Below are 137,718 nucleotides of genomic sequence, written 5' to 3'. Positions count from 1 at the left end.
ACAAATAAACATCTGGGAGATGATGGCTCTTACTCTTCCTGCCCAATGTGTTTTTTGTTTATAGCCAACATACTCAATAAGAACACAGTTCATGTTATGAAATGTGACAGTTGTGTTATAAGGTGAAATAATTTTTACCTGTTCTACCTATGCAGTTTCTAAATTCAGACAGGTAAGACAGACAAATCCCAAGTAAGTGATAAACAGTTAGGAATCAGAAATAATTTCATAGGTAATGGTGCAATTATCATTAGGAATCTAAAAGATCTCTTAGGCATGGAGGGCATTATTTTTAATTGAATAAAATAATGTGAAAATGAGGAGGGGTATCTAATTTAGGCTACATTTACTTCAAAGCGATCTTTTAAAAATATTCTACCCTTCCAGGGACATAATCAGCTCTTCCACAGGATTCCAGGTAACCAACAGATCTAATCTACCTTACACAAAAAGTAGCCGGCTCTGGATAGACATGAATGGTAGGTCATTGAAAATCTGGCTGTCTCTGCCTCTGTCTCTTTCTAGTAATCATTTAAATCTTTCCTTCAAAGACCTACTTGTGGGACAAGATAGCAGAGCTATTGAAAACTCAGTGAAAGGAAAATCTTTCCCTTTGGATATGAAAGAGACAATGTATCAAAATAGAAGATTAAAAGAGATGTTAAAATCTGCTGTGATTACTACATGGAATCCTGGTTCTTAGATTCTTCAAATGACTGACAGCTTAAATATTTATCAATTTGTGTCTATCATCTTGTTAAATGTTGTAGAGGAAGAAATGAGACTGACTTATTTACACTTTTATATACATAAAAGAGAAAGCTTAATAATTTACTTAGACTAACTAAATGAAAATAATACCTTTAAAAATATCTTAGGAATTGAGATAATTATTTACTATTAAATAACACCCAAAAGGGGAAGCTCAGTTAAATTAGAGCTCTTTTAAGTCAATCCATTTAAAATATTATTTTCTGCTGGGGTGAATAATAAAATGCATTATAAATTAATTTTAGTGTATTGAATTAGTCTCTCCTCTCCAATGTCCTTCTACATAGCTGCCAAAATGATATTGCTAGAGAACAGGGCTGACCATATCATTGTCCTGCTCAATGAACTCCAGTGGTTCCCTGTTTTCTGTAGGATAAACAATAAACTCCACTTTCAAATCCTTCTACAACCTGGCTCCAAACTACCTTTCCAAGTTTTTTACACATCACTACCCTGTACTCCCTCTATGCTCCAGCCAAAATGCCCTTATCGAATTATAGTTGGAGGGGACTTTAGAGGTCATGTAGTCCACTCCCTTCATTGTACACATGAGGAAACTGAGGCATAGATCAGTGAAATGACTTATCCAAGGTTTCACAGAAATTAACTGGCAGAGTAGAGATTTGAATCCAGGTTTTCTGACTCTAGACTCAGTCCTCTTTCTACTATACCTGATTGCTTTCACTATTCCTTAGGTACAATATTCTATACTGTGTCTCTGTACCTTTATACCCTCCTCACTGCTATTTTTAAAAAGCAAGTTTTTTTTAATTGATTTCTTCTGTTTCTTATATCATCATAGAAACCCCAAATATCCCTCCTTCCTTACTCCCAAAGAGCCATCTCATATAATAGAGCATTTTTTAGAAAGGAAAAAAAAGATCAATGCAACTGATCAATACATCAAAAAAGTCCAAAAACATGTGCAATGTATAACACTTTTGGGTCTCCCACCTCCATTAAGAGGTAGATTGGGTGTGTCCACTCATATTTCTTCAATTGAGTCCTGCTTGATTTTTATAATTTTGTTGCTTTTTATTTACTTTTGCATTTTTGCATGTATAACTGTTCTTTTCATGGACACTGCTTTGGTTCATATATATATATATACATACATGTATACACATATATATACATACATATACACACACACACATATATACACAAATTTATGTATGTGTAAATATATATATTTGTTTCTGCTTACTTCACTCTGTATTAAAATCTTTCCATGTTTCTCTGTAATTATCACACACATCATTCCTTATAGGAAAGTAATATTCCATTAAATTCATGTACCACAATTTGTACAACCATCCCCAATTGATGGGTATCTACTTTGTTTTCAATTCTTGGCTACCACAAAAAGTTCTTCTATAAATATTTTGCTATATATGGAGATTTTCTTCTTATTAATGGCTTCTTTCTTATTGACAGGCATAAGCCCAATAATGGACTCTCTAGTTCAAAGGGGATAGACATTTTGGTCACTTTATTTGCAGAATTCCAAAAAGGTTGTATGATTTTACAACTCCACCAACAGTGTATTAGTGTACCTTTCCTTCCACAATCCCTCCAGTACTGAGTATTGACATTTTTTGGTCATTTTTCAAATTTTTAGGGTATGAGGTGAAACCTCAAGGTTATTTTGATTTGCATTTTCTTTATTATTATGACTTAGAACATTCTTTTTTTTAATTTTTTAGGCATTTGGGGTTAAATGACTTGCCCAGGGTCACACAGCTAGTAAGTGTGTCAAATGTTTGGTCTGAGGCCGGATTTGAACTCAGGTCCTCCTGACTTCAGGGCCGGTGCTCTATCCACTGCACCACCTAGCTGTCCCATGACTTAGAACATTCTTTCATGTGGTTGTGAATAACTTGCAATTCTTCCTTTGAGAACTCTTTGTTCATATTCTTTGACCACTTATCTATTGGGGAATGGCTATTAGTTACATATGTGTGTGTGTGTGTGTGCATGTATGTGCAAATAAATGAATGAATACACACACATATATATATGTGTGTGTGTATAAATCTCTCTCTATATATACATATATATGTATATATAATTTGATTTGTCTTGGACACCAAACTGTTATCACAGAAATTTGATGCAAAGATTGTATTTATTTATTTTTACCATTCAACTACTTCCCTTCTTATCCTAGCTGCATTAATTTTGTTTGTGCTCACCTCTAACTCTTAAAATCCAGCTTTCTTCAATGCTCAGCTCCAATGCTACTTCCTACATGGCCTTTTCTGGCTTATGGGTTTTTTTTTTCATAGCAGATACAAGGTAATGTCTCCAAAATTACTTTGTATTTACTATGTAAATATTTTCCCCAACATAATATAAGCTCCCTGAGGGAAGATACCATTTAATTTTTGCTTTCGAATCTCCTATGCTTAGTACAGTGTCTGGCACTTAGTAGACATGCCAGTTCCTTAAGAAATATTTTTTTGGTTGATTGATTGATATGGAATAGTATGAAATTTGGATAATTTAGGTTTTCATCTTTCTCTGAGGTGTTAATTCATCTGGGTTGGCAGCTTACATCACCAGTTAATTGTTTATATCTCCCTTTTCCCTAAATAGAGATGGATATTGGGACTTCTCGGATCTGAGACTTATTAGATATTTCTATTAAACAATTGATCTAGCCAGTTTGTGATTTGTTAGCGACTAAATGGTCAATTAATTACAGAAGAAATGACTGGGTTATAAAACCATCATTTGTTTATGACTCATCAAAATGATTAATCTGATTGTCTTTATGGCAGCCAGAATATTTAAATAGACATTCTGTTGCTCTTATTTCAACCATATGATAATAAGGGTAATGAACATTGATAACTGATTTACATGTTATTTCATTTGTTCCTCCCCATAACCCTTTGAGGTAGGTGCTATTATTGTCATCAGTTTACAGAATCAGAAACTGAAGCTGAGAGAGGTCAAATGACTGGCCCAGGGCACATAGGTAAGAAGTGTTTGCAGTCTAGTCTATTGTTGTCAGTCAGAACTTACTATGATTTTAAAAATGTAACTGACCACATTTTGGCCATACCTTGGAAACACTCATTTTGTGTAGATAGGAATATATGAATGTAAGAGATTGCTTATCACATAACCTAGGTACACACACACACAAATCACCAACCTTAATGTCTGCTTTCTTTCTTCCCTCTCTTTTTAAAAAATCAGTATTATACTCATAGCATAAATTAATCACTAAACAATTTTAATGTCTGCTTTCTCTCTGCCCGCCTCCTTACCCCTTTTTCATCACTATTACATTCATAGCTATTTACATTTCCGGAGAGAGGTCTGTGGAAAATAGAGTATTTTGTTTGTTTCTAGTGGTAGGAAAGAAGAATGATTTATAAGAGTTGTATCCTCTCTTATAAACAAAATATAAGGTTAAGATTTTGTGTGGTATTTCTCTAAACACTTTTCTTTTTGAAAATAAGATTATGTCTTTGGTTTGTATGTCTGGGGCAGCTAGATGCCGCAGTGGATAGAGTGCCAGGTTTTCCTGAGTTCAATTCTGGCTTCAGACGTTTAACAACTGTGGACTAGTCACTTAACCCTGTTTGCCTCAGTTTCCTCATGTGTCAAATGAACTGGAGAAGGGAATAGCACACCAGTCTGGTATCTTTGCCAAGAAAACCCCAAATGGGTCACAGAGTCAAATTAAGACTGAAACAACTAAACAACACCTATAAAGTTGTATATCATAGTCATTTTACAATATTCCCCTCACTCCATCAAGAATTGAATTCTCCCTTGTAGCAACAAAAATCATAAAACCAAGTGAAAACAACCGACACAATGGCTGACAGTATATGCAGCATTCTGGGCCCATAGTCTCCAACCTCCCTGTAAGAGGAAGTGTATTTCATTATCTCTTCTCCAAGATGAAAATGGATGATTACACTTATTGAGGCTTCAGTTTCCTTTTAGTGTTCTTTTTCATTTATCATATTTCATTTTATCTATGCTTACTGGTTTTGCTTTTTCTATCTGCTTTAGTGCCACATAAATTTTCCCATGTTTCTCCAAATTCTTCATGGTTGTCATTTTTTATGGTATAATCATATCCTAACTCATTTATATACCATGTAAATGATGCTAATTTAAAGGCATCTTGGTTGTTACCCCTCTGTAAAAATACAGAGAGAGCTAGGTGATCATGAATTATAGCATCATGTTTATCAGAGTCAATAACTTTAGTGATGCAAGATTGTAGTTGTTTTTTTTTTTAACTGACATTTATACAGGGTTTTAATGTTTGCAAATTGCTTTATATACATGCATGTTCAATCATTACCCAATCTATGGACCTAACTTTGCCTAACTGGTCTCCTTCATATTTTTATAAGTTGTTATTCCTTTAAGGATACTTAATGGGCTTAAAAAGCAAACCTTTTGAAATATTGTTTTGCTTTTCCACTATTACCTACATCCACAGTGGTGAACTAAGGAAAAGTAGAAAAGTTCAGGAACCCATGATTTTTCAATAATATTCTTATTCCTCTGTTTTAAAATATTCGGCTCAAATGCATACATATATCTCCTTTATTTATCTCTTTTTGTTTGTTGATTAACTGATGTGGAATAGAATGAAATCTGGATAATTTAGGTTCTCTACTCTAAGGCTTTAATTCACCTGGATTTGCAGCTCATATTCACCAGTTAATTGCTAATATCTCCTTTTTTCCTTGAATGGAGATGGATATTAGAACTTCTAGGATGAGAGACACATTAGATATTTCTATAAAACAAATGATCAGTTCAAGTGTAAGGATGTGGCCCTTTAAGACAGGCAATCTTGCTGACTGAAAAGGGCAAAGGCAAAGATAAATGTGAGATCCATTTTAAAAATAAGCAAAAGTCAGCCGATGGAGACAGTATACTTGCTCAAGTCTAAGACTGCCTCCGTGTTTTATTTCCCATTTGCATATAACCTTTAACATATGACCAGCAGGAGAATTTTTGCATTAATAATTAGGAACTCTGAATCCAATAATTATTTTGTGATTGTTGGACAAATGTACATTGGTTACAATTTAGTCTGTAAAATTGAGGATTTAGTAAGTGTAATAATTAATAACTATAAGATAGGATAAGGCCCTTCATTGAGCAGCTCTGAACCAGGAAAGACTTTAGGTGAAGGAGAGAATATATCTCTCTGCACAGTGATCTATTTCCTGGGAGGCAGAAATCCCTCAGAGCCCAGCCAAAGGAAAAAAAAAAAACTACAAGAGCTTCTGCAGTTTCCAGGCAGGGGTCTCTGCCATTTCTGAAAACAAAAACAAAAACACAACCAGAAAGCACAGCACTACCCTGAAGTTAAAAAAGCCTGGCTCAGCCAAGGAATAGCCTAGCCCAGTAGCAGACCAACCTGGCCCAGGCGAAAAGTGGTCCAATAGAGGAGCAGCCTATACTTGTAGCAGCAGAGTACCTGTCCCAGTAGCTTAGCAGTAGTGAAGTAGCCTAGCTTTTTAGCAGAGCAGTTCAGTTTAGCAGGAGAGTCATCAGTCTAATCCAGACTAGCATGCATATCAGTAAACTTTGTGGAAATAGTGCCTGAGAAATGACATTAAGACCTATAGTTACAGTTATGATTTTCCCTGGTCTCATTTGAACCTCATTAATAATAATATCTAGCATTTGTATTTATATAGCTCTTTAAGATTTGAAAAGTACTTTACATATGTTCTTTCAGAAGATTCTCACAACAATCTTGTGAAGTTGCTGCTTTTATAATCCCAGTTTTACAGATGAGGAAACTGAGGCTGCGAGAACTTAAGTTATGCAGGATGATACCTGTTAAGTGTCCAAGGCAGGAATAGAATCATGTCTTTGTGACTTTAAGTCTAATACTTGATCCACTGTGCCATGTAGCTTGCTATTATGTAATACTTTATGTTTGTGCCCTCCTTACCCACAAACACTGTATGCATTTGTGAGAAAGTTCTTGCCAGGCCAATGGTAGAATGTTCTATAATTATTGTTCTTGCTTTGCCTTTTGAGTAAATGCTTTTGTTAAGAGTTGAGTCAACTGGCTGATTTATTAACACAAAGCATACTGGTTGGGGCTCAGAAACTAAAGTCTTAGTGGGAATTGCCACACATGAGGTTACCTTTAGAAGCCTGAGACTAGTTGCAATAGCCATCCCACATGAGCATCCAACCTGCTAACATCTAGCATCAGATGATGTTGGAGAAGTGAGCTAAGGGGGGGGGGAAGGAGAGAGAGAGAGAGACAGAGACAGAGACAGAGACAGAGACAGACAGAGACAGAGAGAGACAGAGAGAGAGGGCATAAGAGAGAGAAAGAGAGAAAAATTACATGACTAACTGAATCTTGTTAAATTGATATCATAAATACATAATATATACATCACATGTCTTAAATCCACTGTGTGTAGAGAATATGTCTAATTTTCAAATTCATCTACTGTCAAATACATCATTATTGATATATTGTGGAGAACATTGGATTTGCTCTTTAAAAATTTGGATCCAAGTCATTCATCTTTTGTTTAGCATTTGTGTGACTTTGGACTAGTCATTTCACCACTCTGAGCCTGCTGTCTCATCTATAAAATGAAAGGATTGGACTAGGTGACCTCTGAGGTCCTTTCCAGCTGTATTATCTAGGATACTAGCTCCTCCAAACTTAACTTTTCCTCACCTAAACAATTGGGGGTCGGGGATCCTTTTCAACTCTAAATTAATATGATTTATAACAGTCTGCAGTCATACTTCGCAATCTTTTGTCTATCCCCTCTTGCTTTGTCCTCTCCTCAACTCCTGTTTTCCCACAAACATCAAGATAGCCTGACAGAGAAGGAGAAATCTGAATGACTGGTTTTTAGATATCAGAATTTTGGACTGTTTCTTTAAAAAAGTCAGTAACACATTTTCCTTCACCTCTCTGGTTCTCTCTGTTATTTCTTCCCCAGAATTCCCATTTCTTTGCATGATGTAGGGAAAATATATGAAATGTCAACTCTATTTTCTTTATGTTCTCTTCTATTAACTTTGTAAATAATATTTTAATAATGTGTAGCTATAGAATTTGATTTGAACTTTATGGGGTTCAAGGTTTATTCTTTATTTACTTACCAGTAAAAAAAAAATAAATCTAGGGAGCCATAAAGGATTAAAGAAATTTCTTTTCATTACCGTCCAAAGAGTGAATTGAAGAGTAAAGGGAAAAAAATAGAAAAGGGAGTGGGGGGGAAGTGTATGTTTCTATTCAACAGCTACTGAATCCAGCTTACCAGTTTCTACATATTGCATTTCTCAATCTTATTACCATGGTTAGCAAAAATTGTCATCATTAATTGACTAGAGCTAGTAAAAAAATGCATGGAGAGAATGAAGATGTTTTCCTGTGAGTACGATGTAAGAAAGAGAGATAAGGTTACCTGTTTCTTCTTTGTCTTTCAGGGGGTAGGGATATTTAGGATAGCAAATCATTAGCAAGTTAATTCTTCAGTAAACAGTAACAGAGTAACCACAGAGTAGAGTGGGACTAACAGTTACACATCAATTTTGGCAGAAGAAAAATCTCAGAATCACAGAATTTGAGAGCTGCAAGGCACTTTCATGGCTTAGTGAAGGAATTTCCATTAGAACATATCTAATAAGGGATATTCCAGCCTTTGCTTGAAGATCCCCTAGGAGGGGTACCTCACTACCTTGAGGCAGCATCCTCTACTTTAAGACAGCTCTACTACTAAATTTTTCCTGACATAAAGCCTAAACTGACTTCTTTGCAAATTCCACTCGTCACTTCAATTTCTGCGCTCTGGAGCCAAATAGAATAAGTCAAATTAGTGCCCTTCAAGTACTTAATTTTTTTGTTTTTTGTTTTGGCTAGGCAAAGGGGTTAAGTGACTTGCCCAGGGTCACACTGCTAGTAAGTGTTGTGTGTCTGAGGCCGGATTCGAACTCAGGTCCTCTTGGATCCAGGGCCGGTGCTCTATCCACTGTACCACCTAGCTGCTTCCCTTCAAGTACTTAAAAACATGCATCATGGTCTACCCATCTTCTCAAGGCACAGTTCATTCAACCAATACTCATAAATCATGAATATATATATATCATATATCAAGGCCTTTCACGATCTTGGTGGTTTTCTTTTGGACTCTCTCTAGCTTATATGTCCATCTTATACTATGGTATTTTTTTTTGGAGGCAGTAGGGGTGAAGTGACTTGTCCAGGGTCATGCAACTAGTAAAGGTCTGAGGCCCAGTTTGAAGTTAAGTCCTCTTGACTCCAGGGCCAGTACTCTATTCAATGTGCCACCTAGTTGACCCATACCATAGTATTTAGAACTGAATATAATACTGCAGATGAGGTTGAAGAAGGCAGAGTACAGTGGTATCGTCACAACCTCCATTATGTACTGTTGATCACTTGAACTAGGAGAGGGTACTTTTTCTAGTACTTTAAGATTTGCCCATAAACTTAAAATACACTTGTCCATACACTGTATTATCTTATTTGATCCTCACAACAGTGTGAGGCAGGTGCTATTTTCATCCCCATTTTATAGATGAGGAAACTGAAGCTGAGAAGAGTTTAGTGAATTACCCAGAGTCATATAGGTACTGTCTGAGGAAGGACTTGAAGCAGTCTTCATGATTCCAGTTCAAAAATTCTATTCTTATCAATCACCCAACTGACTTTTTTTTTGAAAAGTACCAGTAACATCATGATGTGATGATGGTTGATATCTTGACTTGCATGTGAATTGCATTTCAGTGAGGCAGAGTCATGCAAAGTCATCAGCTTCATTCTTTTTTTCTAGTCATGTAAGTCTAGTGGCAAGACAAAAGTCATGATGGCTGGTGATAGCCTAGGATGCAGGGGATGACCTTGACATCTTCAGTGTTTGACCAAACTCTAAGGGCTCTGCAGTGTCTGCTTCAGTCGCTGTTGGAACAAATTGTTCCCATCTCCCCATTCTTCTAGGGGAAGTCTCTGCATGCTTGGGATAGACATTCCCCTAACTCACCAATGGATTACCTTCACCCGGGTTTAGCCTGTTTGCCTAGATCATTTTTTACCAGAGTTTGGCCACTGCACATGCTACAGCTTCTTGGAGCCACAGGTCAGGATTGGGTGAGAGGTGGACACGAAAGGTGGATGAGCAGCCCTGAAAAGGGCTAAGCAAGCCCTCCCAGCACAGTACTTGCTGAACTCCTTATATACCCTCAACTGCCTTAATAGATGGACAAAAATCGATAAACAAAATATTTATTAAGAGCTCAGTATGTGCCATGTATTGTGGTAAATGCCTGAAATACATATATAAGCAAAAAGAAAGATAGTTCTTGCCCTCAAGGAGTTTATATTCTCATGGGGGAAGATAACATATAAAAGAGAGCTGTATAAAACTGAAAATGGTGGCAGGGCAAAGTGGAGAAGTGGGAAAAGTTACGATTGGAGCTAAGAGGAGAGTGAACACAGCTGGCTCAGGCACTTTCTCTAATGGAAGTTAGTGGCACCCACTAATCAAGGGGTAGAACAGAGATTTCATTTAGGATGAGAATGCTGGGAGGATAGACCCAGAGAAGTCCAGAGAGTCAGGAGGAGAGCCAAAAGAGGTGTGAGAATGAATTAAAGTCTATCTGTTCAGTTGTTAATCAGTCATGTCTGACTCTGTGACCCCATTTGGGGTTTTCTTGGCAAAGATACTGGAGTGGTTTGCCATTTCCTTCTCCAGCTCATTTTACAGATGAGGAAACTGAGGCAAACAGTGTTAAGTGACTTGCCCGTGGTCACACAGCTAGTAAGTATCTGAGGCTGAATTTGAACTCAGGTCCTCCTGACTCTAGCTGGCACTCTAAAATCTCTGGGCAATCCTCTAAAAGTCATTTTAGCCTCCTTCTCTGTGGTAACCACTCCCCTTACATCTCCCCTCACCCCAAAGAAAAACAAATGAAAATAAAACACTTATTTAAGGAGAAGCCGTGAAGAATACCATACAGGGGATTCAATGCAGAGTCTAAGGTGAACAGAGAATCCCTGTAGATGGCAAGGTCCAGCAGATGCTCCTATGTGTAGATTACATTGTGCTGGTGGCATCACATTGCAGTTTTTAAATGAGATCCATAATCATGCTAAGAATCTTGTTACTCTTGTAATGCATTTAATTAACTGATGACTGCTATCTTCAATAGGATATTCAATATCTTCAATATTAGCACTTGAAAATAGTGCTTATGGAAGCCAACAAAGTGATAATAATGTCTGATTTGCTCTTCTCTCCCCCCACCCCCCAAGTTGGTTTTAAAAAACATCCTTTTGGAAGTTCTTTTCCAGCTCAGGGAACATTTATTGAGCACCTTTACATGCAGGGCAGAAGGCATCAATAAAATAAACAATTTTGTTGAGAAATAAAAAGAATGCATATAAACTCAGGAACTAACATAGTGACCTTTGACAGACTAACTGGATGATGGATTAGGTAATTATGATGCATGAATGGCTCACAGTGTCTCCCAAATGATTCACTACGTATTTTTAACATCCAGTTCCCACAAAAAATCCCAAGTCTTGAAGAATAGATATTTTATAATCTTAAGGCCTGGTAGGGCAGCTAGGTGGTGCAGTGGATAGAGCTCGGCCTTGGAGTCAGGAGGACCTGAGTTCAAATCTGGTCTCAGACATACAACACTTACTAGCTGTGTGACCTTGGGCAAGTCACTTAACCCGGACTGCCTGGCCAAAAACAAAAAAAAAAAAAGAAAAAGAAAGAAGGCCTGATAGTTCCCTACTTCCAGTTTCAGCAGATGGCTATGTTCAAATGGTGACTGCTGCCCTGAAGAGCATTTAGAACAATGTTTCACAGAATTTGTACCTTTTGTTTATGGTAAGAAACAAGTTGTTGAAACAGTTGAATTTTGCAACTGATCCTACAACACATTGTGCTGCCTGATTTCTAAAGCAAAACAACACAAAGAGGAAGAGGGAATAGATGAAGCAATAATCATTTTGGTCAGTTAGTCCTTACTCTGTGGCAGGCACTGTGCTAAGCTGGGTATACAAAGAAAGGAAAAAAACCCCTCAATACCTTCCTCCAAGGAGCGCACACTCTAATGGGGAGGCAACATATAAATAAGTAGGTACATGTAAGGTACAGCTGTATCCCAATTAGTGTGAATAACAAATCCTGTGAATTGGTCATATTATTTGAATTCACACTGCATATTTCCTCTGGGATAGAACCAATCACTATATTTTACATAATTACGACTTCAAATGGTGTAAATTTGAATATATATGTCCACTTTACAGGATTTATTATTCACACTAATCAAGACCTTGTTGTGTATACAGAGTAGATGGGAAGTAATATCCAAGGAGAAGACTTTAGCACCTGTGGGGTTTAGGTGGAGTGGGAAAGACCTACTGCTGAAGGAGGAATTTGAGTATTTAAGGAATCCTGGAATTTTCAGTTGTCCACCTAAGTCTATGATAATTTGTGGAAAAATAAAGAGAATTACACGTGAAGGATGGTGTTGGGGAGGCAGGCATTGGAGAGCAAGGAGTATTCCAAGTCCTCCTCCAGGACCAGTGAGTGTGTGTGTGTGTGTGTGTGTGTGTGTGTGCATATGAGCGTGCCCACAGTGTAAATGATATACACACACATACATATATATACACACATATATAATATATACACACACACATATACAATATATACACACACATATATACATACATATACACACACATATACAATATATACACACACACATACACACACACACCACACACACACACACACACACACACACACACACACACATATATATATATAGTATATCCAACGCTGGAGAAGATAGTCTAGGTGATCTTTCCTACAGTATCAATGCGTGGGGAGCCAGGTCTCAGTGAGAACAAATCTAATTCCCTTTTCTTGCAGACAGTGCCTGACACATAGTAAGCTCTTAATAAATGATTATTGACTTGACTTAGAGACAAGGAAATTGATGCCCTGGGGGGAGAGGCAACTTGCCATGGTCATAAAACATCAAGCCCTGTTCCATATTTTTGTTGTTCAGTTATTTTTCAGTTGTGTTTGACTCTTTGTGACCCCATTTGGGGTTTCCTTGGCAAAGATACTGGAGTGGCTTGCCATTTCCTTCTCCAGATCATTTTACAGATGAGGAAACTGAGGCAAACAGGGTTAAGTGACTTGCCCAGGGTCATACAGCTAGTAAGTGTCTGAGGGTGGATTTGAACTCATGAAGCTGAGTATTTCTGACTCCAGGCCTGGCATCTTTCCACTGTGCCACCTTTTCATATTTGATACTCTAATGAAGCAATTGAAAAGAAAAAAAAACCCTGAAATAAATCAAGTTACAATTTTGTAAAAACTTATTTTAAATTACCTTGGAAATAGAGATAAGCAAAGTGTAATATTTTATAGCACATATTGGCTAATTATGTCATCCCCTATAAAATGCAATAGTCTTTACTAACCTCTGTAAACTAAACTTGAAACACAACCCAGGAGGCATTACCACATTAGTGACTTTGAGCTGATGTCTAATTGGTTCCAGCTCACTGATGAATTAGAAGGAGAAAGAGACATTTTAAAATAATTTCAAGGAAAAGACAATGCCAGACTCAGAGTACTGAAACATGCTTTGCTTTTTAAATTAATTTTAGCTTCAAAGTTGAATTATATAACAAATCAGAAATATGAGACTTTTTGCCAAGCTTTCCAGTAAGCATCACTTGTGTGCTAGCATGTGTACTCTCAACCAAGCTACAAGGCACTAATTAATTACTTTCTGTATGCTTGGCACAATGCTATGTGCTCCTGAGAGAAAAAAGAAATATCCTTGCCCTCAAGAACTTAAATTCAATCTGGAAGACAGCATGTCTATAACTAAATGTGTACAGAAAATATACAAAATAAAAACAAGGTAATTTAATTTTCAAGCTGCCTTGAAGTAGGCTTATGTTTGTCTCATCTTCAAAAAAACAAAACCTCATTTGATCCTGAAATTTCCTTTGGCCATCATTCTAGATTTCTTCTTCCTTTCAAAGTCTAACTCCTAGAAAAAAAATTCTCTATACTTTTTAGCCCGACACCCTCATACTACCACTCATTTCTCATGGTGGACGATTACTATCTTTTATGAAAGTAGGATGTAAGATCTTTTGCTGAGTGAGGGAGGTTGAGGAGTATAAGGGTTAGAAGTCCCTGCAACGTTAGTCCACAGATCAAGTGTTCATTCTTCTGGCCAGAATAGAACTGGTCTCCCTAAGAAAATAGACTATACAAGTCAGGAAAATTTTTATTCAATATCACCATCTACTGGTGACTCAGTATGGTTAATATCAAGATACTGAAGGGAGCCAGAGTTCCTAGTTTGCAAAATGCATTTGCGATATCATGGAATGGTAAAATAATTGGGTTGATTCAGCTTCTGAGGTAGCACTATTTCCAGCAACATTAATTAGCCAAAGATCAATTAAGAGGATATTGTCCAATACATGAAATATTATTTTAGATCTTTGTATTCTCAGGTCTAGATTACTGCAATAGACCTATAATTGTTCTCTTTGCTTCAAAAACTGCTACCAACTTTATTTCCCCCAAACATCGATTCTTATCACACTAATTTCTGCTTGTTGTTGTTCAGTTGTATCCAACCCTCTATGACTCTATTTGGTGTTTTGTTTGCAAAGATATTGGAGTGATTTGCCATTTCCTTCTGCAGCTCATTTTACAGATGAAGAAACTGAGGCAATCAGGGCTATATGATTTGCCCAGGGTCACACAGCTATTTGATAAAAGTGTTTGAGGCCAGATCTGAACTCAGGTCTTCCTAGCTCCAGGCCTTGCACTCTTCTTTACCACCTAGCTGCCCTTCTACTTGAAAACCTATAAATGCCCCTGCCTTCCCCATCTGATTAAGTTGAGACTGCTTGTGCAAGGACCCTTATTAACTACCTCTTCTACTTTGCTCTGCCCAGTTAGTCAATTAATCATTTAGTCATGAACATTCATTAAGCACTTACTATGTGCCAGGCACTGAGTGCTTGGGATACAAAGAAAGGCAAAAAGACAATCCCTGTCTTCAAGAAGCTTGCATTTGGATGGGAAACAATTTTCAAAAAATTGTATGCATAATGTAAATAGAAGATAATCTCAGAGAGAAGACACTAGTGGGGTTACACTATTCTAGAAGCAGGCACCGTGGTATCATGGGAAGAATACCAGACTTGAAGAAAGAAGATCTGGATTCAAATCCTGACTCTGCCACTTACTTTGTGATCTTGAGCAACGATTTAATTTCTTTGAGACTTAATTTCCTCACTTGTAAAATAGGAATATGTATTATGACTCAGAGTTGCACTAAGAATCCAGTGAGTTAATGCATATAACACATTTTGGAAACCAGAAAGCTCTTTTTATAAATTTAATTCCCCCTCCCCATTTGTAAGAGACAGCATGGTACAGGAGAAATGAATGCTGTACTTAGAGGCAGGAAGACCTAGGTTCAGATCCTACCCTTTGGCACAGAGGTTCCCAAACTTATTTGGCCTACCACTCCCTTTAAAAAAATTACTCAGTGCCCTCCTGGAAATTTACTTGCTTTAATCCTTTAATTATTTTTTTAATTTGCATCATTTCAAAAATATAAAATATATTTTTAAATGACATCTTAAATTTGCCAATTTATTGTAAATTTGTGGGTTTTTTTCTGAATTGAAATTTTGATGATACAATACTGTGTCATGTAACCATATAGTATTGTATTGTAAACAAGTGCACTCATGTGTTCCTGCCAATGCATGCTGGATTTCCCGACAATGGGAGACATGCTAGTCTGCCAGCACTTGCTTGTTAAGACCTGTTGGCATACTTCACTGATTGGTTATAACTTGCAATTTGTGTGTTTATTTGGAAAATAATCTAATCACTATGACTTTAACTCTATTACACAACAGATACAACACATAGAACAGTTTTTCAAAATTGTCTTCTCTTTTCTTCCCTTAATGCTTCTACCACCCCTTTATTTTTATTCAACTCCTCCCAATTGCACCTGAGGCTACTACCACCCTACCCTGGATCATTCCAGCATTCCCCAGGAGGTGGTATTGCCCACTTTGGGAACCTATGCAGGTCTGGCACTTCCTAGCTTTGTGATTATGGACAAGTTCCTTGACCTCTCTGAGTTTAGGTGGCTTTGTAAGATGGATCTTTTAAATTGTAGAGTTTGTATATGGTGGAAAGGGTTCCCATATTTATGAAAAATACATTTGGATACTTCCCTCTCCCCATCTGGATTCCTTTCTCCATTATGATAAAGCAAAAAGAATGCTGGACTTAGAATCAGAAGGAAAGTCACTTAATCTCTGAGGGCCTCAGTTTCCTCATCAGTAAAAATAAGAGGTTTGTATTTGATGACCTCTAAGGTCCCTTCTAGCTCTCTATCTACAAATTTGTAAAGTTTCAGTATGTCTGATCTCTTACTGTTCTCCACAAATCTGTGAGAATGAGCACAGAGGGTGTAGAGAACAGTAAGAAGTTTTTTTTTTCTTACATTATGGTCTTCATATCTCTTTACCTAGAATATATACCACTATTCCTTTCCATTAATCTGAGTCCCATTTTCTTCTGAGCTTGCATTAGATCCCACTTTCTCTACAAATCCTTTTCATGACTAAGAACATCCATAATGATCTGTTGTCTTTCTGAAGTGTAGAGCAAAGATGTCAAATACTACTAGCTACAGCAATGTGGCCAAACCAGATTAAAACATAATTGTGAATATTTAATAATATAATATAATATATTATAATAAAATAAAATAATATAATAATATAATATAATTTAATATAATAACATTATGATAATATAATATAATATAATATAATATAATATAATATAATATAATATAATATAATATAATATAATAATCCAATAGAACATAATGTGGATATATGGTTTTCTAAGTCTGGGATCCTTATGTATGGTCTAACTCCTCAAAAAAAGGAGTTTGACACCATTGGTTTAGAGTACTTACTGAAGTCAATTCTATAGGAGCCAGCTTTTGGATACAGACAGACAGACAGACAGACACACACACACACACATACATACATATATGGCCTCATGATATTCTCCTGATGTTTTATTTATATATATATGTGTGTGTGTATACATATGTATATATATATATACACACACACATGTGTATATATATACACACACATACATGCATATATGTACTTATATGCACACACACATATGTATATATATACACACATACATGCATATATGTACTTATATGCACACACACATACATGCATATATATACATATATATATATATATATATATGTATATATATATAATTTACCACTCCAATAGGATTAAAATCTCCTCAAGGGCAGGGATTTGTCTTCCTTTATATTCTCTTCCTCTTCACTCCCTTGCTCCCAGCCTACTCCCACCCAGTACTTAATCTTTAAGATCCCTTTGACCACTGACAATTTCTGGTTTTAGTCAAAAGAGAATCAGACTCAAAAGCAAGAAGGAAGACTTCAGGTTAACTCCAGCTTCTGAAACACAAGTGACTTTGGATAAGTCACTTAATCTCTTAGTGTTCTAGGTCATTCTCTAAGACTGTAAATTGCAAAGAACAGACATATGATACTGGGAAAACAGCAGGTGCTTAATAAATTAGATGTGGGCTGTTTGGTTTCATGGAAAGAACTTTGGACTTAGACTTATAACTGAGTTTGAGTCTTAGTTATTTGCTAGCACATATAGCAAGTTCCTTCAGCTTTCTGAGCCTCAGTTTCCATATGTGTAAATTGTGGATAATAAACCTCACATAAATGCTCACACAAAAGCTCACATAAATACACAAATACACATTTGTTGCAAGTAAAGCTCTTACTTTAAATTATGGATGGTTACAGGAATATAAGAAATAGTAGCAGTGGCATCAGCTTTAAATTTTGGGCTTAAAAGAAAAGAAAATAATCAAAGTTTTCACTATCATTGGTTAACTACAGAATAAATAGCTCTCCAGGGGGTATTTGTGGATCTGCTTGGATGTTATTGATGTTAATGGTAAAAGGATATAAACTAGACTCTGGGATTATTGTCAGGAGAAAGAAGACACTGATTTTTTTCTGGTTTGAATTGATTGAAAAAAAAATTAAAACATTGTTTTTCCAAAGCTGTTAATAGGAGTGCTTGCTTTGTTAGACACTTTCACTCTTCTGAAAGGAACAAAGGAGAAAAAAAAACCGTTAGAGCAGGGGCCAGCCCTAAATTCTGTTAGTCCATTGTCCTAATAAGGACAAACTAGAACTGCTCCACTTGATTGAATGATGGGTGATAATCTTTTCATACCAGTGATGATTTAACATGTAAGCAGAGTAGGCATTTACATATGTGGTGGGGTTTGCTGGAGATAGAGCTTAGGACTTGGAGTCAGGGCACCTGGCTCTTTCACTTATTAGCTATGTGATTTCGGGCCTATTGCTAAAACTTTCTGAGCTTCAGTTTCCTGCTCTGTTAAGTTGGGATAATAACACCCATTCCATATACCTCATGGGCTTATTATAAGACTAAAATGCTTATTTGAAAATGCTTGGTAAACTGGAAAGTTTATGTATATGTATAGACATATGTATGTATGTACGTATGTGTATATGTATATACATGTATGTATACATATATATGTACATACACATATAGTGACAAAGAGAGAGGGGGGAGGGAAGGGGGGAGAGAGGAGAGAAGGGAAAGGTAGGGGGAAGGAAGGAGAAAGAGAGAGAGAAAGAGAGAGAGAGAGAGAGAGAGAGAGAGAGAAAGGAGAGAGCACACATCATTATCACCCTTGTCTCATTCTTCTTTTGATGAAATAGAAATGATCCAGGGATGCTATCCCACTAATTCCTTACTTACTTATTTATTTATCTATTTATTTATTTATTTATTTATTTATTTATTCATTTATTCATTCATTCATTTATTTATTTATTTATTCATTCATTCATCTTTTTATTTACTCATTCATTTATTCATTCATTTATTTATTTATCCATCTATCTATCTATTCACTTATTTATTTATTTATTTGTTTGTTTGTTTGTTTATTTATTTATTTATGGCAATTAGGGTTAAGTGACTTGCCCAGGGTCACACAGCTAGTAAGTGTCAAGTGTTTGGTCTGAGGCCGGATTTGAACTCAGGTCCTTCTGACTCCAGGGCTGGTGCTCTATCCATTGCACCACCTAGCTGCCCCTCCCACTCATTCTTATATAGTTAATGTTTTGAGGACAATTGCACAGGTGGCTAAATTGAGTGCATTTTGTGACTGAATAAGAATATTGGGATATAAGTTCATCTTTTTTTAGACTCACTGAAGGCATCTTTAGGGTAATTCCAGTAGCAGACTAGATAGCCAGATATCATACATCTCATCTTTTCCCCAAATTTTCTTAAATTTTCTGGTAGGTATTTACGTTTGAAAAGTTTTTATTTAATGTAGTTTGGAAATAATGAGTATTCAGTATGGATGCATTTACTAAAAACATTGTTCTTAAAATTCTATGGATCAATATTATGTCTGGTGGTGGGCAGTAATTCTATTTTCAGTGATGTTCTGGTTCAGTTTATTTGCTGAATTGTCAAAGATACTTTGTGTTTTGCATATTTGTAACATGGTTATTTATCATCTGTCAGTTCATAAAGCATAGCGAGCTTCTAGTGTGTAATTCTAGTCATGTGGACATGTCTTTCTCTCTGGTACTTGCTAGATTTTTCCAACCTGCAGTGATATATTGCACAATTTCCACCACTTCTTTGCATAATCTATGTTGATCAATAAATCCAGGCTCCTTGAGGATAACTCTCCTGAAATTTCTTGTGGAATTGGCCTTATCCTGAATCACTATTATATGTCCCTTAGTTCCTATAAAAATCTACATAATTCAGCCATTTGCTTAATCTTTGTTGACATATTGTTGGTAAAGCTCATGTGGATACAATCTATAAAGTGCTATTTGATTCCAATTTTGGATCTTAAGCATTTTGTGGGTTTGTCCAGAAATAAGCCATTTTTATTACATTTGACAAACTCAGTGGCATATGTATGTTGTTATTTTTTATTGTTACTTTGTGAAATCCTCTGTTTGTCCAAAATATATTTCTATAATTTTTTAACCTGTATATCACATACTCTGAGAATATCTATCAATATTCTTCTTCCTTTTTGAGAAGGAAATATTAACTTTTCTAAAGCTGCTTTGGGATGATGAGCCCTGTTTTATTAACATTATATGGATTTTTGTGTAGATGCCTTGATCCATTGGCATCAATTTCATCATGACCAAAGAATATATTGAAACTGGTATTGCAAGGCTTTCTCCTTGATAATAGTATGTTGTTGTGTCTTGCCTGGAAAAGAGCAAAGGATTTGTAAGAATCACCTTCATACATTCATTAGGCCTCCAGATTCAAAATCAAAGCCTCCAATCTCTGTTCCTCCTTGGCACACGATAAGAGTTTTACACTCATCAAATGATATTTTGCTATCTTTGAAGAAAGTTTCTGTAAGAAGGAATAGCTGTTTAAAGTGCTTTTTAGTAAAACCATATAATGCCATTGATGTCATCCATGTAGCTCAAGTAATGTTTTGTTTTGCATTTTAAATACATGGTATTGTGTATGTTTTTACTGTATTTCTAAATTTTCTTACATTGTAATAATTGGAAAACTGTTGTATCAGAAATGCTGTTAGATAACTTTAAAAAAAAATCTGGATGCTGTTAATCTACCAAAAGGTTCTACAATGATAGCCTATCTATTAATTATAAGTAGTAGGCTGCACTCTTCCCTATTTCAATTCTTTGGTCTGACTATAATATGAAGGCAAAAGTGTTCCATTGAAAACATCTTATACCTTTCCCTTCATGTAGTGCTGATTCAGCTCCTGGCTTCCACTGTCCCACTGACCATGGTGCTGATATGCTAAAGAGGCTTCTAAATAGGTCAGGCTATGATGAAAACATTTTATTTTTTTTTCTGCTTAAAACTTTGTTAAACTCTGTTCAAAAAGTTATCTTCCAGCAAACTTAGGTAATTTCAAGAAAGTAGTTTTGTATTTAATTGATAGAGAAATCAATCAATTAATATTTATGAAGTGCCTACTGTGTCCAGGCACCCATACTTAGCCCTGGGGATACAGAGAGAGAGAGAGAGAGAGAGAGAGAGAGAGAGAGAGAGAGAGAGAGAGAGAGAGAGACAGAGACAGAGAGACAGAGACAGAGAGACAGAGAGAGAGAGAGACAGAGAGAGAGACAGAGAGAGACAGAGAGAGAGAGAGAGAGAGTCTTTGCTCTCAAGGAGCTCACAATCTATGTAATTAATCTTTGAATTAGATTATTGATAAAGGGATCCTTGTATAGACATAAAATATCATCAGGGAGTTATTAGGAATGAAATCTCAAAAATAAAAAGAATAGATGAAGATAAATTTTCTTCTGCTCAAGTAAAATTATAATGAAAGAAGTAGAGGCTGCTGACCTTGCTGCTATTCATGAGGCTAGATGTTCATCTTCTTCAGGATATTCCAATATACCCATTGTTTTCAGAAGTAAACCTTTCTTTATGAGCCCATTGCATTACTTAGACAAATTAAATAAACTCATATTTTTTTTTAAAAAGTTAGCTAATTGTAATTCTAATGTGAGCTTGTAGTTGGCATTATGAAATGACTTTATCCACACACCAACCTTAAACTATCAAGACCACCAGAAGAGGGTCAGGATTCATTTCATTCTTACCATGATCCTATATCTCCTAAAAATCCTTATTGTTAATCTAATCACTTCCTGTCTCCACTATGACCATTTCCATTTTTAATGGTCTTCTTAATTCCTTCTATTTCTAAATTAAGTGAATACTGAAGGCCAATAGTCAATCCAGGGAGTATTTAACGGAATCTTGATAGAGGAGAATTTTCCATTAGATTAGTTTCCTTATACGATCAGCTGGCAAGATATGGTGACCTTGATAATTTTGTAATGTCATCAAAGCTTGCACTTGTCATTTTATGTCTCCCTTGTGTCCCTTCAAAATTAACTCTCAGTTAAAAAGTTAACTACCTTTTTAATGTATTTCAATAGATGTATTGCTAGTTATGATGACTTAGCTGGTAACAGTGAAATGGGGGAATTACTCACGTCATAAAATTGAAGCTTTCCTTTTTTTTGTATTGATACCCCAAATGAAGGCGAGTTTCATGTTGATTTTTTATATTTAGATTAATTGTCTAATTTGTAAAGCAGGTAAGCCATCTGAAAATGTGCATCAGCAGATTTTAAAGGTTTATGCAAATTATGTAAACATGGGTAATCTTTTGCTCTCTGTGTGAATGTAAATGTTATTAGTACCTATTCTTAAACATTAATTTGGTGTGACTTACAGTTTTAAAAAGTTAATACATAGTAGTGCCTAGCTCACTGGCTTGTTAGTTTTATTATTGCTCAATTATTGCATTATTGCTCAATAAATATTTGTTGAATTACCATTAAAAATAATATTGTCTGAAAGTTCTTTATTATTAATCAAAACACTGAACTCACAATGAAACATCTCATCAAACTGACAGGTTTTAAAAAAAGACATTTTGACTAGTGAGCACATGAAAATAACCCAAATTTCTTATACTATCATAATTAAGAAAAATCCTCAATAAGGTAGTTAGGTGGTGGAATGGATAGAGTACTAGGTCTGTAGTCAGAAAGACATTTGAGTTCAAATTCAGTTTCAGGAAGTTATTAGCTGTGTGACCGTGGCCAAGTCACTTAACCACTGCCTGCCTCAGTTTCCTCAATGGTAAAATAGGAGCAATAAAAGCACCTAACTCTCAAGGTTTGTTGTGAGGATTAAATGAAATCATAATTACAAAGCGCTTAACACAGTGCCTGATAGTAGGTACTTAACAAATGTTTATTTCCTTCCTATGAGGAAGTATTTACAAATGAATAATTTGTTATTGACATTTTCACTGATGTTTTAATTTTGTAGAAAGTAATAGCAGTCATCCCCTGATTTTTCTTTCTCCCTTTCCTCCCTTTATTAGAAACCTTTAATATGATATTACTCTTTTGCAATGGAGAAACAAAAATGAACAGCCAAAAACCTACTTTTATTGGTTTCATCAAAAATACGAGTATTTCTCTAAATTCATAGAGAGAACATTTTAATAGGTTGTATAATTTTCTATTCAGTATTTCCTTGTTCTATCATCTCTCTGGGTATTTAAAACTTCTCCATGATTTACTGGTTAGACTTCAAAAGTTGCGGCTAAAAAATTCATCACTTTGGGGCCAACCTGGTAACAATTCTCTCTTAGCTATAATAAGCTAGTCCTCATAATTTGTTGTTCAGTCATTTTAGTCATGCCTGACTTTCTGACCTCATTTTGGGGTTTTCTTGGCAAAGCTATTGGAGTGGTTTGCCATCTGTATATGTGGGAATGGTGACCAAAGAGGGGTGTTTTATCTTGGAAAGTCACAGGAATGGTAGTAGAGTCATAGGGGAATTGATAGACACATAGGAACAAAGACAGTATTCATTTTAATTCAAGAGCTGGAGGGATGGGAGTGAGGGGGAACATGGGAGCATTAGGCTGGATATAAAATACATAAAACATACTGGGACTGGTTAGCTACAGCATGCTTTGGGAGACACTAGTGAGGGCAACATAGGTCTAAGAGTAAGGAGTTCTAGAATAGAAAGGATTAAATCCCTCAGGCATACTTTCTGGTAAGGATGATTCATCTGCAGTGTGGCAAGTGAGAATTAGTATTCTTTAATTCTGGGAGAGTACACAAGCAAGCACATACATACTTGCACAGAAGTTTACTAAAACAATCTACCACCATATTCTATGGCAACATTTTTAGTTTATGATTTATTGCTATTGTTATTTAATATTTTTGGCAGGAGTGTGGACCCATGATTTTAACTGAGTAAGGAACTCCCTTCCCCAATGCAAGTTAACAACTCTTCTGTGACTTATAGACTTGGAAAGTTTCCTGGGCTCCTGAGATATTAAAATGACTCGCTCATGGTTGCAGAGCCAGTATGTGTCAGAGGGAGCACTTCAGCCTAGGTAGGTCTTCCTGATTCCAAGGTCAGGCCTCTATCCACCACTCCAGACTTCCACTCTATTTAACATTTATGATTGCCAGAAAGTCTCCTGGTTCACAAAGACAGAGAACCATTGAGTCGTCTCCTCTGTGTGATAAATTGCTTAGTAAAGATGAGTGACTGGATTCAGGAGCCTTTGAGCAGAGAAGGAAAGATGGCAAATAAATGCATTGCATACATATTTAGTCATGGAACCGCAATCTAAAATAGATACGGATATTGATCCATCTTATGTGGCCATACTTTAAAAAAACAGTATCATTTAAACAAAACTGATGATCTTCTAAGTAGAGGAAAATAATACTAGCTTTGTTAAAAGAAAGTGTGTAATAAGAAAATATGGAACATGTCAAAAATAACCATTGTGATTTTTCAGTCATGGAATCATACACAGCATTGTGATTTCTTCTTTTTTTAAAAAATGTTATTTATTCTTCAACATTCACTTAAATAAGATTTGGAATTTGAAATTTTCTCCCCTTACCTCTGCTCCCTCCTCCCGGCATTGTGATTCCTGAAGATAAAACATACTCCTCACCTCCTGCAGAGGCAATGAACTTAAAATGCAGCAAGATGCATACATTTTCAGACATGCAAACGCTAGAATTTGTTTAATTGGACCATGCATAAGGATTTTCTTTTTTCTTTTTCCTTCCCTCTCCTCCTTTTGTTGTTCAATGCAGGGGAGAGGGAAAAATAGTATGCACAGATTTATATAAATTTAAAAAGACTAAATATGCCTCTTTGCAATTAATCCCACTACTGCGCCTTGTTCTAGACTCTGGAGTAAAAAAAAAAATCCAGGGGCAACTAGGTGGTACAGTGGATAGAGCATCGGCCCTGGAGTCAGGAGAACCTGAGTTCAAATGTGACCTTAGACACTTGACACTAGCTGTGTGACCCTGGGAAAGTCACTTAACCCCATTGCCTAGGAAACATGTCTGTTTCCTGCACCATATGATACCCCTTCAAATACTTGAAGACACAGAGGCATATTTATTAATATATGATAGAGATTAAAATAATACAATATATGATTATCTGTGATAGAATATATATCTTATTCTGTATGAAATAAGTTTTAAAACTAGAAGTTATGACTATAATATGAATTATTACAGTGTACAACACCACTACACCAATGCAGGAGACAGTTTAGAGACTAAGTAATTGTGGTTATTTTAAAAAATATATTTTGCTTTGTCACTTCAATCATAAATACACCTTAGTGATGATCTTCTTTCCTTAGAAAGAGAGGATATAGATTGTTAGGATAGCAAACTCAAACCATCAGATCCATGTCTATTTCAGAAGAAAACCACGCAGGATAACAAAGATCCAATTCATTTAGCTGTGGTAAGATCACATCCTATATAGTAGAGGCATACTTGTATATCACTTTTCTGCTTCAAAAATCCACTTTTTTTTCTTTTTATCTACTTCTTTTTCTCCTCCAAATGTTTGGGAATGGCAAATAAAATAGAATAATCAGAAAGCCACATAAAAATCTTCACTCATTTGTTTTGAAACGTGTAATTTGTTTTTGTCTAGTTAATTACAGTGCCCCATGATCACAGAGCATGTCCTTTGAACTGTTTTCCTAGTAGTAGGGATATATTAATGCTGAGGTACATCCATGTTCTTGCCTGTACCCTTAAGTAAGTAAATAGAACAGCTGATTGCAAGATTATGACCTAGAGCAAAGGGGAACAATCTATGGCCACTAAATGAATGGAATTATCTGACCCATGGAGGCATCGAACCTGAGCCAGTGGCCTCCTTGGCACCACATTTTAGCCAAATGAATGCATTATCTATGCTCACAGCAACATCTTTCAGGACTTTTGAAATATTGGCCTGATAGATATTTACGTGTTATCTTGGAATAGTGGAAAGTACATTGAACTTACAGTCAGCAGAGAAATGGTTTCAAATCCCGCCTCTGAGATTAACTATATGACTGCATGAGTCATCTAATCTCTCTGAATCTTTCTTCCACTATAAAATGAAATAAAATAAAATAATGGTGAGGAGGGTCAGATGAGATGACATACACAAATCACTTCAAATATCTTAAAGTGTGATATAAAGGTAAGCTATTGTTATAGTTCTAAGAGCATGTACCAATCTAACCACCAGCTTTTCATTTGGCAAACATGATCTGTCCAAGTGAAGGGAGAATCTTTTTAATTTTTTTTTGAACCTAATATGTGATTTCATCAGTGTAGGCAACTTCAAAGTTAGGACTTCTTTCTACCTATGCAGCTCAACTCTTGCTATCTTTTTTTCCAGTCAAGTGGCAATAGAAGTGGGCAACTTAAATGGGGGTGAAACTGATGCTTATATACAAAAGGGACAGTGAAAGGATCTGAATGAGATAGAAGAGTGGGAAATAGTCTGGTGTAGCCCAGTGCAACAGTGAAAGGAATATCAAGCAGGCTAATTAGATGATCTAGGTGCAAGTAGCATGGGGTGGGCCAGTGATCTGGGCTGCTGGAATGTACGGGAAAATACAGGAATTGGGTTGTTTCCAGAGACATGGTCTTTCCATGGTTTCCTTTTATTTTTTTAAAATTAATTAATTTATTTTTAGTTTTCAACATTCACTTCCACAGGATTTTGAGTTCCAAATCTTCTCCCCATTTCTCCCCTCCCCCACCCCAAGACAGCATGCATTGTGAATACCCCTTCCCCCAATCTGCCCTCTCTTCTACCACTACTCCCCTTCTCTTATCCCCTTCCCCTTATATTTTCCTGCAGGGCAGGATAGATTTCTATACCCTATTGCCTGTATCTTATTTCCTAGTGCAACATATAGTCTTAAAGAATTGCCAGAAGCATTAAGAAATTAAATGACTTGCCTAGGGTCTCATAGGTATTATGCATCAGAGATGGGATTTGAACCTCAGCTGTAGAAGCCAGCTTTCTAGCCACTATATCATATTGCCATTAGTGAACTGTATTGGTGATTGTAGAACAAAGGAGATAATTAAAAAAAAATAAGTTATTAAAATAAATCATTTACAATTGAGTAATTCTTTGTTAATTGATTTTTTAAAACCCTCACTGTTAATTAAAGTATCTCTATATAGATATATGAACATATTTAAATGATTTGATTCTGTTTTAGGTTCCAAATTAAATCTGCCATATTAAAGTTTCACTTATCTAGTTGGAGTTGAGTAGTCTCTTTAACACTTTGAAAACATATATACATACATACATAAGCCAATCAGAACCTATGTGTATATACAATGTGGGATTTCTAGGGGAAAATAGTATTCTCTGATTGGGTTTACACAAGACAACTGCATTGAATCAATAGTAAGTTTTAATTCAACCAGACAAGCCAGAGTTTTCTGTTCAGGGCTGGTTTTGGCATCTATTAGATTTTTTTTCACCAGTTGGTTCTCAAACAACACAACATAACACTTCTTATTTAATTGAAAATTTTTGTTTATGTCATTTAAATGTAAATAAAGTTCTGACTGAAGCTGCAAGAACTCAGAAAAGACAGGGTAGATTGATTGAATGAGTCAGAATTTGGGCTTCCATTCATTCTGGGTGCCATATGGAGGTAGTATGTTTCTCCTTGCTCACCACTCCCCTTCATCTCAGGTGGATTCTGGGCTTACTGAGAAACGGTCTACTCACATGAAGATCCTATCTATCTATGGAAAATGACATAGTAGCTGCAGTTCACCTCTGATCTCAAGTGTTGACAAAATTATTTTCCAACTTACTTTTGATTAAAACATGCCATATTCCTAATGAATATGTAATAACCCAGATTTAGGCAATGCAATTTATCCCTTTAATATAGTTGAAATGATTTTCATATGTGACTTACATATTTATTATGACTAGACATGTTCATTCAGATCTTTATGGCATGGTATGAAAGGGTAGCTCTCGTGTACTCATAAGATTGCATATTATTTACTTTTGTGTGCTGCACAAGTTTGACCATTTTTCTTTCTTTATAATTACAAATAGATTAAATATTATATTAAACAAGAGGTACCAAATAGACTTTTACTAGACTTGAATGGAAAAGTAGGTGGTCATTTATATGTGAAGGAAAAACATTACTTTAGCAATCAAACATTCAATAAATTAGTTACATTATGTACTCTTCATCCCCCCATTTTTCATAGATAACAATATAAGAAGAGCAATATTATTTTTCCCCAAAGTCTTTTAATGTACTGTCTGTGCACATATTCACATACCCAACTGGGTAATTTTCTGCCTTATAAAAACAACATAAACAACTTTTTGTTTCATGGGTTGAGAAGACACAACTGGGTCACAATCTGCCCCACTCATAGGAATACACAGATCGATGAGATCACACTTCTATCAAAGTATGGAAAAAGGAAAACAAATTGCACTTTGATTATTGTTAATGTTTTTCTAATTAAAATAACAGACCATTTCAGAGTTCAAAGGGTCCTGGGATGTCACAATGTCCAGCCCATTTATTTTACAGATAAGGAAATGAGAGTCACTTTGGTAGAGCCAGATCTCAAATCCAGTCTTCTGACTTCAATTCCATTGCTCTATCTTCTATGTTATGTATTCTTATAAGGGAAGTCCCAGAAATAAAGAAATTAATTTAATTCATTTGCCAGTATTTGCACTAGGTGGTGGAATAAACTGCAAAGAAAACATTTACTGTAAGGCAGGAGCTTACAAGCTAGTTAAGAAACTGGAACCCTGAACTACATTCAATAAAACACATATTTCTTATATAGCTACTTGAAGGTTGTTATTCCCTATAGACTAATACTGAGAAGAGACTTAATTCTTTGCTGAGGGTTAAGCTCTAAGAACTGTGTGCTTGGTAATAAATGCTTATTGACTGACTGACTGTGCCTCTCTTTCCACTCTACCCTTTTTTCCCTCAAAAGTGATTTAAAGTTGTGTTTTTTAAAATGTTGAGATTGTCCTTTTAGATCAAATCTAGTATACACACACACACACACACACACACACACACATGCATACATAAAAACATACATACATATGTTTAGATCTGGAAGGGAACCTAGAGATCATCTGATTCAGTTTTCTCATTTTATAGGTGTCCAAGGTCACATGGATGTCAATTGGCAAAGTTGGTAATCCAACCTATGTTCTCTGATTCCAAATCCGGAAGTGTTTTCATTGCCCATTTCCCTTATCCTAAAATGTGCTAGAATATGCTTTCATTAAATGGTGGGTTAGATGAGGGTCTCTTAGGCTGGATATTTTTGTGTATGTGGGAAAAAAATTCGGTCAAATTAGTTGTTTGGAATTTTAAATACCAAAAAATCTAGTTGATTGCTTTGTATAAAATTCCCAGTGAGATTGTAGTTTTATTTTTTATTTTTTGGTATCTTGTAGACAAACTTAGCAAATTCTAATATGCACATTCTTCAAAGAAATGTCTGGAAAAAGTCATATGGGAAATGGAACAGATATCCATATTGCCTCTGTAATACTGAACTTACTTTTCTTTCGGGTCCTCATAGTTAACTTCTAAAATACCATATATTGATTTGATATCATGTATGCAAGACCTGACTCAGGCACATGTTTATACAGAGAACCTACTTCTTTTTCTCAGTCACCTGATTCATTATTATTTTTAAAAGTTCATTAGCTAATGATGCACAGAGAATAAAATTTATTACGATAATCACACCTTTCATCTCTCCATATTTCTTCCATGAAGTACCTAGAATTTCAAATATGATCTGGTTACATAGCTGAACTCATAGTTTAGGTCAAAATAATCTTAAAGGTTGGAATGATCTTGGTGTTTTCATTAATCAGTTGGATAATTTCACATATCTACCTCAAATTATAAGACACCAGAAGAACCATTTTATGAGACATCTGAAGAACCTCCAATTATATCAAAAAGAAAAAAAGTTCTAATCAACTTGAACATTTGACTCCAGGGAGCCAATCAAAACAGCAACAAACAAACCCTTCTGACTTGCCTCAAATTTTCACTGATGTTGATATAGTAGACATAGTCTACATGTTGTATAGATCCAGTAATACAAGTGATTCCCTTATTGTGCTTAACATGTCCTAGTCAAAGGGTAGTTGGGTCAAGAATCAGGAGACTATATTTATATAAATCTCGCATGACTTTGGACAGTAATAATGACATTTATACAGCATCTACCATGTGCAAGGCAATCTGCTAAGTGTTATCTCCTTTGATCCTCACAATGCTATTATTATTATTAATCCCATTTTACAGTAGGGGAAACTGAGGCAAACAGAGGTTAAGTGATATGCCCAGTGTCACACAAATAGTAAGTATCCAAGGCAGAATTTGAACTTGGGTTTTCTTGACTCTGGGCCCAGAACTCTATCCATTGAGTGACCTAGTTACCTCTAAAAACTGCGGTTTGTACAAAATAAATCACTTTCTCCTGGTTGTGGTTTCCTCATCTGTAAAGGGAAGATGTGTTGGAATAGATCATCTTTGTGGTTTCTTCTACCTCCAAATTTATTTTTGTGAAAGATAAATACATGTTAACATACATTAGTGCTAGGATTCATTAAATAGAAAAACTTTGAGGCTCTTACATGAATTTATAGGAAACATATAAAGTTGCTAAAGCAATCAGGGGATGATTTGGGGAGCTACCAATTGCTAGGAAAAGATTTAGGGAGGCATCCTGAAGGAGAAAAGTGGTAGCTCTGTCCAGAGTCATATCTGGGAATTCTTTCACTTATGGCAAAAGCTTCTGTGGGGAATGGAAAGGTAAATCACAAGATAGTTCAGTTGTGGGTGCAGTGCTGCAGACTTGCCTTGTCCCCTGGAGTTCCTGATCCTTATCACTTTAAGGGTTAGGGTGGGAAGGTGGTCCCTAGGGGAGGAGTATCATGGCCACAAGAGGGAGGTGTATGCATAGGGGCAGTTATACTGCATGAGTCAGTCAGCAACAGCTAAGTGAAGTAAAAGGATGGTAGTCATTGGAGGAAGGAAAGTGCCCCTTTGCATGTTTGACCATATTGCTCTTAGCTAGTGATGGCTTTAGCTCTGCCAGCTGCTGGTAACAAAGTTTGGGGCATCTATGTGCACAGTCTGGGAAGCATGTTTTTCCAATAACTCTTTAATCAAGCAGATTGGACTAATTCTCCATGTATATATGTATCATATATGTGTATGTGTATATATGTACACTCAGCCATAAGAGCACATCATCACACATACACCTTTCAGGTTTTGGTATAAATTATTTTCTCTTCCAAGATGGACCTTGATGGTCATTCTTAATCAGATATCACTTATAAATTTTTGGAGGAAAATTGCTTATGATCCCACTTTACCTCTGTCATCTTTTCCCATTCTTTGTCCTCATCCCCATACACACTCTGGTCCTGTCCTCATCCTTATACACACTGTGGTCAGGCAGAATAGACTCTCCTCTCTCCAAGAGAAAAGTGAGATGGAGTGTCACCCAGGACACCTGTCTAGCACTTCCATTATTTAAAGCTTGTTGAATCAAATTGCGTTGAATTAAACGGAATCGAGTTAAAGGGAGAAGTCATCCAGTCCCTTAAATGATTTCTTACCTCATCGCAAGAAGCAAAAAATGGTAGAAAAACAGAAAAGGACGTTGATATCATATACTCACAGGAAATTAGATCAGGAAAAGACTTTACAGATCATCTAGTCGCCCCCCCCCCCCCCCCCGTCTCCTATTAAGCTAAAGATTAGACAATGATCGCCCCAGGGCAGAATTAGGCAGGGAGCTCGGGAGACCAGAGACACCCACCCCAGCAACCCGCACAATCAGAAATAATTGTCTTTCCAAGTTAATCATTAATGTCTCCTGGGGCATGAGCAGTGTGGATCCCTGGGATGTAAGACTTCACTTAGGGTTTCCCCTGCTCGGTCTGGCTGGCCCCAGTGTGATTAACTCTCTCTCTCTGTGTGTGTGTGTGTGTGTGTGTGTGTGTGTGTGTGTGTGTGTGTGTGTGTGTGTGTTGGGGGAGTGAGACTAAAAGGATCAGGAGGAAAGAAAGGAAGGAAAGGCAGAGGAGAGAAGAGGAGGGAAAGAAGAATAAAGAAAAGCACAGAGAAACAGAAAGGGAAGGAGAGGTTGGACCAGATAATCTCTAAGGTTCCTTCCAGCTCAAAAATTCTGTCATCTGAGGTAAAGGAAAAGGATTAAGAAGAGAGAAAAGAGCATTGGGGATGTGAATTAATTGTTCCGGCCTGGATTGGGACTTCTGCACCAACAAAAAGTGTGTGCATGTCAGGTCAGGCATCCTTCCCAGCCAGATAAAGGACTACTGAAGTGATGTGTGGGTGCAACTATCTCTTTCCAGCCCCTGGTCCCTTCCTGGCTGCAGGGCGCAGGTCCCCAAAGTAGTAGCAGGACTGATTTCTAAGTACCCAGCCCGTAACCCTTTCCCTGGAGGACTAAACTTAATTCATTCTTTTGGGAGGTCCTCAAGGCCGCTCCTCCAATCTTTAGACAAGCCTCTTTTTTCCAGTTTTCCTGGCTGACTCCTTCAAACCAAGTCATCAGTGTAGCACTCCAAAGCCGCGCCACCCCACCCGGCACCCTATTCCTTCCTCCACCCCGATCCCCGCCCCCTTCCCTGTCCTGCCCCCGCCCACAGACCCATCTCGTGGGGTCCCCGCGCTGTGGTTGTTTGCATGGGCGCCAACCGTTGCGCTTCTGGGGAGGAAGAATTATGCCCATGAAGAGGACGGCCAAGGTCCCGGAGCGGGAGGGCGCCTTCCTGCAGGGGCAGCCTTCCCCAAAAGTTTCTCCTGGGCTCCAAGAGGAGGGATGCTACGTAGAGCTGTTGGCCAAGGGCTTACTTTCCTATCCTGAGGAAGGGCAGCCTGTAAACTCTCGGAGCATCGGGGAAGAAGTAGAGGAGCCGGGGCTGTCCGTGGGAATCAAAGCAGGTGAGCTTCTCGGAGTTTCAGGGGATGTTACTGGGGCCTCGGTAGCAGACAGCAGTCCTGACGGCGCAGAGGAACCTAGAGTTATTTCAGCACAACATGGGACCTATTTCATGATGTGGCAAATAGAGGATCAAATGCATCTAGCATATGTTTCTTGGTATCTGTGCACGCATACATGTATATGCTGCAGATGGATGCTTTTAACCTAGTGAGAAGGGGAACTATAGTTAGTGAGTTATCATTGTCTGCAATGACTAGTCACGCCAGTTGAGGAAAATAGCCAGTTATAAGTCAAATAATTGATGTCATGAAATGCTCGTCTTGAATTTTCAAAATGTGCTTTCCCTTGCAATCAGAAATGCAACTCAGCAATGATCGCCTTTCTTCCTCATCCGAAGAGGATGCGGATATTCAAGATAATAAAGTGAAAGCACCAGAGCCTCATATGTCCCAGAAGAAAACCATCACCCAGATCATGAAAGATAAAAAGAAACAGACTCAACTCACTCTGCAGTGGTAAGGAGATTATAGAGTACAGGTATATCTTTATGCATCTGTACTACTCAAAAGTCTAATGTCTTCCTTTCTTTTCTTTTACCTTTTCTCCTCAAGAACATTTTGAGAGCACAATTTAAACAGAATAACTTTAGTTATCTTAAAAAAATCATCATTGATTTTTTTTATACAATAAGAGTATAAGTAGGCAGTAGTGCAAAAGTGATTTGCAATATGAACACAAAAAATTCACTTCTGTATTGAATGCAAGAATTTTAAGCATATTGTAAAACTTTAAGTGCGATATATTTTTAATTATTATCATTATAATTATTATCATTAACAAAACAGATTTTTTTTTTGCTTTTACCTTGTTTAATCCTTCAACATTTAATTGTTTTACATCTGAAATTACCGGAATATGCAGTGGCGTTTATTTTTAAATAGTATATGTTATGCTTTGTTTATAAACATAATCATTTAGGTAGCAGGGTTATATTAATAGAGACTAATCTTACTGAATATTAATTGCATCCCTAGCATCAAAAATTATAAACGGCATATAGGATTGAAAGTGAAAGTATTCAAGATTGAAAGGGGGTGGTGGTATTCATTGAGACTGAGTTAACATGGTATAGATTTGGAGTAAAAAACCTGGGTTAAGATCCAGGCTTTACCATTTATTGTCTGTGTAACATTGAAGAAGCCAGTCAGGGTCTCTGAACCTTCAGTTCCTCATCTGTAAAAATTAGGAGGCTGAACTAGATTATTTCTAAGGTTCTTTCTACCTTTAAATCTAGGATCATATTTTGAAGTTCTTCCTATTAATTAAGTGATGAAAGTAGGTTATCTGAGGCAACTGCTAAACATAAATTCATTTAACTTAATAATCATCATACGCTAAAAAAAAATGAACAAGTGGCAACTTTAAAAACTGATCAATACCATGTGTTAGAGGAATATAGAAGTTCAGAGGAAAATAATCTAAAAAGGTCATAGTATGAAATATCTATATTTTCCTTTTCCATCAGTCTAACTAATTAGACCTTCTTGAGTAAACTTTTTTGCCTTCCAGTGCTATCAAGAATCCATGTTTAAAGCATATGTTCAATAAGCTTTTACAGTAAACACGCCTGAATGGTTTATTTAGAAGAAAAAAAGACTTTATTATTTAAAGAAAATAGTATGTTTATTGAGATAAAATATTTTAAATAAGTTGTAATTGAATCTTATCTTCACATTTTATATAAAAATCCAAACTGTACATTATTTTTAAAAAAGCAGCTACATTTTACCTACACTGAAATTCTGTGACTCTGTGACTCACATGTCTGACTTCGTCAAATAAAAATGCTAACTACAATACTAACCAATAACAAATACTACCCATCTTGAATTATACTAGATGCAAGAAACATATGCTAGATACATCTTGATGTATCTTGATGTTTCAGGTACTAACATATTATTTGATTAGGTTTATATTAACAAGTTGAAGTAGATATTTGAGCTAATTGTCTGGAAAATTAAGACCAAAGTTATTTTCATTTGGGATTCTAAGCTAATGTGGATGGAAAAAAAAGTATTTTGCTTTCTTATGAATTCTTTACTTCATATAGAGTGAAGAGAAATACCTTGAGTTGTTTTGTAACTATCTGTGCTTCGATTAAAGAGGAAATGCCATACCAAAGATTTAACAAAAAAACTTGCTATCCACAGATTTAAATTATTATAAATACAGAAATTATGCTTACAGAACAACAAAACAAATAACAAGAGAAAAATTCAATCAATGAGCTAGATGTTCTGCTTATGAACTGCCAGGCATTTTAAAGATATATCTGCATGTATAATGATCCTTTTTTAGCAAGGCAATAGGTTCCTGTAGTGTAGTACCCTCCCACAGCCCATTTCTCATCATAAGATTCCTGATAAAAGATATTTTTTACATCAAATAGAATCAAAATTACTTTTTTTGGGAATTTTTTGAATTTTTTGAAATAAATTATTAATTAATTACACTTTGGATTATCACAAATTAGGGTGAGAAGTACTGGTTTGTCATCTTGGCAAAATAAACCTGGGTGATTGATGGCCTTCATCACTTTCCTCCAATTATTTTGCTATTATGCAGAAAAACAAACATTATTTTATTTTTCAACACAGTTCCAAATGTTTTTTTTAAGGAAGAAAGAGTATTGGATGTCATAACTAACCTTTCATCCAAACTAATAAAAAATTCACATCCGAATTCTTAGGAGATCACACTCAATTGAAGGTTGAGTAATTCTACCATAGTTCTACTTTTACAATAATATAGATATTATTAACCTATTAATTTAGAGAGGCAAGATAGTATATGGGAAAGAGTGTTGGTTTTGGAGTGGGAAGCCACACACAACCTTCGTGAGCTTAGTCAAGTCACTTGATGTCTTCTGTCCTGAAGTGATCAGACTAAATGATCTTCAAGCTCCCTTCCATCTCTGAAGCCATGATCCTATGCCCACCTTAAGTTACTGGTTTAAGTGATTTTTCCCCCTGCTCCCTATATTGAGTTTTTAGCATAACTGGAGACTGAATTTTAGAGTTTTCTCAGAAGTTCTGTGATTTACACTTACATTATTTTCATTTTTGTTGTTTCAGTCATGTCAGTCATGTCTGACTCTTCATAGCTTCTTTTTTTTTCTTTTCTTTCTTTTTTTATCTTCTTTTTTTTTGGGGGGGGAAGATACAAGGGTGGTTTGCCATTTTCTTTTCTAGCTCATTTTACAGATGAGGAGGCAGAGACAAATAAGGTCAAGTGACTTTTCCAGAGTCAAACAGTTAGTAAATGTCTAAGGTCAGATTTTAACTCAGGAAGGAGTCTTCCAGATTCCAAGCCCAGTGCTCTATTCACTTTATCATCCCTCATTTTACAAATGAGGAAACTGAGACCCAGGGAGGTTAAGTCATAACTAGTAAATCTAGTAAATAGTAAATCAGAGAGGTGAGATTTAAATCTGTCTTCTAAATTTAGAGCCAGTGCATTGACCACTGTGCTACCCCTAAATTGCTAATGTTCAAATATGACTGACATCTTCAGTTATCAGAATGCTCATTTATAGTCTTGTAGGACTGAAGTTAAGTTTTTTTACTTTTGGAGTCCTCTATAGGGCATTTTGTTGACCTAGAAAACAAGCTATTTAGAACAGAAATGCACAACATTGGTTACAAGGAAACGTGAGATCTATCAATATCCTTCCAGAGTAGAACATCATTAGTTTATTTTGATTTAATTTGTAAATTAATCAATCATTTTCTATTGTATCATCTTTAAAATGTGAAATAACCTCTTTAATGGCTTGAAAAGAAAAACAAGGGATGCAAGTATTGGCCATCCTTAAATCCAGAAAATCTTTAGGGTTGTTGGATCTTAGGCTCATATAGCTAGAATTGGAAAAGGTCCTTAGAGGTCATCTAGTCCAACATCGCCATTTTACAGATGATGAAATGGAAGCCTGCAAAAGTTAAGTGATCTGCTCAAGGTCACACAGGTAATAAGTGGAAGAGTCAGGATTTGATCCTTGGCTACTATAACTCTGGAAAATGCCTCTTCAAAAATAGTAATCTTCAAGCACATTCTTCTATTCTGATCAGAGATATAGATGATATTATGGTTTAAATGTAATGCTTCCTTGGGAGATGTAAACCAGGATGCTTGCTGTATTGGTCTTATTTGTTTTTAATGGCAACTAGGTGTCACAGTGGATAGAGCGTTGGATCTGCAGTCAGGAAGATCTGAGTTCAAATTCTACTGCAAGTCACTTATCTTCTTTCTGCTTCAGTTTCCTCATCTAGGGAATAAAAGTAGCATCTACTTCATAGAATTGTCTTGAGGATCAAGTAAGATAACGTATATAAACTGCTTTGTAAACTTAGAATAATACATAAATGTTATTGTTGTTATTATTGTTGCTGGTTTGTGGCATATAAAGCCTAAAATTAAAACAATTCTTTTAAAATAATTTATTATTTTTATTTTTCAAGTCTGTCCCTCCTGCTCCTCTCCTGAATTGAGCAAATTTAAAAAAAAATCTAAAAACCAGATTCTTTAGCACATAGTTACATAATCTAGCAAAACAAATCCTATATTAGCCATGTCTGAAAATGTATATCTCTTTCTGCATTTTAAGTCCATCACCCTTCTGTCAAGAGGACAAAAGCATATTTCATCTTTAGTCTTTTGGAGTCCTGATTTGCCATTGTGCTAATCAATGTTCTAAAATCTTTCAAAGTTGTTTTTCTTTATCATGTTATTTTTATATAAATTCTTCTTCCTGTTCTGCTCTATTCCCTCTGAATCAATTCATAAAGATTTCCAAGTTTCCTCAGAAATTATTCTTATACCGCAATAGCATTTCTTATAATCATATACCGCAATTTGTTAAACCATTCCCTAGCAGGAGGACATATCTTTAGTTTCCATTTTTTTGGTTACCATGAAAAGAGATGCTATAAGTATTTATGTGTATATACAGGAACTTTTCTACTTTAAAAAATTTCTTTGGAGCTATAGACGTAGCAGAGGTATATCTAACTCAAAGGGTATGCATAGCTTGGTAACTTTCTGGTTCCAATTTTCCTTCAAGAATGGCTGGACTAATTCGTAGCTCCACCACGAGAGGAATACTGTGTCTGTCTTCCTGTAAGACATTTGTCATTTTCTTCTTTTGTCCTTTTTGCCAATATGGTAGATATGGAACAGAACTTCAAAATTACTTTAATTTGCACTTATAGTTCTCTAATTATTAGTGATTTGGAACATTTCCCCCATATAATTGTTGATATCTTGGATTTCTTCCACTGAAAACTTCCAATTCATATCCTTTGACCATATCCCTAGATGAGAAAAGTGAAGCAGAAAGAGGGTGGTGACTTGTAGCAGAATTTGAACTTAGATTTTCTTGACTGCAGGTCCTGCACTCTGGCTTCTAGATGCCATAAAAACAAAGAAGTTCACAGCAACCAAGCAAATTTATATTTCTTAAAGAAGTAAAAGCATCATAATGTTTAGACCATAATATCATTTATATCTCTAATCAGGGTTGAAGAATGCACTATGATCTTGAAGATAATGACTGTGAAGAGAGGCTTTCTCCAGAGTCATAGTGACCAAGGTTCAAAACCTGGCCCTGCCACCATCCACTAGCTGTGTGGCTTTGGGCAGGTCACTTAATCTTTGGGGACCTCCATTTCCTCATCTGTAAAATGAGGAGGTGGAATTGTTGAAAATGGAATTCTTCTAAGGGTATCTCTGAACAGCATCTCTCTTCTAAGCAAAACTGGAAGTAGAACATAGTCACATGATCCTATTATCCAGTGTATAAGAAAAAGGAAATAGGAAAAATGGTTCAAAATAATAGATGTTTTTTCAATATTACTATGCTTTACAGGCTTGAAGAAAATTACATCGTATGTGAAGGTGTGTGCTTACCAAGGTGCATCCTTTATGCACACTATTTGGATTTCTGCAGGAAAGAGAAATTGGAGCCTGCCTGTGCAGCCACTTTTGGAAAGGTAAGATATGCATTTTGTTCATACTTCTGTATATCAAATGTCATATCATTCAATGAATTTAGTAGCACCCTACCTATGAGAATCTTAGAACATTCTGTAAGCATAGATGAGGCCTTTTGAGTGGATTGGAATAGCTATGCACTTTTGGAGATTGCTTAACTGAATTGAGGCAGTAAAGGGCAGTGGGAAAAAAAAACTCAGGCTGTAGAGTTAAGAGATCTAGTTTCAAATATCATCTCTGATGGCTGCAACTGGTGTGATCTTAGGGAAGTCAAAGTAAGTTTCAATTTCCTCATCCATAACATGAGGAAGTTGGACTGAGATGGAACCCGAGGTTCCTTCCAATTTTAAATTTATAACATACTGAAATGTTGGTGAACTGTTTAAGGCAGCTAAAGAAGTCAGTATGGACATTCTCAAGTCCTTTTCCTTGTCTTCTAGATCAGTTTCTTTAAGTACAATATATTGTTTCCAAGATAGATTTGGTAAAAATTCTCTTTATGGTTACTATGCCTGCATATGTCTTCAATTACAAATCAAAGTGGAGAGTGAGAGATTAGTACCTAAATTACTCAAACACGGAATATTAACAACCCTATTGTTGCTCATTCATTTTAGCTGTGTCTGACTCTGTGTGACCCCATTTGGCGGTTTTTTGGCAAAGATATTGGAGTGGTTTGCCATTTCCTTCTCTAGCTTTTTTTATAGATGAAGAAACTGAGGCAAACAGGGTTGTGACTTGCCCAGGGTCCACAGCTGGTAAGAGTCCAAGTCTGGATTTGAGCTTAGGTCTTCCTGACTCCAGGCCCTACACTCTGTTCACTGTACCACCTAGCCGTCCAGCTAGGTTGTTGCAATTATCTAGAGATTTCAAATAATTTTAAGTATTGCATTATCTAGATGGTCCCCTCATATTTTAATTTGATTTCCTATGTACAGACTTACTCTAAAAATTCCTAAACTCTTATAAGCTTTCTATGGGATTTTTCTTGATATTCTTCATTTTTTAAAAAATAAGATGTTCCCTACTACATTTGCAAATTTGCTTAAAATGAAAGGTAGAAAGACTGAAATATTAGAATACTACTATTTCATTGCCATGTCTAGAATTAGAAAACATTATAAACCTCATGGGGAAATTTCATTTTCATTAGGTTTCCAATAATATTTTGTAGACTTAAAAAATTTTGACATCCTGAAGAAGATGTTGAAGATCTGCATCTCAAATTTTGCATCCTATATAATCTGAAACCTGAATTCAACATGTTAGAGGGCATGATTGTTCACAATATGTATACTTCAGATCTCAGGTATATTAAAAAACAACAACAAAGAACAAAACTATGCACCTTTTTGGCTGGGTGCATCTGCAGAAAGTATCTGGTGGATATTTTGATTATATCTAAAAGATACAGTTTCAGATACTAGAAAGAGTATTGAATTATGAATTGAAAAACCTGTAATTTAGTCCTGATATCAATAACTAGCTGTACAATCTTTGGTAAATTGCCTAACTTCCATGGAGTTTAGTTTCCCTATCCGTGAAATGAGTGGACTGAATTAGATGATTTCTAAGGTTGCTTGTAGATATAAAATTCTCTTTTCTAGGGAAAATAATTCTCTATTTTAGCAGCAATGGAAAAAAGTACTAAAAAAAGAAAAAGATTTCTGTCTGATCACAAGATTTTTAATTGAAAAGGACCTTAGAAAAGATCTAGTCCAATCTTCTTATTTTAGGAATGAGAAAAGAGTACAAAGAAGTTGTGACTTGCCCAAAGTAATACAAGTGGTCAACAGAAGGGATGTGAACACAGATTATTGGGATCCAAATGCAATGCCTATTCTAATGTCTTTACAAGAAGCAATTACAGGAAACCAGGAAGGGAACAGCAAGACTGGGAGTAGCAGCAGTTCACTAAGGTCTGGGTTTTGGGAAGAATCTATTCTAGCTGTACATGACTTCATACACAGAATGATGCTAAATAAAATACAACATTCTTGCCAGGAGGATAAACAAATCAAGGATTGTTTCTTTGGCATGAGAACCTAAATGACTTATTCTCTCTTTTAAATAGTGGCAGAGGCATGGGAATACACAAATCTAAAAAGTTGTAACCCCTTACAATAGTTATCTTTATTACCATTATGTACATAGTATTATTTTTTTCAAGACTAAATATTTACTCACTGTCCAACATTTCTTTTATTGAGGTAAATGCTGCAGAGCAGCCACCGAAGAAACCACATTCTCTCTAAAAATAGACAGGTAGTATGGTGGAAAAGTGTTGGAGTTAGAATCAAGAAGACTTGAATTAAAATCTTGCCTCAGATATTTACTATGTGATCCTGGCCTTCTCAGCTTTAGTTTCCTTATCTTTAAAATGGAAATGGTAATAATAATAATAATAATAATAATAATAATAATAATAGTAATAGAACTATATGAACAACTGTAAAACACTTTTCACACAAATTAAGTCAGATCTAAATAATTGGAAAAAATATTAATTGATGATGGGTAGTCTGAGCTAATGTAATAAAAATGACAATCCTCCTTGAATTAATCTACTTATTTAGTGTCATACCAATCAAACTACCAAAAAATTATTTCATAGAGCTAGAAAAAATAATAACAAAATTCATCTGGAAGAACAAAAGCTCAAGGATATCAAGGGAGTCAATAAAAAAAATTCAAAAGAAGGTGATCTAGCTGTACCAGATCTCAAACTGTATTATGAAACGTAATTATCAAAACCCTTTGGTGCTGGCTAAAAAATAAAGCGGTAGATCAGTGATATAGATTGGTTGTAAATTACATTATAGTAAATGACCATAGTAATTCAGTATATGACAAACCAAAAGACCCAAGCTTTTGGAACAAAAACTCATTATTTGACAAAAACTGCTGGGAAAACTGAAGAACAGTATGGCAGAAACTAGGTATAGGCCAACATTTCACACTGCGTACTAAGATAAAGTCAAAATGAATACATGATTTACACATAAAGAGTGATATCATAAGCAAATTGAGAGAGCATGGAATAGTTTCTCTCTCAGATTAATGGATAAGGGAAGAATTTAGTCCCAAAGAAGATATAGAGAGCATTACAAAATGTAAAATAGATAATTTTGATTGTGTGAAATTAGGAAGTTTTGCACAGACAAAACCAATGCAATCAAAATTATAAAAAAATAGAAAACTGAGAAAAATTATTTTTTGCAACAACTATCTCTGATAAAGCCCTTATTTCTCAAATGTATAGAGAACTGAATCAAATTTATAAAAATACAAGTCATTCCTCAATTGACAAATGGTCAAAGGATATGAATAGACAGTTTTCAGACAAAGAAATCGAAGTTATCTATAGTCATATGAAAAAATGCTCTAAATTGCTATTGATCGGAGAAATGCAAATTTAAAAAAGTCTGAGGTACCACTTCATACCTACCAAAGTGGTTACTATGACAAAAGGGAAAATGTTGGATGTTGACGCAGAGTTGGGAAAACTGGGACACTAATACACTCTTGGTGGAGTTGTGAACCAATCCAACCATTCTGGAGAACAGTTTGGAACCATGCCCAAAGGGCTATAAAGCTGTGCACACCCTTTGATCCAGCAATGCTACTGCTAGGTCTATATCTCAAAGATATCCAAAAAAAGGGAAAATGACCTATTTTTAGAAAAATATTTATAACAGCTGTTTTTGTGGTGGCTAAGAATTGGAAATCAAAGTGATGCCCATCAATTGGGGAATGGCTAAACAAGCTGTGGTATATGATTGTAATGGAATATTATTGTGCTATAAAAAATGACAAGCAGAATGATTTCAGAAAAACCTGGAAAGACTTACATGAACTGATGCATAGTGAAGTGAACAGAACCAGGAGAATGTTGTACACAGTAACAGCAATATTGTTTGATGAAGAATTGTGAATGACTTAGATATTCTCAGCAACACAATGATCCAAGACAATCCCAAAAGACTAAAAATGAAGCATTCCATCCATCTGCAGAGATAGAGCTGATATTGGTTGAATACAGACTGAAGCATGTCAATTTTCACTTTCTTGCTTTCATTTTTTCTTTTATTCAATTCTTCTTGTACAAAATTACTAATATGGAAATGTTTTACATAATTGCACATGTATAACCTGTATCTGATTGCTTAATGCCTTAGGGAAGGGGGAGGGGAGGGAGAGAGAAATAGAATTTGGAATTCAAAACTAAATAAAAATGTTTTAAAATTGGAATAACAATAATATTTGCCTTACAGTGTTGTAAGAATCAATTGAAATAATTTCTTTTTCTTTTTTCTCTCTTTCTCTTCCATCTATCCTCGCTCAAACTATCAAACTTTTTGCAAACTTTAGTGTTGTATGAATACTAGCTATTATTATTTTTGCAATGAAAACAATCTACTTTCTCTCTAGACTATTCGTCAGAAATTTCCCCTTCTTACCACACGGCGACTTGGGACCAGAGGCCATTCAAAGTAAGAGAAGTTGATGTATAAATTTTACATGTGTCTTTACATGTGAAAAAAATATTAAATTATATATTTTTTGTTTTTGTAAGGGGCAAATAAGCCAGGTTGAACTGTGTGGTCTTCTGTTGATGAAGCTAGGTTTTAGCTATCTTGAGAAATCGAGGAAGGTCAAATATGGATTTTGAAGAAATATTTCATCACAATAAGAATAATAATTCAAATGAATTTATGTCCTTTAAATTTCACCTACTTTTCAAATTCGTTAAATGTTTCTGTAGAATGTAAGGTTTTTAAAGATAAGAACTTTAAAAAAATTTTTTGTTTTAGTAGCCTTGCCAGCATCTAGCCCAGTGCTTTGCTTCTGGTAGGTGATTAAAAAATGATGGTTCAACTGAAACATTGTTGGTATATCAACAGCTGACAAAATTTCCATTGGAAAAAACTAGATCTGTGCTGGGCTTACTTTTTAAATGGCACAGAAGGATTACTTGACATTTTGAACAATCTTAAGCACGCACTGAAATTGTCTGGTGACAACTTTCACTGGATGAGACTATGTTCGTCTTTCAAAGGATAGGGTCTCAGTTGTGGAATAAAGGCCTCGACAAATGTTACAAAAAGTTTGTAGAACTGTTCAAGATGCGGATGGGATTATAAAAAGTGCTCCCTCTGCTCTCTATTTCAGGATTTCATCTCTTTATTTTCTTTTCTGGGATTAAAGTTTTCTTTTTTCATAGGACAAACTCCTACATGTCCCCTTCTTTTCTCCTCAGGGGGAAATATCTTGTCTTTCCTCCTGGTCTCTGAAAATGGTGATAGAATTTACTTGGTTATGTCATTTGAGTGAGAGGAAGAAAACTAGGTAGGAAGAAAATCTGTAGTTTTTTTTTTAACCACTTGAATCCCATTACAAATTTACTCCTGCATGACTGACTGCAACTGGATTATGTTGGGATTAAAAGAGAAGGTCTGGAGTTGATTAGGCATTGGAAAGAAAGACAAAGGCAGAGAGATATTCTTCCTTGACTTTCACTATGGACAAGAGGATTGTGATCTGGGAGATTGGTAGTTTCATTGAGCTCTCACGAGCAGGCACACATGCAAGTCAATTAGTCCTCAGTGGAGCATTTAGGATTAAAGATAAATCATTAACCTGGTCCATTGTGGCATAGTGAGCAACTCACTGTTTAGATTGAAGTAGGCAACATGTCTTGATTTCAGGGAACCTAGCTATCTTAGTGCTATAGCTTTGCCTAAGAATAAGACATCTTTGATAACCTGGTTTCTTTCTGTCTTGAGAGTAGAGTAAATTTGGTATTTACTGGGATTATGTGAATCAGATAAATTTAACATTTTGATAATGTAAGGAAAAACAAATTTGCCAGGATATGCATGGCTTTGATATATAAATTAAGGTTGTTTTTTTTTAAACAGTGGTACCATGAACTTGGTTATAATTTTACTAAAAATATTCTCAGTAAGGCATTTTTTTTATTGAATATCTTTAGTATTTGAGCTATCTTGAATATAATTAAATTGAAAAATTGAAAACGCTATCTTGATTTTCTAATTTTCTTATCAGCTATATTAGAGAAAGAGAAACCTTTTCTGCTATTCAAATTATTGATTGACGCATTTCAACACATTAACGCAGAAACGTTTTAAAAGGGAAAAGCTAAAACCAAAGGTACCACCATTAGAGAAGTGAGGGAAATCTATAAGGAAATGGTGTTGTAGGATTAGGTTAGGAGAAGAAATATAAAGATGTTGGAAGATGGAAATGAGAGCTTGAACTTTATGCAGCCACATATAGTAGAAGCATTTTCTTTTATACACAAGACAAAGAAAATAGAGATAGGGTAAAAATTTTTTTTCAAAATAAAATTATAATTTTTTTTTTGCATGAGTTGATGCACCTGATCCTTCTAAAGTTAAAGGATTGAAAGGAATAGATTTCATTTAGACAGACTCTATCTAGTTTATATGTTATATGTCTGTATAAACATATGCACATACATATGTGTATCTATCATTGCTATATATAATATATGCTTTAATACTCTAATGGATTTTTCACCTCAGCAATGTGAGCGCTCTCTGCCACAATGCTTTCATTGAATATTTAAGCTTCAGACTTAACTCTAAACAACAAAAATGCTTGCAGCATCACAGCCCATCCATATAGTCCTATCCAGTGGAATTTTTCCCCCATGTCCTCCCCATACCATACATCCTACACAGGGGTGCACCAAAGGCTGGGGGCTTTCTCTAGATCTCTCACCCCTATGTGTATATCACTGGAGTGTGAGAACTTGCCACATGATGAACCCACCTACTTTCCTGGTCTATACCTGCCCTTTTGCCTTGATATTCCCCAGGGCTTGGCATAGTCCCTGGTACCTAGTAGGTTCTTGAGGAATCCTTGCTGACAACCTGATTGATAACATTTTTGATGTTGTTTTGCTTTTTCTAAAATTTTAGGTTCCCACTATGTACTTCTCCATGGTTTTGTGGGTACTCTCTCCTCCACTTCCCTCCTTGCTCCCCCCATATATATATATTTATATACATATACGTGTACACACATACACACGTACATTCTGGTAATGTAGTGTGGAAGAAAGGGCACTGGAATGAGAAGACCTGGATTCATATCCCAGATCTGCTGTTTATAGCCTGGGTGATATCAGGCAACTCGTCTCATTCTATAGCCTTCAATCACTCACCATTTTTTTTTGAGGCAATCAAAGTTAAATGACTTGCCCAGGGACACACAGGCAGTAAGTGTCTGAGGCTGTATTTGAACTCAGGTCCTCCTGACTCCAGGGCTAGTGCTCTATCTACTGAACCACCTAGCTGCCCCCAGTTATTCACTTCTTAAAAAAGAAGAGGTTACACTAGGTAATCTCTCAGGTCCTTTTTGCCTTGAAATTGTATGATTCTATATTTTTCAACTTTTAGAGCAAGAAAAAGGGAGGCCAGGTACAAGAATATTGATAAGGAAGGGGAAAGGCAAGGAGAAGAGAAGGGACTAAGCATTATGTTGACTACACACCAAGTCCTTAAAAATAATATCTCATTTAGTCCTCTTAACAATCCTGGAAGATAGGTGCTTTTATTGTTCCCATTTTATAGTTGAGGAAACTGAGGAAAACAGAGGTTAAAAGACCTGTGCTGGGTCACACAGCTAGTAAGTAACTGAGGTCAAATTTGAACTCAGGTCTTCCTGACTCCAGGCCCAGTGCTCTATCCAGGTTATTGATATAAAATACAAAATAGACAAGCAAACGATTCTTGTCTTTGGAACTGAGTTGGAAACAACAGGTGAAATAATGCTAAGAGATAAAACCGAATGTGTTACAAGAGTCTGCATTATTTTTTGAAAGGTAACACCCATGAATTCAGGAGACATATAGTTGTCCCATTAACATTTTGCCAGTTCACAAAGCCAAAGCAGATTATTTTCCACTTATGAAGGCTGAAGTAGACCAAGTAATCATTAAGAAAATTTAAAGTAGAGACAAGTGGAAGGAAATCTTGTAGGTCAAATGTTCATGTTTTCTCACGATGAGACCAGTAAGAAAAGACAAAATCCTGAGAGCTAATGGAACCCCAGTGCTTCTTTTCTCCTCAGTCATTTGGATCAAACAAGTGGGTAAGCTACTTTAACTTTAAGCTAATGGCATATTAAAGCCAATCTGTGTGACAGCTGAACAATGAAGTGAAAAGGGAAAAATTCAATGAAAGTGTTTACTTGCATAACATATTAAAAAGGAGAAATAAACAAATGGATGCTTTGTTATTTTTATTCAATCCTGTGAAGGTTTGGGGTTTAGTTGTTTAATTAAATTCAGCAAAGCCATTTTGTGTGTAGACACAGCCTAACTCAACAAGTGGTATCACACTTAATACTTTATTGACATAATTTGTAAAGGCTGTTGCTATAGCCTGAGAGAGAAAATTCATTCAGGGTGTAGCTTACTCATAAATGTGTATGTGCATTTTTACTGTATATGTAAATTACAATGATAGTTGCAGTTATTAAGATGGCAAGTGTTCAAAAATTAAGTTAAAATATTGTAAACTAAAAGACTAAAAATCATTGTTAAAACATTTGGGGAATTCATCTTTATGACCTGTCAGAAATACAGAGGAATATTTTCTTTAAAGGAGATAATAGCAACAAGAAAGATACTGGATTAAATAAGATAATACTTATTTATTTATATAAATGTTTATATAAATTTATATAAAAATATATATTCATATAAATTTATATAGAAAAATAATTTGTATATAAATTCACAAATAAATAATTCATATATAAATTTATATATATTTATACAAATTCACATAAATAAATATTATACTATTACTTATATTAATAATGGTATATTATTTATTTATAAATAATATTATTATATATAAGTATTATTAAATTATATTATATATAATAATATAAATTATATAAAATATTATATATAATTATATAAATAATAAAATAAATACTGAATAAATAAGAAAATATCAGCACACAAGCTGAATTCACTATTGTTGACATCACAAATTAATTCACAGCCTTTGTCTTTGATTGTATGTATCTGGCTATGCCTCCTGTCCCCCACACCAGTCCATGCATTTTGCTGTGGTTAGTTACTTTTCTGTTGTGTTTGACTCTTTGTGACTCTTTTTTGGAGATTTTCTTGGCAGTGATACTAGAGTGGTTTGCCATTTCCTTCTCCAGTTCATTTTACAGATGAGGAACTGTAGAAAACAGAGTTAAGTGATTTGCAGGGGGTCACACAGCTAGCTAGTAAGTGTTTGAGGACAAATTTGAACTCAGACAGGTGAGTCTTTCTGACTCCAGGCCTGGCACTATCCCCCTGTGCCACTTAGCTACCTCATAGCCATGCCCTAGCTGTGCATTTAGTAAAAAGTCAAAAAGATAATCGGGAAAATACATTGACATCCATGTGGAGACAACATTATAAATCACATTTAGGTACTACCTTAATGTTTATAATTAATCAACAAGGATTTATTATTTGCTGTAAGCCAGAGCTTGTGCTTTATGATATATTATATAAATGTAAAGATCAATTCAATTCAACAAAACTTTATTAAGTGATTTCTATGTGCAAGGTAATGTACTAGGTTCTAGGGATACAAAGGCAAATTAGGAACAATGCTTGCCCTCAGGAAGCTTACATTATACTGGGGAGACACAATACCTAAATATTAGGTTGTTTGGAAAAAGAGAGAACAATAACAGCATGGGGGAGATGGATCAGGAAAGATATCTTAGACGTGGTGGCACCTGAATGGAGTCTTTAGAAAGAAGTAAAAATGTTGAGAATAGTTGAAAAGAGAATGCATTTCAGGCACAGAAGATGGCTTATGCACAGAAATGGAGAATAGGATATTGAGTTTGTCTGAAATGTAGAGCACGGGAATGGAAAAATGCGAAATAAGACTGGAAATGTCATTAATAACCATACTATAGAGGGCCAGGAGATTTATGTTTTGTCTTCAAACAAAAGTTCACTTCTCTATCTTGCTTAAAATCTCCTAAATCGTTAACCTAATGAAGACAACATGATTAATGTGATAGATATTGTAGAAAGAATGACTTCTATGCAACAGAATATAAATACGAGATAACGAATGCAAAGAATTTTATATATTTTATTATCTTTGTTGTCATTCAGTTGTTTCAGTCATGTCTGAATCTTTTTGTCCCCATTTGGGGTTTTCTTGGCAAAGATACTGGAACGGTTTGCCATTCCCTTCTCCAGCTCATTTTACAGATGAGGAACTGAGGCAGAGTTAAATGACTTGCACAGGGTCACACTGCTAGGAAGTGTCTGAGGCCAGATTTAAACTCAGGAAGGTAAGACTTCTTGATTCCAGGCCCTTTACTCTATCCACTGTACCACCTAGCTATCCCAATATATTTCACAGCACCATATAAATATCAGATATTGTAATAATAAAATAACTCAATGATCCACTTTTGAACTTTTCAATTCAATTATTCGAAGTGTTTATTGAGCACCTGCTATGTACAAAGTACTTCAATTCAAGATGTTGAGGTGCTGTTCCAGCTTGGTCACTCCGTGCCACAGTGAGGCATCAGACTAAAAAATCAATATAAAGACAGTGATGACAATCAGCTTCAGGTTGTTACATTGTAACAAATTACATTGTAAGCACCTTTAGGGCAGAGACTGTCTTTTGTCTCTTTTTGTATCCCCAATGTTTAACATAGAGCTTAACACATGGTAGGTGCTCAGTAAATGTTTATTGATTGATTGAATGATTGTATGTGATATTAACTTAATAACTAATATAAATTGATTTATTTTGATGTTCCCTTTAAGTTTCATATTAGCTTCCATGGAAAAGTCACATAATTATTTTGTTCAGTAAAGCATTTTGTACTAATTATGATTGTGAAATTCATAATGGTAACCAACCAAAACCAGTCAAATATTTATTGAGACACCTAATATGTACTAGTTTGGAAGTGAGGATGTAAGGAATTGTATAATGCATTCTCTGACACAAAAGGGCTTGCAATCTTACCATTTTTTAAAAGCCCGAATTAATTCAATTCTAGTAGCTCAGTAAAAATCTAGTTAAATTAGTGGAACATAGTATATAGCATGGCAGAGGAGAGTTGATTACTTTTGATTTACTGATGATAATTTAGTCTTCTAGTGAGACAGCCTACCAGCTTTCTAGTGAGCTGACCTCAGAATCAGGAATATCTGGGTTTTAGTTCCACCTTTAACACATATTGACTGTGTGACCTTGGCCAAATGACAGCCTCTCAGTGCTATAAGCAACTCTCTGTGGCTCTAAGATGGAAAGAATGTGCTAATCTGAATTGGTAGAGAAATTTTCTCATTTGGTGTTCACTAAACCAAATGAAATTACAGTTCCAGAGCTTACCTCTGGTACATTGTCAGTTACATTTACCACTGGGCGTGTAGCCAAATTCTCCCCTCTGAGGGGATCTCCACAGAGGATCACACCTAACATAGATGTATTATAGAAGCTGTGACCAAAAGTCAATTCAAAATGTTTTTGGCATCTTTTACATCCAGGCTATATTTAGGTGTCTTTTATTAGCAACCCATATAATATAGGGGAATATGGAAATATAACTAACTGGAGGTGGAGTACAGGTCTCCCAGATGCAGCTAGATACCTCCAAATGCTTCCAATTTCTCCAGGGTGGTTATGGCCCTGATTTTTGGCATTAATAAAGCACAATTATTAGGGGAAAATTTTTTTTGTCTTATGTATTATGGTTATATCTGTATGACTTTGAACTTATACACTCTGAGAGGGCAGAAACCAGGCCTATGAATGCCAGAGTTTTTTTGGGTAAGCCAAAGCATGCATGATTTTATGATTTATAAATGCTTTTTAAAATAATGTTCATGATCAGTGTTTCCCTGTTCTCCAGAATCAAATACAAAATCCTCTTCTTGGCTTTCAAAACTCTTTATAATAGTCTAGTCCCCTCCTACTTTTCTAGTCTTCTTACACCTTACTTCCCACCATATACTCTTCAATCTAGGGACACTGGCTTCCTAGCTATTCCACAAACAAGACACTCCATCTCTCAGCTCTGGGCATTTTCTCTGGTTGTCCCTCATTCCTGGAACACCTTTCCTCCTCAGCTTTACCTACTGGCTTCCCTGGCTGCTTTTAAGTCCCAGCTAAAATCTCATTCTATACAGGAAGCCTTTCTAAATCTCTCTTAATTCTGGTGCCTTCTCTCTGATAATTATTTCTTATTTATCCTGAATATGGTTTGTTTGTATATATGTGTTTCTTGTCTCCCCCAATAGATTGTGAGCTCCTTGAAGTCAGGGGTTGTCTTTTGCCTTTTTTTGTATCCTCAGTGCTTAGCACAGTGCCTTGCTGGTACATAACAAGTGCTTAATAAATGTTTAATGATTGATTTGATCATATATTTGGAGCTGGAAGAGACCTTAGTTCTTTTTTTTTTTGGCTAGGCAGTGGGGTTAAGTGACTTGCCTAGGGTCACACAGCTAGTAAGTGTTATGTGTCTAAGGCCAGATTTGAACTCAGGACCTTCTGAATCCAGGCCAGTGCTGTATCCACAGTGCCACCTAGCTGCCCCTGGAAGGGACCTTAGTGTCTTCTAGTACACTCTAGTTATTTTACTGATGAGACTCAGAGAGCTTGACTATTCTCCTCCACCATACTACCCAACTCATATGATAATAATGACATAATAATGAGATCACAGAAAATGGTGGCTTTTTCCTGATCTACAAACTGAAAGTGCTCTATCTTTATTAAAATTTTCCTAGATTACTTGTCTGGATCTGTTCTTTATCACCCCCATCTCTCCTGTTACACACATACACATGTATCTATCGTATCTCTACTATATTGCTCCATCTCTTCTCAAAAGCAGACTGTAAACTCCTTGAGGCCAAGGATTCTAGTATTTTTGTCTTTGTATCCTATCACCTAGCAAAGTGCCTAGCACATATTAGATACTTCATAAGTATTTGTTGAATTGAGTTAAATTGAATTGGCAAACACCCAACAAAAATGTAAGTATAACTCTATTATTTGGTCTTTGCCTTGAAAATACTCTAGTCAGCAAATTTCAGACCCATTCTACAGATTCTAGACAGACAATAGATTAATTGATGGTTACATTTTAATTTCTTTTGATTTTGATCAAGCAAGACCTAGCTTTCTGACACAATGGATAAACGCTATCATCTTATTTATTAGCAGTGATTTAGTGGGTTAATAAAACTGATATGGCAGCTGGCCTTATCATAACAAGTTATTGCAAGTCCCTCGAACAGCTTAATCCCATCATTTCCTTATCAGTTATCATTTGTATAATGTAAACAAAAATCAGGGCCACTAACTCTGTGTGAACATATGTTACAGGAAACCTATGTAATGATTAGAAAAGAAAAGAAGAAATATTGTGGCACTTCCAAATTCACTAGAAAATGAAAAAAAGTTAACAGACACTTAAATATTTTCTTAGTAAATGAGAAAAACAGATTCAATAATTTAATTTATCTTTCTAAAAAAAATCCTTGCTTTTTAAAGCTTTTTAAAAACCCAGTCTCATTGTCTCATTGTTATTTTTCCTTAAAGTACATGTATAAAGTATCCTGTCTTCATTCTTTGTGAGGAAACGTGGAATCTCTTTGTTTAAGGAGGTATTGGTATAGTGGGGAAAAGCACTGGACTGGAGTCTATTCCATGCTTTAGTCCAAACTTGTCCAAACTCTGGACAAGTCCTTTACCTCTTTGGGTCTTAGTGTCTCCTCTCTGAAAAATGAAGGAGTTAAACTAGCTGTTTTCCATTTCCCTTCTTGCTCTAACACTGTGAATATGTGACCAATGACTTAGACAATCTAAGTTGACTGTCCTAATTTATCCTATCTCAGGCAGATAATCTTTGCAGAATCTAGCCACCTCTGGTTAATTCCAGGACTTTAGAGGCATTTATTATCTCTCTTTTTAAAAATAAAAGCTGGTAACAGGATGGATGCATTCTCAGAGAGGAGAATCTTTACTCAGAAGAGTTGTATTTTTAACTGTACACAGAGTATAACATGGGCCTAGAGTAATGAGCTAGACCAGAAATTTATTGGTTTTCCAGTAGGGAGGCAAGTCCTACTTCTGGTTTTGATAACCACCAGCTCATTACCTGAAAATCAATTTGGTACCTTTATTAGCATGCAATAAATAATAATTACTATGAATCATCTTTCCACATTACTAGTGGCTCTTATAAGAAGAGAATATTTTCTCTAGAGTACTCTGATGCTTCAAAGACTTTGACATCTCACTGACGTAGAGTCCTTCCAATGGTGAAGATCCCAGCCCATCCATGGCTTCTCCTCATGGGCAATTGTGGTCCATGTTCTTTCACAGATCTTCCACAGAAGATCAACACAAAATCTTGAAGGCCCTTTACTGTTTCCTAAAAAGAATCTGCATGGAATAATCTAAGTATGTATGGATTCATGTGAAAACTTGTATTTCTATTAACAATCTCTAACTCTAAATGCTCATGTGTCAGTTACACATTATTTTAGGTGCCTGATTTGGGGTATGTTTCTGTGCAAAAGCACAGAATTCAAATTCAATCCACACAGATCAATTTTTAGATTTTAGTGATTGATAGAGTTGAAGTGATCTATATGTGGTTAATATGATGCTTGAGAACTGACAATTTCATTTTTAACTGAGGCATGAGATAATTGAAGAGTCCTACTTTACAATGAGCTTGATTTTTTGTTTTAGAGGAAAAGGATCAGGGTGGATTTTATTCAGATGATGAAAACGTAGCTGTGCAAACTAAGATTATCTTTAGTTGGACTCAGCCACAACAACTGAATTCAATAAATTCAATAAAAACATTTTAAGCTCCTGGCCTTAAGTATGGGGCTAGACTCCAAGAGAGATACAGTGATAACTAAGATACAGTCCCTGGCCTCAAGAAACCTTACTATGTTTTGTTGCACTGACAAGAAGAGAGACAACTGTATTTCAGTGGCCTGAGAACCATCCTTTGAACCACTAAGATCTATGTTTAAGCCATGCCTTTGACACATACTGTCTGTGTGGCCCTGAGCAAGTTATCTAGCCTCCCAATGTCCTCGTTAGCATTCTGATATGATGTTACAGACAAGTTGCCAATCTACATGAGGGGAAGGAACTTCCCACACCAATGGATTCACAAGTTCAGATCAAGACAAAAAGAAAGACGTCTCCCATCAAGATAAAGTTAGGTGCCAACAGATTTCTTCAGGGTCTCATGGAGCTTCTGGATTAAGAAAGTATTTTTTACCTTTAAATACATCTGACAAAATGAATAAAAAGGTAACAATTTGAAACATGTGATTTAATACTATATTTTCTCAGCAATAAAACCTTAATTGTGATTATTTGAGTTGACTGTGAGAACACTGAAAATGTCCACTTTCAATGAAATTCTCTCCTTGTCTTCTGCTTGTCTTCTATGGCAGAATGAAATAGAAAAGTAGACCAAAACAAAGATAGAATTGAGAAGGTGATGTGTTCCAGACATGGTTTGTGTAGTCAGGGGTGGGGAACCTGTGGCCTTGAGGGTACATGTGGCCTTCTAGATCCTCAGGCTCAGCCTTTTGATGAGTCCAAGCTTTACAGAACAAATTCTTTTATTTTCATTCATTCATTCATTCATTCATTCATTCATTCATTCATTTATTTATTTATTTGATTTTTGCTGAGGCAACTGTGGTCAAGTGACTTGCCCATGGTCACACAGCTAGTGAGTGTTATGTGTCTGAGGCTGGATTTGAACTCAGGTCCTCCTGACTCCAGAGCCAGTGCTCTCTCCACTGTACCACAAAGCTGCCCCAGCAAATCCTTTTATTAAGGGGATTTGTTCTGTGAAGTTTGGATTCAGTTAAAGGGCCCTACTTGAGGACCTAGAGGGCCTTGAGGTTGCAGGTTCCTCACCCCTGGGTAGACTCTAATTGACCATGTTACCTTGATAATTATAACTAAACTTGATTTTATAACTAAAACTAAGAATTGCATTTGTATCATAGGAGTAATCTCTTAATTTGCTATTATTGCAAACAATTTATATAGTATTGGAATTAGTTGTTTTTCAAATGCTTGATACAATTCATTTGTATATCCATCTGGTCCTGGAGTTCTTTTTAGTCAGAAGTTCACTTATGGCTTGTTCAGTGTATTCCTCCAATATTAGACTGCTTCAATTCTGTTTCCTGTTTTGTTAATCTGAGCATTTTATACTTTTATAAACACTCATTTCATTTATGTTGTCAGTTTTATTGGCATATAATTAGGCAAATAGTTTCTAATAGTATTTTCTACTTTTTCTTTATTTGTTGTGAATTTGCTATTTTATTTTTGGTCCTGGTATTTTGAATTTTCTCTTTCAACTTTTTAATCAAATTAATGATTTATCTATTTTATTGGTTTTTTTGAAAAAAGCTTCTAGTTTTATTTATTAATTCAGTGTTTTTGTTTTGCATTTTGTTAACTTTTTTGATTTTCAGGATTTAAAAAAAAATTGGGATCCTAAAAAAATTCCTTTTATGACAAAGATATGGTCTTGATATACCAACTAGGGAGAATCAAAACAGAAAAAGACAACTATTGACCAATGTCCACAAGGAATATAGGTGCAAAAATTTTAATAAGATATTAGTAAAGTGTATAAAACAACATAGCACAGAGATTATACACTGGCCAAGTTGGAGTTATACTATGTGTGCAAGGTTGGTTTAATATAAAGAAAACTATAAGCTTAATTAACCATATTAATAACAAATGAAAAAAAGTCATTATATTGATAACTGCAGGAAAAACCTTTTGGGAAAATACAAGAGCAATTTCTATTTAAAATATAGGAATAAATGAATTTTTCCTTATCTTGATTAATCATATATATCTAAAGTCAATAGCTGCCATTATATGTAATAGAAACCTTTTCAATAAATTCAGGGATGAAACAAAGATGTCCATTGTTACTTCTACTTGACATAATGTTGGAAATGCTGCACATAGCAATAAGACAAGAAAAGGAAATCTGAATTACCATTGGTAAGGAAAAAATAAAATTACCCCTTTTTTCCAAATGAAAGGATGATATACTTTAGGAACTCTAAACTAAAAATTACATTAAAATGAATAACTTCAGCAAATTTGCAGATTATAAAATAAATCAACACAAATCATTAACATTTCTATATAATACCAATAAAACCTAAAAAGAAGAGATAGAAAGAGAAGTTCCAGTTAAAGTAACTACAGAATGCATAAAATACTTGGGAATCAAAAGAACCATATAAATATAACTATAAGTACCTATTTATAAAAATAAAAATGGACCTAATTGATTGAAAAATATTAATTACATATGAGTAGGATATGGCAATGTAATAAGAATGACAATAATACCTAAATTAATTTACTTATTCAATGCTATACCAAACTACCAAAAAATTACTTTATGGAATCAGAAAAATAATAAAAAAAATTCAGTGGAAAGGGAAAAAAGGTTAAAAAATCTGAAGGGAAATAATGTAAGGAAATGGGAGTAAAGGGTGTGTAGTGGTGACAGATCTCAAACTATATTACAGAGCTGTAATTAATAAAACAATTTGGTACTAGTCAAAAAACAGTAGAACAGATTCAGTACACAATATAGCACAAGCAAATGCATTTAGTACTCTAGTATTCAATAAACACAAAGACCCTAGCTGGTGTATAAAGATTCACTATTTGACAAAGAATTCTGGGAAAATTGGATGGCAGAATGAAAGAAATTAGATTTAAACCAACACCTCACACCATAAACAAAGTTAAGCTCCAAATAGGTAGGTGACCAAGGTAGAAAAGGTCACAACATAAAGAAATGGCCATTTGTGATTTCAGAGGACCAGTAATGAACCATGGTATTCATGACAAAGAGATGATGAATTTAGGGTGCAGAATGAGAGTTACATACATATAGCTATATCTCTACATAAACATATACTATACTATACACATAGCCTACATAATAAATATATATGTTCAAGAGAAATGAATTCTCTCAATGGCTGCATATCTATCTACCTATATACATATATATACTGATAAATCACATATATATGTATATATATATGTGTGTATATATATACATATATATGTGTGCATATACACACACACACACACACACATATATATATATATATGGAGAGAAAAAGAGAGAGAGAGAGAGAGAGAGAGAGAGAGAGAGAGAGAGAGACAGAAAGAGGGAGAGTCAATAGCTACCTTTATATGCAATAGAAACTTTCCCAATAAATTCAGGGGTGAAACAAAGATATACACATACATATATGCAAACATATTATATATATATATATATACACACACACACACAGATATACATATACATACACATATACATATACATATACATATACATATACATATACATATACATATACATATACATGTATACACTCACTTATGCACACACACATACACATATATATGCACACATATATACACACCCATACACATAATTAGATATATAGCCATTGAGAGAGTTCATTTCTCATGACCATACATATATATGATAAAAATTTGTTTTTTCTTATCTTTTTTTCCCATTGAGTTGGGGGTGGGAGAGAGAAAAAATAGATTTCTTTTTTTTTTTTTAAATAGAGAGATTGGGAAGAGTTACAGGTTTGGAATGGTACATGCGCCTTCAGATGATTTCACTGTATTATTAGTTTTAGTTAGTTGCTTTACTTTGTCATAAGAGACCTCTTACGATGTAGGAGCAATCTGTAAATGTTTATAACATTAAAATAAGATGCATTAATAAAGCTTTAAATTAAAAAATAAAGCCAAAGATTAGGGATAAGGGACAAAAAGCAAAGCGTACAAAACAATCACAAGCAAAGGAAAATACTTGCTGGGCATAACTTTAAATTAATTTTAAATAATTAAAAATTAATAACTTTAAAATTAATTTTCTTCAAGAAACAGCTATTACATATCTATAAATGTCTCCTGTATACACATGCCAATATAGGAATCTACAAAGAACTTGAAGTTAGAATGTAAATTATATTTTTATCTGCCATCAATCTATTTTTTTTTCCTGCTCTGACATAGCATTTTCATTAATTAGCTTTTTGATAACAATGGCTAAAAATTCCTGCAAAGCATTTTGTGACTGTAGAGTACAAGCAGGTTATTATTGTTATAAAACCTGCCAATTTGTTTATATTCTCTAGTTTTTCTCTTGTTCAAATTTTCATAATTTAATTATGCCCATTTCTTTCCTTAACATTTTCTGTTATTGATAAACAATGTGTTCAATAGTTTGGAGTTTTCATGGGCTTGATGTCTCTCACATTTCTCAATCTTCCTTCTGTATATCCTTGCAGTTTTAAAACAAATCTTCATTTTTTTTAAAAATAAAAGTCTTTTCTTTCTGTAAACATGGAATAAGTCTGAGCCTCTCCTATTTTTCTATTTGTAGAAGTCATCTTTTCCAGAGGAATTGAGGCTGTTTACATAAAAGTCAAGATAATGGAGACAAAAATACTTTGGCATTCTCTCAAATTTCACAATATTTATTCTTAAAATTTAGTCATTTGTTGTATTTATACTGTTTCTTCATTCCCCTCGGTTTTTCACAATTTTCTCTTAAAAATCACTTTTTCTTTCAGGCAGAAAGTCTCATACTCATTAGGGCTCTGAAACCATTTTTATTAGAATGAATTTGAGTAATAATTCAGCAAATTTAGGAAGGCAGTATGGCACAGTGAGAAAAGCATTAGATTTGTGATTTAGATGGCCTGGACTCAAGTCATAACTTTGTCACGTAATAGTTTGTGTGAGACCTTAATCAAGTCTTTTGATCCCCATAGACCTCAGTTTCTTTACTCTTAAATGATCATAAACTAGCTGAATTATAAGGTGCCTTCCAATCTAAAATTCTATATTCAAAATAACTCTTGATGAGTAATACAATGTTTACATTTTATTCTGATGTTTGAATACATTCTTCCTTTATGTATATAAATAGGTTACCTAAAAACCCTTTTTTCCAGGTTAGATATAAATTATTCTTTGCTAAAAGCCTTAAGAGAATATGGATAAAGAGGTTCCATATAGGAGGTCATCTGGTATCTCATGAACTTCAGACTTAGCATTTTCATAACTCCTTGGCTCAAGGACTTGCTTATCTGTACTTTATATATCTTAGGGAGTATTTCCCATACTTGTGATTTGGAATGAATTAATTCATGATTTTATCGGTCCACAGTTAATCATCATCCTTATTTCCCTTTTTCTATTCTCAAGTCCTAATTTAGTGTTTTGAATTGAATAAAATCTGTGCTTCCTTGGTAAGCATTGAGCATAGACATAAATAATACCATTGTCTATTCTGATGTGATCATCTTTATCAAAGCTCAAACAAAACCCATACTAGCTTTTTGGTGGATGGAATAATTGCTGTGATTTAATGCATTGATTCAGTTTTTAAAGGGCTTTTGGAACTTGTAGGATGAAACATACTGTGAAAATAGAAATCATTATTGTTATCATTTCTGTAGAAGGAAATGATATTGATGATACTAAAAAGGCACCGCTAAACAGATTGCTGCTTTCATTGCTCATGTCTGAAACTTACATTAGAAATGGAAGAACTATTTTTCATAACTCAACAGTGATAAAGAAGCCAAGAACTTAAGCTTGGAAAGAAAGTCACCAAATTTGAGATTGTGGCCACCTATGATTTGGTATCTCTAGGTAGCTGGTTCTAGGTCTCACACTTACTTGCATATGCAGCATGCTAATAGGTGTGGCCAGAGGTGGGAAGAGTGATTCACCCATCCGGTAACTCATTATCTATCTGAGGCTTTTGCTCCAAAAGCATTCCACCTTTTCTAATGGCCACTTCTCTAACTCTCTGCTGTTGTTGATTCTTAGCCGTTTACAGCACAGAAGGATGTCTTTTCTACACTTTTGTTTTACAAAAATTTGAGCTAAGCTTTACAGCGAAATAAGCTTGTCCTTAATTCCTCATTTTAAAGTGAAGAGCTTTTACTGACGAACCCATTTGACCTCTACCCTCTGAAATGTCACTGTTTCCCTGCCCATGCCATGATGTTTTCTTTCCTCCTTATAAAAACCATTTTTGTTTAATTTTGTATCTTCTTGAATGAAGCAATTTTCAATTAGCCACATTGTACACACTTTTAAGTGTTTATATTCCAAAACTTTTCAGCCAGGAGCCTGAGACTTCTCATTCCCTTCCCCCGTTCCTTTTTTTTCCTTTCTTTCTCTCTCCCTTCCTCATTCCCTTACTCTCTGTCTCTCCCTCCCTTTCTCTCATCTTCCCTCCTTTCCTTCCTTCCCTTCACTGCCAAGTGTGCACCAGAGGTGTGGACAGAAGTAGAATAAGTGTTCCTCTATGATACTGGGAAAGCTCCAACCTCCCTACACCTCAATTCCCATGTCTCGTCCAACTCTAGATTCATGATCCTATAATCCTTTAAGGAAAGAATTTAGCACATTGAGATATTGATTAATGAAATGATGACAGGAAAACTTGGAAATATGGGTAACATTTACTGTATTGAGTTTTCTTCTGTTGGTCTTTTGCCAAGCTATTGCTGAACTCACCATTGCTTCTTTTCTCTTCCACCCCAGGTATCACTATTATGGGATTGGTATCAAAGAGAGCAGTGCATATTATCACTCTGTCTACTCCGGGAAGGGTCTGACAAGGTATATATAGTTCAGTGAGACTTTTGGTTTGCTCTCATCTTTCTCCAAATTAGCAATGATGCCTGCTGGGTATGTTTCTTTATCCATCTATGATTGCTGCATTTTTTTTTTCTTGTAAAACTCAGGAGAGATTTCCAACTTTGTATAGACCTTTGTGTTTGTCAAGTTCCCTCTCTTTGGCACTTAAGAAGATGAATTACTGAGAAAGTATTTAGAAACTAACTAGTTCTTAGAAAGATGAAAACAAAAAGAGGAGGGGTAGCAGAATTCAATTTAAATCAATGTTTGCTGGCTAGTCTGGGTCCTTTTACTTGGAAGATATCAATGATAAATAAGAGGAGAAATTATATTTGCCTAAGCTCTCCACAAGCTGGCTACAACTTCTCTTTCCAGTCTCATTGGCCATTACTCTCCCTCCTGTTTTCTGTGATTCAGCCAAACTCAATAAGAGTAAAGATTGTTTTATTCTTCATCTTTGTCCCCTAGCCACTAGCACAGTGCCTGGAACATAACAAATGCTAATAATTTATGACATTTTTTTTTCACGTTGTTGTTTGAGAGAGGTTCTCAGTGTGTGGAACTACCTTTGACCCATGTAGATCAGCAATGATTTCCCAACTTTGATTCTCAGAGAAATGCTTGAATTACTGAGAGGTAAATTGACTTGTGAGTGGTCACATAGACAGCATATATGTAAACAAGATAAGACTTAAACTGATGACTTCTTGACCCCCAGTCTGCTATGTTATGTTGCCTCTCATCACCATATATATAATACATATATATATATACATATATATATATATACATATACACACGCACACACACACACATACACATATATGTGTATACACACACACACACACACACACACACACATATGTATGTATCCCTAGAGTGAAAAGAATATTGGACATATAGCCAGCAGAACATAGTGCTAGCTTATCACGGTTCTAGGGCTAAATAAATAAGTTTTGATAGTTTTAAGGGAGGGGAACAATTAAATGGGCATGATGGCTAGTGACACCAATTAATAATGTCCAGCTTCTGAATGAATAAACTTGAATTTGTATATAGCTTCTTAAGGTTTTCAAAGCACTTACCTCATAACAGCATGAGGTAAAAGGCAATATGTCATAGTAGACAGAGAGCCATTTTCAGAGTCAGGAAGACCTGGTTTAAGTTCTGCCTGAGATAGCTGTGTGACCCTAGACACTTAACTTCTCAGTAACCTCTCAGAATTGCCTACCTAAGCAATTCTATAAAATTTTAAATTTCAGAAATTGGTACCCACTGGAATTGGTAAAGGGACTTTCCACATCAGTAGTTCCATTGATGTAGCTCCTTATATTGATGAAATCATAGGTCCAGTCCATACCCCTACTTTATAACAACACTATGAGGAAAATAGGTATCCTCATTTTGTAGATGAGGAAACCGAGTCTCTGAGAAGGGACCTGATTTGTCCAGGGTCACCCACTTCATAAATGTCTAAGATGGAATCTGCATCTAAGATTGTTTTACACCACAGCTTCTGAGGAGTGAGTTTACCTCTTGTCAGAAGAAAGCCTTTAAAAATTAAATCTTCTGCACATTTTTTTCAGTTAACTAATCGACTCATATTAATAAGAACAAGATCTTATATTAGAAGTGGCCAAGTGAAAGCATATAAATAATTTATGACTCCCAGGAGCTCCTTAAAAGTGTATGGTTTCAAAGGGCAGCTAGGTGGAGCAGTGGATAGAGCACTGGCCCTGGATTCAGGAAGACCTGAGTTCAAATCTGGCCTCAGACACATAACACTTACCAGCTGTGTGACCTTGGGCAAGTCACTTAACCCCATTGCTTAACCAAAAAAAAGTGTACTATTTCTTAGTGTCTACCTGCCACAGAGACAGGGATGGATGCAATGCAGGCAGCACAATCTTGTGGAAAGAGTCTCAGACTAGAAATTAAGAGAACTGGGCTTTTTCAAACTCTTCTAGTGATTGTGGTTGGTTATCACCCTTTGTGCCATTTTTGTCTCCATTTTTTAAACGATGAACATCTATACTTCTCTGGGACATGGTGAGGATCATTGAAAGCTCCTGGAGAGTAGAGATTGTTTCATTCTTTGTTTCTGTATCCCTGGCATCTAGCATGTGGCTTGGCACGTAGTTGGTGCTTAATAAATGCGTGTTGATTAAGAGAGCAATAAAAACATCTATAATAGATATATGAATACCCTTGGAGCTTTACAGAGAGAAGGTGCAACTGAAATTCAGTGTATTACTGTATCATTATTAACAAAGTTCTAATGGAAAAAAAAAGATGAAAATGAAAGTAAAGGAGGGTAGGTCATGAAAATGCACTTTTGATTTTGTTATTGTTTCAAGTGCCCGTTCTTTCATTTTTAATGTTTTCCTGTACCATAATAATAAATTGATAAGCATTCATTGAGCACTTATTATGTGTTAGACCCAGTACAAATGCAATAAATAAAACATTGCCAGCCCTCTGGGAAGTTCCATTCTATCAACAGAGAGTACATGTACACATAAAAGTATATACTAAGCAAATACAAGGGAGAGCTAGGCGGTAGAGCAGATAACGTGTTTGACCTGGAAGCCAGGAAGATCTGACTTCAAATATGACCTCAGTCAGTTAATAGCTACATGACCCTGAGCAAGTCATTTAACCTCTGCCTCAGTTTCCTCAACTATGAAATGAGGATAAATAATACCGCCTGCCTTACAGCGCTGTTGTGAGGATCAAGTGAGAATAGTATCTGTAAAACACTGAAGATAGTACCTGGTACATAGTACGTGCTTATTCAATGCGTGTTCCCACCTTCCATTCCTAATTTTATGGAGGCATCAGCAGCTGAGGGGAGGGTCAGAAAAGGACTCAAATAAGAGGTAGAGTTGGAACTGAACTTCAGTATGTAATGTTACTATGTGTGTATTACCATTTGATATAGCAAATATTCCATGCAGTTTTTTTTTGCTATTGTTTCCAGAAACTGCTTAGGCCTATGTGGAAAGTTTCAGATGAGATTCCTATACCTGAATCCTTATGCACCTTCTATTAATTTCATGTCATTATACCTTTCCCCAATGTCTCCTTGAGTTCTGAGTAAGTTAAGGAAAGAGCTTGGTTCCTTTAGCGGGAGATATTCAAAGAACTACATTTATATGAACATGTATATTTTCGCAGATATGATATGAAGTCATTTTTTTAATAGGCCCCCTAAGTATTTTTTTTTCTTAATGCTAGAACTGTAATGTTCTTTTGGAACTAATGGAAAATGTATTGATTTTTCAAGGTTTTCTGGAAGCAAGCTGAAGAATGAGGTAAGGATCATTTTTTCAAAGTATTTCACATTTTTAATTATAAAACTTAGTTGCCGAACAACATATATTAGAATAATTCAAAACTTCAAAACTTCTCCATGCTTTGGACAAGAGAAAAACCTCAGTTTTTACTGTGTGAGCAAATTTAGTTTTGTTACATTCTCAATTACACAACGTCTTGCAGAGATAATATTCTAATTATGTGTACCTTAGATCAAGGCTTCTTAACTTGGGATACACCAAAGGGTTTGTGGATAGATTTCTAGGCATCCATGAACTTGGATGGGAAAAATAATTAAATCTTTATTTTCATGACCTCAAAATGAAATTTAGCATTTCCGTCAATTATTTTTAGAAAATGGTTTTAAAACATGGTGGGGTTAATAGGCTTCACCAGTCTGCCAAAGGGGTCCATGACATACAAAATGTTAAGAGCCTTGCCTTAGATCAAATACATAAAGATTTTAAAACAAAGCCTCTGAGTAGTCTCACTAAAATAAAATAAAAGAAAAAGCCTGAATGCAACAAGGTTGAATATAAATGTGCTCATAATGTATCAATTTAAATAAAGCCTGAAATCTGGAAGAGTAATGACTAAAAACCACCAATGCTGCTTATCTCTGGTATGTTGTACCACTTTTCTTAGGTTAGTATTTTTCCTGTGGAACAACGTATCAGCAAACTATCTTTATCTAAACCAGTTAATCTGCCATTAGAGACTGCATGGCTAATTAGGCAGATAATAATGCTCTCATTATCCTGAGGTTAAAGAGCCATTAGAAACAGGTGCTGTAGACCTAAGAGTGGGTGGCAATGTGGTACATGAACCAATCTAGAACTGAGAATCATGAAACCCCATTAGGACAGTGAAATGATGCAAGTCTGTTATCTTGAAAAATAAAATCAAACGAAATGAACCCCCAACCCTCTGAAGGGAACCGATTTCTTTTCACTGAAGCTTTTAAAAAATACATTTAATGGGCAATTACATAATAAAACTCCCTAGATTGCCCTTTTTAATCAGTGAAATAAACTCTTTGTGTGTTGATAAACAATTGTTAGAGTGGAAAAAATTGCTCAATATGATGTCTTAGCAGCACAATATTTACATCAATTCAGATTTTAAATTTAAATAATTTCTTTAATTTAGTGCTTTATCTATTTTTAGCAAGAGTGATAATAATAGTGGAGGACTTTTTTATATTATCCATTTATTAGCCCTTCCTTGTGTGTCTAATGAAAAAAAAATTGTTCTTCAACACTACTCTGACCCTCTGTAAGAGTCAGCATGTCATAGTGTATGGGATGAACAGCTTTGGAGTAGGGAAGTGCTGGATTCAAGTTCTACCTCTGACTTACTAGCTGTGTGACCATTGGCAAGTCATCTCATTTCTTAATGCCCCAGGCAATTCTCAAAATGAGTAGAAAAGAAGGAGGTAATAGGGCACAGTGCTAAGTACTTTTTACAAATATTATCTCATTTGAACTTGCAACAACTCTTCAAACTAAGTGCTAACATTTTACAGTTGAGGAAACTGAGGCAAACCAGAGTTGAATGATGTGCCTAGGGTCACAAAGCTAGTAAGTATCAGAGCAGATTTACCGCAGGTCTTCCTGACTCCAGGCCCAGCTCTCTATCCACTGTGCCACTAATTGATTGATGATATAGCTGATAATTGGGGTGAGTTTGTGAAAAAATTTTCCACTGTGGAAACTTCCTACATTAATGAAATCACAGTTTTGGACTCCCCAAATATTGTTTTCAGCTCTATGAGTCCAGAGACTTTGTCTTATTTAATCTTTCTATCTCCTTCCTGTGCCAGGTCCAATGTTCTACACGTACTAGATAATACAAATTTGTTAAATTTTAACAGAATTTAAGATCAGATTTGGCTTTCAAAGGGGAACATGATGGAAGAAATGGCTATGCCAAATGTGTATGCTACACAGTACTCAATGTGGGGGGTGAGGAGAAGGGATTAACAAATTAGGTTTGTGTAGATTTTGTTGATTTACAGAATGCTTCCACATGCAGTGTCTCATTCGAATTAAAACATATCATCTGTTTTTCCACTTGGAGACTGTTGATCTCTTTATGCTCCTCTCTTGAACAGGGAGAGGTCCCCTATCAGCCGAAGTTCATGGCATATTTGGGGAATTCTTAAGACTAGGACTTTGCTTTAAAATGAATAAACATAGGAATTCCCCAAATGGTCTTTTTTGGATATTTTTTCTTGGGAACTTAATAGTCCTAGGATCATTAAGGCCAGTTTGAAAGGAGCTTGTGGTGTTATCAAGTTCAACATTCCTGGAATTCACACTGAAGTTAGTCCTGGATGTCAGCAAGCTTGATTAACTCTTTCATGCACTTTGGAAAAGCAAGGATTGAAATGTTTGTTTTGTTTATTCCATTAACAGACTAGGAGAGAAGTGTTGCCTGCTAAGTATGCATCTAACAGTTAGGTAGAACTATTTTCTCCACATCTTCTTGATTTTGGAAAAAATTAGTCAATTCTTATTAATAGCCTCAGCTCCAGGATATGGGATACAGTGTTATGGTTAGAAATGGGGCAAATTTTATGCACAATCAAAGCATTTCCTTAAACTACCAAACCAAAAGGTCTTTTAAAGATCGTCAGCTTCATTAGCAACATAGTGGTTGTTAATTGAAAACTTTCATTTTTATCAGTGGAGATACTAAGCTAATCTTTCATTTCTGAGATTTTAGTCCTTTGCATTTTGGCCAAGGCAAATTCCATATATAACTAGATCTAGATCTGTGAAAATGTCTTAAACAAAACCCCATGAAGGACTTTCTTTTCCCCTGGATCTGAGATTTTATTAGTTTAGGGAATTCCTGGTGAGGAAACTCCTTCTGCTATTGCTCTACAATTTTGTGGTCTTAGAAAATAGCTGGAGGGTACTGAGAAGTCAAGGGACTTGCTTATAATCCCATAGCCAGTATGTGTCACAAGCAAGACTTAAACCTAGGTCTCTCTGACTCCTTGGTTTAACTGTCTATCCACTGCTCCAGGCTGACTTTTGTGAAGGATTCTATGGGAAAAACAAAAGTTGCTGCTGCTGCTGCTGCTGTTGCTGCTACTACTACTACCACCACCACTTCTACTATAATAAATGAATTAATATATCACCTTATACACAATACTTCTGTGCAGAGAGGGAGTTTCATCATTTTATAGATGAGGATGTTGAGAGAGTTACCATGATAATCAAATCTTTCCAAAGAGACTATCCAAAAAGTACAGAGTAAAAGTATTTCTTTTTCTTAGAAATTTAGAAGCTAGTAGGAAAAAAAAGCATAGTAATTCACTTTGAAGGGTCTTGTCTGTCATAAGATATTTGAAACCTTGTAAAACATTGGTCAAACCAAGAAAATTCAAACTCATTGAAACTAGGCCATCAGAAAATAAGTGCTTCCCCATGTTATCTCTTCATAATAAAATACAGGAATAAAAAGTAGAATAGTCAAAATTACAAGTGGACAAAATACAGTTGAGGTCAATACAATGTAGTGGAAAAAATGGAGTTGTCAGAAAAAATTCTCAAGGATCAATGCAGAAACTGAAGCTAAAAAAAAAAAAGATAGACACTCCACAGTCAGAGCAAGATTGGCCATAAACAGTATATTTTCTAGTTCTTGGCTTAGATTTATTTTAAATATTCCAAATAATGCAGCTGTCATTTTGCCTGGCAAAACCCTGTGATTTCATCCTTTTTAGAATCATATTTTCCCTCTGAATTTCCCTCTCTTTAACTTCATCCTTTCATGGCCAGCTTAACAACTCTACATCAAGCCAAATAGTACATCCCCCCTCCTTAGTGTGCTTGTCAAATATTTGTAGACTGTTATCACATTCTCCCTTAGTCATCACTTAGTTGAGCTATATAGATTTAACTCCTTTAATCTTCCCTCATAAATCAGCCCCTCTTCCCTCTAATCATATTTGTTTCTCTTCTCTAGGCTCATTCTGTTTTTCTTTCCTTACAACTTTTGGTAATGAGATGCTTAAGGCTCAACACAACAGTCCAAATGTCACTTCACTAGGTAAGCAAGGAGGCACCTCTCTAATCAATGACTTGGTACCTCCTTATACAGAAAGCAAAAGAACAACAGCCTTTTGGTTCTTTTAGAAACCCACATCTCTTCCTTCTCAGTTCTGATTTTCTTTTAGCATAGCACATTGTAGGTTTTTCTTATTATTGCACTGGTAAAACTTTTTCTTCCTTCTTACCCAATTGCAGGAATGTTCCCAAGTGACCTCTCCCATTTGCTTCCCCTCCCCTCACTCAAGCTATGTTTTTTAGGTTTCTTTTCATTGATTTCCATCTCTACCAATTTTGAATAAATATACATCATTTCTGAACAAAATTATAATTTACTCAATTGGGTATTTAAAATTATAGAACCATTTATTCATTGAAATGAGACATGTTATTTCTTAAAAATAATTCACTCAGTCATATCTTGCTTAATGTAGTTATTAGAAAAAAAGGATTATTAGGGAGGAAAGACAATTTTCTAAAAATTTAATTTAGCTATGGAGAATCAGTGTAGTACAGTAGAAAGAACATTAGATGTGGAGTGAGAAAGACCTGGGTTTGAATCTCAGATCTGCTACCTATTTTCTGTATGACCTCGAGAATGTCACTGGATGGATTTATCTTGGCTTAAGTTTTCTCTTCTGTAAAATAAGGAGGTTGAACTAAGGAGATTGAGCCTCTAAAGTGCCTTCCAGGTCTAAATCTTATGAATTCTATGAATAGTTTCTCCATTAGTTGACAAAATTTAATATTTTACTCTACTTTTTCCTGTTCCATGTCAAAGTAGAGGAAAAGTCAGTGTTGAAGCTGTGAAGAACCAGGTTCAAATTCTGCTTTTGACACATACTGGGCAAGTTAATTCATTTCCCAGTGCCTTAGGCAACTATCCAAGACTATAAATTGCAGAGAAGGCATCCACCCTACACTGGTAAAAGGGATTTCCTCATCCAGGAGTTCCTCACTATTAACTGACATTTCCATTCCTTTCTCTATGCGTTGATAACTGATGTTCACACTGTTGACCATAGGTTGCTACAGGTTCCAAAAGTGCCTTCTGAATCAGAAAAAAAGAGTTAAAGTGCACTAATAGTTGGCTTGGTATTAAGTGTATTTTAGTGTATTCTAATTCTTGGCGAGTTTACTGTCAGCCAAGGTGACTATAACAACTCACAAATGAGATACTGATCAACCAGAATATCCTGTTCTTTTCAACTATTCTAGATAACAGGATGTGTAAGATAGGTGAAAAAAGTGTTTTCTTCTGAAAATGAATCAATTTCATTTTTCTTTTTATGAAATAAATGTTTTAAATGATTGGACACATACACAGCCAAAAACATAAAAATATCATCCTGGTTTTTATGAGATAAGTATTTTCAAACTAGTAGACATGTTAGGTCCCCTGTTTCCTCTACCCGGTCTTCAGTCTTCACCTTATCTGTCTTTAGGGAGTAGAGGGTATTGATAAGGCAAGGTAAAAATGTCACCTATTGATATGCAATAATAAATCTTTTTTCTGGGGCAGGAAAGGTCATAAATACAGCACAAAAAATCTGGAAGCAAATGTGCAAAGATGGTATGAAAGAATGAATGAAATTGTTTTCATAGGAAGCTACTAATACCTATAGGCTGTGAAGTACAATGTAAAAAGGGCTGGGTTTAGCTAAAGTCAGAGGACTTGGGTTTGAGTTCTCACTCTGCCCTCTAATACTGAATGATGCAGAACAAGTCTTTGTCTCTAAACCTTGGTTTCTTAATCTGTAAAATGAGAGGGGTTAGACTATATGACTTCTAAGGACTCTTTCATCTTAAAATCTGTGCTCCTATGATCTTGCCAAAAATAGTTTCTTGATGGTGTAATTATGGCTAGGACTGTGGTCGATATAGCGTGGTATACCTGGAGACTTCATTTTGATGGGGTTGTTTTCTTGATCAAACATTAATGCAGTGCAGACAGATGATCTTCAGTGTTTGTGCTTTATGTGAATCTAGGTGCATATACTTTGGACTCATATAATTTTCCACTATTAATGTGTCACTTCACATGGAGCTCATAATAGCTTGGCCCCCTCATTTTATAAATGAGAAAATGGAGGCCAAGAGAAATAGAATGACTTGCCAAAGGTCACATTGATAGTGACTCTGGAACAGAGTCTGTGTTTTCCTGAATGTGATTTCCTTATGATTTGGTGTGTATATATACTTTGCACTCCCATATAATTTTTCACAAGTTATGAACCAGATGTCAGTTTTAATGATTATACCCCAAATAATGTGATATGTATATACCTAGATATCTATGTATATAGCTAGATCTCTCTCTCTCTCTCTCTGTCTCTCTCTCTCTCTCTCTCTCTCTGTCTCTCTCTCTGTTTCTTGGAAGGAAATTATATTAAGGAAGTAAAAAACAAAAAGTTCTATATTAGACTAGAAGCAAGGAAATTGGAACCCACTGTTACTAACCATGGAATCTTGGACAAGTCTCTTAACATCTCTGAGCTGCTTGGGAGATAGGAATAGGAAGATATGATGTCCAAAGTCTTTTCTAGATGCAATATTCTTTAGAGAGGGGCCATGTGGTGTAGTGGATAGAGACCCAGACTTGAAACCAGGAAGATCTGGTTTCAGGTCCTACTTCTGACACGTGTTGGCTGTGTGAGCCTGGGTTTAACCTTTTGGTGCTCTAGATAATTCTCTAAGATGAGAAGTTGCAGAGAAGTCAGCAACTTGCATTACTAGAAGGAATTTCCCCCCCCAGGATTTCCCTGTACCGGTAAAATAATTATCTCAATCTCTTTCCCTCCTGTAAATGAAGTCATGGTGAAGCTTCTGTAATTTTAATATTAAATTAACTGTGAAACCCAATAAAAGTTATTTGCTATAACCTAAAGCCAGATGAAAAATCTAATAAATGCAGATTTATTTATTTTTCTTTTCTTTTTATATTTTCATTAAATTTTGTTATTTTGAATGTGAGTACATATATATATATATATATATATATATATATATATATATATTTATTTATTTATATAATAAATAGAAACAACAGGGTTATTGGCATATACATTTGATGCCCTGTACAAAACGTAGGTCCAGTTTTCTACCTTCAAAATGTTTGGAGACAAAAAGCAACACATACACACACACACACACACACACACACACACACATACACAAACATATGTATTTCTATTTTATTTAAACGTAACCTTTGAACCAATTACTTGATAACTGATGTTCTCTTCTGATTTCATGCATCCAACGGACATTTATTGAGCACTTAATTTTTGAGAGGAAAGAAAAGCATGCTAACAATATATTTATTTTTTTTTCTGAATTATAGGGCGGATTCACTCGAAAATATTCACTCAGCTCAAAAACTGGTACACTTCTTCCAGAGTTCCCCAGTGCACAACACCTCGTGTACCAAGGATGTATTTCTAAGGACAAGGTATTGATCTGAAATACTTCTTTATCTTCTGACCATTGTCTCCCCCAATCTGCCCTCTCTTCTATCAGCCCTTCCCATTCTCTTATCCCCTTCCCCTCCTACTTCCCTGTAGAGTAAGATAGATTTCTGCACCTGACTGAGTGTGTGTTATTCCCTCTTTGAGCCTATTCTGATGAAAATAAGATTCAAGTGTTGTCTACCACTCCCCCTTCCCTCCCCGGCTTCCCATCTTCCCCTTCAGAAAACGTCTTTATCAAGTCACTGATATATATACATGTTCTCTGGCTCAGTCCTCAGAGTATATGATAGCACTTGCTGAAAGCTGTCAGAAATTTGCATACTCAAATACAATTGACTCATTTATGGAAGGGGCAAGCTATTACTGATGTTGATTAGCAGCTTTTAGTTTAATTATTTACATTCTCACCCTTGTTACCTAACCAGGGGGTGGTAAAATATATATTAAATGTTTAAAAATGAGTTTCCATTTAGATCAACTTGCCAGGTTTAAAGAATTGTGAAGTAAGGAGGTTAGATTTGATGTTTTCAATGGTAATTTCCACTTTTAAAATTCCTTAATAGTTTCATACTTGCTATATATATACGTATATATATATGTGTGTGTGTGTATGCGTATGTATTCACACACATATATATGTATACATTTTTAATTTTTATTTTTTTTGGTGAGGCAATAGGGGTTAAGTGACTTGCCCAAGGTCACACAGCTAGTAAGTGTCATGTGTCTAAATCCATATTTGAACTCAGGTCCTCCTGACTCCAAGGTCAGAACTCTATGCACTGTGCCACCTAGCTGCCCCTTATATGTAGACATTTTAATGAAGAGACCTACATGTAGTAGGTACTAATAATTGATTTCCCTAAGGTCAACTGATCATTCTGGGGCCACTGAAGTCACTTGTCTAGTCAGGCTTTTTATTTAGTTTTTGGCTACTAGCCAGAAGGGCTAAATCTATAAAATCCTTTCGTTGTGTCATTGGACTACCTACTTTGGTTTTATTTTATTTTTGTTTTTCTCTTCAACTAAAGTAAATTATCAGGATAATAATAGCCACTATCTTCCAGGTTTGTTGTGAGAATCAGTGAGACAATATTTATAAAACACTTTGCAAACCTTATAGTGCATATAAAGGCTAGGTATTATTACTCATTAACATTTGGGAAAATACCTGAGTAACTATTGCTGAAGTATATTAAATCAATTCAGATGATTTGGTTGTGGGATTGTGCTTAGGCGAATGTAGTTAACATAATTTTAGATAACTTTAGGAAGTATTCCAGACCATAGAGAGTTATATGGAGATAAGCAGGGTTGAAAGATAGATACCAGGAACATAAAGGAAAATATCAGTTACTGTTCTCAAGGACCTGGGATTTCATTAGAAGAGACATATGCATATTATGCATATGTTAGTAGAGGATATAGAATAAGTATCAGACCTGTGATTTCATTTATATAGGGAAATCCTTGATAAAGAAATATTTTTTAATAATTTTTTGTTTTGTGGGACAATAGGGGTTAAGTGACTTGCCCAGAGTCATACAACTAGTAAGTGTCATGTATCTGAGGCTGGATTTGAACTCAGGTCCTCCTGACTTCAAGGCCAGAGCTTCATCCACTGTACCACCTAGCTACCCCTGAAATATTTTTTTTATCAATGAAGGTTGACACCTTTTTTGTAACTTGCAGTGTTAGAGAGTCATCTAAAGCAATGAGAGGTTAAATGATTTACCCAGGGTCACACAGACAGTACATGTCAAAGATAAGACTTAAACTCAGGTCTTTCTGGTTCTGGGACTAGCTCTCTATCTACTATGCCATGCTTTATATAAATATATACAGAAAAAAAGGTACAAATAGATAAGTATAAGTTAGTTAAGGGGTTAACTTAGTAGTTGAGGGAGTCAGGAAAATATGCATGGTTTTTGAATGAGTCTTGAAGGAATTGAGGGATTCTCTGACATAGAGATGAGGAGGAGGGTAATTCTAGGCATGGGGTACTGCTAGTGAAAAGGAACAGAGACAGGAAATGAAATGTTACATGTAAAGAAAAGAGAGAAGGTAAGTTTGATTGTGCTGTAGGGCAGCCAGATGATGCAGTGCATAGAGTGCTAGATCGGAAGTCAGGAAGATTCTTCTTCCCGAGTTCAAATCTGACCTCAAACACTAGCTGTGTGACCATGGGCAAGTCACTTAACCTGTTTGCCTCAGGTTTCTCGTCTGTAAAATGAGTTGCAGAAGGAAATGGCAAACCACTCCAGTATCTTTGCCAGGGAAAAAACCAAATGGGGTCACAAAGAGTCAGACACAACTAAACAAAACAACACAAATTAGGAAAGTAATATATACCAACACTGGAGAGACAGGTTAGAGCTAGGTTATAAAGGACTTTAAAAGCCAAGTAGAGGAGTTCATATTTTATTCCAGAAGCAATAGAGAGACCCTGGAGTTTACTGAGTAGGGTAGTAACACAGAATTATACTTAAGAAAAATCACTTTGGCAGCTATAGTGGGACTGGCCTGTAGTTTGGACTGGGGTGGGGAGAGACTTGAGGCAGGGAGACCAATTAGGAAGGAATTGCAGTAGTCCAGGTGAGGGATGATGAGGGCTTGAAATAAGAGGCAGCTGTCTGAATAGGGAAAAGACAGATGGAGAGATACCATAGAGGTAGAAATGGCATGAAAGATGAAGAGGTAAATGGATACCATTGTAAAAATCATTTTTAATTTCAGCCGGACATGTACTCTATACTTTGAAATTTATTAAGAACTAAAAATAATTTTCACAAAATCAAATAATCTCAGAGTTAGATGTAACCTCAGAGACTACTTTGAAAGTAATTAAATTCATAAGACTGTAGTTTGCAGATTCCATCATCTTCCCTTTTTTTGAAAATAGGGACAATATTTGCCCTTTTCCACTGCTGCAGTAACTCCTCCAGTCTCCATAGTCTTTCAAAGATTGCTGAAAGGGTCTTAGTAATTTATGCAGGCCTAGTGACAAACTCATCAAGGATCAATGGATCAGAGATTTAGAATTGGAACGTACCTTAGTGGTTATATAGTGCAACCGCTTCATTTTATAGGTAAGGAAACTGAGGCCAAGAGAGCTGAAGTGACTTGTCCAAGGTAATACAGAGTTGGGATTTGTACTATGTTCTCAGTCATAATCCAGTGTTCTTTCTATGCTGCTTCTCCTAGTATCTCATTATCTATGTTGGGTATCAATTTTCTATTAGGCATTGTTTTGTTCTGTCCTTTCTAGTTCAAAGGTTATTCTTCACAGCAGAGTAAACAGAAGCAAAATGAGATTTGAGTAATTCTTCCTTCTCATTACTGTACACTGTCATTTTCCCGTCCCCCATGTAGCTTATCCTATGCCTTCTTTGATCCTCCTTTGCCTCTCAATTCAGGTTTAAAAAAACTTTCAGATTGATTCCCACTCAGTCTCATTGCTAGAATTTTTTTTTTTGCAATTAGATCAAGTCTCATAAATTGTTCTCTCCCTATGATTTCATTCTCTTACCACTGTTCTTCGTATCTCTCAATTTGTTCACATAATGGATCTTTCATAATTTTATAAACTTTTGGAGAATAATTTTGTTACCTTAAAGGCTGCTATGTTTCTGGTGTGAAGGTGATATTGCAATTTCGGATTTTGTGAGATACTAATAAAATTAACAATGTGGCAATCCAGTCTCTAGACAAGCTGCGGCAAACATAGCTAGAAGACCTATGGGAAAAAGAACAACGACCTGTTTTTTTGATATTAAGCATCTTGGACAAATAGATTTATTTCCCATATTGGGGTTTCCCTTTAGTTGGTTTTCCTCCATGTATGGAAGTGGTAGGAAGTCATATTTATGTATACACATATATGGAAATATGCATTATGCTTCCATATTCATATATATGTATATATTAGTGGCAGAGGTTTGGTGGTATAGTAGAGTAGTGGCCTTAGATCAGAAAGACTAGGCTTGCTTCTGATAGATACAAGCTGTGGGCAAGTTACTTAACATATCAGTGCCCCAGGATATAACTTTTCTGGAGGTTGTATTATGGGATGAATTGCTAATTTGCATGGTGGAAAGAACTTTCATACCAGGAATGGACAAAATCACAGCTTCAGGTCATATACATACGTATAGGTAGAGAGGGACAGAAGGAAGGAAAGAAACATGTATATATTTTATTTGGTCTTTATAGCAGTTCAATGAGGCATGTATAATTGAAAAGAGACATCACATATTAGAAATATGTTTTAGCACCTTCCTCTCATCTCTCCATTTCCTAGGAGTTCCTTAACTTGTGAACTCGAAAACAGATTGGGAGAATCTTCTGCTAGTATAAATTCATATAAATACTGAAACTTCTGTTTGTAAGTAGACAGAGCAGAACTGAGCCAGCATGAACAACCTTCTGCTTGTATCTAGTAGGCAGCTGGGGACGTTGACTCTTGTTTTTGAAAATAGCAAATTCACTCTCTCTGTGCCCCTATTCCCAGCTGTTTGCTTGTTTTGATGAGAATGGGATTAGGTGGGACTGAGTTGGAGACTTTGGTACTCCCTCTTCCCTATGCCTTTATTTGATTCAGGGCTAGGATCTGTTTAGCTAGAAGGAGGCTCCAGTGAAAGGGACTGAGCAGAGAAGTTAGTGACTACTTTTTACCTCTAAAATAACTTAGCCCAAGGCAGCTATCCTTCCCAACCTGATCCATTTATATCTTGCTCTCATTAATTTTAATTTAAAAAATTTTTGCCTGAGCATATTTAATGATTTGAAAATGATACTGTCGATTCTCAGTCACATCAAGCAAAATTATGGTAATTGTGAAATGGCAGTCATTGTCTAAGGTCTTTACAAAATTTGAAAATGAATAAATGAGTTAGTGATATTGAAACCCTGGAAAAAAATTAACAGTTGTGATAACTTGTATGTGAAGGAATGATGCTGAATAATGAATTTGGAATTAACCTGTCATTAAATCCTAACCCTACCATTCGTTACCTGTGTGTGTTTGACTGAGTCGCTTTAATTTCCCTGATCCTATTTCCTCATCTATAAAATGAAGAGAATGAACTAGATCATTTTTAAGATCCTTTCAAGTTCTATAACTTTTGTTGATCTTTAAGTAGCATTCTATATCCTAAATTTTTTTTGAGAAAGCCATGACTGGTGAAATTTATTAGCTCTATTTTACAAATGAGAAAACTGATGGTCTCAGGGATTAAGAATAGATTAAGCATTTCATATATTGCAACCAGGCTCACTCAGTTTGGAGACCTTTATTTAAAGGTTGATTGAAAGGTAATGACTGTTTTAGCCACAATAATCCTTGAAGACCATCTACTAATTATAGAGGGATGGTGAATTGTGTTGGTGGAGAGAATACCCACACCAATGAAATCAGATGGTTGAAATAAGAAGCTGATATTTATGGGATTAAACTACTAGATTACTGATTTAGAAGTGGAGAGGGAGGCTTAAGTGTATATGCTTGGAATTTTCCTTTGTTTTACCTTGGATAAAAAAGTTGCACAAGTTTCTCCAGCGTATTAATGCTATTTTTTTTCAACCATCCCATTTGATAAGACAGAATTATTTGATTTCCTTTACCATTAAAAAGGAGTTGAAAATATTCTTTGTTTAAATTTTCACTTCTTTGAATAGGTAGACACTCTCATTATGATGTATAAAACTCACTGCCAGTGTGTTCTGGATAATGCAATTAACGGAAACTTTGAAGAGGTAAGGGTGATCACAAACATTTTCTTGATTTTACCATATGTGTGTTCATGTAGAGTGAAGATATTAATTATGTCTACCCTTTCCCTCACCAACAGATTCAACATTTCTTACTACATTTTTGGCAAGGAATGCCTGATCATCTTCTCCCACTGCTTGAAAACCCTGTTATCATTGACATTTTCTGTGTTTGTGACTCAATTCTTTATAAGGTGAGCCATATCGCACATTGATGCTTTCTACCTGCAAGTGCACTTAAAACAACAACACTCCCTATTGGGCTATCTTATGGGAAAACATTTTCAATAAATTTTGCATTTGAGCATAAATATAATAATTAAAAGTCCCTCAGCCTGAAGATTTGCCAGCAAATGATTTTTTGATTCTTTGCAAAAAATGTCAGGTTTGTTTCAATTTTTAAAAAAGCTACTACCTAAACTATCACTTAGCATTAATAGTTGAAGAAATGCGACTTCTGTTTTTATCATTATTATTATTAACATAATAGTTTAAAGAAAACCATGTAGATATTTCACTGGATCACTTTATGATACTAGCAAAAAAAAGAATTAGGTGCTATTATGGAAATTCCTTTGAGCATCTTATTTCCTATTGGCTCCAACTATTTTCCTCAAAACAAGAAAAGATTAGGTAGAGTAGACAAGGACCCTGATTTTAATGAAATGGCTCTTCACATGTTGTCCCAACTGAAATAAAAGACCCAGGTGTCTACAAAAGATTCATTCATCATGGAAAGACAACAGCCTTAGTCTCCTAGACAAACACTGAGTGAGGTAGCATTTATGGAGGTTTTTCTGGTGTAGAGGAGGTAGTTGAATGAGAGGCTGGGTCTATGACTAACTCCATTCTCAACCATTGTGAATGGACATAAAAGTGTGGGGAGAACCAGCCCACCACGTAAAATATTAGATTTTGCTTGGGTTTAAGACTTACATTGTGAAAAAGAAAAGTTCAGCTCTTTAAAAAATGAATTGTCATCAGGAGAATTTGAAACTAAAAAGGTCAGTAAAACTATTTTTAAAATTATAAAATGTACTTGATTTTTACAGTGACTTAGCTGCAGATGTAGGAAAAAGAGAAACTTAAGATCATAGCCATAGTACATTCTTCCATCTTGTGTCTAGTGCGCCCTCCCCCTGTCCCCCACAAATGAGCGAATGGCACAATCATCACCTAAGAGGACTGGACAGCTGCAGTGTTCTTCCCCACTGAGTTCAAGTTGTAGCTAAATAGATATAAAGAACAGTTTTGTACCATCATCTCTAACATAGAGGATAAGCCATTAATCAAACAGCTAAGACTTGAGTACCAGCAGTGCCTGAGTCTCAGGCTCACACTTAAATGTTTGTTTCCTGGGGCAGTCTGCAAACTCAAGTCATGGCACTGGGGACCAGCTGAAAGACTAGCAATGCTGTGAACTTCAGAGTGGCTGCTGAGAGATCTGTAAGTTTGAACTGAGAGCAGAGCTATAGGCCAGTGGGTCTACATCTCTTTTCTCCCATTCCTTGTTCCTCAAATGGGGAGTCCAGGGACTGGGGAACAGTTCAAGGAAGCAAGCAACTGGGGAGAAGGAGGAAGTACCAGCATCTGGTGCTAAAAATGACCTGAACAGGGGCAGCTAGGTGGCACAGTGGATAGAGCACTGGCCCTGGAGTCAGGAGGACCTGAGTTCAAATCTGGCCTCAGAAAAAACACTTGACACTTACAAGCTGTGTGACCCTGGGCAAGTCACTTAACCCCAATTGCCTCCAAAAAAAAAACTAAAAAAAATTAAAATGACCTGAACCTTCTCAAATGGGTTCATTCATAATGTTACATTTCTATTGTGCTTTAAAATTTACCAAATATTTCCTTCACCATAGCCTTGTGGGGGGGGGAATACAGGTGTTACAGATAAGGAAACTGAGTCTCAGAAGCAAAGTGACACCTACAGTGATATAATTACTAAACATCAGAGCTGGGTTTTAAACTCCAGTCTTAATTCTCTTTCCACTGTGGCTCACAGCTTCTCATTAACAGTAGCTAGCAAGAAAGCATGAGTTTGTGGAATAAATCATGACTTATTAGAAGACATGAAATTAAGTGACAGCTTAGAGGAGGAGGAGGAACAAAAAATGATGATGATGATGATAGTGATTATAAAGATAGGAAAGGACCAGTTTGTGAATACTTAAATGCCAGAAACATGGACTTCATATTTGATCTGAAGTTGATTGAGTAGGAAAGTTACATTGTCAGACTGATAATTTACAAGGATGGGGAACCTGCAGCCTCAAGGCCACATGTGGCCCTCTAGGTCCTCAAGTGCAGCCTTTTGACTGAATCCAAACTTCATAGAACAAATCCTATAAGAGGATTTGTTCTGTAAAACTTAGACTCAGTCAAAAGGCCACACCCGAGGCCACAGGTTCCCTACTCTTGCTTTAGGAAAATCACTTTGGCAGCTGAGTAGGATGGAGTGGAGAAGACTTGTTGCAGAGAGACCAATTAGACTTATTGTAATTGCCTGGGTGAGGATAATAAGAACTTAACTAGGGTGGTGGCTACGTGAGAGGAAAGAAGGCAATACATACAAGAGATATTACGGTGGCTGAGATGATAAGATTTGGCAATTGATTAGATGTTTATTGAAGGAAAATGCACAGTTAAAGAGAACACCTAAGTTGGGAACCTGGAGAATAGGAAGATAGTAGTACCCTTGACAATATTAGGGAAGCTCAGAATAAAGGAGGCTTTTGGGGGAAAGATGATAAATCCTGTTTTGCACATGTTGAATTTGAAATGCCTGGTGGGCATGTCCAGTATTCAAAAAGTCCAATAGGCAGTTGATATTTCAGGACTGAAGTGCTGGAGATCTATCCTGATCAGTGGTGGTACATCAACAAAACTAGAGAAGATGGCACATCATTAATGAAGAAGTGATGAAAAAGTTGAAAAAGTTGGAACTGTGATCTTCCAGATTATCCTACATTACCCCCTCCCCCATAGAGTTTGATTACCCTTTTTTAACCCGTGAACCAGTCTTATATGAGAATTATGTCAAAATATATTAATGCACAGTGTATATTAAATGATTGTGAATTATTTTAATCTGAAGTGTGGGCATACATACACACACAGAAATACAGCTGGGTAGGTAGGATCTAGAGTCACCTTACTGGTCCCACTCTTAGGGTTTTTTGGCTTGCTTTTCTTTTTAAATATAAACTTTCTTCTTTTATTATAACTTATCAACAGACATGAACATTCAACGTAAAAAGAACAAAAAGCAGATTGTACATGAAACTGAACAATCATCTAGTGTTTTAGAAAAAGTATATATCAGATTTGACATAGTAAAAACAAAATCGCCCTGTTTGTATTCCCTTTTGAATTTCTTTTTGCTTTCATCTGTGTATTTTTAAATTTTGTTGATTCTATTTTGATGTTTTTTGTTGTGTCTCTAACACTATTCACCAACTCTCTCCACCAACAAAAGTCTTTTCTTGCAATGAGTGAGTATAGTAAAAAAGACAAATTAATACATTGGCCATTTTCTGCACTCTTATTTTGAAATTGTTTTCCTTTCAGATTTTTCCATGCTTCTCCCAAATACATCTGATAGAGGTTTCCAGTAGCTAGCAGAATCTCTTTATTTTTTCTATGAAGCCCACTCTCCCTCCAAACTCCTTTTACTTGTTTCAACCCAGTTAACTGAGACCTCCCAACCTCAGCCTATAATCTGGTTGACTCAAGTAGGCTGCTAAATATTGTCCTTAATATTGCTGTTATTAATATGAATATTGCTAAATATTGCTGTTAAATATCCTCTCCTACTCTACCCAGTTTCTTCAATGCTGACATCTCTTCAGGACGCTTGTTATTTTGGCTTATACTCAGCATTCATGACAAATATTTTTCTCCTTTCTTCTCCTCCTTACCTTCCAAGATCACCAACCTGATATATGTGGGATTTTCCCTCCTCTTTAGTATACTCTGCCTCCAATCCTATATAATATACCCCATATGCCCCCCTATCCTGGGTACCCATATAGATATACATTTTAAAGATTATAAAAATATAAATCCATGAAAATAATTGGGAATTACTAATTATTAAGTGAATTTATGTGAAGTATTGGCACTAAAGATTTAAGCTGACTATCTTTCCCTATATTTAAGGTCCTAACAGATGTCCTCATTCCTGCAACAATGCAAGAGATGCCTGAAAGGTAGGTAAGTCAGGTTAAACATGTTAAACCTGTCAGTACAGAGTTTCATTCTATATATTACACAAAAGGAGAGGTGCTATGGTATAGTAAAGAATGAGTTAGTCTTGATGTCAGTAAGACCTTATGCTGCCTTTCACCCATACTGGCTGTGCGACCCTGAGCAAGGTCACAGTGCACCCAAGGTGCTCTCTAACACTGGAAGTTTCAAAGAAGGTACCAATCTACCTTGGTTGAGGAAGGTTCCTAATGGTAGCTCCCCATACCAATGGAATTACAGGTTTAGATCTCCTCCCTTTCTCCTTTCTCCACCAATTAATCAAATTTTTAAAGAATCACACCAGAAGAAAAGATATCTATTCAGTAAAAAAATTATTAAATACCTAGACTTTGCATAGATGATATTAAAAGATTAAATCAGACCTCTGCCTTATTTATAAATAATGACCTCTGCCTTCAGCAAACTTACAACCTGGTAGAGGATATAAAATGTGCTCAGGTTAATATAGTACAGATTAAATGGGATAAGTACATATAAATACCATGAGATCAGATGAAACAAATCACTTCCAGTTGGACAATCAGTTCCATCAATTGATCTATCAATCAAATCAATGCATTTGAACTTGGGCCTTAAAGGGTGGGTAGAATTTCAATAACTAAAGATCAGTCTGGAGTGGAGTAGAGAAGGAATTCCAGGTATGACCTAAGGAAGGGATGGAAGGAGGTAAAATAGAAGAGGACATTTTTGGGCAACGGCAAGTTTGGAGCATTATGTAATAGGTGGTGATTTATTTAGCATTCATTTTGTTTCTTTCCTCCATTTTATTAGTTATTTGTAGGCTGTCTTCCAAAAGTCCTTGTATACTTGTGATTACTCATCATATTGTATGATACTCAAGTATCACAGAAAGAAAGGTGAGGAAACATTATGTCTTTGAAACCTGTGGGTAGTCTTAGGAAAATCTAAGTCTACTTAGTTCTTAAGACATAGGGAAATATTCTTCAACAGAAAGTGGTTTGTTAAACGTAATTGTGATATTCCACCAACAGTAAGAATCCTAAGGAAAGACTTAAGTCTATCGAGAAGTACAGCACCATATATTCGTTTGGAAATAATGACCCTAGACTCAACAGTAATTTTTATAAGTAAGAAAGTACTATCACAGTAATGTAGTCTTTTAAGAATAAAGGGTTCTGATGATTTGATGTCAACTGCTTGTAGGAGGCCCTCTATAAAACCTTTTTTTTTTCCAGTAGGAGAAAAACAGAATTTAAAAAACCCAACAAAACCCTTTACTTTCGAATAATAACTAGCTTAAAACTTGCCTTAGTGCATGAAGGAGCAAATGCATACAGTGCTAAGCATGTAGAAGGTACATAATCAGTATGTGGTAGAGTTAATTGGGATGCAGCCTGGTGTCCTGAAAAAAAGTACAAGATTAGGAGTCATTAGGGGTCCTGAGTTCAAATCCTGACTCCTCTACTTTTTGTAGTGTAACCATGGGCAGAGTGTGTGAATTCTCTGGACCACAAGTTCCTCCTCTGTGAAGAGAGGGGATTGAAGTGGTGGCTAGTCTCTAAGGGCTTTTACAGCTTCAAATCAATGCTCCTGTGAATTACACTCAACTGAATTACATTTTTCTTGCAATCTTTTCTTTTTACCATTCTTTTACTAAATGGTCCCTTGGTCTCATTTATCTCTTCTGTGTAGTGAAACTGACATTGAGTTAGATCAATATGAATACATGAAGCATGTTCTCCGGGCTCTGAAGTAGATCAAAGTTTCTGCAATATAGTGGCTATGTTTACATGTGGCCAACCATCCAGTCGAATGAATGTTTATGAATAGATTGCAAATACAGAATTTGGTAGATCACAGCTAAGGCAGAGATCATTGCTCATGTTTTCACCTACCTCTCAGGGTGGTTGTGAGGATAAAAATGAGATGTTTGTAAAGCACTTTACAAAGTGCTCTCTCTCTGTCTCTCTGTCTCTCTCTGTGTGTATATATGTGTGTATGTGTGTGTGTGTGTGTGTGTGTGTGTATTAGCTATTATTATTGTTTAGCAACCAAGGATTTATAAAGTACTTTCACTGGGAAGTTCATCAACTTCAATGGGTTCAATTATGTATCTCTATCTATCTATCTTACAGTCCTAATTTATAGCTCTAATCTTTCTCCTGACCTCAAGTTTGATACCACCTGCTATGTGGTAGTCAACTTACTCTACTCTAGATATTCCATTTGAATTTCAAATTCACCGTATTTAAAAAAGAATTCATTATTTTCTCTCCCCCACCAAACTGTCGCTTTGAAACAACTCTTTTCCCATTGAGAGTTCCTCCATCATCATCCCTCTCATTATACTGAGTTGTAACCTCAGTCACTTTCAAATTATCTTCTATCACTCTTCTCCTCCCAAAGTAGAATATGAGGTCATTGAGTGCAGAAATAATTTTTGTCTTTATATTCCCAGTACCTAGCAAAATGACTTGCATATAGTAGGTGAAATGATGAGTTGAATGATCTCCTCTGACTTTTACAACAATCATGGGAGATAATGCATGGTGAAGGTACTGTTTTTTCCTGTTTTGCAGATGAGAAAACTAAAGTCCACAGGTGAATTTTCCAAGTTTGTAACTAGTAAACGATGGTGCCATCCAAACATGTGTCTTCTGACTCCAAGTTTGTTTTTTCCATCATGTTAAACTGCCTATGATTAACAATCACATTAATTATGATAGCATTACTTAGTTTTACTTCCTTTGAAGAATGCAATGAAAAGTCCACATATCTGCTGTCAGAAAGTTATCCTTCAGAACTTACTAGCTTTTAAGGCATATTCTTTATTTCATGGAGTCAGAGAAATTTAGATGTGAGAAAGAGGGCTTCAAAATAGCCAAGTCTAAGCTCATTGAATTTCTTTAACTTCTAGGTTTTTAATTACTTCTTCCTCCCACAGAAATCCTGGCATTTAACATATGGGTTTCTTTGTAGTTTGTTAGCAGACATAAGAAATTTTGCTAAAAATTGGGAACAGTGGGTTGTTTCATCCTTGGAAAATCTGCCAGAAGCCCTAACTGATAAGAAACTACCCATCGTACGGAGATTTGTATCTTCCCTAAAACGACAAACATCCTTCTTACATCTTGCTCAGGTAAGTTTAGGGGTGTGTGTGTGAATTATGTCTAAACTTTATTGGCTATTGCTACATTAAAAAGAAAAAAAAACCTGTCAGTTACAGTGTAATCAAGGGATGAAATCCTTTTTTTTTGGACATACAAGTTCATATAGCCAAAACAAAAACCACATATCCACTACTTATCGAGTTGCCAATTGTGAAAAATTTCCTTTTCTCATTTAAATGTGTCACACCCCTTTGGGGAGGCAAGAAATCATTAGTTTCATTCTAAATAAGAAAACTGCCCCATGTATGTCTCTTAAAAGCATATTTTTTCACATGATTATCCTCTTCTGGGAAATTCTCAGTGTTTTAATCTCCAGAAGAACCATCTTTGTGGGTTATCATAGAAGAGAGGTGAGTTTTCTTGGCCTCTTTTTGATCCTGTAAATGAGAGACCTCATTCTCTAAGATGAGAAGCTCATGAAATCTTTCACCAGGCTAGGCAGCTAGGTGGTGAAGTGAATATAACTCTGGGCCTGGAGTCTGGAAGAATTGAGTTTAAATCTGAGCTCAGATACTTACTAGCTGTGTAACCCCTAGCAAATTACTTAACCTCTTTGCCATAGTTTTCTCCTCTGAAAAATGGGATAATAATAGCCCTACCTTCTAGGATTGTTGTGAGGATCAAATGAGATAATAAAGGCAAAGTGCTCAGCAGAGTGCCTGGCATATAGTAGGAACTTAACAAATGTTTCCTTCTTCCTTCTTCCTTCCTTCCTTCCTTCCTTCCTTCTTCCTTCCTTCTTCCTTCCTTCCTTCCTTCCTTCCTTCCTTCCTTCCTTCCTTATCTATCTAAATCAGCAAAAACACAAGGAGTAGAGGTAAGAATAGTTAACTTCTGTGGGAAAAAAAAACCCAAAGCAACCCATCATTCATTTGCCTTACAGGATTGTTCACTGTATTTTAGGCATAGGGTGGGAAGGAAACTCAAAGGTCATCTAAGGAGTTTGTGGGTAGGTTTTAGGGGGTCTCTGAAGTTGAAGGAGAAAAAATTATCTATCCGATAAAGGCCAATGGCTCCCTGTAAACTTCAGGATCAAATATAAAATCTAGCTTCACCCTTTACAAATTGGTGTCTCTTTCCAGGTTTCTCATACCTCATACCTCTCTTCCCCCACATCCTCTTTCTTTCTTGTACTCTGCAATCCTGTAACGCTGGCCTCTTCGCTGTTCCTTACACTAGACACTCTCTCCACTTCATGCATTTTCGATGGCCACCCATCCCTCAGCTTGGAATTCCTTTTCTCATCTCTGCCTGCTGGTTTCTCTGGTTTCTTTTAAATGCCAACTAAATTCCCACCCATGAGAAGCCTTTCCTGACCTCTTTTAATGTTAGTCCTTTCCCTCTGTTAATTTCCTCTAATTTCTGCTGTACGTATCTTGTTTGTACCTAGTTGTTTTTATGTTGTCTGCCCCATTACACTGTGAGTTCCTCAAGAGCAGAGATTTTGCTTTTCTCTGTATGTCTAGCGATTATCCCAGTGCCTGACACAGAAATAAATTAATACATGTTTATTGACTGGTTGACTAACCTTTTGTTTCCTTTGTAAGCCTATATATTGTATTTTAGGTATTTAAAGCATGATTATGAGAAGGGATCCATAGCCTTTCCTATATACCATGCAAGGGGTCTATGACATACAAAAATGAATGCTTAAAATCATTCAGGCAGTAAGTATCAGATGCAGGATTTGAAACTGGGCCCTCTGCTGTAGAGTCAGTGCCATTTCCACCAGTTCTGAAGGCCACCGTAGCTGAGTTCAGGTTCAACCTTTTCTAGCTACTTGTGTGATTTTGGAAAAGTGACAACCTATAAGAGCCTCAGTTTCCTCATAAGGTAGGTGGCAGAGTAGATAGTGTTGAACTTGGTGGCATAGTAGAGCACAGTAGAGCTCTGAGCTTGGAGTCAAAAAGACTCGAGTTCAAATACCGCCTCAGGTATTGACTAGATAGTCATTTATCTGGCACTGAGCAAGTCATTTAACTTCTCATCCTCAGTTTCTTCAACTGGAAAATGGGGATAATAATAGCACTTTTCTCACATGTTGTTGTCAAGATCAAATGAGATAATATTTAAAGTGCTCTGTACCCCTTAACGCCTTATATAGGGTTTCTCAAAAGTACTAAGACTTTTGAATGCTCAATATAAATGCTATTAAGATAATTAATAATGAATTATGATGGTTAACTATTAATATTACAATGAGATTAATTATTAAAGCATGTGGGTGATTATTATTAATAATCTGTAACATGAAGGAGCGGACTTAATTAGGAGTTCTTGCTCTTTTTTTGTGTGTCCTCGATCTCTGGTGAAGCCTATGGACTCCTCAGAATAATGTTTAAAAACATTTAAATGTTTAAAAACATTAAAGAATGCATACTACAAAATACATAGGCTTACAAAAGAAACCAAAGGTTAGTCAATCAGTCAGTCAATTAGCATTTATTAAACACCTCTAAACTCCCTTCTAGCTTTAATTCTATGAGTTTGCTATTTTAATCTTAAAATTAGAGGAAGAAGATGTATATCTAGGATGTTTTATCCTCTGGTAAAGGTGTTTTTTTTTTTGGCTTTTTGGTGAGGCAATTGGGGTTAAGTGACTTGCCCAGGGTCACACAGTAAGTGTCCTGTGTCTGAGGTCGGATTTGAACTCAGGTCCTCCTGACTCCAGGGCCAGTGCTCCATCCACTGTGCCACCTAGCTGCCCCCATAAAGGTTTTCTGTCTGGGAGAATTGAAATGATGTACCTCTTCATATCTTGTCTCATGACAAATGCAGATTGCCAGACCAGCCCTTTTTGACCAGCATGTTGTGAACTCCATGGTGTCTGACATTGAAAAGGTTGATTTGAATAGCATTGGCTCTCAGGCATTTCTCACTGTTTCTGGAAGCACTGATCCTGAATCTGAAGTCTACACTGAATGTAAGTCTGTTTTCTTTGATATGTTATTTAAGTTAAAACAAACTAAGAAACTTTTAGCCAATTTTGTCCTGGTAGCAAATCATGGACTGGGTAAATTCCACATGATGAGGTAGCTAATCATTTTCCAAATTATTTCTGCTATCTTCTTTTACCTTTAAAAATGCAAAAAGTTCATGTCCTTTTGCAGACCATCAGACGGATAGCAGATTGAAGTCTAAGGGTAGCCTAACGCAGAGTAAAGTCTGAGGATGGCCCCAAAACAATGAGACCTGAGGGAGCTCAACTCCAATTTGATTCTGTTTCATAATACAAAGTTACATTAAAATCATAAAATTCAGAAAACCAAATTCTAGTTCTAATTACCTTATGAACTTGAGATTAATGGAGGCATACATATGTTTGTATGTGTATATATATGAAATATATATTTCTGAAGGCATATACATATATATGTATGAAACTGTTTTGAAGTCCCCCCCCCACCATAGTATTGAATTTGGGACTTTACTAAATATGAAGGAGTTTGTATTTAAGGAAAGAAAAAGCTAAGCAACTTCATTTTTAACTTAGAATGACTGAACTATTGAGGTTACATTGAGTTAATTAGCTCTTAGTAATAGTTCTATTCTATGAAGTTACTTTAGGATTTAAAAGTCTTATTGAATTTATTCATTTGTGGGGGGCTAATCTGCTGTCATAGGAGATACTTTTTTCTAACTGCAAATATTGAGAACACGTAGCTTAGAAACTGTGTCTGCTATAATGACAATTTGAAAAACCAGTGGATATTCCTTATTTCTCTACCAAATTCTGAGTTTTCCTATTTTTGTATATCTAATTAATTGCTCCATCTCACAATGTTCTAAACACTAGCATTCTAATACTTAAGGGCAATTTAGCTTAACTGATCTCTGCTAATTATTTCTGGTATTTCATCATTTTAACAAAACCTTTCTTCTAAAGTCTATATTTTGGGTTCTAAGCCTAGAATACACGTTATGATGTGAGAATATATTTTCTGAGTCAGTCTTATTTGTGTAATATAGTAAAATCTAGAGAATATATTTTATCTATTCCTCTTGGACTTTAATGCAATAGAGACTTTTTTTCAGGTAGTCATACCTAACATGGAGTTGAGTCATCTGCCTCCTCAATGGTATAATCTTATATTCTGAATTCAAAAGTTAATTATACAACTTTTTGTGTGTTAGCTGGATGTGTGATTGGGGGTGGGGATCATTCTGCAAGCAAGATGTGCTTTTAGGAGAAGATTATTCTATCAGAAATTAACTAGTTGCATTTTTTACTTGCTCTCTCAGACTCCAATTAAAACTTTACTTTAGCAAAATAAAGCACTTAAATTATCAGTGATTTAAGAAGGGGAGAGTCAGGATTGTTTTCTTATCAACAATATATAATGAGAATCTTTAAACTCAGAGTATATCAACTCACAGTGTGGATATTGAACTTCATAGAATAATAAGGAAATTAACTAACTTCAGAAGTACATTGATTACATCAATTAATTAACAGTAATTTCTTGAAGAATTGTCTACAAACTAGGATGTCCGCCTCTCCTACAACCCTGTCTCTTAAAGGAGAGTATATGTTGTGCTTGGCGATGACAATTAGAGCAAACAAACCTCTCAGTCACATGTGGTTTCCCAGGGCCTCCATAATCATAGCCTTTTGTCACTATCAGAAACTAATATCTTCAATGAACAATAAAGCAGGGAACTTATTGCAGTAGGCTTTCTATCAAACCATCTAATATGCTTTTTGGGGGATATGGGCACATTTATGAGCTTATAAAACAAAGGATAAATGAAAAGTTCATGTTTTTCATTAGGTCATAATTAGGACATCTACTGTGCTATATACTAATTTAATTCAGATTTACATATCACTTTAATATATACAAAGTCATCTTCCCACTACAATCTTATGAGGTAAGTCTTGTATGTGGCCCAGAAGGAGGAGATGCCAAGTCTAATTCTTTTTACTCAAGGTTTAGTCCACTTCCCACTACACCATTCTAGTTTAACCATAACACAGTAGCTACATGCCAAGTGAGTGAACTCTAATATCTTTTTTCATCTCAGAATTATATTACCCTAATAGTTAATTCTCCATGTGCACTAAATGCTCATTTGGGGCATTAACTCAATATATGTTTTGACTAAAATCTCAATAAATCTGAAAAAACACCACCACTACTCCGGAACTCTAATCCTCTTTTGAACTTAGAAATGAACATAAGCAAAGAAATAATTTTAGTTCATGAACATCATTGAAATTTGCTTTTACATGATCTTAAAAAGCTTCACTGTGAAGTGGAAAGAGTTCTGGCTTTACAGTCGAGAGATGGGGGCTTAAGACCCATCCAGTATCTGTGTGATGTTGACCTAAGCCTCAATTTTTCATCTGTAAAATGTGGATAAGAATGTAGGCCCTTCCTATTTCACGTGGTTGTTGGGAGGAAAGCTCATTGTCAGCCATGAAAGACTATATAAATATTAATTGTTTAATGATTTTGGAGCTCTGCAATGAGATAGGAATCCAATCAAAAGTTAAGGAAATTTAGAGACATAAAACACATATAATTTCTTCAGAAGAGGTCTTTGGAAACATTTATAATAATAGCTAAATTTTACATATCATTTTAAGGTTTGCAATGTGCTTTACCAGCGTTATCTCATTTTATCCCACTGCTCTGAGAAGTAGGTACTATTATTATCTTCAATTTACAGGTGAGGAAACTGAAGCAGAAAGATGATGAAAGAAAAAAAGAAATCTAGGAAAGTTATTCAAGATTTCAGGAACTATAGAGATCTTGGGTGGAGTGAGAAAACACCAAGTGAAAATGACCACACTAGCATGTAGGAAGCAGGGAGATGGGGCAAAGATGAGAATTCTGGAATAGCTCTGAACTCAGCATACATTTTTTCTTCCTGTTTTAATGTTATCTTTTCTTTTGTATGCTACAAAATTGTCAGTGGTTCTTGGTGAGTGAACCTGGGTTCTGAGTAGAGTGCAACCTTTTGTTCTCCTTTTTACATGGTAGATGACTCTATTACAGTGTTTCAAGAACTGAAGGATTTGCTAAAGAAGAATGCCACCGTGGAGTCATTTATTGAGTGGCTGGATACTGTGGTAGAGCAAAGGGTTATTAAGGTACTGTTCTACGGCTTTGTCAGATTCAAGATAATAAAGACTGTTTTAATAGTTGGCTGAAGTTTCATAGTGAAGGATGGTTTGGAGGTGGGCAGGGAAAAGCAGAGGATGGTTAAAAGTATTTTAGAAAACTTCAACAAACTACCAAACTGAGGTAACAAACAAAGTAGTACTGTGTATGTAGATATAAGAATTACGGGTTTTAAGCTATTAATAATCACATGAAATTTTACTTTAAGTTACTATTAAAAAGAGTAATGCAAATCAAAATGACTGAGATTTTTTTCTCATATCCAACAAATTGGCAAAGATGACAAACAATGTAAATAGTTGTTGCTGTACAGGCTGTGGAATGATAGTTACATTAGTATGCTCTTGGTGGATCCATAAATTGGTCTAATCATTGGAAAGCAATTTGGAATTAAGCTTAAGAAACAAAAAAGTAGCTAAAATGCTCATATCCTTTTACCAGAAATATTATGACTAGACATATACTCCAAGAAAATAAACAAGAATTATGGGAAAGAAAAAAACTTTATTCTTTGATTTGTCAAGGGCTGGATGCATCTGGTGGCCCTCCTATAGTAATCATTGGTGCTGTGGCCAGGTAACATGCTTGGGAAAGGATGGATCAGAGAATATAGGTATGAAATGTAGAAATAAATCTAGCTCAGATTTTTTAAAAAGAAATAATTAGGAATAATCACACCAAAAATGTCATTTTAAGAATTTGTAGTTGTCAATTCTAAAAGCATTCAATATTTTGCAATGATTTGTGGTTTCTTTGGTTCTTTCAGTTAACCTTCAAGTCATTCATCAATGAAACCAGACAATCAGAGTGTAGAAATCACTTACTAGTCTGAGTTCTGGTGTGGGGACTTGCTTGTATCGTTCAGGGGTAGATGAGTGCAAGTTAATCATTCATGGGACATGTAACTCTTCCCCTGCACTTTGCCGTCTGTTCACTTTTAAAGTGCTGTCACAGGAAAACACAGAGATAACATAATTTTGTAGACTGTTTCAATTGAGCAAGTGACAACTTCTAATTCTATTATATAATGTAACCATATGGGATAAAAAGCCTACCCTAAAATGATAATAAAGGAGAGTTAAGGCTAAAACCTAATATAGAAAAATATCCTTTAATTTGACATAGTATATAGGCTTGGAGTTAGGAAGACTAGAGGTCAGGTTCTACCTCTGAATAAGAATTAATAATAATAGCTAACATTTATATAGCACTTATTATGTGCCAGGCACTGTGCTGAGTAAGCACTTTATAATTATCATCTCATTTAATCCTCACAACTACCCTAGGAGGTAAGTGCTCTCACTTTACAGATGAGAAAACTGAGGCAAACAGGTTAAATGACTTGCCCAGCGTCACAGAACTAGCAAGTGTCTGAGGGTGGATTTAAACTGAGGTCTTCCTGACTCCAGGCTTTGTGCTCTACTCACTGTGTCACCTAGCTGCCCCATGTACCCTCTGAACATTATTTTGATTATGTTACTGCAGTCAAATCACTTACCTTATCAGAGCCGCAGATACTACTCTAAGACTTAAGTTTCAGAGCAGGCGCTACTCTGTAACAGTAAAGGGAGTTTCCTACCTCAATTAAATCACAAGTCCAGTCTAAACTAATATGTCAGTGTCTATATCTTGTATCTGTCTGGGCATAAAAATAATGAGAAAGGAGCAGGACTAAAAGTTTTGGGTTGTTCCTTTAATTTTAGACCAGCAAGCAAAATGGCAGATCCTTAAAGAAGAGGGCTCAAGATTTCCTATTGAAATGGAGTTTCTTTGGTGCTCGAGTCATGCACAACCTGACCTTGAACAACGCCTCCAGCTTTGGTATCCTCTCTGCTTTGGGAAACTCCTCTGAAATGTATTATCTGCTTAGTGCAACAGCTGCAATGATCACTTATAAACATCTGATTCTCATCCCTTTTTTTGTACCATCTGTGTTATATGGAAATGTAATGTTGCATCCATTCAGTGTTTGGATTTTTTTTTTTTTTGTCTTTGAAAAGAAAAAGAAAGAAAGGCTACAGATTTCCTGTGCCATAGTCAGTTGTAGTGTGTAAGAGCCACCTGCTTTTGGCTGTGTATCCAAAATGCTCTTCTGCAGGAATCTGAGAATCCTAGAATGTCAGAGTTTGGTGGGGACATCAGTAACCACCTAGTCCAATCTACATGGGAAAAGAATTCCCTTTACAATATGTGGGGGAAGACTTCGAGACTCAAGTCTTTGGAGAGTTCCCTGGGGAAGGATTCAGAGAGAGAAGCCACACAGACACATTTCTAGATGTTTCTAATTAGATATTAAACCATCTTTTGATACCTATATTACTTGGGTGGGAGACCCTGAAAACTGTGACTTGAGTTATGTCTTTCAAAAATCAAATGCTTCTGTTTATTTTTCTTCTTGACATAATTTCAGTGAAATGAAGATCAGCTTATAATTTATAGGTTTAGAGAGCTGTTTAGGGCACTGAGAGGTTGTCGCTTACTTAGCAACACACAAGACAGTATATAGCAAGGATGGGACTTGAACCTAGGCCTTCCTGACTCTAAGACTGCTTCTGTAACTATTGTCATTCAACTTCTCTGCACTTATTATCATTCATAAGATTTGTTTTTGGTTCATTTGTTTTGAAATTTTTATAAGCTCCTTGAGGACAGATATTACTTCAGGTTTTTCTTTCTTTTATCTCTGGTACCTAGAATGGTTCTTGTCACATAGGAGGCATATATATAATAAATACTTATTAATATAATTGAATTGAAACACAACATCTAAAATAATCTAAGAAAATATTAAAAAAATTTTTAATAGTTCATTCTGAGCAAAGAAAAGGACAGTTTCACCTCAAATTTCTAAAAAGGCTGGAGAGCTCACATATACAGAGATTAATTAGATGTATAGCATTTATTGTTTAGAATATCATGCTCATTTTATTCTTAGTGATTTCTTATCATATACTTCACTGATGCTCAGCATTCTTTAATATGAAAAAGACTTTTCCTCCTTTTTGTTAGGCAGTTGATATGTAATTTAAAGATGAGTCAAAGGTTTTTCAGCATATTTTTTCCTATGGAAAATATCCATATTTTTAAAAAAGTTTTAAACTGGAAAGATATCTTCTCTTGATATTTTTATTCACAATTATGTTGGCAACTGTCTAATTATTTGGCATAAAGTAAACAGGAATGGTACAGAACTGGCCCCATTCTCCTGCTGTTAAAGCTTATCTCACTCCTGTGTGTGCCTCTTCAAGTATAAAGCATGTCTCACTTTCATCGGTATTTCACTTTGATGTAATTAGGGCCCAAAGAGCTTGAGGGACAGTAAACACACTGAACTAGGTGGGCCAGGACAAAGAAAGATTAGAGTTTCAGGTTAGGCATGTTGGTCTTGGCAGGTCATTTAAAGTCCAACGATTATTTGTTTATTTCACTTGCTCCTCGTAAAGTGTTGAAAGATGGTCATAGAGATAACTTTGCTACACTAATTTCTCCCTTTCTCACCTCATTTTATTCTTTCCTTCCTTCTCCCATTTCCACCATTTTCTTCACACAAGGCTCTTTTCATCTGATCCGGATGCTTTTGGATGAATATATTCTATTAGCCATGGAGACCCAATTTAACAATGACAAAGAACAAGAGTTGCAGAATTTATTGGAAAAGTATATGAAGAATTCAGGTAACTTGAGAAATGCATGCAGTTTGTATTTTGGCTTTATCTAACCCTACATTTCATATTTTTAAAGTGAATAAACTAAGTGGGCTGAGAAACAGAATCTTCAAAGTACCTCAGAATGCTTCTTTGCTGAAGCATAAAATATTTGCATTCCAGCAAACATTGTGGTATGGGAGGAAACTGTATTTTTATAGTTAAAGGATCTGTGTTCAAATCCCAGATTCTATTACTAATTACCTATATGAACTTAACGTCTCTGATCTGTTTCCTGATCTGTAAAAACTGAGTGTTTAGATTATGGTCTCTTCCAACTCAAAATCTATGATTCTTTAACCAAATACTAGTTGATTAATTGGTTCAGTCAAAAAATACTTGCAAGTCTATGAGCAAGGCATTGTGTTTAGAGATGGGTGATTGGGGCAGGAATGGCAGAAGGAGGGAACAAAGCAATATGAGGCATGGTTTGAGGCCTCAGAGGCAGCTAGGTGGTGCAGCAGATAGAGCACTAGCTTGGAATCAGGCAGACTCTTGCTCATGAATTCAAATCCGGCTTCAGACACTTACTAGCTGTGTGACCCTGTATTAAGTCACTTAATACTGTTTGCCTCAGTTTCTCATCTGTAAAATGAGCTGTAGAAGGAAATGGCAAGTCACTCTAGTATCTTTGCCAAGAAAACCCCAAAATGGGATCACAAAGAGTCAGATATGGTCAAAATGACTGAGTAAAAAATTGAGCCCTCAATTTCCTTGTACTTTAGTAGGGGACATAAGATACAGATAATTTTAATAACAGAAGTATGCATTAACCATCATGTGAGTAGTACATGTCATATGTAAAAGATCTTCTAAGTTTGATATTTTATATTTCAGTAATATATACTACATAGATAGGGGTGGGGGAACATTGTGGAGGCTTTAGCAATATTTGTTGACCTGAATTAAATCAGTGCTTAGAAGAGTGAGAAATCACTTCCCTTCAGAGTGATATATGTTTTATAATATCTGTAACTCCAGAATCAATGACTTAAGAGATAGCCATGGGAAGGAAGAAATACAAAGTGCTGTAACTGAGAGCCAGCCTTGATGTCAGGAAGACTTGGGTTCAAGGCTTGCCTCTGACAGTTACTTAGATGTGTAACCATCAGTAAGTCACTTAACTGTTTAATGTACCTAAGCAATTCTCTAAGATGACAACTTACAGGTGAGTTGCTAATCTTTATTGTTGTGGGGAGTCCTTATGCTGGAAGTTCCCTACAATGATGAATTCATAAATCTGGAACTTCCGCTCCTTCACCCCCAAAAGTAGAAGGAAGGAAGGACCAATTAACCCTCATTTTAAGGGGACATTTCTTCAAAAGCTTGAACTAAATGATCTAACTTTCAGGTACTTTCCTACTCTTTGACCTGACATCATATGCTGTCTAAGTAAGTGAATGGGACTTTCTTGTCTTAATCTTTCTAGATGCAAGCAAAGCTGCCTTCACTGCATCACCAAGCTCTTGCTTCCTGGCTAACCGGAATAAAGGGGGCACTGTTCCTAGTGATGCTTCAGTCAAGAATGAATGTCTTGCTGAGGCAAATTACGTTTCTCTGCCCTCCAACCAGCCCAGTATCTTGCCTTCTGCTTTACACCCTTTCTCTCCTGGGGATACAGAGAATATGCAGCTTACAGGTACAGTTTAAAATAACCAAGAACAATATCTCACTATCCTTCAATAAATGATTTTAGCTCCCTTCCCGTTCTCTTTCCTAAAACTTTTCTATTCCAATGATTCCAAGAATAGGAAGGATTTGGCCTAATCCATTTGGAACCCAATAAACCCTTCTATTGAATGATAACAATTGCCATTAATGCTCATTATGACTATTACTATCATTTATATAATGACATAATTGTTATTAATAACTTGCATACTTATCCCATACTACGAGTAGGTTTTTATCTTTATTGTATAGACAAAGAGATCAAGCTTTCATCTATATAACTCAAACATAGTTCAGAGGTGGGGGTGGGGAGAGGCAGACTCAATGATTTAGTTGTTATTACAGTGCCTACACGTATGTTAAATTTCTGCCTTAACTGACTCTAGTAACACTACACCACTCTTCTCAATAAAATTATTTCTCCAAACTAGTGTTTTGTTTGTTTGTTTTTTTGCTGGCCTACGCTCCCTTGGTTGATAAAATGGTTAATGGCTAGAGCTGATTAACAGATAATGACAATAATAATGGTGTCTTACATTGATATACTTTTTAAAAAGTATTTTTCTTTGGCATATTTTCACACATATCATCTCCTTTAATTGCTATAATAATCTTTTGAGGAAGAAAGGGGTTTGTTTATACTTCCCATTTTTTAGATGAGGCAAATGAGAGTCAGAAAGTTCAATGGCTTGCTCAAGGTAATAGACTAGTTAATAGTGGAGATAGAATTAGGTTCTTAAGACCATGCTCTTTCCATTAACACCACACTGCCTAAATTTCAAAGGCTAGGCAAATATTATTCTGCTATGATTCTTTTTAAGTAATGGCCTTATGGATTTCATTAGTACTAAGTTGTACTAGTAGCAGAATCATAGAAATATAAGTATCCCCATTCTGAATGACTTTTGCCAAACTTCAATGGCATTCATATGATATTAAATCAAAAAGATAGGAAAGTACCTGAAAGCTAGATAATTCAATTCCAGGTTTTGAAGAAGTCTTCCATTAAAAATCAGGGTTAATTGGTCCTTCCTTCCTCTAATTTTTTTTTGGAGAGATCAGAGACTCCAGATTTATGAATCCATTATTGTAAGGAGCTTTCAAGCGTAGTGTAGATTCCACGGTTATAATGCTGTGGCCAACTGAATATGTATGACCATTAGCCTGCTTAGTAGTCAGTATCATAGAATCACAGAATTGGGAGTACCTCAGAGGCTATCCGACCCCTATCCAAACTGCAATCTTCTCTAGAATATACCTAAGAAGTGCTTATCCAGTCTGTGTGTTTGAAGAACTTAATCAAGGAAGACTTCATTGCTTCCCAAGGCAACCCATTTCACCTTTGGACAGCTTCAATTACTAGAAAGTACTTCCCAATATCAAGCTCAAGTCATATTTTTTATGTCCTCCTAAGGCCAAGAAGAACAAGTCTAATCCATTTTCATCATAGCCTCTTCTCAAGTAATTGAAGATTATATTAATACTCCTACCCTCCCCCACCCAGGTTTTCTCATTAGACCAAACATTCTTAGGTCCTTCAGCTGATCCTTATATGACATGATATTTAGGGCTTTCACTATCCTGTGTGCCCTTCTCTGGACTGTCTTCAGTTTCTCAATCCTAAAATGCAGTAACTGAGCACATTACTCTAGATGAAGCCTGGCCAGTTCAAAATACTGCAGAATTATCACCTTCCTAGTCCTGGACTCTGCCTTTCAATGCAGCCTATGAAGGCCTGAGCTTCCATGGCTACTATAGAATGAGATGGGAGAGAAGGCTTCATGGTAGAAATGATAACACGGAGAGGAAAGAAAGGAGGAGACACAGAGAGCTGGAGATGAGATGCATCCCATGCATGGGAGGCAGCCTATGTGAAGGCATGGAATCAAGAAATACAAGAACAGATTTTTGGGAAGCAGCAGCAGTCTAATTTAAGTGGAATATACAATGCATGAAGTCATGCGGCAGCTTCCTTTCTGGTTAAACTGTATAAAACCACCCTGTAAAATCATATCATCTTCCCAAGCCCACTTCAATAATACTCAATATATACTATATATTAATTTAAAATGTGAACTGAGCTTATGAAATAATGTAACTTTTTATATAAGGTTTTAGCCACAATATTTAAGTCAGTTGTAACTAGAGGTCGGGTTGAAAGATTGAAATTATTCTGCTTCTCTCACTTGATTACCAATGTACCCTTCAAGCTCCATTTCTTTTTTTGATCTTAAGGCAATACTTCCTTGTCATTCTTCATTCTCATGCTGCATTTCCTTGACAAATGTAGGATTTATGAGATATTACCATTAGCTATTATTTCTCAACTTTGATGCATTGAATTTCCCCAGTTCTGAGGACATAGACCCATCTACTTTGGTAATTCCTCCAAATAGAACCTCACATTAATGTTCCAATAATTTTGACTTCTTCCAGGTCCAGTAGAGCTGTCTCAGAGTGCTGGTCATCTGGTGACACCACCCATTTCTCCAGCCATGGTCAGCAGAGGAAGTGTCATCAACCAGGGGCCAATGGCTGGGAGACCTCCTAGTGTTGGTCAGGTGTTATCTGCTCAGTCTCACTGCTCATCATACTCAGAGCCCCTGTACCAGACTCTTTCACAAACAAGCCAGAACTATTATGGCACCAGCCCCAGCTACCAAACCATGTTTCGAGCCCAGACTCACCCATCTGCGGGAATCTACCACCACAGGGCTGAACATAGTCGGTTTATGGCCTTGAGTGAACAGCAGCTTTCTCGAGACTACTTCAGTAACAGCTGTGCTGTGTCTCCATACAATGACAGGTCACCTTCGAACTATGGACCATCCTCAACCATGCAGGATGCACACAGTATGCAGTTTCTCAATAATGGAAGTTTCAATTTCCTGAGTAATACAGGGGCTAATGGCTGCCAAGGATCATCATATCCTCCTAATGCACCTAACGGTATTGGGGAATTTTAAAGAACTTCCTTTGTTTTCTTATTCTGGTTTCGTGCTCTGAGTAAGGTGAAGTATGCCCTTGTGTTGGTGTAACCAGAATGATTGAGTATAGCTCTACCGTGGCTGAGCCATGCAAATTTCTGGTGGCAGTTAATTTGGTTTGTCTTTCTTTGTCCCCCACCCATTCTAAGTGCTTTGGCTGACCTTGTTAGCTTTATAACTATCACTTATTGAATCAAAGAAAAAAGTCATGTTAAAACCATGATCAGAGGGCCGAACCAGATATAGGAACCAAGAAGCAGTTTATCCACTGCTATCCACTGAAAAATGGTTTGCCACTTAAAGTAATTCCTTAATGTTTAGTTGTTGTAATGCTATCCTATGGGAATAGTTGGGGATAGATACTATTCCCTAATTTTCAGCTTAGAAAACTATTAGAATCAAATGGCTTGCCCAGGGATATGAAATAAACTATTGGAGGACTTGTTCAGTTCCCTAATTTTCAATGTTGTGTCCCGTCCATAGGCCATCCCATCTCCCAAGATTATGCTACCCTTCCCTACTCTATGACAAATAATATAGAACCTCTGAAAAGCCCAATGGTGTTCTTTGTGGTAGTATTTATTTATCACCACTTCTTGGAATGATTCTAATCCACCCACCTGTGACATTAACTTTGTAACATCTTGTGTCACTTGTTTCTATCTCTGACCTATAATAAATTAAAAAAAAAATCTACTCATTCAACAAACACTGAAATCTATTATGTACAATCATTAGGCTAGATATTTCAGGGTATATGTAGGTAAATGAGAGAGGATTTTAGCCCTAATGGGGCTTATAATCTGGTGAACTTAATTTTGATATTGTTTTATGAAATTCTTTATTTCTTGATATGTAAATGCCACTCCTATTAATGTTATCCAAGGGCACATCTGTGTGTTAAACAGGTACTCTATCTAGGAACTGAAGTAATGAGCTTGAGCTTTCTTTCTGTATGCACCCAAGAATCTTCTTAACTTTAATGGCTTCTAGGAGGGATATAGAGGCCAATCTAGTCTCCCCACTCTCCTTTTACCATTGAGGAAACAGAAGCATAGGAAGGTTATGATCTGGCCAAGTAGCACGGGGATGTGGCTGAGGTCATACAAATAATAAATGCCAGAGGTAGAATTTGAACATGGGCCCTCTACCTTTAGAGCCAACACTGCTTCTGCTTCCATATTAGCATTACTCTTGAGAATGCATAGATCAAAGACCAGACCTATAGCAAAGCTAAATAGTAATAGCAATGTTGGAAAAATTAGGGATCTTTATTCGCAAGATGAATGAGTTTTCTACAGTATTTTAAGATTCCTCACCCACTCCACCCTCATTCAGGACTAAAGGAACTTTGGAGCAAATTAATCCATTGTCAAACTGTCACCCTTTTCTGTTAATAGGATATTATGGAAACAATATAAACTACACAGAATCTCACAGGCTTGGATCAATGGTTGATCAACATGTGTCTGTTATCAGCAGCGTGAGCAGCATTCGTTCATTGCCCCCATACAATGACATCCACGATCCCCTGAACATCTTAGATGATAGTAGTCAGAAACAAGCAAGCTCCTATTACACGGACACATCTTCTTCAGTTGGCTGTCGGACTCCAACAATAGGTAAGTATTTGAGCAGATTTTACATACACACACACACACACACATGCACACACACATTATATATATATATTTACGTATATATATTTACAAATATATATATATAATGTGTGTGTGCATGTGTGTGTGTGTGTGTATAGATGTATTTGTTGTTGTTCACTCATTTTCAGTCATGTATGACTCTTTGTGATTCCATTTGGAGTTTTTTTGGCAAAACTACTGTAAGTGGTTTGCCATTTCCTTCTCCAGTTCATTTACAGATGAGGAAATTGAGTCAAACAAGGTTAAATGACTTGCCCAGAGTCACACAGCTAGTAAGTGTTTGAGGCCAGATTTGAACTCAAGAAGATGAGTCTTCCTGACTCCAGGCCTGGCACTCCATCCACTGTACCACCTAGCAGTGTATGTATATATGTATACACATATATGTATATGTGTGTGTGGGTACATATATATGTATATACACGTATTTGTGTATATGAATAGGATTGATGCCAAGTTCCCTTTTGTCAGCCTAAGGTATGAATTGTTAACGTATGGGAAAATGTGTACAAGAACTAGTTACAAACTCACAATAAATTCCTCTCTTTCTATGTGCACCGGAGGGCAATGTATCAAAGATATATATGAAGGGCAGGACTTAACTAAGGTCTTTCTGATTCTGCTCTCTATCCACACTGCCTCTGCCAATTTGTGGTCTTGAGAGGATTTTTGTTGTTGTTCAGTTGTTTCAGTAGTGTCTGATTCTTTGTGACCCCATTTGACGTTTTCTTGGCAAAGCTACTGTAAATGGTTTGCCATTTCCTTCTCCAGCTAATTTTAGAGATGAGGGAACTGAGGCAAACAGGGCTAATCAACTTACTCAGGGTCACACAGCTAGTAAGTGTCTGAAGCCACATTTGAACTCAGATCTTCCTCACTGGTACTCTATCCATTGTGCCACAGCCTTTAATTTAGAATTGACAGATTGATGCCATAAATACACTAGAGCATCGGGCCCTGTTTGAAAACATGTAGGCACTTTACTGGAAGTCTACCTTTTTTGCTCAGTTATCAAGGAAGACACTGGGTAACAGACTAAATGCTAGCAATGTTCATTATTACTCTAGCATTTCCAGGGTAATCACGCACATGACATCCTTAGAATACTGTCTGGGATCATCTTTTGCTTTGTCACAAGAAGGAGGGGAGCATGTGCAGTAGCCCCCTTTGTGCCTGTGTCCCATGCCATTGTCTGACTAATCTGTCAATTTGCTCAGCTGAACAGCCAGAAGTGATATAACAATCAATTAATGCTGTTACTGACTGGTCTGATATGCAATAAGAGCTCAGCTAGTCAGTGAAATGGGTGGAAAAAGGAAGAGGGAGTAATCTCCTCCCATTAGCTCTACATTTTTATGTGTCCTATTACTATTTCTGGGGCCTGTTAGCACAAAATTCCTACATTCAGCTCTCCTTCAGACCATCACAGGGGAGAAGGGCGTTGACTCACAATCACTGAAAAAGAGAAAATCATTAGTTACCCTACCCCCACCTATTCGATGTGGTCTTTTAACAATTTAACAAAAAGCACTTCTTGCTTTCCTGTGGCTGGCACAGATGAGCTCTGAGCAGTGTCTAGCAACTCATCTCCTGCTCTCTGCAAATGGTCATTGCTTCTAGATTTCTTTAATGAAGCAGAAAATATCACTGTAGGAAGTTTCCTCATCAAGATATACAGCGTTGCCATTGCAACTGTTTGTTTTATTTCCATATAGAGATAGTGGTGCCTTTGATGGAATGCATGTTAGGGGGCCATGCAGCTGTATGCATTTGTAATGCAAGACCAGCTTGTAGGCAAAAAGGGTTTCAGCAAAATGGGGAGAAACCAAGGAAGAGGCTAAGTAGTATAAAATGAAATGGGAATCCCTTTAACTTCTGTCCTCAAATTCTTGCACTTAACAGTCCAGCATTGGGAGATGCCAGGCAGGAAGTTAGAACTTGAAGGTTCCTTAGAGACCATCCACTCTAATCCCCTCTTTCCCCCAGAGAAGTGAACAGAGTTGCCCAAGACCACACAGGTAATAAACAGCACAGCTGAAATTTTGATTCAGGTTCTCTGATGGCAAATCTTATACTTATCACTATAGCAGAAATGTGGTGGAAAAATCCAGCTCATGAGACAGCTGGTGTTGCAATGGATAGAGTATTATACCTAAAGTCAAAAAGAGTTCAGCTCTGACCTCAGACACTTACTAGCTGTGCGTCTTTGCGCAAGACACTTAACCTCTGTTTACCTCAGTTTCCTCAGCTGTAAAATGAGGATAACAATAGCACCTGTTCCCTAGGATTGTTATGAGGATCAAATGAGATAATATCCATGAAAGCACTTAACACTGTGCCCGGCACATTGTAGGCGCTATATATATGCTTCTTCCCTTCCCCCTACTCAACAGATACTTTTAAAAGTGCTTGCTATGTGCAAAGCACTATATTAGATAATGGAAAGGTAGGAGAAACAAGTTGGGTATTTGGAGATTATGAAAAATGGTTCAAGAAGGAAACACAGAATTTTTCTGTAAGAATTGGGGAAGAAATTAGATGAAGAAAATTAATATTGAATGTTATCCTGTGATTTTAAACACACACACACACACACACACACACACACACACACACTCACAGAAATTAGAAGACCTGTGTTTCAGCCACTGACTCCAATGTTACTAGCTGTATGACTGTGAGCAAGTCACCTCATCTCACTGAGCCTCAGTTTGACCATTTATAAAATAGGAATAACAATAATTTTACTATTTACTTCATAGGGTTGTTGTGAGTTGAGTTTTATAAAACTTAAATTAATTTAGAAATATGAGTCATTATCGCAGAGCATGACAGTTAAAGATGGAAAGAATATGTGAACAGAACCCACAGGTGGTGATTGTTTTTTTTTTTCTTGCAGCCTCCAACATGTCAACAGCAATCCCAGCATCCTCATCTCAGTGTATGTTTGGAACTTCTAGTCAGTATCCAGCTCAGGAATCTCTAGACTCCCACGGAACAAATAATAGAGAAATAGTGTCATCTTTGCCACCAATTAATACTGTCTTTATGGGAACAGCAGCTGGGGGGACCTAGGCCAGAGAACATGGTGGGCTCATTTTGGAAGTATTCCCAACACCACTGGTCCAAAGACCACTATTCTCTCAGCTTTCTAAGAGAGGAGAAAAAATAGACTCTGCTGTAATTGAACACTACTCTTGAAATCACTTCATTAAGAAAGAATAATAAAAAAAAAAGACTGGATGATCTACCTATTCATCAGAAAACAGACACCTGCAAAGAGTACATTGCACATGAATCATTTGATATGAGTTCTTATTAAGAGCTGTAGCTTCAAGCATCAGCAAACTAATAGAATTAGTAGGGATTTGGAGAAGCAAATATTTCCATTATGGAGAATTGACATTTCCCTTTCTAATTTATTGAAAATGTATATGCTGCCACTCTTTTGTCTTTTCTTCCTCTTCCTCCTCTTCTTTCTCTTTTTTTCTTTTTAAAAAGGAAAAGTTTATTTAATACCTATACACTGTCCTTTATTTATTAGGATCACAGAATCACTGTTTACGATCCCTTATTTGACAAATAGTCAAATGTATGTGTTCTACCTCCTATGGAAATGTTTACAACATTGTTTTGATTCAATTCAGCCTATGCCAAAGTTGCTTGACTTTCAAATCTCTTGTGCTTTAGTAGGTTGGTTTCTGTTACATAAGGTTGGCTTTATCTATGTAACTGAGTAGAGACCAATGCTTTCTACATGTTTATAAGAAATGAAAAAGATGAGGAGAAATAAAAAAGGGAATGCAAGGAATATCTCAAAAGTTAAAATATTTTGACTACTCTTTCTGTTTTCTGTCATGGATGGTGCCATTTTTAGATGATGTAGCTTTGGGCTATTTTAGCAAACAGACATGTTCGATGGCTAGGGTTCATTCTGCAGTATATAAAGTAGAATGGGAAAGTCATTTGCAAAGTTCTATGGAAAATGTAAAGAGAGAAAAATGAAGCCAACCAACCATTTTTGCCTTAAGGCTCCTAAATTGGAGCCAACATACATGAAGTAGGTGTTATGGAAACTCATGAAATTAGCAAATATTTGGGCATAATTTCTAATGGAAAGAGCTGTGGGGAGCATACATGCAAAGGTTAACCTCACATTTATTAAAAACAATTTTATTTATCTCATTATTTATAAATTTTAAACAAGACACATCATAATTTTATGTATTTTCCCTTTCTATATGTCCTGGCAGAAAAAGCAGCTATGTAATTAGTAGAATCTGTTGGGAAACTCTCATTAACTTCACAGTCTTTTGATCTATTCTGCCAAATCCTTTAATGGAGCGATAAATAGTGCATTGTATTAGCTATATAGAGGATTAACACAAAACATATAAGTTCCTAGCACAAATTATAGACACATTTGGTTACCCAAAAATGTTCATTTAAAATTAATCTTTAATTTGTGTCAAGCCAGGATTGTGCCTTTATCTCTTTTTTTGGGGGGGAGGTGTTTCAGATTTGAGATTTCAATGTGAGGCATTCCTGGTTTGGAATGGGAAAACCTATCCATTGATGCAGGCTAGTCCGCAACTAGTCTAAGAGAGTCGCCTGAAACTTGGAGAGGTTAAATAACATTGTTACTTAAGTGATTGTGTGCATAGTGTCAGAACTTGAACCCAGGCATTCCTGTCTTCAAGACCAGATGTTTATCCTCTGAACAACTCTGCCTGAAATGCTATATTCTAGATATAGATTTATATTAACCAGCAAACATTATTGTGGGTCTACTGTATGCTCAGCCCTGTGCTGTGGGAAATATAGACATATGAGGTCTGGTCCCTTCTCTAGTCCCTCTCTCCCATCCCCTCCCAAGGAATTCACAATCTAGATAAAGAGACAAGATGAAAAGTTAGTTTAATAGTGGAAAAGGCCCTAGATTAGAAGTCCTTTGTTCTAAATATTCTGACCCTTAGCTGTGTGACCTTAATCACTTGACTTTCCTGGGTCTCAGGCTCCTCATTTATAAAATGAGGTAATTGAGCAAGATTATGTCTAAAGCTTCAAAATTCTGTGACTATGAGACTAATACAGGTGAAATAATGACAATGATCAGATTAAGTGGTTAAATCCCGCAATATGATATCTTAAATGCTGATCGTCCTTCCTTCTCAAAGAGGACCAATGACATCAGTAGGATCATGTTTTGACTTGCAAGTGAATTGGATTTAAGTGAAGCAGAGCTGTGCGAAGTCATCAGCTCCACTCTCTTCTCCAGAGTCATCAAAGTCCAGTGGCAAAACATAGGTCAGGACAGCTGGCAATGGCCCCAGATGCAGTGGGAGACCTTGGCCTTTTTAAGCTAAGGTCTTTACCGGGTCTTAGTTTGTCAGAGGCAGCATCCATTAAGTGCTATAGGAATTCAGAGGAGAAGATCAGTGAAGGTACAAGTAGTTTGGGAAAGCTTCCTGGGAACTGTAATTAAAGATGTACGTGTTGTTTCATCCAGGTGGAATACAATCTCTTATTTAATTTTTTCTTGTCTTTATAGGCTCAGTATTCAGCATAGTGCCTGGCACAGAGCAAAGTCTTAATAAATATTGTTTAATTGAGTGAAGGTCTGTACTATGATGGAGACAGGAGGAATGAAGTAGAAAAGACAGATGTAAGACATTTCAAAGAAAAAATGGATTTGATTTGAAGGCTAACGAAGAGGGGTTAGTTAAATATAACAATTCAATTGAACAAATATTTATTGCACACCTAGTATATAAAAAGCTAGTTTGTATGTACTGGAGATTAAAATAAAGATAAATGTGATGAGCTCTGCCTTGATGGTGTTAGTATCTAAGAGGTAACATACTATACATATACAATATATGTAGGAAAAAGGACATATAGGAAATCAAGAATTTATTAAGCATATTATTATATACTAGGCACTGTGCTAATATAAATATTATAATATTATAAATGTTATATTATTGGATTCTCACAGCAACACTGGGAAGTAGGTGCTAGTATTATTCCCATTTTACAGTTGAGAAAATGGAGGCAGGCAGAGACTAAGTGAGTTGCCCAGGGTCACATTGTTAGGAAATGTCTGAAGTCAAATTTAAATTCAGATCCTCCAGACTCTAGACTCATTTCTCTATTCATTGCATTACCTAACTTCTAAAAGAAGGCGCTATGGGAGAACCAATACCATTTTTGACTGGGGTGGAGGGGGAAGGCATAAGGAGGTGGTAACTTCTGAGCTGGGCCTTGAACAATGAGTGGATTTCAGAAGGCATGAATGGATGAGGGAACATTGGAGGCACAGGCATTAAGGTAGGATAGCATTGAACCTCTATGAGAGATAGCAAATAATATATACTTAACACGTATTTGTTTGATGAATAAGAGTTAGAGAAATTAGGAGGGGATGGTGGTATGGGGATATTAGTAGGCAGGGAGAATGATGCTGAATTCTATTTTAGACAGGATGATTTAGAAGTGATGTTGGTACATCCAAGATACTGTATTTCAAACAAACAGTATAAAATGACTATCGTTTGTGAGAGAGTTTGGAACTGAAAATGTAGTTTTGGGAGTAAGCAGTATGGTCTTCATAGATGAGATTGTGGAAGTGGATGAAATCAATCTAGAGAGAGAAGCTAAGAATGAAGGCCATAGTTTTGCTGGGGGGCAGGGTGGGAAGAAGATCTAGTGAAGAAATCAAAAAATATAATAGTTATTGAAGTAGGAGAACTATCAAAGCTGATCCAACAATTCAACAAACATTCAATTTTTAAAGCATTTCCTAAGTACCTACTATGTACCTAGCACTACTGTGTGCTAGGTGCTAGAGATAAAAAAACAAAAATGAAACAATTCCTGCCTTCTAGGAGCTTATGTCCTCCTGAGGGGGAACAACATGCAAATAAGTAGATAAAAAATATTTGCATGCAAAGCACTAATACTAGGGAAATGATGAGAGAGGATGGGGACTGGGAAAGGTCTTCTGTAGGAGGGAGCAGTTGAACTGAGCCTTCATTTGAACTAGGAGTTCCAAAAGACATAAGTGAGTAGGGAGAGAATTATAGACTTGGAGGGCAATGTATTCATAAGGCACAGAGGTGAGAGATGGAGCATCAGGAGTGTAAAGTACATCGGGGGAGTAATATTAAATGAATCTATCAAAATGAATTGGAGCTAGCTTACAATGGGTTTTTCAATGGTAAACAGAGGAATATAAACTTTGTCCTAAAGGCTATAGAGAGCCACTGAGCTTTTTGATTACGGGTGTGACATGGTCAAACCTGTGTGTTAGGAATATCAATTTGGTACCTTGAATGCAGGGTGGATTTAAGAGGGTAGAGACTGGAGGCAAGGAGAACAATTAGGAAGTTATCAGAGTAGTCCAGTTGAAAGACCATTAGGGTCTGAATTAGGGAGGAGGCTGTGTTAGTGGACAGAAGATGGTGGATGGGAGAGATATAGAAATAGACTCAATAAGACTTGGATACTGATTGGTTGTGGGAAGTGAGACAAGGGAAGAACAGAGCAGAACTCTGGACTTTTGAATCTAGGTAACTGCAAAGATGGTGGTATCTTCCATAGGAGTTGGGAAATTAGGAAGATGTATTAGTTTAGGATAAAAGGTCATGAATTCTTTTTTTTCTTGGTATATTGAGTTTAAGATGCCTGGAACACCAGGTGAAGATGTTTGACTGAATGTAAATGGAAAGACAAGTGCTGGATATGGAGACAAAAGAGTAATCTTTATTGAGATGGGAGTTGAGAGGGAGAGAGAGAGAGAGAGAGAGAGAGAGAGAGAGAGAGAAGAGAGAAGAGAGAGAGAGAGAGAGAGGAGAGAGAGGGAGAGAGGGAGAGAGGGAGAGAGGTGGAGAGAGAGAGAGGAGTCCAGAGTTTAGGGATGCACCCAGGCTCAGACTCAGATGATGATCTAACAAAGGAGGCTGAGGAAAAACGATCAGGCAGGAAAGAAGACAACCAGAAAGAAGTGCTGTTATAAAAATCTGAGAGGAGAAGGTATCTGTTAGGGGACTGGGGAGATGGGGTAGAGAGTGTTTAAAAGTGGCAAATGCTGTAAAGAAGTCAAGAAGCATGAATAAAGTAAAGCACTACGCTAGGCCCTGGAGATATAGAGACAAAACAATGAGTCCGTGCCCTCAAGGAGCTGTCATCCTACTGGAGTTTGCATTCAGCCATGGTAGGTAATATCATGACAGATAATAGATTCATCAGTGCAGCCATATATAAGCCTTTATATCGGTAGCACATTTTGTGTGTATACATTTATAATAGAGGCAGCTACAGTGACACCTATGGAAAACTGTCCTTGGGATCAAAAACATTTGGGTTCACTGCCTCTGACACATACTTGACTAGTAAGTGTTGCTGTTGCTGAATCAGTTTCAGTCATGTCCAACTCTTTGTGACCCTATTTGGGGTTTTCTTGGCAAAGATACTGGAGTGTGTTGCCATTTCTTTCTCCAGCTCATTTTACAGATGAAGAAATTGAGGCAAACAAGGTTAAATGACTTACCCAAGGTGACACAGCTAGCAAGTGTCTGAGGTCAGATTTGAACTCAAGATGATGAGTCTTCCTGACTCCAGACCCTCACTTTGGCCACTGTACCACCTAGCTGCCCTAAATAGTAAGTGACAAGTCATTTAACCTCTAAGTAGCCTAGGCAATGCTCTAGAACTATAAATTGCAAAGTTGGTGCCAATCTGCAATGGTAGAAATGATCCTGCTTTGATAGAAGGAGTTTCCATCATGGAAAATTTTTCACATCAATTAAATCACCGATCTAAACCCATTCCTCCCCCCTCAAAAAAATTATGTCCAGCTTTTAAATGAAGAAAACAGGAACAAAAGAGTTAAATAACTTTTCTAATGCCATGTCAAATTCACAATCAATGTTAGAAATTAACAGCTAAATTCTTATCTTATCAATAAATCCCTAGAGTGCACCATTTTCTGAATTATACATTTTGGTGGTTAGCTCAATAAAAATAAATGAACAGATAAGTGCATCAATTAGGTGGATCCTTAGTAAAGATTCTTGGTAAAGATTAAAAAGTGAGAGACTGAAAGATTGGTAAAATTGGAGGGAAAAAGCCACTTGAATCAATACGAGAGAACCAGAAGGATGGATGAATTATATGGTTATCTTGTTCATCTCCCTGGCTCCAGAAATAACTGCATTTAAGTCAGCAGAGGCTGGGAGGTAGGAAAAAGAGAAGAAAGGGGAGAAGCATTCTTAATATCATATTGCAGTATGATTCACAGACTTTAAAATGAGAAAAAGCTTCCCCAAACATTTCACTCCAAATATCTACCTGAGTGCCTGTTATGCCATAAAAGGTACTCCCTCTTTGATTATCTTCACTGTACGTGGATGTGACAGTAGCTACTTACCACTTTTCCAGACCCCCAGTCCATCCACCCTCCAACAAAAAGCCTTTCATATACACTATGTAGCTTATCAAAGCTTAAAACTGCACTGAGACTTTTTGGGATGTGCTATATAAAGTTACTTATTGCACCTAAATATTGTCTTTATAAAACTATGTAGACATAATTCCTAGCAGAATCTAGAATCTAAATATTTTAAAATTATTTTAATTTACCATCTCAACCTGAAAACGTCTTCGATCTTTGTACATCACTTCAGTTGTGGTGATTCAAGCTGGAAGAAGCCACGTAGTAACAGCTTGACCAAAGCTCAGAGGGGAAATCCTTTTGTAGTTGTCTCCTACTTCCCTATTGCCATTTAAAAGTAAACACTTACATTTATAACTATATCACTGAGGCTTTTCTGCCACCCTTGTACAAACTCTGTCATTCCCGATGTAGTTTATATTTGTGACATTTATTTTATCTTCCATTATTTCTCTGGATCTTTACAATAACCCTGCGAGGCAGACATGGCAAACATTTTCCTCATTTTCATGTGAGGAAACTGAGGCTCATAAAGTTGAAGTGAGTTACCCAACGTCCTATAGCTATGAAGTAGCAGAAGTGAACAAAAAACCCAACTCTCTATGACTCCATTCCTGTCCTATTTCCACTATGCCAATGAGCTCCTTCAGGGTCATTCTGAATTTTAGTTGAGTTTAGCAATGTACCAGCCATCTCATCTGGTTTGCTCTTACTAGGAAATTTACTGACAATATTTCCTATTCTAATTACCAAATCATTAATAAAACTCTTGAGTAATCCCAGGTCAAAGACATATCCCTCTAAAATTCCATTTTGAACATCTTTCTGGCCTGACATGGCCTTTGGCCTAGTTCACGCAGACTATAGTAATAGGTCCCTAATATTTCTCCCTGCATCTAGCCTCTCCCCTCTCCAATCCACCCTCCCCAGATCTGCCAAAATAATTCCCTTATAGCCTACGGACAAAATACAAAATCTTCTGTTTAGCATTTAAAGTCTTCTTCAGCCTGGCTCCAACTTATCTCTTTAAAGATTTCCCATGAATTTTTCATTCCAACCAACCCTTTCTGTTTACTGTTTCCAGAATCTGCCCCTATGTCTTCACACTATCTGTTCCACATACCTACAATGCAATCCCTTGTCTCTTTCACCATTGTCTCTTCTAAGAGAATCACTCATTTCTTTCAAGGTTCAGCTCAGGTACCACATCGTATAGAAGATTTTGCTAATTCTCCTGGTTGTTAGTGTTCTCTTCCCCCTCATATTGGCTTATGTTTACTTATTTATTTACATGTTTAATCTCCAAGCAGAACATAAACTTCTGAAGGGCCAGGTACTGCTATTTAGTTTGTCTTCATCCCCTGAACTGAACATAGCACTCTGCCCATAAGAGACACTTAATTCTTCTTAAAGTTTGAACAGCTTCTTGGGGAGAATGTGATAGAATTTCCTAACAATAAGTAGATTGTCATGTAGCATGAGAATACAGTTAAGAAGACACAACATAAATATGGAGTGATCTCAGTCTATATAATTATATATGACTTGTAGCAGGATTTAGCAGACAGAGGAGTAAGAGAGGAGGAAACAGATAGCAATTTAGGATTGGAATGTAGCAAGACACAAGAGACATTAGAAAATGGAAATCAAGAGTAAAAGATGGTGTAGAGTTGAATTTGTCAAAAATAGGGTCAAAACCATGAAAGGAGGAAAGCAAGCCTAGAGCATGTGTCATAGGAACATGGCCAGGAAGGGTCACACATATTAAAAATATCTGATGTGGTTTTTCAGCCCAGTCTTCCTGACTCCAAGTCTTTTGCCTTATACATAAACCAGAGGTGGGGAACCTGTAGCCTCGTGGCCACATGTGGCCTTCTAGGTCCTTGGGTGAAGCCTTTTGATGAATCCAAGTTTTACAGAACAAATCCTTTTATTAAGGGGATTTATTCTGTGAAATTGGGTTTCAGTCAAAGGTCTGCACGTGAAGACCTAGAAAGCTACATGTGGCCTCAAGGTCACAGGTTCCCTACCCCTGCACTAAACCATGATGTCTCTTCTGATTAACTGGAGGACAGGGATAGGAGGGATAAAGGAGAAACTGGTGTTCTGGGGATTTACAAATTGATAAATAAAAGTAGGTGACTTTGATAAAATACCTGAATGTTTGCAAAGAACATCACATATTCAATCTTGCAACAATCCAGTGAAAATGTACTATAGTTATGCTTTGCTCCATTTTATGGGTAAGGAAATGTAAGGTGAGATAGATTGAGATTTGTCTGAGGGTACACAACTATTAAGCATCACAGTCAGGATTTGATCTACGTCTTCTTGATTTCGGACTATTTTCTTTTCTTTTCTTTTCTTTTTTTTGGTTTTGGACTATTTCTGCCATATAACACCATCTCTTGATAGGTCTTGGATTCTCAGTAATTATTATTTAGGCCTTCTCATTTGTGGTTACACAGACGGAATAAGCACCTCCATATTTTGTAGCCTACAGGCCATGTAGAAAAGGAGAAAATGCAACAACCCACAGGTTCCTTAAAGTTAGTTCAAAGTGTTTGGTAACTTGCTCATAGAGAGTATCCATGAAAAGACTTTGTAATAAGTGAGTTCTAGAGCTGTAATGCCAATTCTATCAAGAAGCAGATAGCCAGTAGAATTGGTTGGTCCTGTTTTCTTAGTTACAAATTATACAAGCCCCACTGAACTCTGGGATTGATAATTCTATCATTTTTGTAGAGCAGTGATAAGCATCAATTTTCATATAAATGTCACCAGAGCAGCCATGAACATCTACAAGAGTCTGGATTAAAAACGGTGTTTGGGTTTTGAGGGAAAGGGTTAACACTTCTATCCAGTTGCAAAAATAAAGAGCAGAAAGAAAAGCAAACAACATTTATAGTCATTATGACTGACATTGGGCAGATTTTGTTCTTATGGAGAAGATAAAAGACAATGCATTTATACACACTGTTTCTATCCTATCTTATTCAATTATTGAATTCTAAATGAAACTCTCTAGTTTGTAAATGGTAGGGGACACCACTATACTGCTCCATAAAATGTACCAAGCAAGTAAAAATAGATTCCCTTTCAAAGGCCATGTTTACCCCTTGATTACAAGAATATCCAATTGCCTGGAAGGATTGAGACTTACACCAAGAGTAATTAGATCTGAATTTGTTTTAATTCTAGCTAGTCATCTTGAGACTGATTTCTTTATAAAATGATGACTTCTATCCTGTTTATGTAAAAGTTTCTCTTTGTTTGTCAATAACATCCCTGATAGAAAATATCTCCCAGTGTTTATTGAGAGTGCCCTTTTCTATTCTCTCAGCATAAAAATTTAATTCTTTTCATTAGTTAAATTGACCTGCTCTACATAGAATATGATTCTGATTGGACAAGTCTTTCATATGTTTTAGAAATTTCTGTTCCACAAATTCTGCTCTTTGTAAAACATGAATGACAGGGCTGACCTTTAGGCCAGTAGCCTCCAGTTTTGGGACCATGAAACTGTAGAAGTAAAACAAAAAGAGCATATACCCCTAATATGTGTATATTTATATATTTATAAATAACATACATATTGTGTTAATAATCTTGTTTTATAAAGCATACAAAGTACACATTTTAGAAAGGATGCAGTAAAGATGACATAATATTTGGTACTAGAGTCAATAGGTAGCCACCAGCTTGCTGAACAGAGGAGAAACACGGTTTATCAATTTTATTAATTTAAAAAAATAGCTCATAGTTTAATTAATTGAATCAACTTCTTACTTTTGCTTTTAATTTTGTTAATTTTATCTTTGATTTTCAAAATTTCTGTTTTGATAATTTTTTAATTGTTTTTCTAGGCATTTAAAATTTTGTATGCTTAATTCATTAATCTATTTTTCTTTTCCTTTGTTAATAAACATGTTTAAAGATAAAAGAGTTCCCTTAAAAACTGCTTTACCTAAATCCCCAAAGTTTTGTTATATCATCTCATTGTTGTCATTTTATAAATGATGAAATTCTCTATTGTTTCTACCAATTGTTCTTTGAGTCATCAATTCTTTGCAATTACATGTTTAGTCTCCAAGTTTGAATCTTTTCTTTGAGCCCTTTATTAATCAAAATTTTAATAGTGTAGTGAGTAAAAGGTATGTTTAGTATTTCTGCTTTTCTGCATGTTTATGAAATTATTTTACTCTATGACATAGTCATTTTTTGTAAAGGTGCTTTAAATAGTCCTATATAAATGGACTTTAGGAAAATCACTTTGGCAGATATGTGAAGGATGAATTCTGTAAAAGGGTGAGATTTGAGGCACAGGGACCAATTAGAAGACTGTATTCCAGGAGAGAGTTGAAAAAGTTCTGAACTAACGTGGTGACTATATGAGTAGAAAGGAATGGACTAATGGAAAAGGTAGGGTTGAGGTTGAAATGCTAAATGCCCTCAACAGAAATAGGGAAGTTCAGAAGAGGGTGGGTTTGGAAGGAAAGGTGATTAATTCTGTTTTGGATTGTTAAGTTGGAAATGGGTACGCGACATCAAATTTGAAATGTGCAATAGGCAGTTGGTGATTCAGAACTGAAATTCAGGAGAGAGACTAGGGCTAGATATATAGATCTGAGAGGAGGGAACATGAGATGGAATGTAAGCTTTCATCTTCTGACTGGTTAATCAGACATCCCTCTGGAGTCAGTATATGTCCCTCTGGGGTCATTCTACATCTTCTCACTTAGGAGAGCATTGATTTAGGCAGCTTCTTTCCATTGTAGCAAAAGAGTGGTAATGACGGGTAACCAGGACTCCTAAGATGCTGCTGAAAGACTATTTATATCCTGGGGCCCAGGGGAGATTCTAGAAGCTCTGGGACTTTCACTCTTCACCAGAACTCCATAAAATATGCTTACATTACTGCTGATAAAGTATGTTACTACTCTATCCATTTGCATAGCATTTATTGTTTTGTTGCCAGTCTTGGACTTCATATTATTACTCTTGGACTTCGGGCCCTGGAGATCCGCTAATGTGTCTCTAATGTACCTTATTGTAAATAGCACTATGTATAAACACTGTAGGTATACGCGCACATATATACACATGTATCTGCATACATCTAGACCTATATATTATATATGCAGTATATTTATATTAATATGTATAACACACATACATACATAAACACACACACATATGTGTGTGTGTGTGTGTGTGTGTGTGTGTGTGTGTGTATATATATATATATATATATTCAGCAGAGGAGAGTGCTGGACTTGGAATCAGGAAGATTAGAGTTGGGATCCTGCCTTCAAAAGTTAAGTGGCCCTGGGCAAGTCACCTAACCTCTGTCTGCCTCAGTTTGCTTATCCTTAGTACTTACCTCATAGGGCTGTGGTATATAAAATGTTTTGCAAGCCTTAAATTCCTATATAAATGGCAGCTATACACATGTAATAGGATTGAGATACTGGAGAAAGTTGCTAAAAACAAGAAAAATATTTATTGGCAGGTAGATTTTTGGTAACACTGAAAGGCTGGGTCATTTCCCTGACATTATAGTTTAAAAACATCTGGAATCTACTCTTTCTGTGAAATATCACACAAACTAAAAGTATTCATTTCGTATATTTTTCTTTTGATGCTGTATACACAAATACTTGAAAGATCTGTGATTTCATCAGCCTCCTCCACGTGATCAAAACTTGCTACCATCAATCTTAGTAGATAAATGTTAGGGAGTTGCCTGGGTCACAGAGAAATTAAGTGACTTGTCTATGTTCCTACAGCTAGGTAAGTGTCAGAGGTAGGATTTCAACCTGTTTTGCTCATCCAACCTCCAAACTCAATCTCCTATGCCACATTATCTCTTAATTAGTTCTATATGCCACATTGATGCTACTCATTAATGAGTTTTATTAATATATTTTTAAAAGATATAGTAAAAGATGTATAAAAAAAGGTCACAAAAACTCTGAAAATCTAATTCCTTGCTTCCTCCGGGTTAAAAAAAAAACAAACCTCTTCATTACTTCACACATTTAGTGATATGTAGATATTGGCATATATCTACATCTATGTCTATATATGTGCCTGTAATAAAGTTTTTCCTCTTTTTGGAGGAAACATGTGTATGTATGTGTGTGTGTGTGTGTGTGTATGTGCACATCTATGTATCTATTTATCTATCTATCTATCATCATATATCTATCTTTATATTTTTTTTTTGGCTAAAAGCATTGATACTTTAAATAAGATTTTCTTATATGTTAACTTGATTGATTTATTCCTGAAGTTGAAGAGAGCTGAAGGTGAAGAAAAGGTCAATCTAGGCTTTTTCAGTGTAATGAGAAGACCTGCCTTAAAAAAATGTTTTAGAGACTCTAAGAAAGACTTGGATATAGAGAACATTTTAAAAAGTGAAAAATTAACTACTCAAAATGATACCTGTTCTTAAGTAAAGAGAAACCATTGTTTTGATTAGTTGAAAACAAGGGTGGTGTTCTCACCAATCAATAGTTAGAATAAGGGTCAGAGATTTATAGCCTTCAAGCATCTTTAAACACACAGAAGCAAATACAAGTTTCACCGATAGATTTGTTAATCAGGATTTGTCATTTGGCACTGTGTACTCTAGCTTATTAATGCATTAGGTATATGGCTTCTAAGGGAAAAAACCTAACCATATTTCTATATTTAATGTTCAAAGTAGCCCATATTCTTGACTTTGAATTTTAAATGTATTAAAAGTCCAATTGCAGTTTTCTTGTTCTGTGCACTCATTATTCATGGTATGGACACTTGCCCATCTGGAACACTTGTAATGAAACTTCACCTAAAAACCAGGCTTAAGAATGGTCTCCTGATGCATTCTGACAGTAATCTGTGTTTTGTGTTGCTTAGGGGATTCTTTTCATTTTATTGATCATTTCTATAGTTTTTTTCAGTTTCTAATTTATTTCTCCTCTAATTTTTAATATCTCCTCCTCTGTGCTTATTTTGTGTTTGTTTATTTGCTAGCTTTCTAATTTTTTAAAAAATATAAATATCCAGTTCATTAAGCCTCTCTTTTTCTATTTTCTTAGTATGTGTTTGTAAGGATATGATTTCCCCCCTGAGATCTACTTTAACTGCAACCCAGAACTTTGGGATATTTTTACTTCTTTATGGTTTTCTTTAACATGATTATTATTTGTTTCTATAATTTGTTCTTTGACCCACTCATTATTTAGGATTTTATTGTTGTTTCCATTTGGACTGTGTCTTCTCTTTGTGTTCCTGGAATTGATTACTATTTTTGTTGCATTATGGTCTCTAAAGGATATGTTTATATTTCTCTTTTAATGTTTCTTTGCAATATCTATGTGCTTTAATACATGGTCAATTTTTGTAAAAGTTCATTTGGTGTTAAGAAAACTACTAATTTGTCTCTTTATTTTAGCTTACTCTATTTGAAAGCAGTCCTATTTATTCTTACCAACTCTCTTCATCTCATCCTTAGCTCCCCTCTCATTTTTTGTTTGTTTGTTTTTGATTAGGCAATGGGCTTAAGTGACTTTCCCAGGGCCACACAGCTAAAAAGTGTTATGTGTCTGAGGCTAGATTTGAACTCAGGTCCTCCTGAATCCAGGGCTGGTGCTCTATCCACTGTGCCACCTAGCTGCTCCTACTCCCCTCTCCTTTGTAACCCTTTTCCTTGGTTTTGGAATTTTGCTTAGCTTATTAGTTCCTTTTATCTGCTTACTTAATTCCTCTCTACTTTCATCCTTTTTAGTAAAAGAGCCAAGTAAAATTCTTTTATCTTACCTCTGCGTCATTTTATTTGTTAGTTTTAAAAGCTTCATTTTTTGCATTTTTTTTCTAAAAAGTCTTTCTTTCCCTGACTTTCCTCATTATCTCTCTTTTCTGTCCATTCTAGACTTTTGTTCTTTGATTCATGACTACTATACTTATTTAGACCTTCTCTAGTCTCTGTATTTCTTATGGTTCCCTGTTTTAAAAAATTTCTATGTTATATCTTATATATCTTTTTCTTACCATCCCCCCCATTTCTATTGTGCCTCACTCTTAAAAATACCAATTACTATAGATTATAGAGAAGATATTTTCCCATAGTAGGAAATTTTCCTACATCCTAGGTTATGCAGTTCATTATTAACTGTTGCCCCCTTCATGGTCATTTCTCCCCCATTTGCCATGGAATCTCCACCACTGAATCATGACCTCCCACTCCTCTATGTGTTAGTTGCTCCCAGGGGCTCTGATTCTCCTTGTGAAGCATGATATGTAGTCTCTTAAGCATCAAATCCCTGCAGATTATACTCATTGTGAGGTATACATTTCCTTTTATAGAATCTCTCTCCCATTGGAGTGACTAGTATTGTCTCTCATCAATGAAATAAGATTTTCCCCTTTGCAGTTTCTATCCCTTTTTTTGCCTCCCCAGCCATTCTCCCATAGGCTCTCTTCTTCTAGAGAAATTACAGATGTTATTTTATCCTCATTGTTGGCCTTTAACTAGATCAGTGTTCATCACATATTCGCCTCTATCTTCTTCTTCCTCTCTCCCTTTTATGTACCATCTCATTTTTAACATAGTCTGGCAAAAAATATTGATTCACTTATAGGTTGCGTGTCATAAGGGTTTAATCCATGATATTTAGGGCCCATTTCCCCACCATCGTTTCTATTTGACTTTTTTTTTCCCCAACTCTGTCTCCTTTTATTTTCAGAGTAGGTCAATTTAGGCTTCACTGAGAGTTCCTCTGCTTTTTTAAACACATTATTCCATTTCCTTATGCAGTTTTCTGATGGGTGCAAAGTAGTTTTGTGTTAATCAGATCTCCTTTCCTTTATATTTGAAGATCTTTTTCCTGTTCATTTGCAGGGTGTGTTTTTGTCAGTGGAATTATTCAATTTTACCACTGTGTGTCTTGGAGTTTGTAGCATAAGGGTCTCCCCCTTGTGCCCTCTGACCTCTCTTTATTGGCCATTTGTTTTCTGTGTTCAGAAGTTCTGGGCAGTTTTCTTCTATTATTTCTAAGACGCTCTTCAAATTTTCTGGCTTCTTGTGTTCTTCTGGGAGATTTTTAATCCTCAGTTTGCTACTATGCATCCTGTTTTTGAGATCCATATATTTGGCTTGTATGGTGATCATGTTTTCTTTAAATGTTATTGCCTTTGCTTCTATTTTCCAGATTATCCTTCATTTCCATGACTTTGCATTCCCAGTTACCCTCTCTTTTGTTTCTATGGTGAGATTTGCCACATGAATTCAAGTTTTTCTATTCTGTCAATTATTTCTGCTGTGCAAGCTATAAATTCTACTTCCATAATTTCCATTTTTCTTTTAAGCTATTCAGGAATATCCTGTTGTGGTTCTCTGCTTTATTAGGAATCTTCTGGATCCTGTGCTTCATCAGACATTGATCCACTTTCCTTTGTCTTACAATATTTATTCATAGATGTCTGGACTCTCTTTGCTGATCTCTTGTTACTAATATCTTCCTTGTGAGTTTATCTGCTTATGCTCAGTGTTTTTAACTGAAGTTTTTTCTCTTGAAATTTTGGTAATTTAGGTCTTTTTCCCCTTATTACCTTCTATTGCTCACTGTCTGACTCCTTCCCCTTTGATAGCTGTTTTTCTGGGAGTTGGACCTCAAAGCTGTCAGCTTCCTCCAACAATAAGCAAGGAGGCAACTCAGGAAGACCTGAGTTCAAATCCAGCCTCAGACATTGCCTACCAATATGATCTTGGGTAAGTCACTTGACCTCTGTCTGCCTCAGTTTCCTTAGCCATGAAATGGGGATAATAATAGATGCTTGGTAGATACATTCACACAATGTTGTGAAGATCAAATGAGATAATATTTTTAAAGTGCTTAGCACAGTGCCTGATACATAGCTGGTACTGCATAAGTGCTTATTCCCTTTCATTTTCTTTTCCCTATCAAGTATAGCCATGGTTGTTTAACATTTTCTTTGTCTTGAAATATTTATTTATAGATTCTTGAACTCTTTTCCCTAAGCTGGAGGCCATATTTCCTTCTGTTATCAATATCTTTTTGCTATTTATGCTTAGAGTCTTTGAGTTTTTTCCTGAAATCTTTTGTAATTTTAGCCTTTTCCTTTAATTTCCCCATATTGCTTCTTTCTGTCTCTCTCCCCTTTGGTGGTTGTTTCCCTGGGGGTTGGATCTCAACAGTGTGTTAGCCTTGTCCCACGCTGAACAATTCACATTTCACCAACCTCCATCTCTGACTTAAGTGACTTCTAGGGGTACAGAACTGGCCCCAGTTAAATGCTGGACACTTTGCCCCAGGTTTAGTAGAAAGTGTGACCACCTAGCTGCATGTGTGCCTGGTTCCCATTCTCTCCTTTCCTCAGATTTCTGGCTGAGCAGCAGCAGAGGACTGTCATGCTACTGTCCCAGCCTAAGCAAGCTTTTGCTGCTTGGTGCTAGATCCCTGCGGTACTTGGGGTGGGGCAGGGGAAAGGTTGGGTTGTAGAATTGAGTTCTGTTGCAAGCGAAGACATGTACCCTACTCAGTCCCCTCTCTTTGTCCATTTTCTGGCTGAGATCTCTTGTAGGAGTGTTGCCAGGTTGCTATCCTGCTAACGCAACCTGAACAAATTTCTGCCCTTTGAATCTCTGAGACTTTGGAAATGGGGGAGTTAGGATATAGAATTAATTTCTGCTGTAAGCTTGTGCAGCCTTGCTTTCTGGAGTACTAGGAGTGACAGGGGATGGGCAGGGGTTGGGAACCTGTGGCCGCAAGACCACCTGTGGCCCTTTAGGTCCTCAAGTGAAGCCCTTTAACAGAATCCAAACTTCACAGAAGAAATCCCTTTAATAAAAGAGTTTGTTCTGTAAAATTTAGACTCAGTCTTGAAGACCTAGAGGGCCACATGTGGCCTCAAGGCCCCAGGTTCCCCACCCCTGGGATGGGGTGTTGAGCGAGAACTTTAGGTTTTAGGAATTATTGTTTTTCTCTGTTGTTAGTTCATAGTGTTTTTATCTTGTTTGGGTTCTGGGATCCTAGAGCATAAGGACACATGAAATCACATTTTCTCTGACCCATAATTTCCATTTTGCAGAAGTTTGAGAGGTATTGAAGATCAGAGAAAATCTCTAGTTCTCCATCTGGTTATTCCCATGACTAAGGAGTCTAACATGGAATTTCAATGATTACACACAGAAAATCAGATCCTGCCTCTATTTTCCAATGGATGGCAGTGACAAGGGAAAAGTGAGATATATAGGTTGATGGTCTATGATATCATAGACCTGTGAAATGTGATAGTAAAATGAAACCTCTTTGCTACTGGAAAATGAAGGATACTCAACTTTTCTTTCTTCTTTTCACTGAATTAAACTAGTTTGTTGTTTTTCCCATTTAATTTTATGAAACACATTTTGTTTATTTTAATGGTGAATTTATCATTAGAAAAATCTAACTGAATAGCATTTCAATCTTTCATAATCCTATAAAAGGCATCATGTTTTCCTTTGGTCCTCAGCTTATTACATGTAAATTAGATGTTAAGTCATAGCATCATAGCATCAGAGACTAAAAGATGGAAGGGGACTCAGAGGTACACTAATTCAAGCCCTTAAATTTTATGGATGAGGAAACATGCCCCCCAATTGAGAATAACTTGTCCATGGTCACACAAATAATGAATGTCAGGGCTAGAATCTGAAGCCAGTTCCTCTGATCCCAGTTTTTTTTGTTTTTATTGTTTTTAGTAACAAATTTAGTCCCATAATTAAAATCTCTTTCAAATCCAGTTACTTGTAAAGAAGCTACTAAACTCAAAGGCCAGTTATAAGAAGTTTTTAAAAGCCCCAAGGCACCAATGTCAAATAATCATCTCAAGAAGCTTATTTAGGGTGCAAACAATGATACTTTGGGTATGGAGAAGAGGGAGTATTGGGACAAAATCAAGAGAAATACTTCTCCCACTCCCATCACCACCCTATGTCTCAGGAACATGGAATAGTCAAAGGAGTGCTTAAATTAGAATAAAGAGACCTGAGTTCAAACTCTGCCTTGGAAACTTGGTAACTGTAGGGTCATGAGCACACCACTTTTCCTATCTGAGCCCTGATTTCTTCCCCTTTCAAACACTAATTCTTTTAATTACCTGGTCTGTCTCTCACGATGGTTGAGACAAAAATGTTTTGAAAACCTTTAAGTGCAATGGAAATGTGAATTATTATTATACATGTTAACAAGAAAGAACTCAATAAGAACGTGGGTAATAGAGGGAGGAAGTTGGTCCTAGTACTTTCTATGAAATCTGCCTCATTTCAAGACGGTGAGAGAAGAGTCTTACCCTCAGATAAGCAGGACATAAAGAACATGTAAAGAGAATACACACACACACACACACACACACACACACACAAGAAGGCACATGCACATATACAAACCTATGAGCCCAAAATTAGTGTCACAGGGCAACTTTCCAAGTTTTCCCACTTGTTCTTTATTTGATACTTGTATTTTTAAAATAGCTAAAAATTAGAAAGGATTTCTAGAGCTGGGGTATATGTGCCAGAAATGTGTCTATCTGGGTAGAAATGAATATACAGTAAGAAAAAAGATAGTTTAATAAATATTTTTCTGAGTATATAAAAACAGTAAACTATATATTGTATATTTTAGATACATATGTGTACATATTTATGCATACATACACAGATATATGTAATAACCACCAATATTTTTCCTCAGTTTTTCTTGCAATGCTACCAATATAAAGTATGGTTAATTCTTTCCATGTGATATGAAACAACAGTCACCAAGAAAGATTTACAGGATATTGAAATGGAAACAAATCATCTCACAGAGACTGTAACTTCCTTTCTAGTTTTGGTCAAGGTAGGAGTACTAGGGACATGTTTGATAAATGAGCAAGATTAATGAAAATGTTTATAGAAAAATCATTAATTTTAATGGCACTGAAATCACTCAGAGCATTAGCTTTCTACACAGAGGAGGGGTCCTGTTGGAAGAGTGCTGAATCAGTGGAAATTCTTGGCCCAAGTCTCCACATTTGCTTTGTGTTCCAATGTGATATTGCAAATAGGTCTTTATGACTGCTGGCCAAAAAGCTCATGAGACAGATACAAAAAGTGCCGCACAGTGTGAAACATAGGCCAGTGTAGACCAGGCAGAGACTAAGGTCTAGCGACATTAGAACTCAATGAATGTTAATGTAACAGGGCATTCCTGGACTAGGACAAGTTAAGATATGAGCTACATTGTTCTTGGGGAGATCGGGGATCGTAGATTTAGTGCTGTGATTGACATAAAATGTAATTGTCTGATCTCCCTTTTAACAGATGAAGAAATTGAACCCAATAAAGATTAAGTATCTTACCCAAGATCATACAGTTTAGTAAATGGCAGAGTGGGGATTTTGGGCCTGGAGTCAGGAAGACTTATAACTTCCTGGGTTCAAATCTGGCCTCAGACACTGACTAGCTGTGTGACCCTGGGTTGTCACTTAACCCTGTTTGCCTCAGTTTCCTCATCTGTAATATGAGCAGGGTAAGGAAATGGCAAACCACTCTAGTATCTTTGTCAAGAAAACTCCAAATAGGGTCTCAGAGAGTCAGACATGACTGAAAAATGACTGAACAACAACTGGGGATTCCAAACCAGGTCCTATGAACCGTTTCCACCACTCATTCATGTGCTTGATCTGGCATTTGAACTTGCATTTTTAAATATAGAAGCATTTTTTTTCCCAGTGAGAGACAGTCATGCTGAAGAAGTATCTTTCCATTTGGGAAACTATGAGTTTCAGTGTTCAGTGTTCAGTATTTAGTGCCAGAGAAACCACCTGTGTCTGATAGCCATGTCTCTAACATTGAGACCTCTTTTTAAAACATTAAGCATAACTGACATAAAGGTAGTATTCTGCATGTGATAGCATCAAAGAATCAAGGCCTGAGAATATTACTTTTATAGATTTGTTTTTAAGGTTAACACATATTTAGATAACTTAAATATAGTTCCAACAGAAATACTCTGCCAAAAGCAGCAACGGTCTTATAATGTGTTCTCTCATTCAGACCCTCAATGGGATATTCCAAATCCTTTAATTTTATAAAGACTTTATTGGTATACATATTTCTTATCTGCCTTTTGATCTATGATTGCAAGTAGGCACACTAAAACTTTTTTTTTTTGCATCTATGGCAGGAATTTCAAACCCCACTTTATCTGCCATTGCCATTATAATTGGTCTAAAATATCTAAGCCCAAGTAATGAAGTGGGAAGATACTGAAAGCTTTTCTTGATCAATCTTAACACATAGTTTCAAGCTGCAGAAGATCTGGTCCTAAATGTTTTTCATTGTCAGAGAAGGAAAGTCACTATAATGGTAGTCCAACTATAGTAATGTGGAAGCTACTTCGTGCAGTGAATGGAGTATCAGGCCTAGAGTCAGAAAGACTCATCTTTGTGAGTTCAAATCTGGTCTCAGATGTTTATCAGCTGAACTAGCAAACCAGTCTGGTATCCTTACCAAGAAAACCTCAAATAGTCTCATGAGGAGTCGGACAAGACTGAAAATTCCCTGCACATTTTTGTATGACCTATGGGATAAACATTCCAGCAGGAATTTGTTGTTATTGTTCAATTATTTTTCAGTCATGTCTGACTCTTTGTGATCCCATTTGGGGTTTTCTTGGCAAGGATGCTGGAGTGGTTTGAAATTTCCTTCTCCAGATCATTTTACAGATGATGAAAATGAGTCAAAAAGGGTTAAGTGACTAGCTAAGGTCACACAACTAGTGAGTGTCTGAGATTGAATTTAAACTCGGGTCCTCCTAACGTCAGGGCCAGCGCTCCATCCACTATACCACCTAGCTGCCACATTTTCAGTCTCAAGACCATTTATAGGCCAATTTGGCATTGCTTCAGAAGGGCATCTGAGGGATGGGTCCTCTAATCAATAAGTAAGTTAGCTATCATGATATCTTGCTTCCATTCCTTCCAACCCCTGCTTCCTACTGTGGTGTTGTGTCTTTGAACCTCATCCCCTTCAACAGGAGCTGCTGCAGGACCTTGTAACTTCCCATTTGGATTCTTCCACCCTCAGGCCTAATAAAGAACAGGCGCCTAATTGACAAAGAATAGGCACAGGAAGGCTAAAGGAAATAATCATAAATAATAGCTATTAAAATATCCTTAATTTTTTTTCAACAGGAATAAACAAAAAGATGGAAGAAAGAAAAGAACAGAAGGAGTGAAGGAAAGAAGTAAAGAAAAAGGAGAGAGAGGGAGGGAAGGAAGGAAGGAAGGAAAAAAAGGAGAGAAGGAAAGAAGGAAGGAATAAAAGAGAAGAAGAGAGGGAGGGGAAAACCCTTAGTTGCTATAATCATCACATGATTTTGAGTTCCTAACTCAAAGAAAGACTGCTGCCAAAGAAATGCTTTGGAAATGTTATATTTGGTGGAGATATTCAGTGGCCAGCTCTGCAGTCCATGTTTGTGTAAGGGTGGGTATTAATTAACCAGGAATGTGCCAACTTTTAAGCCTTATAATACAAAGAACATAAAGGTTTGTCTTTCTGACCCCTTGGTACCTTCTTCTGTTTCTGATTCCAGAGTTTATCTTCAATCAAAGATGACTAGCACTTTCTTCACTGTAACTATCTCCTTTTTCTCCTTTCCTGTCTCCTCTTTAGGATTTCTTGCCCTTGTCAGGTTGACCTCTGGGGCCACAATTCTTTTTAAGGTTAAGGTTAAGGTTTAAGGTTAATAATCAGCAGCAGCTGCTGAATTCAAATAGGATACCTATATCCACGCAATCAAGCCCCCAACTGATCAGCCAACCAATAATATTGAACAATAACATGGAAGGCAGCATGTTGTAATGGAAAGAACACTGGATTTGGAATTATAGAACCTGGATTTAAATCCTGACTCCTATTTACTAGCTTTCTGACCTTGGAAAAGTTACCCAGTTTTTCTAAGCTTCAATCTCCTAGTCTATGAAATTATGGAGTTAGAGTAGAAGATTTATAAGGCCTCTTCTAAGTCTGAAAATATAATCTATATGTCTAACAATATAAGGAGTGTCCCAAAAGTTTTAGTGTAGTTTTAAAGCTTTAGTAGCTTAAAAAAATAGACTCAGGCAGTTGGGACATCATGTATAAGGTGCTGGGTGGGGTGGAGAGACAGAAGCTCAAGTTCTGTCCTCAAAGTTCACAATTTACATGAGAAGAGAAAATTAACTCCCATGAAGCAATGAGAGTAATGGACTATTAGAGAATAAAAATTGACTAAGTGCAACAGGAATTAAAAGGGAAACTTTTACCCTCCCGCTACCCCATGGCAGTCACAGATGGGCTGTGTTAACATATAATTCCATGGGACTAGCAGTTGAGGCAGGTCTAATTTTTCTTTAAATTGACATTACATAAAATATTCCTTTTGAGGAAATTAGCTGTTCCTTTTTCTGTCTAACCCACAAGTGCTGTATTTTTATTGGAAGCATATAAAAGGTGTAAATGTCAGTTCTGCATGCTTTACTCTCTTAGGCACTAAGAAACAGAATAGCAGGGAAGACTTAGTGGGGATTTGATGGTGGTCTTCAGGTTTGAAGGGATATCATAAGGATGAAGGATGTTCATCCTCATATGACAGAAACTAGAATGGGTGGAAGTTTCAATGCAATGAGGCTCTATGTAAAGAATCCAACAATTTGAGCTATTCAAAAGGGAAATTGGCTGCTCAGGGGAGTAGTGGGTTCACTCACATTGGAGGTCAAGCAAAGGCAATGGAAAATTTTGTAGAGAGTGCTGCAGGGGTGAATTCTGTTCAACTGCAGTTTTAATAGCTTTTGTTCAGTCATTTTCTACTAGTGACCAACTCGTTGTAACTCTATTTGGAGTTTTCTTGGCAAAAATATAGGAGTGGTTTGCCGTTTCCTTCTCCAGCTCATTTTACAAATGAGGAAATGGAGGCAAACAGGGTCAAATGACTTGCACAGGGTCACATAGCTAGTGTCAGGTCAGATTTAAATTCAGAAAGATGAGTCTTCCCGACTCTAAGGCCAGCACTCTATCCACTGTGCCACCTAGCTTCCTCCTTTTCATGGCTTAAAATTTACTAAATCTTTTGGGGCACCCTAAATAGTTAGGACTCAATGATCTCTGAAATCCCTTCCACCTATGAGATTTTGTGAAGGGACTGCAGGTAGAACAAGTACCAATGTAGTTTATTGAAGAGGGACTTCAGCTTCCCTGTGTCCCAAAAGAGGTCCAAAGCTGGTGGGAGATGTATCCCTAGGGAAGAGCAGAAGTGATTGAAAAATTGACTTTTACTTAATGGCGTTTCCTGAGAAGGGAATTTCTTTTAACTCTCACTTTCATATCAATAGTGGGAGGCATGTTTCCCCACGACTTAAATGGATGATACTGAATTGTGAAGCCCTAAGGGACTGTGCACCTGGCCCATTAGACAGAGGAATCTTTTGCTCTAGCTCTGGGCTTATTATAATCAAACAAACTGCTTAAGTGTAGTAGTAATAATAATAATAATAATAATAATAATAATAATAATAATAATAAACATATAGCATTTGTATAGAGCTTTAAGGTTTTGCAAAGCACTTTACAAATATTATCTCATTTGATCCTTGAAACCATCCTGAGAAGTAGGCGCTATTATTATCCCCCTTTTGCAGATGAGGAAACTGAGGCACAGAGAAATGGAGTGAATCGGTCAGGGTCACACAGCTAGTAAGTGTCTGAGGATGGATTTGATATCAGGTCTTCTCGACTCTAAGTTCCACACCTATCCACTGTACCACCTAGCTGACTATTTTTAAGATGTAAAGTTGGAGAGCTTTCACATTATACTTCAGAAGTTCCAGGGCTGCAACAATTTTTCTGGTAAATCCAGGAGCCTTCTTCCCATGGGGAATTCAGAATACTATAGCACACAAGGGAAAAGAGATGTTCAAAGCAGCAGTTGGTGTCCTCCATGTAACTCAATAAAGTCATCTTGGCTCTCCCCTAATGTTGGACAGTGCTTTATACTGATCACTAAAAGAATTTTGAGTTATGGGGACTAATGGGGAATATGGAAGCTTAGGAAGGGAAAGGAAGTATTGAAAATGTATCTGGGTTACTCCATTTAGTTAAAGGAATATTTAACACATCTAGTCATGAGAGCTAATAAAGTCGGAAGAGTTGCGAGGCTACTGGGAAGTATGTTTGTATGAAGAAAAAAATTGCAAGGCAGGAAGCTCAGTGTTTTCATCCTCATAGATATTAACTGGAGTTTAGAGAATGAGTTTTGATGGGACTAGTCAATCAAGTTCTGCCTTTAATAATTCATTATCTGTGTTGAGAATTCCTCACAGTGTTATTTCTGGATTTTTCCTGTGTATTAATTTTACTTTTTCTTATATAATAATTATTAGTGTATGTCTTTTTCCTCTATTAGGTTGTAATCCCCTTGAGGACAGTCTCTAAATTATATCTATCTATATATTTCTGTCACCTAGAATACTGACTTGCAAATAATAGGCTTTTTTTTCGGGGGGGGGAGGTAAGGCAATTGAAGTTAAGTGACTTGCCCAGGGTCACACAGCTAGTAAATGTGAAGTGTCTGGTCTGAGACCAGATTTGAACTCAGATCCTCCTGACTCTAGGGCCAGTGCTCAATCCACTGTGACATCTAGCTGACTATAATAGGCTCTTAAAAAGTGTTTGTGGAATGGATTGAAGTGAAGAATAAATAGCTATGCTAGAGTAGAATTTGTACCTCTATACCAAAGAAGCCAAAATCAACTGCAAATTTTATTTCTCCTCATTAAAATGGATGATACTGAATTGTGAAGCCCTAACGGACTGTGCACCTGGCCCATTAGACACAGGCCTGGAGTCAGGAAAACCTGAGTTCAAATCTGGCCTCAGATACTTACTAGGCTGTGTGACCCTAAGCAAGTCACATAGCCCTGTTTGCCTCAGTTTCCTCATCTATAAAATGAGCTGGAGAAGAAAATGGCAACCTCCTCCAGTATCTTTACCAGAAAACCCCAGATGGGGTCATGAAGAGTCAGAAATACCTGACAATACCAGCAACTGGACTAGGAAGTCAGGAGACCTGAGTTCTAGTCTTGGCTATGACACTCACTGGCTGTGTGATCATGGGTAATTCATTTGAGTCTCAGCATCAAAGTTTCATTATGCTGAAATTCTGAGGTTTGGACTTGGTGGCCTCTAACAAGAAATCAGCACCAAGATGGCCATCTCCAAACCATCATGCCTCCATGCCAGCCATCATTCCTACTAGAAATTTATACTTTGCTCCTGACCTCTAAGATGTAAGTCTTTATTTATTTTACTCCAGTAAAATTTATTTATTTTACTCTACCTCACTTCCTAGCCATTTCCTAACCATGCCACAGCATGTATCTCCCCCTTCCTCCTTTCCAAATCACCTTGATGTGTTGTCTTCTCTAGAATGTAAGTTCTTTGAAGTAAAGGACTACCTTGCTTGCCTGTATTTGTATCTCCAATGTTTAACACTGCACTTGGCACATAACAAGTACTTAATAAATGCTCTATCAGTCTATCCCTCTATCTGCTTGCCTGCCTATTACCTAGTATGAATTCATTCCTTGAATTCATAAATGCAAATCACACTCTTCTTGTAGTTCAGGCAAACAAGGTAGTTGTGATGAGTCTATCATAATGGGATCACAGTGCTAGAGTGCCCAAGGCATGGCAAGTAGGTGGTGTTCATCATAACAACCTTGTGAGGTGGATACTACATGCAGTATCACCCCCATTTTACAGATGAGGCAACTAAGGGTCTGATAGAGTAAGAGACTTGCCTGGGTTGTTGTTTGGTCCAACTCTTCATTACTCCATTTGGGGATTTCTTGGCAAAGATACTGGAGTGCTTTGCCATTATCTTCTCCAGCTTCTCTTTACAGATGAAGCAAAAGAGTTAAGTGACTTTCCAGGGTCACACAGCTACTAAGTGTCTGAGGCCAGATTTGAACCCAGGATGCCCTGACTTTAGGCCCAGAGCTGTATCCATTGTGCCACCTAGCTTCCCAGGTAGCAAGTATCAGAGATGCAGGAATCTTCAGCCATTGTTAGTTGACCTTTGTCTTACCCCTGGACTCTGATGACTCCAGAAGAAAGAGGGAGGCTAACAACTTCACAACTCCGCCTCATGTTCCTGATGTCATTGATCCTCTTCAAGAATGAAGGACAAACAACAACATCACAAATGTGATTCACAAACTCAGTACTTTCTGATTCAAGATCCAGCATGCTTTCTGATTCTGCCTTCTCCTAACAGGGATATAAAAGGATGTAAGAAGGAAAGATAGATACAGAGTGAAAAGATCTCTGGATCTGGAATTAGATGGCCAAAGCTCAAATCTTGTGTATTTTATCTCTCTGTTCCTTAATTTTTACACCTGTAAAATGGGGGATGGAAGTGGGAGTGTTGCATTATAACTTTCCAACTTTAAATCCTGTGATCCTATACCCTATAATAGAATTATTTAATAAGAACATTGAAAGTGCTGTGTGAACTCCCACAAGGGAAAGCCATTAATAATAAAAGGGAAGAAGGAAAAAGGAAGGATCACCAATTTAGAATGATAGGAAACCCAAGAATCACCTTGCCCAACAATCTCCATTTTCGTTGTATTTTATTTCTTTTTTAAATTTTACTTTATGGTACAAATTCAATAATCATCAGCAATAGCAAACATCTCAAGATCTTTTCATTTTGTGGATTAAGGAACTAAGGTCCAGGGAAGTTCACACAGGTGGCAAAATGAGAACCAGGATTTGAACACAGGTAATTCCAAATCCAGTGTTCTATCCACTTCACCATGCTGCTTGACAGTGGACATGACCTTTGATTTGACCCTAAAAGGATGAAGATAAAAAGGGAAAACATTACAGTGTATCAGGAACTGCTGAGAAGGTATAATGCTTTTTGGTCACTTTAGCTGGAGTCTAGGGTATGTTGTGGTAGTGCTATGAGATAATGCTAGAGAGATAGATCGACAACAGAATCTTGAATGCCAAACAGAGTATTAGGAAGCAATAAGGTGCCACTGAAGATATTGGAAGGTGGCTATAATGACCTTTGGAGAGTACTTGTAACCTGAGGAGAACCTCCTACCCCCACCCTTGTCCTTCACCCGTTACTACAGGCTCTGCCTCAAAGATCCAAGTCAGAATTGCCAGCTGACTTGGGGGTAGCAGAAGGAATGGGTCCAATCTGATGTTATTTCTCCCACCTGCTGACCTCCTCTCTTTAGCTGCTCTGACTGAGGCTCTTATATGTCTTATGCCAGCTCAAAGAAAAGAAACCTCAGTGGCTGGAGTTGACGACTGCAGAAAAGATTTAGAGCTGAGAGTGCATGTGACAAACCAAGATTGTTAATTGGGCAAGGGACCTTAGATCGTAGCAGGTAGAAAGTTGTAAGGATCCTAAAGTTAACATTTCAGAATTAGACTGGATCTTAAGATATAGACCATAAAACGTTAATTCTGGAATCAGACAGCAGCACTGCCTCTCGCGACTCAGTTATCAACATGAGGCTTTCTCTTGTGGACGTTCACACAACACTTTCATTGCACTCCTCAATGTTCTTGTTAAATAGTTCTATTATAGGGTATAGGACCATAGAATTTAGAGTTGGAAAGTTGCCATGCAACACCCCCATTTCCACCCCCCCATCTCACACGTGTAGAAATTAAGGGACAGAGAGATAAAGTATCCATAGTCAGCTCGAAGTAGAAGAGCCAAGATCTGAACTTTGGCCATCTAATTCCAAATCCAGAGATATTTTCACTATTTATCTATCTTTCTATCTTATATCCTTTTATATCCCTGTTAGGAGGGAAAACATCATGAGGGGCAAACATCAACACTTTCTGCCTCCTCCCAGGACCCAGATACCTCACTACTCATTTTATTGCCTGCTTCCCCCTTCCCCTCCCTTTCCCAGGGTCTTATTGCCATCACTTCTCTGGGGAGACTTATCACCAAGGCAAGAAAGACCTTGCTCACCACTGCTTTAGCTTCCTCCCAAATGAGCTACCTAGTGTGGGGAAACCTGCCACAAGTGATGTCCAGTATTGTTGCCACAGCAGCTAGGGGATCAGCAGTTTACCAAGGCTATAAGCTCTACCATCTTCCCTTCCCTAGAGTAGCCTCAGCATTACTCCTTCCCAATCCTACTTTGCCCTCACTTGTTCTTGTGTTCTCTGTATAATTTGTGTGCGCCTTTATTTTTATTTTTAATTTAATTTTTTTTTGTTTTTGCTAGGCAATGGGGTTAAGTGACTTGCCCAGGGTCACACAGCTAGTAAGTGTTACATGTCTGAGGCCGGATTTGAACTCAGGTCCTCCTGAATCCAGGGCCAGTGCTGTATCCACTGCTCCACCTAGCTGCTCCCTGTATGCGCCTTTATAATATATGTATATCCAAAAGGGTCATCTAAATGGGTCCATGGATAGTATAGATAGGGATCCCTAGATCTCTAGAATCTTTCTCCAAGGGAGACAGTGATTTATACCTGAGGGAAGCTGGAGAAGGGAAATGACTTGGAGCCTGCTCATTTCCTTGCCTACCTCGAAGGAAAATATTGCTGGTTAGGGGTTTGAGTCTAGTTCAGAACAAAAACCATTTCCCTGGTTGCTAGCCCTTATTTCTTATACTCAGAATCTCAGGTCTTTCCCACTGGTCATGCAAAATATCTCAGGTGAAAATGAGAGAGAGAGAGAGAGAGAGAGAGAGAGAGAGAGAGAGAGAGAGAGAGAGAGAGAGAGAGAGAGAGAGAGAGGAGGGAGGGAGGGAGGAGGGAGGGGAGAGAGAGAGAGAGAGAGAGAGAGAGAGAGAGAGAGAGAGAGAGAGAGAGAGAGAGAGAGAGAGAGAGAGAGAGAGAGAAATCCCATTTTCACTCAAGGGGAAATTCTCTCTCTCTAGAATCTTTAGAAAGGCAACTTGGAAATCAGTGACACATTAAGGAGCCACCTTCTCCTTCCTGTCCTCAGATTCCAAAGTCATTCTCTCCTAAAGAATATCTGGAACCAAAATCCACAAAAGCCCTGGCATCAACTCCACCTCTTGTATAGCTCATGCATCATCACCTTTTAATTCTTCCCACCAATTGACAGTCTTTTCTCCTTTCATATAGAACAGGACTGCTGCCACCCAATTTGATAATTTATTATCAAAAATAGTGCTTTCCATATATTAAAAAATTATCAAAATCATTTTAGTTACAAAATAACTACTTCTACCACCAGTCAGTTAGCAAGCATTTATTAAACATTTACAATGTTCTTGGCACTGTGCTGAATATTAGGGGATAGAAGAAAATACAATACCTGTCCTCAAGTAACTTACAATCTAATGGGGGAGAATATGTAAATAACTAGGGACATGGAAGCTATATACAGAGCAGATGGAAGATAATCTGAAAGGGGAATACATTAGCAGCTGGTTGGGGTGGGGTAAGGGGAGACCATGGGCTTTGATTTGAGCTTTAAAGGCAGTCAGGAAAAAAACAAACAAAAACAGAAAACTAAGAGACTGAGGAAAGGGGGCATAGCATTTTAAGCATGGGGGATAGCCAGTGCAAAAGTATGGAGAGAGGAAGTAATGTGCTGTGTAAGAAGCTGCAAGTAGGCCAATGTCCCTGGAACGTAGAGTGTGCAGAGGGGACTAAGGTGTAAGAAGGCTGAAAACAGAAGAAGAAGCCAGGATATGAAAAGTTTTTACTGCCAGACAAAGAAGTTTATATTTCATCCCAGAGGTTAAAGCTCATTAACCTGGGATAAGGACATGTACAGTGCTAATATGTACAGTGATCAGATCTACACTTTAGGAAAATCTCCTTGGCAGCTGAGTGGAAAATTCATTGGAGTTGGAAGAGATTTGAGGCAGAGTCCAGTTAGAAAACATGGCAATAATTCACGTGAAAAATGATGAGATTATAGATAAGGTTTATGGCTCTGTGGGTGGAGAGAAGGGGATGTATAGGAGAGACACTGTGAAGGTAGAAATGACAAGATTTGTCAATGGTCTGGCTATATGTGGTATAAAGCCCTGAAAATAAATGAACAGAGAGTCACAGAGGTTATGTAATTGCCGTTAACTGAAAATACCAAAGAGCTCACAGAGGTTGTATATGAAGTGTGTCAACTCTGAAAAATAAAATAAAATAAAACCAAAGAGCTCATAGAGGGTATAGACAAAAAACCTTCTTCATTCCACTGGAGTAGGGAAACTAGACACAAATGCTGGGGTATCCTCTGCGAGGAGGCCTTGATACGTAAGAGTAGTGGCTAGACAAAGAAACAGAGACAGAAAGGCAGAGAGCTGTAGAGAGCTGTAATGAAGGGGTAACAGCAACAATGGGGCAAATTTGACTCATAGCAGAGCTTCATGACTGCAAGGTGGTTCTTGCAGGTCCTTGTCTGAGCTCAGGGACTGCCTGGGGCTGGTGTGAAATAATTCTGTGATTTCGCTATGGCTGAGTTCATTTGGAGGGTGAGTGCAAAGAACTGTTGTTATGCCAAGCTCAGGGGACAGTCTGCTTGCAGGGCCTTAGTTCTGGGAAATAGGGTGCCTCTTAATAGTAAAAAGAAAGGAGCAAAAAGAGAAAGGTGGTCTCGGCATTGGGATCCTGACAGTGCTGAGAGTGAAGGAGTCAAAGTTTCAAGTCCTAGTGACTAGCAGGTTGGCAGTGCCCTCCACAATAATTGGGAAATCCAAAAGGAGGGTTTAGAAATAAAAGTAAGTTCTGTTTTAGAAAAGCTGAGTTTGAGATGCCTACCCTACATACATTACCCTGTTTAATTAGCTCAATTAAAGTCAAGGAAGTTCTGAAGATTAAGATAGTAGGTGGTTCTTAAATCACCCTCTCCAGCCACTCCCTCTTGCTCCCTTGGCATAGGTCCAGAATAATCCTAGAGTGAACATAAAGGAGCAGGATAAAGTTTGAGAGGAAGGGGAGGGGGATTCAAGTACTGACAGTAGAACAGCAGCTAGCCTGGGCTAAGAAACCACACTGTCAGTCGGCCATCAAGGGGATAGGAGCTGGCCTGCTGAACTCAATCATTGTGCTTAAAAAAGAGAATGCTTGTAGATGGAGAACTAAGCTGAGAGACCCTGGAGTAGGAGTTCCCATCACAGTGATGGTAAGAGAAGCAATGGAAGCCAGAGGGACGTGAACAGACCAAAGAAGGGAGGGCAGGAATACCATGGAGATGATGCACCCTTGATTGATAGCCTCAAGTCTGTCCATTAAGTATTGGACTATGAGTTTGCCAGAATGACAGTGAACTTGATTGATGGGAGAAAGGGAGTTCACTAGAAAGGAACTATATCTAATCCCTTTCCTATGGTACAATTGTCTCTAATGTGATTATTCTTTTATTAGATTTTTTTTTTGCCTGCAGGGGAACATGGACCTTGGGCAATCAGAGTTGATGTCTTGAGTTGCTGATTATACTCAGAAAGAAGTGAAATGAGCAGAACCAAGAGAACATTGTATATAGTATATTCTTTTAAGAATAACTTTGAGCGAATAAGTCATTTTGACTATTATAAATATCTAAATTAACTACAAAGGACATATGAAGAAAGATGCTATCTGCATCCAGAGAAAGAACTGATAAATAGAATAGGGATAAATAGAATAATTTTACATATATTTACCTATTTGTGTCTAATAGTAGCCATTTTGTGGGAGGAGGTATGAAAAAAATTTACATGATAACTTTATTATATGTTTAAAAGGAATAGCAAATTGTACATAATAGATTTGCAGGCTCATGTGTGATCATCCTTTTCATTATATTATGTATGTTATGGAAATGTGGTTTGTTCCCTAAATTAAAAATAAAATAAAATAAATTTTAAAAAAGGAAAAAAAAAAGAAGTGAAAGGCATAACATTTTATACCCAAGAACCTTTGAGAGCTTTAATATCTCATTCATTCATTCAACAAATATTCAGAGTACCTATTATGTGCTACACAATGCAGTAATGAATGAATAGTACAAGGTGTTCCAAAAGGTAGGTCATTTAAAACTTTTATGAGTATGTGGCTGTGACCATCATAATACAACATAAATCAGATCATATATTGACCCAGGAAGGCTAATCCTAAAGTTTTCAGGTAATTAGATCAAGGTGACACATTTACTGTCTGCCTGACATCAGGAATATGCACATGGCATATTGGAATGAGCATTTACTGAGATCTGGATTCAAGTCCTGGCTTTTCACTTATTAGCAATATAATCTTAGGCAAAAGTAACTCAAGTCCATATTTTTTACATTCTCTGTTATCTGGATTTATCTGAATATAAAGATGCATGTTATCTAGACCAAGCAATGACAGGATTCATTATCTTTTTTTCAGTCTTTTAGGTAGAGTTTTGTGTGTGGTATCAATATGCTCAAAGAGAACAGAATTGCAGTTGTAGGGAAAAAAAGAGTCTAGAACTTTAACCATGAACATGAGAAGGCATCTAACATTAGATATGGGGTACATTTTTAACCCAGAGAAAAGCACAAAGAATCATTCAGTGAATCTACTGTCTTTGAAAAGCAAGCACAAAACTCTGGAACAGCATGTCCATTGTGGCCCGTGTCTACCACTTATGTGTGGCATTTGCAGCATGGCTCAACTCTGGAGTCCCCACTGGTCTGATCTGGGCAAGTGGACTCTGGGCTGTGCATAGCAGTGGGTCAGAGGAGGGTGGGGGCAGTTGCTGTCTTTACTCTAGCACAATCTAGGTTTTAGATATATTACAATAGTTTCTTGTTTTTTTCAGTTGTTTCAGTCACGTCTGACTCTTCATGACTCCATTTGGGGGTTTCTTGGCAGAGATACTGGAGTAGTTTGCTATTTACTTCTCCAGCTCATTTTACAGATGAGGAAATGAGGCATACAGGGCCTCCAGACCTGGCATTCTATCCACTGTGCCACTTAGCAGGAATTATATTAATTAATTAATTACATAATACTCAAGCTAGAATTTAGAATTTCCAAATGCTTTGATCCAGGGTATCAGGCCCCTATTGAGCCAGTTGTTACTACAAAGAAATACTGGGTAGAACTTTCTGAAGCAGCTCTGCAGAGTAGTATATTCATCCCAGTTTGAAACATGTGTCCACCGGCATTCCCAAACAAAGACAGTGAGTCAGGAATGTTGAGCTGGGTGCATTTGAA

The 137,718-nt window shown here is 36.5% G+C and overlaps 1 protein-coding gene across 1 annotated transcript; it reads left to right on the top strand.

Annotated features, from left to right (window-relative positions):
• The first annotated feature begins 32,661 nt into the window (after window positions 1-32,661).
• Window positions 32,662-104,816, top strand: RFX6 (regulatory factor X6). The gene is made up of 19 exons (XM_020971647.2): window positions 32,662-32,939; window positions 33,296-33,455; window positions 38,867-38,990; window positions 43,423-43,484; window positions 60,738-60,815; window positions 64,120-64,147; window positions 71,556-71,663; window positions 77,359-77,436; window positions 77,532-77,645; window positions 81,616-81,665; window positions 84,664-84,823; window positions 87,633-87,777; window positions 90,842-90,951; window positions 92,686-92,803; window positions 94,534-94,656; window positions 96,116-96,325; window positions 98,794-99,306; window positions 100,745-100,966; window positions 103,905-104,816. Exons 1-19 carry the CDS (start codon window positions 32,720-32,722, stop codon window positions 104,078-104,080), a joined length of 2,799 nt encoding a protein of 932 aa, XP_020827306.1. The 5' UTR covers window positions 32,662-32,719; the 3' UTR covers window positions 104,081-104,816.
• Window positions 104,817-137,718: the final 32,902 nt, after the last annotated feature.

This window comes from Phascolarctos cinereus, unplaced genomic scaffold, assembly GCF_003287225.1.
Source record: "Phascolarctos cinereus isolate Bilbo 61053 unplaced genomic scaffold, phaCin_HiC Scaffold_5;HRSCAF=322, whole genome shotgun sequence".
Classification (NCBI taxonomy): Eukaryota; Metazoa; Chordata; class Mammalia; order Diprotodontia; family Phascolarctidae; genus Phascolarctos; species Phascolarctos cinereus.
This window is presented reverse-complemented; position numbering and strand designations above follow the sequence as displayed.

Bases quoted from the DNA above. Each gene is read 5' to 3' on its own strand.
- RFX6 (XM_020971647.2), top strand. From the start codon at position 32,720: ATGCCCATGAAGAGGACGGCCAAGGTCCCGGAGCGGGAGGGCGCCTTC. The intron at 81,666-84,663 runs GTAGGTAAGTCA...GTTTCTTTGTAG, and splicing joins ATGCAAGAGATGCCTGAAAG to TTTGTTAGCAGACATAAGAA. The intron at 99,307-100,744 runs GTATTGGGGAAT...TTCTGTTAATAG, and splicing joins TCCTCCTAATGCACCTAACG to GATATTATGGAAACAATATA.